At 48.6% G+C, this 112,629-nt stretch overlaps 1 protein-coding gene across 1 annotated transcript; it reads right to left on the bottom strand.

The window, feature by feature from the left end:
* Positions 1-20,077: 20,077 nt before the first annotated feature.
* Positions 20,078-92,212, bottom strand: IZUMO3 (IZUMO family member 3). The gene is made up of 5 exons (XM_073566422.1): positions 92,126-92,212; positions 73,761-73,778; positions 70,660-70,740; positions 62,040-62,130; positions 20,078-20,246 (listed from the first exon to the last, which is right to left on the bottom strand). Exons 1-5 carry the CDS (start codon positions 92,205-92,207, stop codon positions 20,138-20,140), a joined length of 381 nt encoding a protein of 126 aa, XP_073422523.1. The 5' UTR covers positions 92,208-92,212; the 3' UTR covers positions 20,078-20,137.
* Positions 92,213-112,629: the final 20,417 nt, after the last annotated feature.

The raw sequence follows: 112,629 nt of genomic DNA, 5'->3' as shown, positions 1-112,629 counted from the left end.
AAGGGATCTTAGTGGCTTCCAGAAACATTTGGCAGGCGTTTAGTCCATCTTCATGTGGGATGTTAGATTATAGGGATTCCACATCCATGGTGTCTAAAATGGCACCCTTGGGGAGGGGACCTTTTGTACATAGCTTTTTCAATAGGTTCATTGTGTCCTGGCTGTTTGTCTTACCAGCAGTTTAAGAATATTCTTTACCCATCCTGAGATTTTCTCAGTAAGTGTTCCCATCCCTGACATGATTGGCCTCCCTGGGTTGCCTGACTTATGAATCTTGGGAAGCATAAAGAAAATTCCCATCCTAGGATTCTCAGGTATAACATCTAAAATATTTGTGGAATCTGAACACAGGCATCTGATGACCTCTTTCAACTTCCTCATATATTTTAGTAGAGTACATCAGGTTGGCATGTATAAGTTGTGTAGAGTACACCAAGTTGAGCAATAAATTAAAATAAATCTGAAATAGAGTTAGTAATGACTGGTACACTTTGAAACAGTCTTTTATGTAAAGGCCAGGTTTTTCAAGGCAAGTGTCACATTGCCAAGTGATGTCCTTTCTTATTCCTCTTTTGTAATACTCTCGGCACTTATCTTGTGACCTTCCCGTCTCTGCAGTTTGCGAGACCTCACCTGGGAAATGTTGTCCTGGCACTATTTGCGCTCCTTCAGTTCCAGAGGTACTGGGGCCCTCTCCCCCCTCCTGGCTTACAAATATTAGGTCCTTGGTCATTACCTCCTAAAACTGAAGGAATGTGCTGGTCTGGCATGCACATCATGATAGCATGTAAACATTATACATTGCCATCTGTACAATGCGCATGGGCAACTTTCTCTCTCACCCATGACAGCACCACGGAGGGAGGGGATCTGCCCTTCAGGGACAGGAACCTACAGATAAAAAAAGGCAGTACCTCTCCTCCGCCTTCAGTTGGGTTCCTGTCCCTGACGGGGGGACCCACAGTACGGCGTACCTGCGTTTCAAGAGAGTCCAGATCCGGGGCTGGCCTGTCCGGTATTCGGCAGCGGGGAGGCCACTGTCGCGGCAGGAACGGTGCCCGAAGCCGCCACCGCTGGGGCCGATGCGGGCTACCGGTTGAGCGGGGGGGAGACGCCGGTGTCGCAGCTCCGGAAAGGAGATTGGGGCTCGCGGGGACCCGGTGGAAGTGCGGGCAGCGCCATGGTACGGAGAGTACCAAGATGGCCGCTGCCCCGGAAGTAGAGGCGGACTTCCGGGTCCCTGAATCAGGCGCATGGGCAGAAGCGCGCTCCCCGACCAGCGCGATGCAGGATGGGAGTGGTGACGTCACAGGGCGGCAAATTTAAAGATGGTGGCTGCAGAAACTCCTGGCTGGAAGCGATCCTAATAATGGAGGATAGCGACCAGCAACAGGAGCAGCTCAAGCAGCAGCACCACCACCACCGACAAAAGGAATGAAACAGAGAGGGCCGTTCCAGCAGTCACTCCACGCGGCGTAAGTCAGCAGCAAGGAGCAAATCGCCACCAGGAGGTCAGCCTATACAGGACCTGACTCCGTCTCCCGAACCGGTACCTGCAGCCGCGCACCTTTTGGGGGTAAGTGAACTTCGTGAATGTTCACCTTTGTAATACAAATCCCTCTCCCTTAGGGAAAGAAGAAAGTGAAAAAGAACAGGGAATGCCCCACTTGCACTAGACCCCTACCGGTATCATGGGAGAAAAAACTATGTGAGTCCTGCACAAAAGAGATTCTTTGTCAGGAGACTCCGGATTTCGCATCCGACCTAAGGGCCGCAATCAAATCAGAGGTCCAGAGCGCCCTCATATCCCTTAAGCATAGGGACAAAACGAGGAAGAAAGACACGATAGAAACCTCCCAATCAGACTCTTCCATGTCCGGAGAAATCTCGTCTAAATCCTCAGAATCCGGCTCCTCATCCTCAGACGAGGAAAGAGGAGGGCGTCACTGTTTTCCCCTAGAAGAGGTAGACAAACTAGTAAAAGCTGTAAGGTCTACCATGGGGGTATTGGACCCCAGGCCGGATAAAACAGTCCAGGACATAATGTTTGGGGGATTGGGCCAGAAAAAACGGAGAGTATTTCCGCTTAACGAAATTGTCAAGGGTCTAATCAAAAAAGAATGGGATAAGCCAGACAGGAAAAATACTACGGTCCCTTCCCTTAAAAGAAAATATCCCTTTGAAGAGGAGGCATCTACGTCTTGGGATAAAGCCCCGAAGCTCGATGTAGCAGTCGCAAAGGCCTCAAAGAAATTCGCCCTTCCCTTTGAGGACATGGGCACCCTCAGGGACCCCCTAGATAAAAAGGCAGATACCTTTCTAAAGGGGGCATGGGAGTCAGCAGGCGGTAACCTCAGGCCAGCCATAGCGGCGACATGTACTTCAAGGGCCCTAATGGTGTGGGTGGACCAACTTGAGAAACAGCTGAGGGAAGGGACACCAAGGGAAATGATCTTCGATTCTATCCCAGTAATAAGGGGAGCGGCTGCCTTCTTAGCAGACTCCTCGGCCGATTCAGTCAGGCTATCGTCCAAAACGGCAGCACTTTCAAACGCGGCCCGAAGAACACTATGGCTTAAAAGCTGGCCAGGGGACCTACAGACCAAAACGAAATTATGTTCAATCCCCTGTGAAGGGAAATTCCTTTTTGGGGAGACATTAGATGACATCCTCCAGAAAGCAGGGGATAAGAAGAAAGGGTTCCCAAATTTGGGGCCAGCAGCATTTAAAAGACCCTTTCGGAATAGGAGGTTTTTTCAGAGGAGACCACCGAGGGAACAAAAATGGGATGACAAAAGAAGAGATATAGGGTTCTTCTTTAGTAACTCCTTCCGGGACAAAAAGCCCCCCAAGTGACAGTACGCCCAGGGTGGGGGGAAGGTTAACCCTTTTTCTTCCAGCCTGGAGGAGGATCTCAAACAACCCATGGATAGTAAACCTAATCCAGGAGGGCCTAAAAATAGACTCTCTCTCTTCCACCCCAAAAGTATGTAATAGCGCCGCTGAGATCCAGTATGAGAGAACAGGAAGCGCTGGAAAGCGAGGTCCTAGGCCTAGTATAAAAAGGAGTCCTCCAGGAGGTTCCCCTGCAAGATATGGGCAGAGGGTTCTACTCCCCGCCTTTTTTAGTAACCAAACCGGACGGCACCTTTCGAACGATCATAAACCTGAAAAAGTTAAACGAATACGTCAGGAATCAGAGCTTCAAAATGGAGTCGATCAGGTCCACCACCAAAATCCTGTTCCCAAACTGCTACATGACGGTGTTAGATCTAACCGAGGCCTATTATCACGTCCCTATTCACAAAGACTCCAGAAAATATCTCAGGTTAGCCGTCTCAATGAAGGGCAAGGTCAAAGAATTCCAGTACAGAGCCCTGCCATTCGGCATAACGATAGCCCCGCCGGTATTTACCAAAATAGTAGCAGAGATGATGGCTCATATAAGGGAACAAGACATAGTAATAATCCCGTATCTAGACGATTTCCTAATAGCAGGCAGCTCGGCGCAAAAATGCAGAGAACAGAGGGACAGGGTGATGGACACTCTACAAGGTCTAGGCTGGCTTCTAAATCTAAAAGAATCAAGATTGGAGCCCAGCAGGGTACAAGAATTCTTGGGCCGAATATTGGACTCAAACATTCAGGAGTGTCGCCTCCCAGACCACAAGGAGAAAATCGCTCAAATTACAGCAAGAGCAATCCAAAATCCCTCTATGACATTAAAGAAAGCTATGTCACTGCTGGGTTCCCTATCCGCCTGCCTGCCAGCAGTTCAATGGGCTCAGTTACACACGAGAGATCTCCAGTGGGACGTATTAGCCAACCAGGCAGCAATAGGGGGATACCTAGAGGGTTGTATTACCCTAAATTCAAGAACTATTCATTCCCTAGCTTGGTGGGGAAACCAGGAAAATCTGTTCAAAGGGATCCCCTGGGTAACAAAGATAACACACATAGTGACAACAGATGCCAGTCCCACGGGATGGGGAGCACACATGAACAACGAGGTAGCTCAGGACGTGTGGGGAGATCAAGAATTAAAGCCTCCTCAAACCAAAAAGAGCTTCTAGCAGTAGGCTATGCACTAACACACTTCCTACCCCTGCTCCAGAATCACCATGTCCGCATTCTTTCGGACAACCGAGTCACAGTGGCCTATATAAATCATCAGGGGGGAACCAGGTCCCAAGCCCTAATGGACACATCCGCCAGAGTCCGCAAACTAGCGGAGGCAAACCTGCTATCTCTATCAGCCCTACACATCCGGGGTGCAGAGAATCAAAGGGCAGACTTTCTGAGCTGCACCCAATTACGACAAGGGGAATGGGTACTAAAGGGGTCCATTTTTCGGCAGATTGTAAAAATGTGGGGGACTCCGGATATAGATCTGTTTGCCGATTTCAAAAACAAAAAAGTAGAAACCTTCTGCTCCCTAGATCCCAGAGGGAATCCTCTAACTCTGGACGCGTTTATGCTTCCGTGGACACAGAGTCTAACATATGCCTTTCCCCCAATCATGCTCATTCCAGCGGTCCTAAGGAAAGTCAGGGAGGACGGGGCAAGAATGATACTGATAGCCCCTTTCTGGCCCAAAAGAACCTGGTTTTCCTGGCTAAGAGTGCTCTCAGTAACCGACCCATGGATCCTACCGGATCTTCCGGACCTGCTATCGCAGGTCCCAGTGTTACATCCTCGGGCACCGAACCTCCATTTAACAGCATGGAATTGGAGAGGGCACTGATGAGGGACAGGGGGTTTTCAGAGAACCTTATAACTACATTACAAAAAAAGTAGGAAACCGGTTACAATGAGAGCTTACGGCAGGACATGGAAAAAATTCCTATCCACTTCTAGGGCAAAGGTCCAGGACGGAGTGCAGATTGATAAGATCCTAGAATTTCTACAAAAGGGCCTAGAACAGGGTCTGGCGGTTAACACATTAAAAGTACAAATAGCGGCGTTAGGCGCCCTCTATAACCATGATGTGGCAGGTGACCCTTGGGTAGCACGATTTATTAAGGTCGCAACCAGATCTAGGTCAATAGCTAGTCAAAGGTTACCGTCATGGGACCTGAATCTTGTACTATCAACACTGACAGGCCCTCCGTTCGAACCAATTCACTCGGCACCCCTAAAAATCCTATCACTTAAAACGGTGCTTCTGGTGGCACTAACATCAGCCCGAAGAGTGAGCGATATCCAAGCCTTATCAGCAAGGCCTCCTTTTACAAAAATTCTAGAGGATAGGGTCATCCTAAAACCTGACCCGGCCTATTTACCTAAAGTGTCATCACATTTCCACAGGTCCCAAGAGGTAGTCCTTCCTTCCTTCCTTCTGCCCAAATCCAAAAAATAAGGGGGAAGAAAAATTCCACACTTTAGATGTTAAAAGGTGCCTAGTACAGTACTTAGAGGCCACCAAAAATTGTAGGAAGGAAGGACTCTCTTTGTGTGTTTCCAGGGTCCTTGGAAGGGGCTCAAGGCATCCAAGAGTACCCTGGCAAGGTGGATAAGGGATGCGATTGCCCTGGCATACTCATCCAGTGGAAATAACATCCCGGAGGGGCTGAGAGCCCATTCCACAAGGGCAATGGCGACCTCATGGGCTGAAATATCTGAGGTATCAATAGAACAAATCTGTAAGGCGGCCACCTGGTCATCACCTTCGACCTTTTTCAGGCACTATAGATTAGATCTAGCCTCTACGTCTGACCTGACCTTCGGGAGAAGGGTCCTTCAGGCGGTGGTCCCTCCCTAAGCTACCAATCTCTGTAATTCTCTCCGTGGTGAGAGAGAATAACTTAGTTACTCACCGATAACGGTGTTTCTCGGAACCCATGACAGCACCCGCTTATTCCCCTCCCCTTCACGAGTGTGGTGAGCACGTGTTACTGTTAGTAGAGTGTTTTCGTTTAGGCATGGTGCTTTTGATAAATAAGCAGTAAGATAATATGGTGTATATATTTCTGTTGTCTAACTAACCTGGAGACCCTCTGATGCTCTGTAATCAACTGAAGGCAGAGGAGAGGTACCGCCCTTTTTATCTGTAGGTTCCTGTCCCTGAAGGGCGGATCCCCTCTCTCCGTGGTGCTGTCATGGGTTCCGAGAAACACCGCTATCGGTGGGTAACTAAGTTATTTTGTATCACACTTTGGTTTCCACATGGCACTGTAGGGCTGGAGACCTTGACCAGAGAGATCAACTCCCCTCCTATTCTTATTGTACTCCAGGAGACATTCTGGCGTGGGGACCTGTGTAGAAGTACCACGTACAGCGGTGGGGGTGCTGCCATGACCATGTATTGTGGTCAAGAAAAGGACATCCCTCTTGTCCTTATAATTGACCACCAGCATGCTGCCGCTACGTAGGGCTCTGCTCTCACCCTTTCTGAGCAGCTGCCCAATTAGTGACCTAGGAAGGCATTTCTGTTTTTTGCGCACAGTACCGCATGCTGCTGGGATGCTGTTGTAGAAGTTATCTACGTAGAGGTGATAACCCTGATCCAACAGTGGGTGCACCAGTTCCCACACAATTTTTCCACTCACTCCCAAAACAGGAGGGCATTTAGGAGGGGTCAATCTGGGTGTACCTCCCTCCAGAAAAGTTATGACTCTGCCCAAACGTGGCACTAAGGTGTCGCTGCCCTTTGAATTTTAAAACATTTATACTTATGTCTCTGTTTTTATGTAAATTGTCATAATAAAGTTATACATACTGTATCTTTTACATTATTTGCTCTGTTATTAATTTTTTTCGGTTATTTATGCATTTATGGATGAGCTCCTTTCTCAGATCAGCCTTCTTATTTGGGTTTCTCCCTTCATAAATCAATAATCTGATCACCGGTGATCGTTCTCCCGCAGCATGTACCGGTACACCCATTTTCAGGGAGACACTTCAAAATAGGACGGACTACTACGTTCAATGTTGTGAAGGAGTTGAATACTTGCTATGCAATTGTTTTTTTTTCCACTTGAAAAGACCAGTCCAGAGTTGAAACGTGTTGTGAAGAAAAAAAAAACGTTCAACTGTTCTTGGTCCCAAGGATTCTTCATGACAGCAGCACAGCCTGATATCGTGTTATCGTCCAAACTGGGCAACTAATGAAAGGAATGCTGAACAAGCCCAGCAAGGTAGTGAACAGGTCACAGAGAGGTGTGTGGGGATGTGGGTGCACAGAGCAGTGTAAGCAAGAGATCACAGATTTAAAACTCAAGGATTACAAGATTTAATCATTTTTTAAAATGTAAAGCCTCTGATTTAATTTACCATTGTGGTGATTGGCAGGTTCTGCTGGATATATATATATGCAGTATATACATACAGTTGTGGCCAAAAGTATAGACACCCCTGCAATTCTGTCAGATAATACTCAGTTCCTTCCTGAAAATGATTGCAAACACAAATTCTTTGGTATTATTATCTTCATTTCATTTGTCTTAAATGAAAAAACACAAAAGAGAATGAAGCAAAAAGCAAAACATTGATCATTTCACACAAAACTCCAAAAATGGGCCAGACAAAAGTATTGGCACCCTCAGCCTAATACTTGGTTGCACAACCTTTAGCCAAAATAACTGCGACCAACCGCTTCCGGTAACCATCAATGAGTTTCTTACAATGCTCTGCTGGAATTTTAGACCATTCTTCTTTGGCAAACTGCTCCAGGTCCCTGATATTAGAAGGGTGCCTTCTCCAAACTGCCATTTTTAGATCTCTCCACAGGTGTTTTATGGGATTCAGGTCTGGACTCATTGCTGGCCAGAAGTCTCCAGTGCTTTCTCTCAAACCATTTTCTAGTGCTTTTTGAAGTGTGTTTTGGGTCATTGTCCTGCTGGAAGACCCATGACCTCTGAGGGAGACCCAGCTTTCTCACACTGGGCCCTACATTTGTTGGTAGTCTTCAGACTTCATAATGCCATGCACATGGTCAAGCAGTCCAGTGCCAGAGGCAGCAAAGCAACCCCAAAACATCAGGGAACCTCCGCAATGTTTGACTGTAGGGACCGTGTTTTTTTCTTTGAATGCCTTTTTTTTCTCCTGTAAACTCTATGTTGATGCCTTTGCCCAAAATGCTCTACTTTTGTCTCATGTGACCAGAGAACATTCTTCCAAAATGTTTTAGGCTTTTTCAGGTAAGTTTTGGCAAACTCAAGCCTGGCTTTTTTATGTCTTGGGGTAAGAAGTGGGGTCTTCCTGGGTCTCCTACCATACAGTCCCTTTTCATTCAGATGCAGACGGATTGTACGGGTTGACATTGTTGTACCCTCGGACTGCAGGGCAGCTTGAAATTGTTTGGATGTTAAGGGGGTTTTACACTAAGCGATATCGCTAGCAATATCGCTAAAACGTCACTGGTTTTGTGACGTTATAGCGATATTGCTAGCGATATCGCTATGTGTGATACTTACCAGCGACCGGCTCCCCCGCTGTCCATCGCTGATCGCGCGAGAATGTCCGGCTCCATTTCTCATCGGGCGCTTCCTGCTGAGACTTCCTGCTGTGACGATGAGCGACGCTGGAGGCGGGCGGGAGGACGCAGGATCGCTGTGTGTGAATGGTAAGTATCGTGCGCTGCTTCGCTGCTGCATCGCTGTGAGATCTTTCTGTATGAAAGCTCACTAGCGATCATTTAGCGATGCACCAGCGATCCTGACCGGGTCGGATCGCTGGTTGGATCGCTGGTGCATCGCTAAATGTAAAAGGGCCTTTAGTCGAGGTTCTTTATCCAACATCCGCACAAGCATGCGTTGAAATCTCTTGTCAATTTTTCTTTTCCGTCCACATCTAGGGAGGTTAGCCACAGTGCCATGGGCTTTAAACTTCTTGATGACACTGCGCACGGTAGACACAGGAACATTCAGGTCTCAGGAGATGGACTTGTAGCCTTGAGCTTGCTCATGCTTCCTCACAATTTGGTTTCTCAAGTCCTCAGACAGTTCTTTGGTCTTCTTTCTTTTCTCCATGCTCAATGTGGTACACACAAGGACACAGGACAGAGGTTGAGTCAACTTTAATCCATGTCAACTGGCTGCAAGTGTGATTTAGTTATTGCCAACACCTGTTAGGTGCCACAGGTAAGTTACAGGTGCTGTTAATTACACTAATTAGAGAAGCATCACATGATTTTTCGAACAGTGCCAATACTTTTGTCCACCCTCTTTTTTGTGTTTGGTGTGGAATTATATCCAATTTGGCTTTAGTACAATTCTTTTTGTGTTTTTTCATTTAAGACAAATTAAATGAAGATAATACCACCAAAGAATTTGTGTTTGCAATCATTTTCAGGAAGAAACTAAGTATTAGCTGACAGAATTGCAGGGGTGTCAATACTTTTGGCCACAACTGTACATATACTGTGTGTATGTATGTATGTATGTATGTATATATATACACATGCATACACTGTGTGTGTATGTGTGTGTGTATGTGTGTATATATATATATATATATATACACTCACTGGCCACTTTATTAGGTACACCATGCTAGTAAGGGGTTGGACCCCCTTTTGCCTTCAGAACTGCCTCAATTCTTCGTGGCAGAGATTCAACAAGGTGCTGGAAGCATTCCTCAGAGATTTTGGACCATATTGACATGATGGCATCACACAGTTGGCGCAGATTTGTCGGCTGCACATCCCTGATGCGAATCTCCCGTTCCACCACATCCCAAAGATGCTCTATTGGATTGAGATCTGGTGACTGAGGAGGCCATTTGAGTACAGTAAACTCATTGTCATGTTCAAGAAACCAATCTGAGATGATTCGAGCTTTATGACATGGCGCATTATCCTGCTGAAAGTAGCCATCAGATGTTGGGTACATTGTGGTCATAAAGGGATGGACATGGTCAGCAACAATACTCAGGTAGGCTGTGGCGTTGCAACGATGCTCAATTGGTACCAAGGGGCCCAAAGAGTGCCCAGAAAAAATTCCCCACACCATGACACCACCACCACCAGCCTGAACCGTTGATACAAGGCAGGATGGATCCATGCTTTCATGTTGTTTACGCCAAATTCTGACCCTACCATCCGAATGTCGCAGCAGAAATCGAGACTCATCAGACCAGGCAACGTTTTTCCAATCTTCTACTGTCCAATTTCGATGAGCTTGTGCAAATTGTAGCCTCAGTTTCCTGTTCTTAGCTGAGAGGAGTGGTACCCAGTGTGGTCTTCTGCTGCTGTAGCCCATCTGCCTCAAAGTTCGACGCACTGTGCGTTCAGAGATGCTCTTCTGCCTACCTTGGTTGTAACGGGTGGCAATTTGAGTCACTGTTGCCTTTCTATCAGCTCGAACCAGTCTGCCCATTCTCCTCTGACCTCTGGCATCAACATGGCATTTCCGGCCACAGAACTGCCGCTCACTGGATTTTTTTGCTTTTTCGGACCATTCTCTGTAAACCCTAGAGATGGTTGTGCGTGAAAATCCCAGTAGATCAGCAGTTTCTGAAATTCTCAGACCAGCCCTTCTGGCACCAACAATCATGCCACGTTCAAAGGCACTCAAATCACCTTTCTTCCCCATACTGATGCTCGGTTTGAACTGCAGGAGATTGTCTTGACCATGTCTACATGCCTAAATGCACTGAGTTGCCGCCATGTGATTGGCTGATTAGAAATTAAGTCTTAACACACAGTTGGACAGGTGTACCTAATAAAGTGGCCAGTGAGTGTATATACACACACACACACACACACACACACACACACACACACACACACACACAGTGAGTGAGTATATATAATGTGTGTGTGTGTGTATATATATATATATATATATATATATATATATATATATATATATATATATATAGTAGTGCAGCGGTGTCCACGCTGTGCAGTGATGAGCCAGTGACCCAAGCGAGTTCAAACCAAAGCGTGTTTAATGTCTAAAAACTCACACAGTGCACAGCACGCTGTATCCTCCAGATCACAGCCGGGAAAACAATAGACAGTCCGGGACCGGTTGCCGTGAGCGACCGCACTGCCATGTACGCGCGGTGCCAGTCCCTTTGGCTCCACTTGGCCCTGTGTTGCCTCACACAGGAAGTGCTCTGTCTGCTTGCAAGACCAAAACTGACACACCCAAACTCTTTCTGCAGGTTTTTTTTTTCCTTCACTCCAATCTGTGGCTGTTATAACTTGCAAGAAACGCAGGATGCAGTCACGCACGTGGAGGCAGAGAAAGGGTTAAACATGTTTATTTACAGGGGGATGTGCTCCACGCAGGGAGTGAGGGATTGTAGGGTGACGGCGAGAAATGGGGCAAAAATGGAAGGTTGGCAGGGTAGGTGAGGGACGAACGAGAGTTCAGTAATAAAGAGGTGAAACTTATCGCACTGTAGTCTTCTGTTGTGAGGGAGTACAGGGTTCCAACGGTGGCACCGGCAACAGTGGCGTGGGTCATCTTGTTGCAGTCTGACAGGTGGGAATCCAGCGGTGGCACCGACAACAGCGGCACATGCAGTCTCTCAAGTCTCTGTCCACGATAAAGAAACCGCCTCTGGGGAAAACAACAGGATGCTGGGTGGTGAGAGGGGGTCCTGCTCTCACCACTCAGTCACAAGTCCACACTCAGAACGTGTCTCCGCAGGGACAGTGCCGCGCTCCTCGGTCAGTCCAGCTACTACTCTCAGGGACTCAGATCTGTCACTGCGCACGCCGGGACTGCATGCACTAGCAACTGTCTCAGGCTTGTCAAGGGAGTCTCCTCCAGACACGGAGACTGGCAGGTCCACGTTTACACAGAGGGCACTCACCACATACTGTCGGTCTGTCTCAGTCCTCAGCAGGAGGGCTCTTTCGAGTATACTGTCACTCTTGGGCAGAGCGGGTGCGGTACTCACTGTCTCCTAGTATACGGCATCTGGCTTAGCTCCGCTCTGCTGGCACAGCTCAGCACACTCCGCTCTGCTGGCATGGCTAATTCCCCCAGCACTACAGCTCCTATTCCAGACAGCAGCAGCACGGCCTGTCACAGGGCCAGCACTCTCTGGAGGGGGAAGCAGAATGCGCTCTTCTCTGCACTTACTTGGCGCCAACTAGTGCTGCAGTGCGCGCTTTTCCTTCTTCTAGCCCTGTGTCAGCGTGCTCTCTCTAGACTCTCCCGGCCCCCTCCTGTCAGCAGGAATTTCCTTCTCTCTTCTCCTTCCCTCCTGCAGCAGGGGAAGGTCCGCTTCCCTCAGGCTTCTCCCCAGAAACAGAGGATGCAGCCCTTTCAGTTCTGGACCATGCATGCAGGTATCCACGGTCAGGTCCACTTCCTTACATGGCTATAGGCCACTTATAAGATCTGGGCTGGAGGAAACGGACCGGACCCCACTACCTTCCTGCAGTCCGTTTCAAAAATAAAAGCCCATACCGGGTTTTCCCTGAACAAGCTCCTTGGTCAAAATAACTTGATCAGGTTCAAACTTACTTTTATTCTGCCTTGTGTCCCACAGGCACGCTGCTGTGACCACAAGACACTCCAGCGGATCTAATATGCTTCTGAGCGCATCCCGGAAGACACATAGCGACTCTCACATATGACTATATATACACACACACAGTGGGCCATTTATATGGATACACCTAAATAAAATGGGAATGGTTGGTGATATCAACTTCCTGTTTGTAGTACATTAGTACATGGGTGGCAGCCGCCGGGCCTCGACCAATCAGCGACAGGCGCAGTCCTCAGTTAGAAGGACGCACGCCACTGCTACCATCGGGAGATCAGCGGCACTAGCCGCTGATCTCCCGACGGTTGCCCTGGGTCATCTCCGGGCGCACGGGCGTCAGCGGCGACGCAGCCAGGAGATGACCGGCTAGCGGTACCCAGGGTCCAGAGGAGAGGAGACTCCTCCGGACCCTGGGTACCATAAACGTGTAAAAAATAGAATTAAAGTAAAAAAGAGTGATATACTAACCTTCCGACGGCCTCTGGACTTTCTCTCCTCTCCACGCTCCCAGCATCTTCCGTTCCCAGTAAGGCTTTGCGCCAAAGACCGCTAATGATATCGCGCTCTCGTGACAGTGACGTCAACAGCGGTCTTTGGTGCAAAGCATTACTGGGAACGGAAGATGCCGGGAGCGTGGAGAGGAGGGACACAGTCCGGGGGTCGTCGGATGGTGAGTATATCACTTTTTTTATTTTAATCTCCCGCTGGCCATATTCTGGAGTACCCGATGCTTTAGAATCGGGCCAGCAGCTAGTAGAATATAATGTAGCTCCCCATATTATATAACACAACTTCCCCCATAGAATATAATCTACCCCCCATGGTATATAGCACAGCCGCATAGTATATAGCACAGCACCAGATGGTATATAGCACAGCCCACATGGTATATAGCACAGCACCACATAGCATATAACACCCCCCTGAGCATGGCCCCACAGTTCAGTACTCACTGTTACATTAAAAAAAACAAAACACACTCCTCACCTCTCCTCGTGCCCGCGCTGCTCCTGGCTCAGCCTGCTCTGCCTGGTACACAATGAGTGCACAATGACGTCATCGCGCACCTGCCATGTCAGAGGCAGAGTGGGGAATGTTGGGAGAGGGAGCGTCAGCTGACGCTCTCTCCTCCATCATTGCTTTGAATTGTACCGGGGTCATGACGACGGTAAAGTTCAAGATGGCGGGGGGTAGTCGGCGCTGGTGGCAGGCGGGCCCCCCTGCCTCATGGGCCCCTGTTATGATTGAGTCACCGTAGGAGGCAAAAACAGAAGTACAAGCTAAGTCCAGAAAACCAGAGAAGTTGGCAACTATCAGATTGCAGACCCCTGAACCTATCAACACAACTAGCAGTAGCCGTGGGGGGTTCCTACGATGCCCTAGACCCCTCGATCACAGCCGGAGAATTAAATAGGCCTAAAGAAAGGGGAAATCTAAACTGCCCCAGAGCAGACCCCAAGGCAATAGGCAGCCCCCAACATATAATGACGGTGAAGCAAGATGAAAACACTAACACAGACAGAAAGATAGTCTGAGCAAAGCCGGGGCCCAAAACTACCTAGATAGGAAAGGACAGGAAGGCTGCTGTCTGCAATCTGCCAAAACCCTATCAAAGACATAAGCCAACAAGCTGATATGAAAAAGACCCTGAAGCAGCTAGGCTTCAAAAACTAAATCAGCACTCAGGTATTTTCAGAAGACAGAGCTAAAGGAATTCAGCACACCCCAGCAGGGAATGACAGAAATCCAGAAAAACAAAGCAAAACAAAGTAAAAGCACAAATGCAAAAAGCCGAGCAGCAAACTTAGCTTTAGAGGAGCAGGAATTCAGACTAGTCTCCAAGGATCCCACAGAGAAATCACCCGCAGGGCAGAAGGGCGTCGGCAGCCTTATATCCAGTCAGTAACTCCACTCAGCCAGTCATCATCATCAGCCTCAGGTGTTTGATAATCAGGCTCACTACTTTTCTTTACCAGAATAGGGAGTTCCTCGGGCCTCAGTAGTGAAGGGGAAAATTAACTCGCAACAGTACCTCCCCCTTTAGGAGGGGTCACCGAACCCTCAACCATGCCACGAGGGCAATCAGGGTGAGCCCGATGAAAGGCACGCACCAATCTATTGGCATGAATATCAGAGGCAGAGACCCAGGAATTATCCTCCTGACCATAACCCTTCCACTTAACCAAATACTGGAGTCTCCGTCTAGCCAGACGGGAATCCAGTACTTTCTCTACCTCATATTCCATGTTACCTTCAACCAATACAGGGTCTGGAGGTGCCACCCCAGGAACAACAGGTTCAACAAACCTCTTCAACAAAGATTTATGGAACACATTATGGATTTTAAATGTGACAGGAAGAGCCAAACGAAAAGAGACCGGATTAATAATCTCCACAATCTTGTAAGGTCCAATAAATCTAGGCTTAAACTTAGGAGAAGCCACCTTCATAGCAATATTTTTTGATGATAACCACACCATATCACCAACCTTAAACTGGGGACCAATGGTCCTATGTCAGTTGGAAAACCGCTGGGCCTTTTCCTGGGAGAGAGATAACTTATCCACCACTTGGTCCCAGATCTGGTGCACTCTCTCCACCACAGTGTCAACACCTGGGCAGGCAGAGGGCTCCACCTGCCCTGAAGAAAATCGAGGATGAAACCCAAAGTTACAAAAAAAGGTGACATCAAAGTGGCAGAACTAGCTCTATTATTTAAAGCAAATTCGGCCAAGGGCAAAAATGAAACCCAATCATCCTGATCAGCAGAAATAGAACATCTCAAATATGACGCCAAGGTCTGGTTTGTTCTCTCTGTCTGCCCATTGGTCTGAGGGTGAAAAGCAGAGGAGAAGGACAACTGAATTCCCAGCCTGGAACAGAAAGTTCTCCAAAATCTAGACACAAACTGGACTCTTCTGTCAGATACAATGTTCTCAGGAATCCCGTGCAAACGAACCACCTGTTGTAAAAACAGGGGCACCAACTCAGAGGAAGATGGCAACTTAGGTTCTCTAAGATGGTTCATCTTGTACCACTCCCTATCACAAATCACCCAAATAACAGTCATCTTTTGAGAGACAGGCATATCAGAGATGAAATCCATTGAAATATGGGTCCATAGCCTCTTGGGGACAGGCAAAGGCATCAACAACCCACTAGAGCGAGAACACGATTTAGACCGGGAGCACGTCCCACAGGACTGCACAAAATTCCTGACATCACGAGACAAGGAGGGCCACCAAAAAAACCGACTCACCAGATCTCTAGTACCAAAAATACCTGGATGACCAGCCAAAGCAGAGCAATGAACTTCAGACATCACTCTCTTCTTCCACTGGTCAGGAACATACAACTTTCCACTGGGACAACGCTCAGGTTTGTCCTCCTGGAACTCTTCCAGAGCACGTCTCAAATCGGGCGAGATGGCAGAAAGAACTACCCCTTCGCTAAGATGGTAGCAGGCTTGGTCACCACAGGAGAATCCGCAAAGAAGCTCCTAGAGAGGGTGTCTGCTTTGACATTCTTCGTTCCAGGAAGAAAAGAAACCACAAAATCAAAACGTGTAAAAAACAAGGCCCACCTAGCCTGTCTAGGGTTCAAGCGCTTAGCCGACTCTAGGTAAATCAAATTCTTGTGGTCAGTGAGGACCACGACTTGATGCTTAGCTCCCTCCAACCAATGTCTCCACTCCTCAAATGCCCATTTCATGGCCAACAATTCCCTATTCCCCACATCATAGTTACGTTCAGATGGAGAGAACTTTCGGGAAAAGAAAGTACAGGGATTCATTTTAGATGTTACAGGATCCTTTTGGGACAAAACAGCTCCTGCACCAATCTCAGAAGCATCCACCTCTACCTGGAATGGAAGTGAGACATCAGGTTGCCGCAAAACCGGGGCGGAGGTGAATCTTCGCTTCAGCTCCTGAAAGGAAGAAACAGCCTCCGGAGACCAATTTAACACATCAGCACCCTTCTTAGTCAAATCAGTCAATGGCTTGGCAATACTAGAAAATTTTGCTATAAATTTCCGATAAAAATTAGCAAAACCCAAAAACTTCTGGAGGGCCTTCAAAGAAGTGGGCTGAACCCAATCGTAAATGGCCTGTACCTTGGCCGGGTCCATTTCAATAGTTGACAGGGACAAAGTAAATCCCAAAAAAGAAATCCTCTGTACTCCAAAAAGGCATTTAGATCCTTTGACATACAGGGAATTCTCCCTCAAGATCCGGAACACAGTCCGAATATGTTCCACATGAGAATCCCAATCCTTGGAGAAGATCAAAATATCATCCAGATAGATAATCAAAAATTTATCGACAAAATCTCGTAAAATATCGTTTATGAAGCACTGGAAGACAGAAGGGGCATTAGTGAGCCCAAAAGGCATCACCAGGTACTCAAAATGTCCCTCCGGAGTATTAAACGCCGTCTTCCATTCATCCACATGCTTAATGCGAATAAGATTATACACCCCCCTGAGGTCAAGCTTGGTAAACCAGCAAGCACCTTTAACTCTGGAGAATAGATCAGAAATCAGGGGTAACGGATACTGATATTTAACAGTAATTTTGTTGAGGGCACGATAATCATTACAAGGTCTTAATGATCCATCCTTTTTGGCTACAAAAAAAAAAAACAGCACCTAAGGGTGACGAGGATGGTCTAATATGACCCTTCTCCAACGCCTCCTTAATATAGGATCGCATAGCCTCGTGCTCGGGTACAGATAAATTGAAGAGCCGACCCTTGGGAAATTTACACCCCGGGCTCAGTTCAATTGCACAGTCATAACTCCTATGAGGAGGCAGAGACACAGACTCATTCTCACTAAATACATCATAAAAGTCCGCCAAATAATCAGGAACATCATGCGACTGAGGAGAGGTGGAAAACACAGGAGCCTCACTAAAGGCACACCGACAACCCCAACTCACCACAGACACAGATTTCCAATCCAAAACTGGATTATGAATTTGTAACCAGGGAATCCCCAGAACAATAGTATCATGCAGATTATGCAACACCAAAAATCTGCAATTTTCTTGATGGTCTGGGGCGACCCGCATTACCACCTGGGTCCAAAACTGAGGTTTATTTTTAGCCATAGAAGTAGCATCAATCACCCTCAAAGGGATAGGCGTCTGCAGAGGTGTCATCGGAAATCCACAACGTTTAGAAAAATCCAAGTCCATTAGGTTTAGGGCTGCTGCCGAATCCACAAAAGCCTTGGCGGAAAATGTGGACAGGGAGCAGATCAGAGTAATAGCCAGAAGAAACTTAGGTTGAACACCCCCAACAGAAAACGTGTGTGCAAAGCGTTTCTCTCGTTTAGGACAGACAGAAATAATATACGAGGCATCTCCACAGAAAAAACACAACTTATTACGCCTTCTGAACTCCTGATGCTGCTCTCTGGAAAAAACTCTATCACATTGCATAGGTTCGGCATTTGTTCAACAGGTGGCAACACCTCTCGTGCAGCTTTGCGTTCGCGCAAACGCCGATCAACCTGAATGGCTAATGACATAGAATCGTCAAGACCAGAGGGAACAGGAAATCCCACCATAGTATCTTTTACGGTTTCTGACAACCCCTTCCGATAGAGAGCAGCCAAGGCATTATCATTCCAGGTAGTAAGTACTGCCCACTTTTGGAATTTTTGACAGTACAATTCTGCAGAATCACGACACTGGTTCAATGCCAGCAGGGTCTTTTCAGCCTGATCAATGGCATTAGGTTCATCATACAACAACCCCAAGGCCTGAAAAAATGCGTTCACATTAGTAAGAATAGGATCATCTGGTTTCAAAGAAAACGCCCAATCCTGGGGATCGCCACGCAGCAAAGAGATGACAATTTTAACCTGCTGCGCGGAGCTCCCTGACGAGTTAGGCTTCAAGGCAAAAAATAATTTACAATTATTTTTGAAATTCAAAAATTTAGACCGATCCCCAAAAAATACATCAGGTGTAGGAATCTTTGGTTCAGCAGCATGTGAATGAGCAATGTAGGCGGAAATTCCCCGCACTTCCGCAGCGAGCTGCTCCACACGATCAGACAATTGCTTTATCTCCATTGAGAGAAAAAAAAAATTCCCCCTACGGCCTCAGAGATATAGAGGAAAAAATATACACACTTTTTTTTTTTTTTACAATTCTTTCCTGCTATTGAGTACCCTAGGATCTGCGGTATGGCGGGTGATTCTGTTATGATTGAGTCACCGTAGGAGGCAAAAACAGAAATACAAGCTAAGTCCAGAAAACTAGAGAAGTTGGCAACTATCAGATTGCAGACCCCTGAACCTATCAACACAACTAGCAGTAGCCGTGGGGGGTTCCTACGATGCCCTAGACCCCTCGATCACAGCCGGAGAATTAAATAGGCCTAAAGAAAGGGGAAATCTAAACTGCCCCAGAGCAGACCCCAAAGCAATAGGCAGCCCCCAACATATAATGACGGTGAAGCAAGATGAAAACACTAACACAGACAGAAAGATAGACTGAGCAAAGCCGGGGCCCAAAACTACCTAGATAGGAAAGGACAGGAAGGCTGCTGTCTGCAATCTGCCAAAACCCTATCAAAGACATAAGCCAACAAGCTGATATGAAAAAGACCCTGAAGCAGCTAGGCTTCAAAAACTAAATCAGCACTCAGGTATTTTCAGAAGACAGAGCTAAAGGAATTCAGCACACCCCAGCAGGGAATGGCAGAAATCCAGAAAAACAAAGCAAAACACAGTCAAAGCACAAATGCAAAAAGCCGAGCAGCAAACTTAGCTTTAGAGGAGCAGGAATTCAGACTGGTCTCCAAGGATCCCACAGAGAAATCACTCGCAGGGCAGAAGGGCGTCGGCAGCCTTATATCCAGTCAGTAACTCCACTCAGCTAGTCATCATCATCAGCCTCAGGTGTTTGATAATCAGGCTCACTACCTTTCTTTACCAGAAGAGGGAGTTCCTCGGGCCTCAGTAGTGAAGGGGAAAATGAACTCACAACAGGCCCCATAGCGGCTGTGTGATGTACCGCTAGCTGGGGGCCCCTGGGGGAACGGGGGCCCTAGGCAGCTGCGAGGTCTGCCTGCCGCCAACGCCAGCCCTGTCCGTGTGCTACTATCTGCCCAAACACCACTTTAGTAAGTATATAACACTGGCAGTCTCATGCGTTCTTCCAATGGTAGATGTATGTGCACAGAGAATGACATGTTAACATTTACAACTTGTGTAGTATAGGTAGACAGGAAGCCCTTAGTAGAACCAGGTAAGTATCATGAGTGTAGCTAAACAATGCTTATATAATGATGTCTCAGTATTGCTAAATGTGTTCTGATGTACGCCATCACCAACACTCCCCAGCCTACTACTTTCGGCCTCCTTCATTATTTAATGGCATGCCCTCCATGGTTTTGTCCTACCACCCAGGCATAGTAGGCTATGGTGACCTTCAGTGATAATAGTACTATGGCCGACACAACTTCGGCAGTCAGTGATTGTGTCACTAGTGCTTCAGGGTTACTTTGCCTGATGAAATTTGGAAGCCCTTGGATAAATAACTCATTCTTTCACAAAGCAGATTTTATTGCATATATTCAATTTGTTTCATAAACCTTGTTCAACTTCTTTGCATTTTCAATTTTGGCAGGATACATAAGACAATAAAGTACATCTTGTTCATGGGTGGCTCTGGTCACATATGCCTGCTTCCCTCCTCTATATCTTGCTCTTTCTTGCTCCACATGAGTTTGAGTATTTTTTCTTTTATTTGTGTGATCTTCATTTTATAATAATGGTAACACCTAAAAGAAAACTATTGGTTAATATTGCTGTTGAATTAAGCTTTACATACTGTATTACTCTTAGGTCCTGAGCTAAGCATTGCACAGCCTAACAGTGTTATCAGAGCACTTCTTGAAAGGGTCACTGCTGTCTGAAAACTTAGGCTCTTTCCATGGCCAATGCAATGCACTACAAACTACTATATTTCTGTCTTTAAAATCACTCTGAAGATTTGACAACTGTGTGTCTCCCGTCTAAAGTGTTGTCCAATACTTGTTGTCAAGTATAATCGTTCTTCAGCATGCCAGCATTGATAACAAGAGATGGGTCACAGTCCCTCTCGAATTCTTCTGTTAAACTGCATTTAGGCATAATGGAGAAGTGAGTTTTCAGTTCAGGGCAGGGGCGTTGCTAGCATGAAAGATCTAGGGATCCAGCCTCAAACTTCTTTCCCTACCCAGAGTCTATGATGACTGCCACATTAAAATGTGTCAGCATCAACATGATACCAATACAGTTCAATCCTATGATAGAGCCAGGAGCCACAACCCATCATACTGTGTACTGGGAACTGTGTAGACATCATACTGTATATAGAGGGATTGTTGGGCTATCATACTGTAAGGAAATGGATCAACTGCTGTGTTTCCCCGAAGACCTCAATGCTGCTGTGGTGTAGAATGTGAGTAATGTTTTGTTCCTGAAATGTTTCCTTGTGATAACAATTGTTAATTGACTTAGAGGCTGCAGTACTATCTCTCGGTCACAAGATGTCACTGTCTAGAATGTAGGTGAAATGAGAAGTCTACCAGCAACACAGCAGGCACAGAGACAGCGCAAGAGTTAAGACCAGCTGATTGTGAGGAGCAGGTTTGGGAATCGCTGGATAGTGTAAAAAAGAAGTAGTAGAGTTGGGAAAAACTGTGAGAAGTGACAGCAGCAGTTGCAGGCAATAGGCTGCTAGGGACAACGTGGGCTTAATACTGGGAGCAGTGGATTGCCAAAGAACTCTTCCATGTGAATCCATCTGCCGGCCTGGGAACCTCGAGATGGACATCGGGGCACTCAGGCGCACTCAGCCTGTGAAGCTACAGAGAAAGATTGACTCAAGAGGTGGGAGGTGATGCAATCCCTGTGCACTGCTAGAGGTGGAGAATTCCTAGTGCTAGTGAAGTTAGCAAGAGGAATGCTCTACCCATATCGAGAACCAGGACTGAAGTTGTGTCCGGTACCTGTGAGAAAGACGACAACCCATTGGTCCTTATCCTTAAGGCCTTGTTGTTGTTTGTAAAGGTTGCCAATTATCAAGGAAAAGTTTGATTGTTTTTATGAATCCCGTGCCCCTGGATTGATTGCTGCCAAGGTTCCAGAAGAGAAAAACCGAGAGCCCATGGACACCTGTAGACAAGAAGTAAGTGTGATGCACCCCCCACACAGCATCACATCAGGACAGGGACTGTAGGGTTTACTGTAGGGTGCCAGAGCGAAAGGGGAGCAGCAGCTCGCACACTACTACCTCGCTTGGGCACTTTACAATACTATATTTAGGAGGCTATGGTGGCCATAATATTGGAAACAGGGGGAATGTGGGGCCATCATACTAAATAGCTGGAGATGTGGGGACATGATATTGTTATAGGCGGATTGTGGGGTCATTATAATATATATATATATATATATACAGTATATATATATAGGGCTAAGGGGGTCATCATATTGTAAAAATGGGGCTGTGGAATCATTATACTGATTATAGGGAACAGTGGCGCCATCTTACTGCACATAGGAAGCTGTGGGGCAATCATACTATATATAGGGAGGCTGTGGAGCTATTATATTGTATATAGGGGGACTGTGAAAGCCATCAAATTGTATATAGGAGGCTGGGAGCCATCATACTATATTGTGGGAGCTATGGGGCCATCATTCTATAAATAGCAGGGCTGTGGGTCCATCATACTAAATTTAAGAGGGCGGTCTGGCCATCATACTATATATCACTATATACTAGGGATATTATGTATAGGGAACTGTGGGGGGCCATGATACTGAAAATAGGGGATGTGGGAGACAATACTGTATGTTGGGGCAGTGGGGACGTTGTAATATATATAAGAAGCAGTCGGGGCCATCAGAGTGTATATCGTGAGCTGTGGGGGCTATCATACTGTACAGTATATACAATGCTGTTAGGACATCATATTGTGTATAGAGAGCTGTTCAGGCCATGCTATTGTATATTGGGTGCTGGGGAGCCTAATAATGTAACTAGGGGCTGCGGACACCATAATATTCTATATGGAGAACTGTGCTGACCATAATACTATATGTACGTAGCTGTGGGAGCACGCATAGGACTTTTTTTCTGTTTAAATGGGGGCAATATTAATTTTGATTGGGTACTCAGGGAGGCATTATTCACTTTTAAGGGGGTATTGTTATTTTATTGCTTTAAGGGGGTGCTTGAGACATTATACTATTCAATATTTTTCATGGCCTTATATTATCGGTAGTACAGTGAGGTCATTAATGATTTTCATGGGACACTATTTTTTAGGTGCACTCTCTATTTGGCACATTGTCTTTGTAGCATTTTTAGGGGGGCAGAGTAATCATAGTAATGACACAATTTTTGAAGTATTGGGTCACTATTCCACCCAGTAGGTGCACGCAGGATGGGAAACTTTGGGGGTTGCTGAAAATGTACGAAGTCAAATGTTCTTTTTTATAAACTCTGCAGTCATGGCTGGAAGAAGTTGACATGTCAGTCTGGACCAGATGGAAAAAAAACAAGAAAAGTGACAGAACATCATTTATTTTTGGGACTTGAAGGAAGGAGACAGGGCTCAGTTGCTTGAATAAAAGAAGGGTTGCCCCTACAGAAGTGTCACCACACCCAGAGTCTGACGGGTTTCCCTTCTGTATCCTTGATGAGGATAACGAGGTAGTGTCCCCTGAGGCTGACATTCCTGGGTTAGGGGTGACTATTGAAAATTTTTGGCTCGCCCAACATAGGGACCTATCTGTATAGGAGGCATTCAATAATGTAACCATCATAAATGGTATAGCACAGGAGCCGGGGGCTGACACTAGGTTTCTTTAATTTATGTTGAGTGAGGACTTATTGTACCCGGTTGCTAAGGTGAGAAAGGTGATAGTGGAACAATTGTTGGTACCTGGACCCTACAGACAGAGTGTTGGACATGGCCAATTCACATATCTTGAGTGGCCATCTGATGAGGGGATAAAACTCAAGAATGGGTCATGCTGAGGTTCTATTGGCCCAGATGTCAGTGGGAAACCTTAAAGTATTACAGGTCCTGTCCCACCTGCCAGCTAATGGCCCCCACCTCCCACTTTTGAAGCCCCCTTGTGCCATTACCCATCATAAAAGTGCTGCTTGAGAGAATTGCAATGGACTTGGTCGGTCCCCTGGTTAAATCTGCTTTTGGGCATCAATATATATCGGTCATCCTTGACTGTTACGTGGTACCCTGAAGCGGTCCCCCTGAGAAGATCCTCTGCAAAAAATATAGCCCGCGAGTTGGTTCACGTTTTTCCAGGACAGGATTACCGAGGGAGATCCTGACCGACCAAGGAGCACCCTTCATGAGAAAGGTGATGAGAGAGCTGTGTAAGGCCCTGCAAATTATACAAGTGAAGACATCCGTTTACCATCCCCAGACAGACAGCCCTGTGGAAAGGTTTAATAAAATATTAAAGAGTGTGCCACGGCATAATTCTTATGACGCCCATACTATTAGATCAGGCGGACCAGCCAGTGCTAAAAGATGCATATCATGTGAACATTATCATATGTCCCGATTGGAAGCTGGCTGTCTCATCAGGTATTTTTTGCACCTGTGTCATCTCAATGGGTCCGCTGCACCTTGTTTAGTGCATTTGTTCTGTGGCCTTGGCAGGTAAGCATCTCTGCTGCATTTTGGTGTTTTTATCTAAGGCCTCTTTCACACTTCAGTTTTTTGTGTCAGTTTTGCGGATCCGTTTTTTTCAAAACCTGGCGGATTTTGACTGATTGTAAAAAACGGAAGTGTGAAAGAGGCCTAACCTAGTCTTTTTTGGTCTTTTTTGTAAGAGTAGGGACTTGCAAAAGTGGGGACCTTTGACGGAGGTTGCGGGCTTAAGTATTGTGGCCATAATATAAACTAATACCTCACATATATCGCTATGTGTTTTTTGCACTGTATATATACATTTTTTTCAGGGTGCAGCTGGGCCCAGATAGCTCTGTAAACTTTGGCCTCTGTTCACATGGAATGCATCTTTTAGCATTGGCTGGCCCGCCTGATCTAATAGTATGGGCGTCACTAATAGGTTCAGTCGGACGCTTTGCATATTCTGTGTGAACACTGCCACATACAGATTCTATTTTTTGTGCATTATCATACCAAGTGGCCATGTCCTGATTGGAGGCTGGCTGCCTCATCAGGTATTTTTGCACGTGTGCCATCTCAATGGGTCCGCTGCCCCTTGTTTAGTGCATTTGTTCTGTGGCCTTGGCAGGTAAGCATCTCTGCCTGCATTTTGGTGCACATACACCCACCCATGGGTGTGGTTCACAATGGATCACAGTCTGTTTATTTGACACATGGTCTGTGTGTGTGGAGTTAAGAAGACCTCCTGCGTATTATCTCCAGACTAAACTGGTATACTGGATCCAGCCTGTATGTCCTGGACTGTCTCTAAAGTGACTTTATTATAGTGGTTTGAAAAAACCACTATATTGTAATCCGAACGCTGCTAACTTATTATAGTGGTTTGAAAAAACCACTATATTGTAATCCGAACGCTGCTAACTTATTCTTCTTATTATTATTATTATTAAGTTGATTTCCGCAATTAATGCGGCCCGAACCGCTACACGCACAGACTCCGTTGAGGTGTCCTTTCGAAGCCAGCGTCCATGAGAGGTGTGCTAAGTATTTTTCGTGTCGATCGGATTTGTAGTTTTTGCGCAATTTGCGTTTGAAAATTTTTTTTCCCGTCATTGGAATGCACTGTCTCCAATGCTTTTCAATAGGAAATGGCAAAACGTGCCCTGAGGCGATTGAAATGACAGTTGAGCTCATTGATATGCGCAGGCAGACCCAGTTACTATGCCAATGCCTACGAACGTCACATGACATCTCCAGAACAGAGATTCTGCCACATAATATCAGCTCTTAAAGTGAAACCCACAGCACAAATGCAAATCTAGCTTCATCACATGACACATGCCCCTGAGAGAGAATGTGTGCGCCAAAGTGGATTTAAAAGAAGCCCACTGAGCCAAACTAGCTCTTAAAGGGCCAACGCGCCAAAGTGATTGTTAAAGGGCCAGCGCACCCAAATGAGTCTTAAAGGGCCGACACACCAAATCGGAGGCTGAGCCACCCCGGCCTCCAAATCGGAGGCTGAGCCACCCCGGCCTCCAAATCGGAAGCTGAGCCACCCCGGCCTCCAAATCGGACGCTGAGCCACCCCGGCCTCCGATTTGGAGGCCGATCGACCCCGGCCTCCAAATCGGAGGCCGATCGACCCCGGCCTCCAAATCGGAGGCCGATCGACCCCGGCCTCCAAATCGGAGGCCGAGCCACCCCGGCCTCCAAATCGGAGGCCGAGCCACCCCGGCCTCCAAATCGGAGGCCGAGCCACCCCGGCCTCCAAATCGGAGGCTCATCGACCGCTGCCTCCAAATCGAAGGCTCTTTGACCTCGGCCTCCAAATCGGAAGCTCAACGACCCCGGCCTCCAAATTGGAGGCTGAGCGACCCCAGCCTCCAAATCTTACCCAGAGTGGCCCCGCCCACCAAATCAGACCCAGAGAGGCCCTGCCCACCAAATCGGACCCTGAGGGGCCCCGCCCACCAAATCGGACCCTGTGGGGCCCCGCCCACCAAATCGGACCCTGAGAGGCCCCGCCCACCAAATCGGACCCAGAGTGGTCCCGCCCACCAAATTGGACCCAGAGTGGTCCCGCCCACCAAATTGGACCCAGTGGGGCTCCGCCCACAAAATCGGACCCAGAGGGGCCCCTGCCACAAAATCAGACCCTGAGGGGCCGCGGCCACAAAATCGGACCCTGATGGGCCCCAGTCACAAAATTGGACCCTGATAGGCCCCGGCCACAAAATCGGACCCTGAGGGGCCCCAACCACAAAATCGGACCCTGAGGGGACCCAACCACAAAATCGGACCCAGAGTGGTCCCGCCCACCAAATTGGACCCAGAGTGGTCCCGCCCACCAAATCGGACCCAGAGGGGCCCCACCCACAAAATCGGACCCAGAGGGGCCCCTGCCACAAAATCGGACCCAGAGGGGCCGCGGCCACAAAATCGGACCCTGAGGGGCCGCGGCCACAAAATCGGACCCTGAGGGGCCCCAACCACAAAATCGGACCCTGAGGGGACCCAACCACAAAATCGAACCCTGAGGGGCCCCTGACACAAAATCGGACCCTGAGGGGCCCCGGCCACAAAATCAGACCCTGAGGGGCCCAACCCACAAAATTGGACCCTGAGGGGCCCCGCCCACCAAATTGGACCCTGAGGGGCCCCACCCAACAAATCGGACCCTGAGAGGCCCCACCCACAAAATCGGACCCTGACGGGCCCCGGCCACAAAATCGGACCCTGAGGGGCCCCACCCACAAAATTGGACCCTGAGGGGTTTCGGCCACAAAAATCGGATCCTGAGTGGCCCCGGCCGCAAAATCGGACCCTGAGGGGCCCCAGCCACAAAATCGGACCTTGAGGGGCCCCACCCACCAAATCAAACCCTGAGGGGCCCCGGCCACCAAATCGGACCCTGAGGGGCCCCGGCCACCAAATCGGACCCTGAGTGGCCCCGGCCACAAAATCGGACCCTGAGGGGCCCCACCCACAAAATCGGACCCTGAGGGGCCCCACCCACAAAATCAGGCCCTGAGGGTCCCCACCCACAAAATCAGACCCTGAGGCCAAAGTGGCCCCTGAGAGGCACCCACAGTTAAATCGTATCCTGAGTTGAAAGTCTAGCAGGGGCAGCAGGCAAGTCTCTCTTAAAGGGGCAGCCCGGGCACCATTTCAAACCACTATCTGTACTTCCTTCAGGAAATACACATCTAGTATTATTATTACTATTCAGTTGATTTCCGCAATTAATGCGGCCCGAACCGCTACACGCATAGACTCCGTTGAGGTGTCGTTTCGAAGCCAGCGTTCACGAGAGGTGTGCTAAGTATTTTTCGTGTCGATCAGATTTATAGTTTTTGTGCAATTTGCGTTTGAAAAAACATTTTCCTGTCATTGGAATGAACTGTCTCAATGCATTTCAAATGGAAAATTTTGCCATAGGGAAAACATGGGGCAGTCATGAGGCGATTCAAATAGCAGTTAAGCTCATTGATATGAGCAGGCACACCCAGTTACTATGCCAACGCCTACAAACTTTTCATGACCCCTCCAAGACAGAGTTTCTGGCAGATAATATCAGCTCTTAAAGCGAAACCCAGAGCACAAATGCAAATCTAGCTTCATCACATGACGCATGCCCCTGAGAGAGAATGTGCGCCAAAGTGGATTTAGAAGCCCAGTGTGCCAAACTGGCTCTTAAACGGCCGACGCGCCTAAGTGATTCTTAAAGGGCCGGCGCACCAAAATGAGTCTTAAAGGGCCGGCGCGCCAAATAGAAAGCTGAGTGACCCCAGGCTCCAAATCGGAGGCTGATTGACCCTGGCCTACAAATCGGAGGCTGATCGACCCTGGCCTACAAAACGGAGACTGAGCCACCCTGGCCTCCAAATCGGACCCTGAGGTGCCCCGCCCACCAAATCGGACCCAGAGTGGGCCCGCCCACCAAATCGGACCCAGAGTGGCCCCGCCCACCAAATCGGACCCTGAGGTGCCCTACCCACCAAATCAGACCCAGAGTGGCCCCGCCCACCAAATCGGACCCTGAGGGGCCCCAACCACAAAATCGGACCCCGAGGGGTCCAGGCCACAAAATCGGACCCTGAGGGGCCCCGATCACAAAATCGGACCTTGAGGGGCTCCGGCCACAAAATCGGACCCTGAGGGGCCCCACCCACAAAATCGGACCCTGAGGGGCCCCACCCACAAAATCGGAACCTGAGGGGCCACACCCACAAAATCAGACCCTGAGGGGCCACACCCACAAAATCGGACCCTGAGGGATCCCGGCCACCAATTCAAGCCCTGAGGAGCCCAGGCCACCGAATCAGATCCTGAGGGGCCCCACCCACCAAATCAGACCCTGAGGCCAAAGTGGCCCCTGAGAGGCACCCACAGTTAAAACGGATCCTGACTTGAAAGTCTTGCAGGGGCAGCAGGCAAGTCTATCTTAAAGGGGCAGCCCGGGCACCATTTCAAACCACTATCTGTACTTCCTTCAGGAAATACACATCTAGTATTATTATTACTATTCAGTTGATTTCCGCAATTAATGCGGCCCGAACCGCTACACGCACAGACTCCGTTGAGGCCTCATTTCGAAGCCAGTGTCCACGAGTGGTGTGCTAAGTATTTTTCGTGTCGATCGGATTTGGAGTTTTTACGCAATTTGCGTTTGAAAAAACGTTTTCCTCAATGCATTTCAATGGGAAAATGTTGCCATAGGGAAAACAATTGGACAGTCGTGAGGTGGCAGTTAAGCTCATTGATATGCGCAGGCTCACCCAGTTACTATGCCAACGCCCACGAACTTCACATGACCTCTCCAGGACAGAGTTTCTGGCAGATAATTTCAGCTCTTAAAGCGAAACCCACAGCACAAATGCAAATCTAGCTTCATCACATGACGCATGCCCCTGAGAGAGAATGTGCGCCAAAATGGATTTAGAAGCCCAGCGCGTCAAACTAGCTCTTAAAGGGCCAACGCGCCAAAGTTATTCTTAAAGGGCCAGCGCACCGAAATGAGTCCCGGCGCGCCAAGTCGAAAGCTGAGTGACCCCAGGCTCCAAATCGGAGGCTGAGCCAACCCGGCCCCCAAATCGGAGGCTGAGCCACCCCGGCCCCCAAATCGGAGGCTGAGCCACCCTGGCCTCCAAATCGGACCCAGCGTGGCCCCGCTCAAAAAAATCAGACCCTGAGTGTCCCCGCCCACCAAATCGGACCCAGAGTGGCCTCACCCACCATATCGGACCCAGAGTGGGTCTCGCCAAATCGGAACGGACCCAGAGTGGCCCCGCCCACCAAATCAGACCCTGAGGAGCCCCGCCCACCAAATCAGACCCCGAGGGGCTCCGCCCACCAAATCGGACCCAGAGTGGCCCCGCCAACCAAATCGGACCCAGAGTGGCCCCGCCCACTAAATCAGACCCTGAGGAGCCCCGCCCACCAAATCAGACCCCGAGGGGCTCCGCCCACCAAATCGGACCCAGAGTGGCCCCGCCAACCAAATCGGACCCAGAGTAACCCCGCCCACCAAATCGGACCGAGGGGCACCGCCCACTAAATCGGACCGAGAGTGGCCCCGCCCACCAAATCAGACCCAGAGTGGCCCCGCCCACCAAATCGGACCCAGAGTAACCCCGCCCACCAAATCGGACCCTGAGGGGCACCGCCCACTAAATCGGACCGAGAGAGGCCCCGCCCACCAAATCGGACCCTGAGGAGCCCCGCCCACCAAATCAGACCCAGAGGGGCCCCGCCCACCAAATCGGACCCAGAGTGGCCCCCCACCAAATCGGACCCAGAGTGGCCCCGCCCACCAAAATGGACTCTGGGTGCTCCGCCCACAAAATCAGACCCTGAGCAGACCCGGCCACAAAATCGGACCCTGAGGGGCCCCGGCCACAAAATCAGACTCTGAGGGGCCCCGGCCACAAAATCGGACCCTGAGGGGCCCCGGCCACAAAATCGGACCCTGAGGGGCCCGGGCGACAAAATCAGACCCTGAGGGGCCCCGGTGACAAAATCGGACCCTGAGGGGCCCCGGCCACAAAATCGGACCCTGAGGGACCTCGTCACAAAATCGGACCCTGAGGGGCTATGGCCACAAAATCGGACCCTGAGGGGCCCCAGCCACAAAATTGGACCCTGAGGGGCACCAGCCGACACAATCGGACCCTGAGAGATCCCGGCCAGCAATTCAAGCCCTGAGGAGCCCAGGCCACCGAATCGGATCCTGAGGGGCCCCACCCACCAAATCAGATCCTGAGGCCAAAGTGGCCCCTGAGAGGCACCCACAGTTAAAATGGATCCTGAGTTGAAAGTCTTGCAGGGGCAGCAGGCAAGTCTCTCTTAAAGGGGCAGCCCGGGCACCATTTCAAACCACTATCTGTACTTCCTTCAGGAAATACACATCTAGTATTATTATTACTATTCAGTTGATTTCCGCAATTAATGCGGCCCGAACCGCTACACGCACAGACTCCGTTGAGGTGTTGTTTTGAAGCCAGCGTCCACGAGTGGTGTGCTAAGTATTTTTCGTGTCGATCGGATTTGTAGTTTTTGCGCAATTTGCGTTTGAAATTTTTTTTCCCCGTCATTGGAATGCACTGTCTCAATGCATTTGAATGGGAAATGGCAAAACGTGCCCTGAGGCGATTGAAATGGCAGTTAAGCTCATTGATATGCGCAGGAACACCCAGTTACTATGCCAACGCCTACGAACGTCACATGATGCCCCCAGGACAGAGCTTCTGCCACATAATATCAGCTCTTAAAGCGAAACCCACAGCACAAATGCAAATCTAGCTTCATCACATGACGCATGCCCCTGAGAGAGAATGTGCGCCAAAGTGTGCCCCCGCCCACCAAATCGGACACAGAGGGGCCCCGCTCACCAAATCGGACCATGAGGGGCCCCGCTCACCAAATTGAACTCTGAGGGGCCCCGCTCACCAAATGGGACCCTGAGGGGCCCCGCCCACCAAATCAGACCCTGAGGGGCCCCGCCCACCAAATCGGACTCTGAGGGGCCCCGCCCACCAAATCGGACTCTGAGAGATCCCGCCCACCAAATCGGACCCTGAGTGGCCCCGCCCACCAAATCAGACCCTGAGGGTCCCCGCTCACCAAATCGGACCCTAAGGGGCCCCGCTCACCAAATCAGACCCTGAGGGTCCCCGCTCACCAAATCGGACCCTAAGGGGCCCCACCCACCAAATAGGACCCTGAGGGACCCCGCCCAGCAAATCGGACCCTGAGGGTCCCCGCCCACCAAATCGGACCCTGAGGGGCCCCACCCACCAAATAGGACCCTGAGGGACCCTGCCCAGCAAATCGGACCCTGAGGGTCCCCGCCCACCAAATCTGACTCTGATGGGCCCCGCCCACCAAATCGTACCCTGGGGCCCCGCCCACCAAATCGGACCCTGAGTTGCTCCGCCCACCAAATCGGACCCTGAGTTGCTCCGCCCACCAAATCGGACCCTGAGGGACCCCGCCCACCAAATAGGACCCTGAGGGACCTCGCCCAGCAAATCCGACCCTGAGGGGCCCTGCCCACCAAATCGGACCCTGAGGGGCCCCGCTCACCAAATTGAACTCTGAGGGCCCCGCTCACCAAATCTGACTCTGATGGGCCCCGCCCACCAAATCGTACCCTGGGGCCCCGCCCACCAAATCGGACCCTGAGTTGCTCCGCCCACCAAATCGGACCCTGAGGGACCCCGCCCACCAAATAGGACCCTGAGGGACCTCGCCCAGCAAATCCGACCCTGAGGGGCCCTGCCCACCAAATCGGACCCTGAGGGGCCCCGCTCACCAAATTGAACTCTGAGGGCCCCGCTCACCAAATCGGACCCTGAGCGGCTCCACCCACCAAATCAGATTCTGAAAGGCCCCAACCACAAAATCGTACCCTGAGGTGCCCCGCTCACCAAATCGAACCCTGAGAGGCCCTGCTCACCAAATCGAACCCTGAGGGGCCCCGCTCACCAAATCGGAGCCTGAGGTGCCCCACCCACCAAATCGGATTCTGAAAGGCCTCAACCACAAAATTGGACCCTGAGGGGCCCCGGACACAAAATCGGACCCTAAGGGGCTCCACCCACAAAATCGGACTCTGAGGGGCCCCAACCACAAAATCAGACCCTGGGGGCCCCGCCCACCAAATCTGATCCTATGGGGCGATGCTGACCAAATCGGACCCCGAGGGGCCCCGCTCACCAAATTGAACTCTGAGGGGCCTCGCTCACCAAATCGGACCCTGAGGGGCCCAGCCCACCAAATCGGACCGTTAGGGGCCCCGCCCACCAAATCGGACCCTGAGTGTCCCCGCCCACCAAATCGGACCCTGAGGGGCCCCAGCCACCAAATCGGACCCTGAGGGGCTAAACCCACAAAATCGGACCCTGTGGGGCCCCGGCCACAAAATCGGACCAAGAGGGGCCCCATCCACCAAATCGGACCCTGAGGGGCCCCACCCACAAAATCGAACCCTGAGGGGCCCTACCTACCAAATTGGACCCTGAGGGGCCCCGGCCACAAAATCGGACCATGAGGGTCCCCAATCACAAAATCGCACCCTTAGGGGACCTGGTCACAAAGTCAGACCCTGAGGGGCTCCAACCACCAAATCGGACCCTGAGGGGCCCCGGCAACAAAATCGGACCCTGAGGGTCCCCACCCACCAAATTAGACCCTGAGGGGCCCCGGCCACTAAATCGGACCCTGAGGGGCCCCACCCACGAAATCGGACCCTGAGGGGCCCTGGCCACTAAATCGGACCCTGAGGGGCCCCACCCACAAAATCGGACCCTGAGGCCAAAGTGGCGCCTGAGATGCACTCACAGTTAAAACAGATCCTGAGTTGAAAGTCTTGCAGGGGCAGCAGGCAAGTCTCTCTTAAAGGGGCAGCCCGGGCACCATTTCAAACCACTATCTGTACTTCCTTCAGGAAATACACATCTAGTATTATTATTATTATTCAGTTGATTTTCCGCACTTAATGTGGCCCGAACCGCTACACGCACAGTCTCCGTTGAGGTGTCATTTTGAAGCCAGCATTCACGAGAGGTGTGCTAAGTATTTTTCGTGTCAATCGGATTTGTAGTTTTTGCGCAATTTGCGTTTGAAAAAACATTTTCCTCAATGCATTTCAATGGGAAAATATTGCCACAGGGAAAACATGCCCTGAGGTGATTCAAATAGCAGTTAAGCTCATTGATATGCGCAGGCAGACCCAGTTACTATGCCAACATCTACGAACTTCACATGACGCCCTGAGGACAGAGTTTCTGCCAGATAATTTCTGCTCTTAAAGCGAAACCCACAGCACAAATGCAAATCTAGCTTCATCACATGACACATGTCCCTGAGAGAGAATGTGCGCCATATTGGATTCAGAAGCCCAGCGAGCCAAACTGGCTCTTAAAGGGCTGATGCGCCAAAGTGATTCTTAAAGGGCCGGTGCACCAAAATGAGTCTTAAAGGGCCGGCGTGACAAATTGAAAGCTGAGTGACTCCAGGCTCCAAATTGGAGGCTGAGCCACCCCTGCCTCCAAATCGAAGGCTGATCGACCCTGGCCTACAAATCGGAGGCTAAGCCACCCTGGCCTCCAAATCGGACTCAGAGTGATCCCACTCACCAAATCGGACCCAGAGTGGCCCCTCCCACCAAATCGGACCCAGAGTGGCCCCGCCCACCAAATCGGACCCTGAATGGCCCCGCCCACCAAATCAGACCCAGAGAGGCCCTATCCACCAAATTGGACCACGAGGGGCCCGCCCACCAAATCGAATCCAGAGTGGCCCCGCCCACCAAATCGGACCTCGAGGGGCCCCAACCACCAAATCAGACCCAGAGGGGCCCCACCCACAAAATCGGACCCTGAGGGGCCACGTCCACAAAATCGGACCCTGAGAGATCCCGCCCACCAAATCAGACCCTGAATGGCCCCGCTCACCAAATCGGACCCTGAGGGGCCCCGCTCACTAAATCGGACCCTGAGGAGATTCGGCCACAAAATCAGACCCTGAGGGGCCCCGGCCACAAAATCGGACCCTGAGGGGCCCCACTCACAAGATCGGACCCTGAGGGGCCCCACCCACAAAATCGGACCCTGAGGGGCCACACCCACAAAATCGGACCCTGAGGCGCCACACCCACAAAATCGGACCCTGAGGGGCCACACCCACAAAATCAGAGCCTGAGGGATCCCCACCAAAATTCAAGCCCTGAGGAGCCCAGGCCAAGGAATCAGATCCGGAGGGGCCCCACCCACCAAATCAGACCCTGAGGCCAAAGTGGCCCCTGAGAGGCACTCACAGTTAAAAAGGATCCTGAGTTGAAAGTCTTGCAGGGGCAGCAGGCAAGTCTCTCTTAAAGGGGCAGCCCACGCACCATTTCAAACTACTATCTGTACTTCCTTCAGGAAATACACATCTAGTATTATTATTACTATTCAGTTGATTTCCGCAATTAATGCGGCCCGAACCGCTACACGCACAGACTCCGTTGAGGCCTCGTTTCGAAGCCAGTGTCCACGAGTGGTGTGCTAAGTATTTTTCGTGTCGCTCGGATTTGTAGTTTTTGCGCAATTTGCGTTTGAAAAAACATTTTCCTCAATGCATTTCAATGGGAGAATGTTGCCATAGGGAAAACATGGGACAGTCGTGAGGTGGCAGTTAAGCTCATTGATATGTGCAGGCACACCCAGTTACTATGCCAACGCCTACGAAATTCACATGACCTCTCCAGGACAGAGTTTCTGGCAGATAATTTCTGCTCTTAAAGCGAAACCCACAGCATAAATGCAAATCTAGCTTCATCACATGACGCATGCCCCTGAGAGAGAATGTGCGCCAAAGTGGATTTAGAAGCCCAGTGAGCCAAACTGGCTCTTAAAGGGCCGACGCGCCAAAGTTATTCTTAAAGGGCCGGCGCACCGAAATGAGTCTAAAAGGGCCGGCGCGCCAAATCGAAAGCTGAGTGACCCCAGGCTCCAAATCGGAGGCTGAGCCACCCTGGCCTCCAAATCGGACCCAACGTGGCCCTGCTCAAAAAGTCAGACCCTGAGTGACCCCACCCACCAAAACGGACCCAGAGTGGCACAGCCCACCAAATCGGACCCTGAGGGGAACCGCCCACCAAATTGGACCCTGAAGGGCCCCACCCACCAAATCAGACCCAGAGTGGCCCCGCCCACCAAATCGGACCCTGAGGGACCCCGCTCAACAAAACGGACCCAGAGTGGCCCCACCCACCAAATCGGACCAAGAGCGGTCCCACCCACAAAATCGGAACCTGAGGGGCCCCAACCACAAAATCGGACCCTGAGGAGCCCCGGCTACAAAATCGGGCCCTGAAGGGCCCCACCCACAAAATTGGACCCTGAAGGGCCCCGGCCACAAAATCGGACCCTAAGGGGCCCCACCCACAAAATCAGACCCTGAGGGGATCCGGCCACAAAATTAGACCCTGAGGGGCCCCAACCACAAAATCGGACCCCGAGGGGCCCCACCCACGAATTAGGAGCCTGAGGGATCCCGGCCAACAATTCAAGCCCTGAGGAGCCCAGGCCAAGGAATCAGATCCTGAGGGGCCCCACCCACCAAATCAGACCCTGAGGCCAAAGTGGCCCCTAAGAGGCACTCACAGTTAAAAAGGATCCTGAGTTGAAAGTCTTGCAGGGGCAGCAGGCAAGTCTCTCTTAAAGGGGCAGCCCGGGTACCATTTCAAACCACTATCTGTACTTCCTTCAGGAAATACACATCTAGTTCTTCTTCTTCTTCTTATTAAGTTGATTTCCGCAATTAATGCGGCCCGAACCGCTACACGCACAGACTCCGTTGAGGTGTCGTTTCGAAGCCAGCGTCCATGAGAGGTGTGCTAAGTATTTTTCGTGTCGATCGGATTTGTAGTTTTTGCGCAATTTGCGTTTGAAAATTTTTTTTCCCGTCATTGGAATGCACTGTCTCCAATGCTTTTCAATAGGAAATGGCAAAACGTGCCCTGAGGCGATTGAAATGACAGTTGAGCTCATTGATATGCGCAGGCAGACCCAGTTACTATGCCAACGCCTACGAACTTCACTTGAACCCCAGCACAGAGCCTCTGCCACATAATATCAGCTCTTAAAGCGAAACCCACAGCACAAATGCAAATCTAGCTTCATCACATGACACATGCCCCTGAGAGAGAATGTGTGCGCCAAAGTGGATTTAAAAGAAGCCCAGTCAGCCAAACTAGCTCTTAAAGGGCCAACGCGCCAAAGTGATTGTTAAAGGGCCAGCGCACCCAAATGAGTCTTAAAGGGCCGACACACCAAATCGGAGACTGAGCCACCCCGGCCTCCAAATCGGACAGTGAGCCACCCCGGCCTCCAAATGGGAGGCTGATCCACCCCGGCCTCCAAATCGGAGCCTGATCCACCCCGGCCTCCAAATCGGAGCCTGATCCACCCCGGCCTCCAAATCGGAGGCTGATCGACCCAGGCCTCCAAATCGGAGGCTGAGCCACCCCGGCCTCCAAATCGGAGGCTGAGCCACCCCGGCCTCCAAATCGGAGGCTGATCGACCCCGGCCTCCAAATCGGAGGCTGATCGACCCCGGCCTCCAAATCGGAGGCTGATCGACCCCGGCCTCCAAATCGGAGGCTGATCGACCCCGGCCTCCAAATCGGAGGCTGATCGACCCCGGCCTCCAAATCGGAGGCTGAGCGACCCCGGCCTCCAAATCGGAGGCTGAGCGACCCCGGCCTCCAAATCGGAGGCTGAGCCACCCCGGCCTCCAAATCGGAGGCTGAGCCACCCCGGCCTCCAAATCGGAGGCTGAGCCACCCCGGCCTCCAAATCGGAGGCTGATCCACCCCGGCCTCAAAATCGGAGGCTGATCCACCCCGGCCTCCAAATCGGAGGCTGATCCACCCCGGCCTCAAAATCGGAGGCTGATCCACCCCGGCCTCCAAATCGGAGGCTGATCCACCCCGGCCTCCAAATCGGAGCCTGATCCACCCCGGCCTCCAAATCGGAGGCTGATCGACCCAGGCCTCCAAATCGGAGGCTGAGCCACCCCGGCCTCCAAATCGGAGGCTGAGCCACCCCGGCCTCCAAATCGGAGGCTGATCGACCCCGGCCTCCAAATCGGAGGCTGATCGACCCCGGCCTCCAAATCGGAGGCTGATCGACCCCGGCCTCCAAATCGGAGGCTGAGCGACCCCGGCCTCCAAATCGGAGGCTGAGCGACCCCGGCCTCCAAATCGGAGGCTGAGCGACCCCGGCCTCCAAATCGGAGGCTGAGCCACCCCGGCCTCCAAATCGGAGGCTGAGCCACCCCGGCCTCCAAATCGGAGGCTGATCCACCCCGGCCTCAAAATCGGAGGCTGATCCACCCCGGCCTCCAAATCGGAGGCTGATCCACCCCGGCCTCCAAATCGGAGGCTGATCGACCCAGGCCTTCAAATCGGAGGCTGAGCCACCCCGGCCTCCAAATCGGAGGCTGAGCCACCCCGGCCTCCAAATCGGAGGCTGAGCCACCCCGGCCTCCAAATCGGAGGCTGAGCCACCCCGGCCTCCAAATCGGAGGCTGAGCCACCCCGGCCTCCAAATCGGAGGCTGAGCCACCCCGGCCTCCAAATCGGAGGCTGAGCCACCCCGGCCTCCAAATCGGAGGCTGAGCCACCCCGGCCTCCAAATCGGAGGCTGAGCCACCCCGGCCTCCAAATCGGAGGCTGATCCACCCCGGCCTCCAAATCGGAGGCTGAGCCACCCCGGCCTCCAAATCGGAGGCTCATCGACCCCGGCCTCCAAATCGGAAGCTCATCGACCGCTGCCTCCAAATCGGAGGCTCTTTGACCTCGGCCTCCAAATCGGAAGCTCAACGACCCCGGCCTCCAAATCTTACCCAGAGTGGCCCCACCCACCAAATCAGACCCAGAGAGGCCCTGCCCACCAAATCGGACCCTGAGGGGCCCCGCCCACCAAATCGGACCCTGTGGGGCCCCGCCCACCAAATCGGACCCTGAGAGGCCCCGCCCACCAAATTGGACCCAGAGTGGTCCCGCCCACCAAATTGGACCCAGAGTGGTCCCGCCCACCAAATTGGACCCAGTGGGGCTCCGCCCACAAAATCAGACCCAGAGGGGCCCCTGCCACAAAATCAGACCCTGAGGGGCCGCGGCCACAAAATCGGACCCTGATGGGCCCCAGTCACAAAATTGGACCCTGATAGGCCCCGGCCACAAAATCGGACCCTGAGGGGCCCCAACCACAAAATCGGACCCTGAGGGGCCCCAACCACAAAATCGGACCCTGAGGGGCCCCAACCACAAAATCGGACCCTGAGGGGACCCAACCACAAAATCGGACCCAGAGTGGTCCCGCCCACCAAATCGGACCCAGAGGGGCCCCACCCACAAAATCGGACCCAGAGGGGCCCCTGCCACAAAATCGGACCCAGAGGGGCCGCTGCCACAAAATCAGACCCTGAGGGGATCCGGCCACAAAATTAGACCCTAAGGGGCCCCGGCCACAAATCGGACCCTGAGGGGCCCCAACCACAAAATCGGACCCTGAGGGGCCCCACCCACGAATTAGGAGCCTGAGGGATCCCGGCCAACAATTCAAGCCCTGAGGAGCCCAGGCCAAGGAATCAGATCCTGAGGGGCCCCACCCACCAAATCAGACCCTGAGGCCAAAGTGGCCCCTAAGAGGCACTCACAGTTAAAAAGGATCCTGAGTTGAAAGTCTTGCAGGGGCAGCAGGCAAGTCTCTCTTAAAGGGGCAGCCCGGGTACCATTTCAAACCACTATCTGTACTTCCTTCAGGAAATACACATCTAGTTCTTCTTCTTCTTCTTCTTCTTCTTCTTATTAAGTTGATTTCCGCAATTAATGCGGCCCGAACCGCTACACGCACAGACTCCGTTGAGGTGTCGTTTCGAAGCCAGCGTCCATGAGAGGTGTGCTAAGTATTTTTCGTGTCGATCGGATTTGTAGTTTTTGCGCAATTTGCGTTTGAAAATTTTTTTTCCCGTCATTGGAATGCACTGTCTCCAATGCTTTTCAATAGGAAATGGCAAAACGTGCCCTGAGGCGATTGAAATGACAGTTGAGCTCATTGATATGCGCAGGCAGACCCAGTTACTATGCCAACGCCTACGAACTTCACTTGAACCCCAGCACAGAGCCTCTGCCACATAATATCAGCTCTTAAAGCGAAACCCACAGCACAAATGCAAATCTAGCTTCATCACATGACACATGCCCCTGAGAGAGAATGTGTGCGCCAAAGTGGATTTAAAAGAAGCCCAGTCAGCCAAACTAGCTCTTAAAGGGCCAGCGCACCCAAATGAGTCTTAAAGGGCCGACACACCAAATCGGAGACTGAGCCACCCCGGCCTCCAAATCGGAGGCTCAGCCACCTCGGCCTCCAAATCGGACAGTGAGCCACCCCGGCCTCCAAATCGGAGGCTGAGCCACCCCGGCCTCCAAATTGGAGGCTGAGCCACCCCGGCCTCCAAATTGGAGGCTGAGCCACCCCGGCCTCCAAATTGGAGGCTGAGCCACCCCGGCCTCCAAATCGGAGGCTGAGCCACCCCGGCCTCCAAATCGGAGGCTGAGCCACCCCGGCCTCCAAATCGGAGGCTGAGCCACCCCGGCCTCCAAATCGGAGGCTGAGCCACCCCGGCCTCCAAATCGGAGGCTGAGCCACCCCGGCCTCCAAATCGGAGGCTGATCCACCCCGGCCTCCAAATCGGAGGCTGAGCCACCCCGGCCTCCAAATCGGAGGCTCATCGACCCCGGCCTCCAAATCGGAAGCTCATCGACCGCTGCCTCCAAATCGGAGGCTCTTTGACCTCGGCCTCCAAATCGGAAGCTCAACGACCCCGGCCTCCAAATCTTACCCAGAGTGGCCCCACCCACCAAATCAGACCCAGAGAGGCCCTGCCCACCAAATCGGACCCTGAGGGGCCCCGCCCACCAAATCGGACCCTGTGGGGCCCCGCCCACCAAATCGGACCCTGAGAGGCCCCGCCCACCAAATTGGACCCAGAGTGGTCCCGCCCACCAAATTGGACCCAGAGTGGTCCCGCCCACCAAATTGGACCCAGTGGGGCTCCGCCCACAAAATCAGACCCAGAGGGGCCCCTGCCACAAAATCAGACCCTGAGGGGCCGCGGCCACAAAATCGGACCCTGATGGGCCCCAGTCACAAAATTGGACCCTGATAGGCCCCGGCCACAAAATCGGACCCTGAGGGGCCCCAACCACAAAATCGGACCCTGAGGGGCCCCAACCACAAAATCGGACCCTGAGGGGCCCCAACCACAAAATCGGACCCTGAGGGGACCCAACCACAAAATCGGACCCAGAGTGGTCCCGCCCACCAAATCGGACCCAGAGGGGCCCCACCCACAAAATCGGACCCAGAGGGGCCCCTGCCACAAAATCGGACCCAGAGGGGCCGCTGCCACAAAATCAGACCCTGAGGGGATCCGGCCACAAAATTAGACCCTAAGGGGCCCCGGCCACAAATCGGACCCTGAGGGGCCCCAACCACAAAATCGGACCCCGAGGGGCCCCACCCACGAATTAGGAGCCTGAGGGATCCCGGCCAACAATTCAAGCCCTGAGGAGCCCAGGCCAAGGAATCAGATCCTGAGGGGCCCCACCCACCAAATCAGACCCTGAGGCCAAAGTGGCCCCTAAGAGGCACTCACAGTTAAAAAGGATCCTGAGTTGAAAGTCTTGCAGGGGCAGCAGGCAAGTCTCTCTTAAAGGGGCAGCCCGGGTACCATTTCAAACCACTATCTGTACTTCCTTCAGGAAATACACATCTAGTTCTTCTTCTTCTTCTTCTTCTTCTTCTTCTTATTAAGTTGATTTCCGCAATTAATGCGGCCCGAACCGCTACACGCACAGACTCCGTTGAGGTGTCGTTTCGAAGCCAGCGTCCATGAGAGGTGTGCTAAGTATTTTTCGTGTCGATCGGATTTGTAGTTTTTGCGCAATTTGCGTTTGAAAATTTTTTTTCCCGTCATTGGAATGCACTGTCTCCAATGCTTTTCAATAGGAAATGGCAAAACGTGCCCTGAGGCGATTGAAATGACAGTTGAGCTCATTGATATGCGCAGGCAGACCCAGTTACTATGCCAACGCCTACGAACTTCACTTGAACCCCAGCACAGAGCCTCTGCCACATAATATCAGCTCTTAAAGCGAAACCCACAGCACAAATGCAAATCTAGCTTCATCACATGACACATGCCCCTGAGAGAGAATGTGTGCGCCAAAGTGGATTTAAAAGAAGCCCAGTCAGCCAAACTAGCTCTTAAAGGGCCAACGCGCCAAAGTGATTGTTAAAGGGCCAGCGCACCCAAATGAGTCTTAAAGGGCCGACACACCAAATCGGAGACTGAGCCACCCCGGCCTCCAAATCGGAGGCTCAGCCACCTCGGCCTCCAAATCGGACAGTGAGCCACCCCGGCCTCCAAATGGGAGGCTGATCCACCCCGGCCTCCAAATCGGAGCCTGATCCACCCCGGCCTCCAAATCGGAGCCTGATCCACCCCGGCCTCCAAATCGGAGGCTGATCGACCCAGGCCTCCAAATCGGAGGCTGAGCCACCCCAGCCTCCAAATCGGAGGCTGAGCCACCCCGGCCTCCAAATCGGAGGCTGATCGACCCCGGCCTCCAAATCGGAGGCTGTGCCACCCCGGCCTCCAAATCGGAGGCTGATCGACCCCGGCCTCCAAATCGGAGGCTGATCGACCCCGGCCTCCAAATCGGAGGCTGATCGACCCCGGCCTCCAAATCGGAGGCTGATCGACCCCGGCCTCCAAATCGGAGGCTGATCGACCCCGGCCTCCAAATCGGAGGCTGAGCCACCCCGGCCTCCAAATCGGAGGCTGAGCCACCCCGGCCTCCAAATCGGAGGCTGAGCCACCCCGGCCTCCAAATCGGAGGCTGAGCCACCCCGGCCTCCAAATCGGAGGCTGAGCCACCCCGGCCTCCAAATCGGAGGCTGATCCACCCCGGCCTCCAAATCGGAGGCTGATCCACCCCGGCCTCCAAATCGGAGGCTGATCGACCCAGGCCTCCAAATCGGAGGCTGAGCCACCCCGGCCTCCAAATCGGAGGCTGAGCCACCCCGGCCTCCAAATCGGAGGCTGAGCCACCCCGGCCTCCAAATCGGAGGCTGAGCCACCCCGGCCTCCAAATCGGAGGCTGAGCCACCCCGGCCTCCAAATCGGAGGCTGAGCCACCCCGGCCTCCAAATCGGAGGCTGAGCCACCCCGGCCTCCAAATCGGAGGCTGAGCCACCCCGGCCTCCAAATCGGAGGCTGAGCCACCCCGGCCTCCAAATCGGAGGCTGAGCCACCCCGGCCTCCAAATCAGTGGCTGAGCCACCCCGGCCTCCAAATCGGAGGCTGAGCCACCCCGGCCTCCAAATCGGAGGCTGATCCACCCCGGCCTCCAAATCGGAGGCTGAGCCACCCCGGCCTCCAAATCGGAGGCTCATCGACCCCGGCCTCCAAATCGGAAGCTCATCGACCGCTGCCTCCAAATCGGAGGCTCTTTGACCTCGGCCTCCAAATCGGAAGCTCAACGACCCCGGCCTCCAAATTGGAGGCTGAGCGACCCCAGCCTCCAAATCTTACCCAGAGTGGCCCCACCCACCAAATCAGACCCAGAGAGGCCCTGCCCACCAAATCGGACCCTGAGGGGCCCCGCCCACCAAATCGGACCCTGTGGGGCCCCGCCCACCAAATCGGACCCTGAGAGGCCCCGCCCACCAAATTGGACCCAGAGTGGTCCCGCCCACCAATTTGGACCCAGTGGGGCTCCGCCCACAAAATCAGACCCAGAGGGGCCCCTGCCACAAAATCAGACCCTGAGGGGCCGCGGCCACAAAATCGGACCCTGATGGGCCCCAGTCACAAAATTGGACCCTGATAGGCCCCGGCCACAAAATCGGACCCTGAGGGGCCCCAACCACAAAATCGGACCCTGAGGGGCCCCAACCACAAAATCGGACCCTGAGGGGCCCCAACCACAAAATCGGACCCTGAGGGGACCCAACCACAAAATCGGACCCAGAGTGGTCCCGCCCACCAAATCGGACCCAGAGGGGCCCCACCCACAAAATCGGACCCAGAGGGGCCCCTGCCACAAAATCGGACCCAGAGGGGCCGCTGCCACAAAATCAGACCCTGAGGGGCCGCGGCCACAAAATCGGACCCTGAGGGGCCCCAACCACAAAATCGGACCCTGAGGGGCCCCAACCACAAAATCGGACCCTGAGGGGACCCAACCACAAAATCGGACCCTGAGGGGCCCCTGACACAAAATCGGACCCTGAGGGGCCCCGGCCACAAAATCAGACCCTGAGGGGCCCAACCCACAAAATCGGACCCTGAGGGGCCCTGCCCACCAAATTGGACCCTGAGGGGCCCCGCCCACCAAATCGGACCCTGAGAGGCCCCACCCACAAAATCGGACCCTGACGGGCCCCGGCCACAAAATCGGACCCTGAGGGGCCCCACCCACAAAATTGGACCCTGAGGGGTTTCGGCCACAAAAATCGGATCCTGAGTGGCCCCGGCCGCAAAATCGGACCCTGAGGGGCCCCAGCCACAAAATCGGACCTTGAGGGGCCCCACCCACCAAATCAAACCCTGAGGGGCCCCGGCCACCAAATCGGACCCTGAGGGGCCCCGGCCACCAAATCGGACCCTGAGTGGCCCCGGCCACAAAATCGGACCCTGAGGGGCCCCACCCACAAAATCGGACCCTGAGGGGCCCCACCCACAAAATCAGGCCCTGAGGGTCCCCACCCACAAAATCAGACCCTGAGGCCAAAGTGGCCCCTGAGAGGCACCCACAGTTAAATCGTATCCTGAGTTGAAAGTCTTGCAGGGGCAGCAGGCAAGTCTCTCTTAAAGGGGCAGCCCGGGCACCATTTCAAACCACTATCTGTACTTCCTTCAGGAAATACACATCTAGTATTATTATTACTATTCAGTTGATTTCCGCAATTAATGCGGCCCGAACCGCTACACGCATAGACTCCGTTGAGGTGTCGTTTCGAAGCCAGCGTTCACGAGAGGTGTGCTAAGTATTTTTCGTGTCGATCAGATTTATAGTTTTTGTGCAATTTGCGTTTGAAAAAACATTTTCCTGTCATTGGAATGAACTGTCTCAATGCATTTCAAATGGAAAATTTTGCCATAGGGAAAACATGGGGCAGTCATGAGGCGATTCAAATAGCAGTTAAGCTCATTGATATGAGCAGGCACACCCAGTTACTATGCCAACGCCTACAAACTTTTCATGACCCCTCCAAGACAGAGTTTCTGGCAGATAATATCAGCTCTTAAAGCGAAACCCAGAGCACAAATGCAAATCTAGCTTCATCACATGACGCATGCCCCTGAGAGAGAATGTGCGCCAAAGTGGATTTAGAAGCCCAGTGTGCCAAACTGGCTCTTAAACGGCCGACGCGCCTAAGTGATTCTTAAAGGGCCGGCGCACCAAAATGAGTCTTAAAGGGCCGGCGCGCCAAATAGAAAGCTGAGTGACCCCAGGCTCCAAATCGGAGGCTGATTGACCCTGGCCTACAAATCGGAGGCTGATCGACCCTGGCCTACAAAACGGAGACTGAGCCACCCTGGCCTCCAAATCGGACCCTGAGGTGCCCCGCCCACCAAATCGGACCCAGAGTGGCCCCGCCCACCAAATCGGACCCAGAGTGGCCCCGCCCACCAAATCGGACCCTGAGGTGCCCCGCCCACCAAATCGGACCCTGAGGTGCCCTACCCACCAAATCAGACCCAGAGTGGCCCCGCCCACCAAATCGGACCCTGAGGGGCCCCAACCACAAAATCGGACCTTGAGGGGCTCCGGCCACAAAATCGGACCCTGAGGGGCCCCACCCACAAAATCGGACCCTGAGGGGCCCCACCCACAAAATCGGAACCTGAGGGGCCACACCCACAAAATCAGACCCTGAGGGGCCACACCCACAAAATCGGACCCTGAGGGATCCCGGCCACCAATTCAAGCCCTGAGGAGCCAGGCCACCGAATCAGATCCTGAGGGGCCCCACCCACCAAATCAGACCCTGAGGCCAAAGTGGCCCCTGAGAGGCACCCACAGTTAAAACGGATCCTGACTTGAAAGTCTTGCAGGGGCAGCAGGCAAGTCTATCTTAAAGGGGCAGCCTGGGCACCATTTCAAACCACTATCTGTACTTCCTTCAGGAAATACACATCTAGTATTATTATTACTATTCAGTTGATTTCCGCAATTAATGCGGCCCGAACCGCTACACGCACAGACTCCGTTGAGGCCTCATTTCGAAGCCAGTGTCCACGAGTGGTGTGCTAAGTATTTTTCGTGTCGATCGGATTTGGAGTTTTTACGCAATTTGCGTTTGAAAAAACGTTTTCCTCAATGCATTTCAATGGGAAAATGTTGCCATAGGGAAAACAATTGGACAGTCGTGAGGTGGCAGTTAAGCTCATTGATATGCGCAGGCTCACCCAGTTACTATGCCAACGCCCACGAACTTCACATGACCTCTCCAGGACAGAGTTTCTGGCAGATAATTTCAGCTCTTAAAGCGAAACCCACAGCACAAATGCAAATCTAGCTTCATCACATGACGCATGCCCCTGAGAGAGAATGTGCGCCAAAATGGATTTAGAAGCCCAGCGCGCCAAACTAGCTCTTAAAGGGCCAACGCGCCAAAGTTATTCTTAAAGGGCCAGCGCACCGAAATGAGTCCCGGCGCGCCAAGTCGAAAGCTGAGTGACCCCAGGCTCCAAATCGGAGGCTGAGCCAACCCGGCCCCCAAATCGGAGGCTGAGCCACCCCGGCCCCCAAATCGGAGGCTGAGCCACCCTGGCCTCCAAATCGGACCCAGCGTGGCCCCGCTAAAAAAAATCAGACCCTGAGTGTCCCCGCCCACCAAATCGGACCCAGAGTGGCCTCACCCACCATATCGGACCCAGAGTGGGTCTCGCCAAATCGGAACGGACCCAGAGTGGCCCCGCCCACCAAATCGGACCCTGAGGGACCCCGCCCACCAAATCAGACTCAGTGTCCCCGCCCACCAAATCGGACCCAGAGTGGCCCCGCCCACTAAATCAGACCCTGAGGAGCCCCGCCCACCAAATCAGACCCCGAGGGGCTCCGCCCACCAAATCGGACCCAGAGTGGCCCCGCCAACCAAATCGGACCCAGAGTAACCCCGCCCACCAAATCGGACCGAGGGGCACCGCCCACTAAATCGGACCGAGAGTGGCCCCACCCACCAAATCAGACCCAGAGTGGCCCCGCCCACCAAATCGGACCCAGAGTAACCCCGCCCACCAAATCGGACCCTGAGGGGCACCGCCCACTAAATCGGACCGAGAGAGGCCCCGCCCACCAAATCGGACCCTGAGGAGCCCCGCCCACCAAATCAGACCCAGAGGGGCCCCGCCCACCAAATCGGACCCAGAGTGGCCCCCCACCAAATCGGACCCAGAGTGGCCCCGCCCACCAAAATGGACTCTGGGTGCTCCGCCCACAAAATCAGACCCTGAGCAGACCCGGCCACAAAATCGGACCCTGAGGGGCCCCGGCCACAAAATCAGACTCTGAGGGGCCCCGGCCACAAAATCGGACCCTGAGGGGCCCCGGCCACAAAATCGGACCCTGAGGGGCCCCGGCGACAAAATCAGACCCTGAGGGGCCCCGGCCACAAAATCGGACCCTGAGGGGCCTCGTCACAAAATCGGACCCTGAGGGGCTATGGCCACAAAATCGGACCCTGAGGGGCCCCAGCCACAAAATTGGACCCTGAGGGGCACCAGCCGACACAATCGGACGCTGAGAGATCCCGGCCAGCAATTCAAGCCCTGAGGAGCCCAGGCCACCGAATCGGATCCTGAGGGGCCCCACCCACCAAATCAGATCCTGAGGCCAAAGTGGCCCCTGAGAGGCACCCACAGTTAAAACGGATCCTGAGTTGAAAGTCTTGCAGGGGCAGCAGGCAAGTCTCTCTTAAAGGGGCAGCCCGGGCACCATTTCAAACCACTATCTGTACTTCCTTCAGGAAATACACATCTAGTATTATTATTACTATTCAGTTGATTTCCGCAATTAATGCGGCCCGAACCGCTACACGCACAGACTCCGTTGAGGTGTTGTTTTGAAGCCAGCGTCCACGAGTGGTGTGCTAAGTATTTTTCGTGTCGATCGGATTTGTAGTTTTTGCGCAATTTGCGTTTGAAATTTTTTTTCCCCGTCATTGGAATGCACTGTCTCAATGCATTTGAATGGGAAATGGCAAAACGTGCCCTGAGGCGATTGAAATGGCAGTTAAGCTCATTGATATGCGCAGGAACACCCAGTTACTATGCCAACGCCTACGAACGTCACATGACGCCCCCAGGACAGAGCTTCTGCCACATAATATCAGCTCTTAAAGCGAAACCCACAGCACAAATGCAAATCTAGCTTCATCACATGACGCATGCCCCTGAGAGAGAATGTGCGCCAAAGTGTGCCCCCGCCCACCAAATCGGACACAGAGGGGCCCCGCTCACCAAATCGGACCATGAGGGGCCCCGCTCACCAAATTGAACTCTGAGGGGCCCCGCTCACCAAATGGGACCCTGAGGGGCCCCGCCCACCAAATCGGACCCTAAGGGGCCCCGCTCACCAAATCAGACCCTGAGGGTCCCCGCTCACCAAATCGGACCCTAAGGGGCCCCGCTCACCAAATCAGACCCTGAGGGTCCCCGCTCACCAAATCGGACCCTAAGGGGCCCCACCCACCAAATAGGACCCTGAGGGACCCCGCCCAGCAAATCGGACCCTGAGGGTCCCCGCCCACCAAATCGGACCCTGAGGGGCCCCACCCACCAAATAGGACCCTGAGGGACCCCGCCCAGCAAATCGGACCCTGAGGGTCCCCGCCCACCAAATCTGACTCTGATGGGCCCCGCCCACCAAATCGTACCCTGGGGCCCCGCCCACCAAATCGGACCCTGAGTTGCTCCGCCCACCAAATCGGACCCTGAGGGACCCCGCCCACCAAATAGGACCCTGAGGGACCCCGCCCAGCAAATCCGACCCTGAGGGGCCCTGCCCACCAAATCGGACCCTGAGGGTCCCCACAAACCAAATCGGACCCTGATGGGCCCTGCCCACCAAATCGGACCCTGAGGGGCCCCGCTCACCAAATTGAACTCTGAGGGCCCCGCTCACCAAATCGGACCCTGAGCGGCTCCACCCACCAAATCGGATTCTGAAAGGCCCCAACCACAAAATCGTACCCTGAGGTGCCCCGCTCACCAAATCGGACCCTGAGAGGCCCTGCTCACCAAATCGAACCCTGAGGGGCCCCGCTCACCAAATCGGAGCCTGAGGGGCCCCACCCACCAAATCAGATTCTGAAAGGCCTCAACCACAAAATTGGACCCTGAGGGGCCCCGGACACAAAATCGGACCCTAAGGGGCTCCACCCACAAAATCGGACTCTGAGGGGCCCCAACCACAAAATCAGACCCTGGGGGCCCCGCCCACCAAATCTGATCCTATGGGGCGATGCTGACCAAATCGGACCCCGAGGGGCCCCGCTCACCAAATTGAACTCTGAGGGGCCTCGCTCACCAAATTGAACTCTGAGGGGCCTCGCTCACCAAATCGGACCCTGAGGGGCCCAGCCCACCAAATCGGACCGTTAGGGGCCCCGCCCACCAAATCGGACCCTGAGTGTCCCCGCCCACCAAATCGGACCCTGAGGGGCCCCAGCCACCAAATCGGACCCTGAGGGGCTAAACCCACAAAATCGGACCCTGTGGGGCCCCGGCCACAAAATCGGACCAAGAGGGGCCCCATCCACCAAATCGGACCCTGAGGGGCCCCACCCACAAAATCGAACCCTGAGGGGCCCTACCTACCAAATTGGACCCTGAGGGGCCCCGGCCACAAAATCGGACCATGAGGGTCCCCAATCACAAAATCGCACCCTTAGGGGACCTGGTCACAAAGTCAGACCCTGAGGGGCTCCAACCACCAAATCGGACCCTGAGGGGCCCCGGCAACAAAATCGGACCCTGAGGGTCCCCACCCACCAAATTAGACCCTGAGGGGCCCCGGCCACTAAATCGGACCCTGAGGGGCCCCACCCACCAAATCGGACCCTGAGGGGCCCTGGCCACTAAATCGGACCCTGAGGGGCCCCACCCACAAAATCGGACCCTGAGGCCAAAGTGGCGCCTGAGATGCACTCACAGTTAAAACGGATCCTGAGTTGAAAGTCTTGCAGGGGCAGCAGGCAAGTCTCTCTTAAAGGGGCAGCCCGGGCACCATTTCAAACCACTATCTGTACTTCCTTCAGGAAATACACATCTAGTATTATTATTATTATTCAGTTGATTTTCCGCACTTAATGTGGCCCGAACCGCTACACGCACAGACTCCGTTGAGGCCTCGTTTCGAAGCCAGTGTCCACGAGTTGTGTTTCTAAGTATTTCTCGTGTCGCTCGGATTTGTAGTTTTTGCGCAATTTGCGTTTGAAAAAACATTTTCCTCAATGCATTTCAATGGGAGAATGTTGCCATAGGGAAAACATGGGACAGTCGTGAGGTGGCAGTTAAGCTCATTGATATGTGCAGGCACACCCAGTTACTATGCCAACGCCTACGAAATTCACATGACCTCTCCAGGACAGAGTTTCTGGCAGATAATTTCTGCTCTTAAAGCGAAACCCACAGCATAAATGCAAATCTAGCTTCATCACATGACGCATGCCCCTGAGAGAGAATGTGCGCCAAAGTGGATTTAGAAGCCCAGTGAGCCAAACTGGCTCTTAAAGGGCCGACGCGCCAAAGTTATTCTTAAAGGGCCGGCGCACCGAAATGAGTCTAAAAGGGCCGGCGCGCCAAATCGAAAGCTGAGTGACCCCAGGCTCCAAATCGGAGGCTGAGCCACCCCGACCTCCAAATCGGAGGCTGATCCACCCTGGCCTCCAATTGGACCCAGCGTGGCCCCTCTACAAAAAATTAGACCCTGAGTGGCCCCGCCCACCAAAACGGACCCAGAGTGGCACAGCCCACCAAATCGGACCCTGAGGGGCCCCACCCACCAAATCAGACTCAGTGTCCCCGCCCACCAAATTGGACCCTGAAGGGCCCCACCCACCAAATTGGATCCTGAAGGGCCCTGCCCAAAAAAATCGGACCCAGCGTGGCCCAGCTAAAAAAATCAGACCCTGAGTGGCCCCGCCCACCAAAACGGACCTAGAGTGGCACAGCCCACCAAATCGGACCCTGAGGGGCCCCACCCACCAAATCAGACCCTGAGGGGCCCCGCCCACCAAATCGGACCCTGAGGGGCCCCGCCCACCAAATCGGACCCTGAGGGGCCCCGCCCAGCAAATCGGACCCTGAGGGGCCCCGCCCACAAAATCGGACCCTGAGGGGCCCCGCCCACAAAATCGGACGCTGAGGGGCCCCGCACACCAAATCGGACCCTGAGGGGCCCAGGCCACCAAATCAGATTCTGAAAGGCCCCAACCACAAAATCGGACCCTGAGGGGCCCCGCTGACCAAATTGAACTCTGAGGGGCCCCACTCACCAAATCGGACCCTGAGTGGCCCCGCCCACCAAATCGGACCCTGAGTGGCCCCGCCCACCAAGTCGGACCCTGAGTGGCCCTGCCCACCAAATCGGACCCTGAGGGGCCCCACCCACAAAATCGGACCCTGAGGTGCCCCGGCCACAAAATCGGACCCAGAGGGGCCCCACCCACAAAATCGGGCCCTGAGGGGTCCGACCCACAAAATCGGACCCTGAGGCCAAAATGGCCCCTGAGAGGCACCCACAGTTAAAACGGATCCTGAGTTGAAAGTCTTGCAGGGACAGCAGGCAAGTCTCTCTTAAAGGGGCAGCCCGGGCACCATTTCAAACCACTATCTGTACTTCCTTCAGGAAATACACATCTAGTTCTTCTTCTTCTTATTATTCAGTTGATTTCCGCAATTAATGCGGCCCGAACCGCTACACGCACAGACTCCGTTGAGGTGTCGTTTCGAAGCCAGCGTCCATGAGAGGTGTGCTAAGTATTTTTCGTGTCGATCGGATTTGTAGTTTTTGCGCAATTTGCGTTTGAAAATTTTTTTTCCCGTCATTGGAATGCACTGCCTCCAATGCTTTTCAATAGGAAATGGCAAAACTTGCCCTGAGGCGATTGAAATGACAGTTGAGCTCATTGATATGTGCAGGCACAACCAGTTACTATGCCAACGCCTACAAACTTCACTTGAACCCCAGCACAGAGCCTCTGCCACATAATATCAGCTCTTAAAGCGAAACTCACAGCACAAATGCAAATCTAGCTTTATCACATGACACATGCCCTGAGAGAGAATGTGTGCGCCAAAGTGGATTTAACCCCTTACCTACAATTGACGTAATATTCCGTCCATGTGTCCATGGACCTAATTACCATGGACGGAATATTACGTCATCGCGATCAGCGGCGCCCACGTGGTGAGCGCCGCTGATCGCGGCCGAGTGTCAGCTAATTATCATAGCTGACACCCGGCACAATGTGTCAGGGGCGGTCACGGACCGCCCCCGACACGTTAACCCCTTGCACACCGCGATCAAACGCGATCGCGGTGTACCGGGGGTTAAAGGGAAGCATCGGCAGGGAGGGGGCTCCCTCCGTGCTTCCCTGAGCCCCCCACGGCAGCGCAATGTGCAGCGCTGCTGCGGGGGGCTCTTTCCCTACAGGCCCCCGGATCCAAGATGGCGACGGGGGCCTGCAGGGAGCTGACTTCCTCACTGCCTGCAAAGCGCAGGCATGAGGAAGTCTGCAGCAGTGCCTGTGACAGATCGCTGATCTGTCACAGTGATCTGTGATGTGACAGATCAGCGATCTGTCACAGGACAGTGATGTCCCACCTGGGACAAGGTAATAAAGTAAAAAAAAAAAAAAAAAAAGTGTTAAAAATAATTAAAAAAAAAATCGCTAAATAAATCAGTAAAAAAAAAAAAAATATTCCCCAATAAATCCATTTTTTCAAAATAAAAAAAAACAAAAACAATAAAAGTACACATATTAGGTATCGCCGCGTCCGTAATGACCTGCCCTATAAAACTGTCCCATTAGTTAACCCCTTTAGCGAACCCCTTAAAAAATAAAAATAAAAAACGAAGCAAAAAATAATGATTTATTATCATACCACCGAACAAAAAGTGCAATAACGCGCGATCAAAAAGACGCATATAAATATGCATGGTACCGCTGAAAACGTCATCTTGTCCCGCAAAAAACAATCCACCATACAGCATCATCCGCAAAAAAATAAAAAAGTTATAGCTCGCAGAATAAAGCGATACAAAAATAATTATTTTTTATATAAAATAGTTTTCATTGCAAAAAACCGACAAAACATAAAAAAACGACCTAAATGAGGTATCGCTGTAACCGTACTGACCCGAAGAATAAAACCGCTTTATCAATTTTACCGCACGCGGAACGGTGTAAACGCACCCCCCCAAAAGAAATTCATGAAACGCTGGTTTTTGTTCATTCTGCGTCCCAAAAATCGGAATAAAAAGCGATCAAAAAATGTCACGTGCCCGAAAATGGTACCAATAAAAACGTCAACTCGTCCCGCAAAAAATAAGACCTCACATGACTCGGTGGGTCAAAATACGGAAAAATTATAGCTCACAATATGTGGTGATGCAAAAACTATTTTTACAATAAAAAGCGTCTTTTAGCGTGCGACAGCCGCCAAACATAAAAACCGCCATAAATCGTAAATCAAACCCCCCGTTATCACCCCCTTGGTTAGGGAAAAATAATAAAACTAAAAGAAAATGTATTTATTTCCATTTTCCCGGTAGGGTTAGGGCTAGGGTTAGGGTTAGGGCTAGGGTTAGGGCTAGGGCTAGGGTTAGGGCTAGGGCTCAGATTAGGGTTAGGGGTGTGTTGAGGTTCGGGTTGGAGTTATAATTGGGGGTTTCCACTGTTTGGGCACATCAGGTGCTCTCCAAAGGCAACATGGCGTCTGATCTCAATTCCAGCCAATTCTGCGTTGAAAAAGTCAAATGGTGCTCCTTCCCTTCCAAGCTCTGCCATGTGCCCAAACAGTGTTTTACCCCCACATGTAGGGTATCAGCCTACTCAGGACAAATTACAAAACAACTTTTGGGGTCCAATTTCTCCTGTTACCCTTAGAAAAATAAAAAATTGGGGGCAAAAATATAATTTTGCGGAAAAAAATGTTTTTTTTATTTTCACGCCCAGGCGTTATAAACTTCTGTGAAGCACTTGGGGGTTCAAAGTGCTCTCCACACATCTAGATAAGCTCGGTGGGGGGTCTAGTTTCCAAAATGGGGTCACTTGTGGGGAGTTTCAATAGTTTAGGTACATTAGGGGCTCTCCAAACGCATATGACACCCGCATACCAATCCATCAAAGTCTGCATTCCAAAACGTCACTACTTCCCTTCCGAGCCCCGACGTGTGCCCATACAGTAGTTTTCTCCCACATATGAGGTATCAGCGTACTCAGGACAAATTGGACAACAACTTTTGGGGTCCAATTTCTCCTGTTACCCTTGGGAAAATAAAAAAAATGGGGACTAAAAGATGATGTTTGTTGAAAAAATACGATATTTTTATTTTCACGCCCGGTCATTATAAACTTCTGTGAAGCACTGGGGGGTTCAAAGTGCTCACCACACATCTAGATAAGTTCATTAGGGGGTCTAGTTTCCAAAATGGGGTCACTTGTGGGGGGTTTCCACTATTTAGGTACATCAGGGGCTCTCCAAACGCAACATGACACCCGCAGACCATTCCATCAAAGTCTGCATTCCAAAACGTCACTACTTCCCTTCCGAGCCCCGACGTGTGCCCATACAGTAGTTTTCTCCCACATATGAGGTATCAGCGTACTCAGGACAAATTGGACAACAACTTTTGGGGTCCAATTTCTCCTGTTACCCTTGGGAAAATAAAAAAATTGGGACTAAAAGATCATGTTTGTGGAAAAAATACGATTTTTTTATTTTCACGCCCGGACGTTATAAACTTCAGTGAAGCACTGGGGGGTTCAAAGTGCTCACCACACATCTAGATAAGTTCCTTGGGGGGTCTAGTTTCCAAAATGGTGTCATTTGTGGGGGGTTTCTACTGTTTTGGTACATCAGGGGCTTTCCTAACGCGACATGGTGTCCGATCTCAATTCCAGCCAAAAACGTCAAATGGCGCTGCTTCCCTTCCGAGCTCTGCCATACGCCCAAATAGTGGTTTACCCCCACATGTGGGGTATCAGCGTACTCAGGATAAATTGCACAATATCTTTTAGGGTCCTGTTACTTTTGGAAAAATAAGAATTGAGGGTGAAAAGATCATTTTTGTGGAAAAAATATGATTTTTTAATTGTACTGCTGTACGTTATAAACTTCTGTGAAGCCCTTGGGGGTTTAAAGTTCTCACCACACATCTAGATAAGTTCCTTGGGGGGTCTAGATTCCAAAATGGTGTCATTTGTGGGGGGTTTCCACTGTTTTGGTACATCAGGGGTTTTCCAATCGCGACATGGTGTCCGATCTCAATTCTAGCCAAAAACGTCAAATGGCGCTGCTTCCCTTCCGAGCTCTGCTATGCGCCCAAATAGTCATTTACACCCACATATGGGGTATCAGCGTACTCAGGACAAATTGCACAATAACTTTTAGGGTCCTGTTACCCTTGGAAAAATAAAAATTGTGGGTGAAAAGATCATTTTTGTGGAAAAAATATGATTTTTTAATTGTACCGCTGTACGTTATAAACTTCTGTGAAGCCCTTGTGGGTTCAAAGTTCTCACCACATATCTAGATAAGTTCCTTGGGGGGTCTAGTTTCCAAAATGGGGTCACTTGGGGGGGTTTCCACTGTTTAGGTACATCAGGGGCTCGCCAAACGTGACATGGCGTCCGATCTGAATTCCAGCCAATTTTGCATTGAAAAAGTCAAACGGCGCTCCTTCCATTCTGAGCTCTGCCATGCGCCGAAACAGTGGTTCCCCCCCACATATCAGGTATCAGCGTACTCAGGACAAATTGCACAATAAGTCTTGCAATCCAATTTCTCCTGTTACCCTTGGTAAAATAAAGAAAATTGAACCTGAAGTATTTTTTTTGTGAAAAAAAGTTAAATGTTCATTTTTTTTTTTAATATTCAAAAAATTCCTGTGACGCACCTAAAGGGTTAATAAACTTCTTGAATGTGGTTTTAAGCACCTTAAGGGGTGCAGTTTTTAGAATGGTGTCACTTTTGGGTATTTTCTATCATATAGACCCCTCAAAGTGGCTTCAAATGTGAAGTGGTCCCAAAAAATAAAATGGTGTTGCAAAAATGAGAAATCGCTGGTCAATTTTTAACCCTTATAACTTCCTAACAAAAAAAGATTTTGGTTCCAAAACTGTGCTGATGTAAAGTAAACATGTGGGAAATGTTATGTATTAAGTTTTTTGTGTGCCGTATCGCTGTGATTTAAGGGCATAAAAATTCAAAGTTGGAAAATTGCGAAATTTTCAAAATTTTCGCCAAATTTCCGTTTTTTTCACAAATAAACGCAAGTTATTTGAATGCAATTTTACCACTAACATGAAGTACAATATGTCACGAGAAAACAATGTCAGAATCACCGGGATCCATAGAAGCGTTCCAGAGTTATGACCTCATAAAGGTACAGTGGTCAGAATTGTAAAAATTGGCCCGGTAGTTAACGTGCAAACCACCCTTGGTAGTGAAGGGGTTAAAAGAAGCCCAGTGAGCCAAATAGCTCTTAAAGGGCCAGCGCACCCAAATGAGTCTTAAAGGGCCGACACACCAAATCGGAGGCTGAGCCACCCCGGCCTCCAAATCAGAGGCTGAGCCACCCCGGCCTCCAAATCGGAGGCTGAGCCACCCTGGCCTCCAAATCGGAGGCTGAGCCACCCCGGCCTCCAAATCGGAGGCTGAGCCACCCCGGCCTCCAAATTGGAGGCTGAGCGACCCCAGCCTCCAAATCTTACTCAGAGTGGCCCCAGCCTCCAAATCTGACCCAGAGAGGCCCTGCCCACCAAATCGGACCCTGAGGGGCCCCGCCCACCAAATCGGACCCTGTGGGGCCCCGCCCACCAAATTGGACCCAGAGTGGTCCCGCCCACCAAATTGGACCCAGAGTGGTCCCGCCCACCAAATCGGACCCAGTGGGGCTCCGCCCACAAAATCAGACCCAGAGGGGCCCTTGCCACAAAATCAGACCCTGAGGGGCCCCTGCCACAAAATCGGACCCTGGGGGCCGCGGCCACAAAATCGGACCCCGAGGGGCCGCGGCCACAAAATCGGACCCTGAGGGGCCCCAACCACAAAATCGGACCCTGAGGGGACCCAACCACAAAATCGGACTCTGAGGGGCCCCTGACACAAAATCGGACCCTGAGGGGCCCCGGCCACAAAATCGGACCCTGAGGGGCCCAACCCACAAAATCAGACCCTGAGGGGCCCAGCCCACCAAATTGGACCCTGAGGGGCCCCGCCCACCAAATTGGACCCTGAGGGGCCCCGCCCACCAAATCGGACCCTGAGGGGCCCCGCCCACCAAATCGGACCCTGAGAGGCCCCACCCACAAAATCGGACCCTGACGGGCCCCGGCCACAAAATCGGACCCTGAGGGGCCCCACCCACAAAATTGGACCCTGAGGGGTTCCAGCCACAAAAATCGGATCCTGAGTGGCCCCAGCCACAAAATCGGACCCTGAGGGGCCCCAGCCACAAAATCGGACCTTGAGGGGCCCCACCCACCAAATCAGACCCTGAGGGGCCCCGGCCACCAAATCGGACCCTGAGGGGCCCCGGCCACCAAATCGGACCCTGAGTGGCCCCGGCCACAAAATCGGACCCTGAGGGGCCCCACCCACAAAATCGGACCCTGAGGGGCCCCACCCACAAAATCAGGCCCTGAGGGGCCCCACCCACAAAATCAGACCCTGAGGCCAAAGTGGCCCCTGAGAGGCACCCACAGTTAAATCGTATCCTGACTTGAAAGTCTTGCAGGGGCAGCAGGCAAGTCTCTCTTAAAGGGGCAGCCCGGGCACCATTTCAAACCACTATCTGTACTTCCTTCAGGAAATACATATCTAGTTATAGTGGTTTGAAAAAACCACTATATTGTAATCCGAACGCTGCTAACTTCTTCTTCTTCTTCTTCTTCTTATTAAGTTGATTTCCGCAATTAATACAGCCCGAACCACTACACGCACAGACGCCGTTGAGGTGTTGTTTCGAAGCCAGCGTCCACGAGAGGTGTGCTAAGTATTTTTCGTGTCGATCGGATTTGTAGTTTTTGCGCAATTTGCGTTTGAAAATTTTTTTTTCCAGTCATTGGAATGCACTGGCTGCAATGCTTTTCAATGGGTAATGGCAAAACGTGCCCTGAGGCGATTGAAATGGCAGTTGAGCTCATTGATATGCGCAGGCAGACCCAGTTACTATGCCAACGCCTACGAACGTCACATGACATCCCAATGACATAATATCAGCTCTTAAAGTGAAACCCACAGCACAAATGCAAATCTAGCTTCATCACATCACACATGCCCCTGAGATAGAGATGTGCGACAAAGTAGAATTAGAAACCCAGTGAGCCACCCTGGCTCTTAAAGGGCCGACGTGCCACAGTGATTCTTAAAGGGCCAGCGCACCGAAATGAGTCTTAAAGGGCCGGCGCGCCAAATCGAAAGCTGAGTGACCCCGGCCTCCAAATCGGAGGCTGAGCCACCCCGGCCTCCAAATCGGAGGCTGAACCACCCCGGCCTCCAAATCGGAGGTTGAGCCACCCTGGCCTCCAAATCGGACCCAGTGTGGCCCCGCTCAAAAAATCAGACCCAGAGTAGCACAGCCCACCAAATCGGATCCTGAGGGGCCCCGCCCACCAAATCAGACTCCGATTGGCCCCGCCCACCAAATCGGACCCTGAGAAGCCCCGCCCACCAAATCGAACCCTGAAGGGCCCCGCCGATCAAATCGGACCCAGAGTGGCTCCGCCTACCAAATCGGACCCTGAGGGGCCCCGCCCACCAAATCGGACCCTGAGGGGCCCCGCCCACCAAATCGGACCCTGAGGGGCCCCGCCCACCAAATCGGAACCTGAGGGGCCCCGCCCACCAAATCAGAACCTGAGGAGCCCCGCCCACCAAATCGGACCCAGATTGACCCCGCCCACCAAATCGGACCCCGAGGAGCCCTGCCCACCAAATCGGACCCAGATTGACCCCACCCACCAAATCAGACCCTGAAGGGCCCCGCCCACCAAATCGGACCCAGAGGTGCCCCGCCCACCAAATTGGACCCTGAAGGGCCCCGCCCACCAAATCGGACCCTGAAGGGCCCCGCCCACCAAATCGGACCCAGAGGGGCCCCGCCCACCAAATCGGTCCCAGGGGGCCCCGCCCACCAAATCGGACCATGAGGGGCCCCGCCCACCAAATCAGACCATGAGGGGCACTGCCCACTAAATCGGACCATGAGGGGCACCGCCCACCAAAATGGACCCAGGGGGCTCAACCCACAAAATCAGACCCTAAGGGGCCCCACACACAAAATCGGACCCTGAGTGGGCCCGGCCACAAAATCAGACCCTGAGGGGCCCCAACCACAAAATCGGACCCTGAGAGACCCCGGCCACAAAATCGAACCTAGAGGGGCCCCAGTCACAAAATCAGACCCTAAGGGGCCCAGGTCATGAAATCGGACCCTGAGGGGCCCCACCCACAATCAGACCCTGAGGGTCCCCGCCCACCAAATTAGACCCTGAGGGGCCCCACCCTTAAAATCAGACCCTGAGGGGCCCCACCCTTAAAATCAGACCCTGAGGGGCCCCACCCTTAAAATCAGACCCTGAGGGGCCCCAGCCACAAAATCGGACTCTGAGGGGCCCCACCTACCAAATCGGACCCTGAGGGGCCCCACCCACAAAATCGGGCCCCGACGGCCCCACCCACAAAATCGAACCCTGAGGCCAAAGTGGCCCCTGAGAGGCACCCACAGTTAAAATGGATCCTGAGTTGAAAGTCTTGCAGGTGCAGCAGGCAAGTCTCTCTTAAAGGGGCAGCCTGGGCAGCATTTCAAACCACTATCTGTACTTCCTTCAGGAAATACACATCTAGTATAAATGTTGTAATCCGAACGCTGCTAACTTTTTCTTTTTATTCAGTTGATTTCCGCAATTAATGCAGCCCGAACCGCTACACGCACAGACTCCGTTGAGGTGTTGTTTCGAAGCCAGCGTCCACGAGAGGTGTGCTAAGTATTTTTCGTGTCGATCGGATTTGCAGTTTTTGCACAATTTGCGTTTGAAAATTTTTTTTCCCGTTATTGGAATGCATGGCTCAATGCTTTTCAATGGGCAACTTAACACGTGCCCTGAGGCAATTCAAATGGCAGTAAAGCTCATTGATATGCGCAGGCACACCCATTTACTATGCCAACGCGTACGAACATCACATGACGCCCCCAGGACAGAGCTTCTGCCACATAATATCAGCTCTTAAAGTTAGCCTCATCACATGAAGCATGCCCCTGATAGAGAATGTGCGCCAAAGTGGATTTAGAAGCCCAGTGAGCCACCCTGTCTCTAAAACGGCCGACGCGCCAAAGTGATTCTTAAAGGGCCAGTGCGCCAAATCGAAAACTGAGTGACCCCAGGCTCCAAATCGGAGGCTTAGCCACCCCGGCCTCCAAATTGGAGGCTGATCGACCCTGGCCTCCAAATTGGACCCAGCGTGGCCCCGCTCAAGAAATCGGACCCAGAGGGACTCCGCTCACCAAATCAGACCCAGAGGGGCTCCACTCACCAAATCGGACCCAGAGTAGCCCCGCCCACCAAATCGGCCCCCCGAGTGGCCCCGCCCACCAAATCGGCCCCCGAGTGGCCCCGCCCACCAAATTGCCCCCCGAGTGGACCCGCCCACCAAATCGGCCCCTGAGTGGCCCCGCCCACCAAATCGGCCCCTGAGTGGCCCCGCCCACCAAACCGCCCGAGTGGCCCCGCCCGCCATATCGGGGGCCCGAGTGGCCCCACCCACCATATCGGGCTCCTAGTGGCCCCACCCACCAAATCGGCTTCCGAGTGGCCCCGCCCACCAAATCGACCCCCGAGTGGCACCGCCCACTAAATCGACCCCCCGAGTGGCCCCACCCACCAAATCGGTCCCAGAGTGTTCACGCCCACCAAATTGGACCCAGAGGGGCTCCGCCCATAAAATCAGACCCTAAGGGGCCCCACCCACAAAATCAGACCCTGAGGGGCCCCGGCCAAAAAATCAGACCCTGAGGGGCCCCAACCACAAAATCGGACCCTGAGGGGTCCCAACCACAAAATCGGACCCTGAGGTGCCCCACCCACAAAATAGGACCCTGAGGGGCCCGGCAAGAGAATCAGTTCCTGAGGGTCCCCGCCTACCAAATCAGACCCAGAGTGGCCCCATCCACAAAATCGGAACCTGAGGGGCCCCAACCACAAAATCGGACCCTGAGGAGCCCCGGCCACAAAATCGGACCCTGAGGGGACCCGGCCACAAAATCGGACCCTGAGGGGCCCCACCCACAAAATCAGACCCTGAGGGTATCCGGCCACAAAATCAGATCCTGAGGGGCCCCGGCCACAAAATCGGACCCTGAGGGGCCCCACTCACAAAATCGGACCCTGAGGGGCCCACCCACAAAATCGGACCCAGAGGGGCCACACCCACAAAATCAGACCCTGAGGGGCCACACCCACGAAATCGGACCCTGAGGGGCCACACCCACGAAATCGGACCCTGAGCGGCCACACCCACGAAATCGGACCCTGGGGGCCACACCCACAAAATAGGAGCCTGAGGGATCCCGGCCAACAATTCAAGCCCTGAGGAGACCAGGCCAAGCAATCAGATCCTGAGGGGCCCCACCCACCAAATCAGACCCTGAGGCCAAAGGGGCCCCTGAGAGACACATACAGTTAAAACGGATCCTGAGTTGAAAGTCTTGCAGGGGCAGCCCGGGCACCATTTCAAACCACTATCTGTACTTCCTTCAGGAAATACACATCTAGTTAAGAACTGTTGCCTGCACTGACAGGCCTTTTATTTTCCTTTGCTTATTGCATGATTTGTGAACCACCAATAAACCAGCATGGACATTTAAACAGGAACGGTTCCTGTGTTACCGCACCATACACCCAAGTGAGTAGCATTCCCACAGTAATTAAATGTAAATAATTTGGCATTAACTTGACAGTAAGTACTTGTGGGGCCATGAAAATGTCAATATTTCACACAATATGAACATTTCTCATGGGAGCTGTCTTTTTATACATTCTTGTTCACGCTTTCTGCTAAGCATTCAGATGGTAATGTGGTAACATCATCACATCTAGGAGCAGCTGTTTAGATTTATACATGAATTTGCCACTTATTATCCATCATGCTTTTACACCAGGTGTGTGGAACCTTTTTTCTACCAAGGGCCATTTGGATATTTAATCCATCCTACGGGAGCCGTGAAAATTGTGCGCTAACTCCACCTAGAAAGTAAGTATTGAGGCTGGCGCTGGTGTCAGGATGTAATCCTTCACTGCACACGGCTGTGTTAAGTAATGAACACTGCGTGCTCACAGAACAAGAAGTAGTTAAAAGGCTGGTGGCCATCAAAACACAGCTGCCGGCCCAAGCACTGTTGTCCCCAGAAATCTGCCTGGGGGCTGCAGAGTAGGTAATCGCGACCTTAAATGGCCCGCGAGCCTGAGGTTCCCCACCCCTGTTTTAGACGATACTTTTAGGCCCAGTAAAATTAAAAACAGACTTATAACAACATTTTTATGGTTTTACAAACCAACTTACAATATCATAATGGCGAGTATGATGACAATCTCCAAAATTAGAGCTAGAAAGAGGGTTATTTCTTTCTTTTCTGCCTGTAGATCATCTGGCTCTATGAGAAAATACAGGATGGACACTATAAAATAATCTATACACGACACATTATTTATAGGAAAAGTATATGGCTGTTCCAGGATATCTAAAACTGAAAATGAAGCAACTCTCTGAATTTAAAACTCTGCAGTCCTATTAATATCTGTCACATAATGTTTGCCAACATAACAGATGCATGTTATGATGTACAATAACAAAATGTAATGTGGCACCGTATTAGCCAGAAAAATCGATGTAAATACTTTTATGCCCAACAATGACAAAAGTAATCTCGGAGTGATACCATTATTGGCTTACCAGAAAATAATATATGTTTCCAGCTTTCAGAGCACAGAGGCTCCTTCTTCAGGCTGGGTTACAAATGAATTAATAAAACAAAAGCAAAACATTTAAGAGATTTTACAGCAGGACATTTGTTCATGAGGTGGGAGGGGTGATGCCTCTTAAAGATAAGCCAAGGAAATCAAATTAGGCATTTTGTTATAAATGGAGAGGCAGTGGGAATGTTCTATGTTCTTCTTAGATATCTGGAGTCCACCTGGTGGAGGTGTGAATTATATCCATGTAGTGAGTCATAAATCCAGGTGTTAAATTAAGTCCTACTGTCAAAGAATTGAATAATAATGACAATTTTATTTCTATTGCACAGGGTAGAGGCATCGGTGTAACGGTTAGTGCGGAATATGATCTTGGCTGCAGCATTCAAGACAGATTGGAGAGAAGAAAGTTAATTAATAGGGAGACCCATTAGTAGAGATTTACAATAGTCCAGACAAGAATGAATAAGAGCTACAGTAAGAGTTTTTGCAGAGTCGAAAATAAAGAAAAAAAGGTTGAATTCTAGATATGTTTTGAGGTGTAGATGACAAGAGCGAGCCAGTGATAGGATGTGGGGGTGAATGAAAGATCTGAATCAAGTATGATCCCCAAGACAGCGGGCATGTTGCTGGGGAGTAATGGTAGAACCACACACGGAAATGGCAATGTCGGGTATAGGTAGGTTAGTGGAGGGAGGAAACAAGGTGCTCAGTTTTTGACAGGTTCAGTTTCAGATAGAGGGAGGACATGATGTTAGAGACAGAGATAAGACAATGTTTTGTAATAATGCAGGCGTGATGTCAGGAGCAGAGGTGTATAATTGGGTGTCATCAGCATAGAGATGGTACTGGAAACCAAATCTACTGATTGTCCAATAGGGGCAGTGTACAAGGAGAAGAGGAGGGGGCCTAGGACTGATCCTTGAGGAACCCCAACAGTAAGGGGAAGATGAGAGGATGAGCTGGCCAAAGAGAGTGAAGGAGCGGTTAGAGAGGTAGGAGGAGAACCAGGAGAGAGCGGTATCCTTACTCTGCATTCCCTGCGTTACTGCATCTCTTCACCTGCTTACATTTGGCAGGATGCAGTCTACGAATGCAGAGGCAGCATGCTCAGCAATCTCCCAAAATTCACGGGGAGCAATTTAATGCTGTGGGACTGGACTGAGCAGGTTAAAGGCATGTTGAGGATGCATCCTATGACCCCTGCTATACAAGCAGAGATTGCTGTTATGGCGGGGAGGCTAGATGTTCTGTAATGTTTCGGCCCCCTCGTGAACGGGACACTCTGAACAAGGTGTTGCAAATTTTGGAAGAGATGCATGGGGATCCCATCGATGTCAGGGAATTGCGGATGCGATTGTTCCATCGTGTTCAGAGGGAGGGAGAGTCAGTGACGCAATACATTAATGCACTACAAGAGGTGCACGCGTCTATCGCCAAGAGGGATAATGTGGGGGCAATAGGAGTAGGACCTCCTGATGTGATATTGAGGGACCAATTTGTGGCGGGCCTCAGAGATGCGTCGCTTAAGCAAGCTTTGCGGGAGCGCCTGCGCACCAATCCGCGCATGACCTTCTTGTAAATTGGGGCGGTAGCGTGCATTAGGGAGCAGGAGTATTAGACAGCAGTTAAGACAGGGATGGTCCAGAGCATTGAGGTACCCGCCTCGCCCGTGGCTGAACCAGAATGGGCCCGAGAGATTCGGAAGGAAATATGAGAAATGCGGGAAGAGTGAACCAGCCTCAGAAGTGCCCCCACCGCAGCTCAAAATGCGCCCAGAGTGATTCCGAGTCACGCTTGTCCGTCGAACCTCACCAGGGAGTGGGACAATCCCATACAGAATGGAATCCGACTTGTTTTAGGTGCGGAAATATTGCACACTTCACCCCGGCAGCCATTAAACTAGTGGGCTCCGTGGCTGGGGACGCCGCCCGGAGCCTGAGAGTCCAAGGAGGAGAGAGGGCAGTCCCAAAAGGTTAATTTCTATGAGCCCTACCATCTGGGCTGAAGTGAGTGGGCGAACCGTCTGCAGCTTGATAGATACTGGATCACAAGTGGCCACCATGCCAGAAGCATATATTAGACGACATTTTTCAGAAGTGTTGCGGCCGAAGTGGGGCCCAGTGATCAGACTGGTGGCGGCCAACCAGTTGCCCATCCGGGTCGCATGGGTGGCATGAATGGAGATTAAAGTGTGCAGAAAGGATGTGGGCAGAAAAGGGGTTGTGTTGGTCACTGGTGACATCGGCAGTGGGCCTGCAGTGACTCTCAGGATGAAAGTACTGAAAGAAATCGGAACCCTTCTGATCAGTTAGCCGCAGGAAGCCTTTCTTGATTGTTGGAGCCCACGAACCTCCCAGAGAAAGGTATTTCAGCAACTGATACGGGCTGCCCAGGCCCAGGAAACGTCAAGCGACGGGAAAGTTCTGGGGAAGGTGATGGTTCCTGCAGCTAAACTCATGCTACCGCCCAGTCAGATGGTGCTCACGTTGTCAGTACAAGCCTGTATGCCCCTCGAAGGGGTGGAACTGCGATAGAGCCAACATCACTGGAACAGGTACACTCAGGACTCCTCGTCGCTTGGACATTAGCCACCGTCCATGATTGTAATGTTGTGGTGCTTTGCATCAATCTGGGGGAAGATCATCTCACTCTCCCACCCAAGAGTGAAGTGACTCAGGTACTGGGAATGCCGGAAGTGTTGATGCAACCGGAGGCCATGCAGTTGGCAGTAAAGCAAGGAGATTCATGGACTGTAGCTGTTACAATGACACCGGAGCAGCCGCCTGGAAGCATGAAGGAGGGTCGTCGAATCTTGGAGCAGATGCGGGCTGAATTGACGGGACTCTCACCGCAACAGGTGGAAGCTGTACTGGAGCGCTACCAGGGGGTCTTCGCTCGCCACGAAGATGACTTCTGGTGCTCCACAGCTATCACCCACAAAATGCCTACAGGAAATGCTGCCCCAGTTCGGAAGAGATATTGACAGATACCGCCTCAGATGTATAAGGAATAGTGATGAGCGAGTATACTCGTTGCTCTGGTTTTCCCGAGCATGCTCGGGTGTCCTCCAAATATTTTGGCGTGCTCCGAGATTTATTTTTTGTCGACGCAGCTGCATGATTTGTGGCTGCTAGACAGCCTGAATACATGTGGGGATTCCCTAACAAACAGGCATTCCCCACATGTATTCAGACTGTCTAGCAGCCGCAAATCATGCATCTGTGTCAACAAAAACTAAATCTCGGAGGACACCCGAGCAACAAGTATACGCACTAATCACTAATAAGGAAGTAAAGGAAATGCTGGCTCACATGCTGCAAAGTGGAGTCATACGCGAGAGTCAGAGCCCGTGGACGGCCCCCGTTGTTTTAGTCCGGAAAAAGGACGGAACCCTGCGCTTCTGTGTTGATTACAGATGACTGAATACTTGTACTGTGCGGGACTCCTATCCATTGCACAGAATTGAGGAATCTCTGTCTGCCTTGGAAAAGGTGAAGTACTTTTTGTCCCTGGATCTGGCCAGCGAGTACTGGCAGGTGCACATGGCAGAACACGACCAGTTAAAGACGGCGTTCATACTGCCCAGGATTGTTCGAGTTTAATAGGATGCCCATTGGCATCACTCCCGAGACGTTTCAGCGGTTGATGTAAAGATGCTTAGGGGACTTTAATTTGGAAGCAACACTAATATCTTGACGATATCATTGTCTATGTAGCCACCTTTGAGGAACATCTTTGGCGGCTGAAGCAAATGTTGAGTCGGCTGCAGAATCACAGCCTGAAAGTGAATCCCCAAAAATGTCACCTTTTTCGTAAACAAATGGAGTATCTGGGACACATTATATCCAGTGAAGGAGTGAGACTGGTGCTTGGAAATATAGCGGCTGAGCAAGAATGGCTCACCCCGACAATAGTGAAAGACGTTTTGACCTTCTTGGGGCTTACCGGGTACTACTGAAGGTTCGTAAAGAATTTCACCAGAATCACTAACCCGCTGCTGGTACTACTAAACTACTATTCAAAGAATCAAGCTATTCAATGGGGAAGCAGCCAGGAAATGGCCTTCAGAGCCTTGAAAATGGCCTTGACAGCGGCCCCAATACTCGCCTATGCGGATTTCTCATAGCCCTTCATCCACCACACTGATGGATGTCTAAATGGCCTGGGGCCGTTCTATCACAAATGCAGGAAGGAAAAGAATGAGTGATAGCCTATGCCAGCCAGTCTCTTCACGACTCGGAGTGGAACCCGGACAATTACAGCTCTTTCAAATAGTAACTGCCAACATTGGTGTGGCCAATAACCGAAAAGTTCTCAGAGTATCTGTTGGGGTCCGAAGTCTTGGTCCGTACCGATGATAATCTCCTCGCCTATCTGGAAAATTCAAAATTGGGGGCCCTGGAACAACGATGGGTGGCTCGCATGGCAAAGTATCGGTACAAGATCGCTTATCGGGCCGGGGCTGAGAATACACACGTTGATGCTGTCTCGAGAGTGACTCATGAGCATACACACGTTAATGCTGTCTCGAGAGTGACTCATGAGCAGCCTGAACATGACCAAGATAAAGAATTGGAGGCAGATTCCTAGTTTCCGGGACCTTGCTTGGTCATTGGTGGCAACGCAGCAACAGATCGGAGAGGTGTCTGGACAACGGGTGCTGGGACGACCTCGGGATGACTGGGAGCAACTTCAGTTAGTAGATAAAGAACTTGCCCAGCTGAGACAGTGGGTGGCCTTGAAGCAGCTTCCCAGCCGGCAAGAGTGAGACGCTCTGTCCCCAGGGGCTCTGCGGATTCTGAGACAGTGGGAGAGACTTCAGTTGGAAGATGGATTGCTATACAGAAGAGTACAGCTAGTCCAAGAATTAGGGGTCACTTGGCAAGTAGTGCTCCCAGAAAAGTTGATCCATGTGGTGGCTACGGAGGCCCATGAGAGGGGGGCACACTTTGGTCCGGAGAAGACGTTTCAGTGGTTACAGAAGTTTGTATATCACCCTCGATTGAGAACTGCAGTAGAGGAGGCCTGTCAAAGATGTTGGAGCTGTGAACTAGCCAAACCTCCAGAGCAGCAACCCCAGACGCAGACCATAGTGACTTCTGCCCCCCTAGAGCTATTGATGATTGACTACATAGCCGTAGGTCCTGTACATCTGGGGTATGACCATTGTCTGGTGATGACAGACCACTTCACCAATTTGCTCTAGTGACTCCGACCCAGGACCAGACTGCTGAATCACCTGCCCAGGCCATTTGTCGAGACTTCATCCGGGTGTACGGTTGTCCGAAATGGATCCATTCTGATCAATGTGCTTGCTTCCAAGGTCGAGTGATGGAGGAGTTACATCGTTTGGACTACACTCTATCATCCCCAGGGGAATGGATCTTTTAAGCACTTCAGACATTGATCCAGATGCTCTGAACATTGGAAGAAGATCGGATGATACGGTGGCCTGAGTTTGTGGCAGAACTGGTGTGGGTGTTCAACAATTGATTGCACAGTATAACAGGATACACCCCGTATACCTTGCTGTTCGACTGAAAGGGACGAGAGAGCGGGACGAGAGATCATCAAGCTGGAGTTAGACCCAGAAGAAGACTACCCGCGGATGGGGGTGTCTTCCTGGGTTCGGGAACAGTGACATTGACTACAGACTCTTCACTGACTGGTACAGACGAAATTCTGAGAACTCCAGCACCATGAAATGACACCCACTCGAGGGACAGCTCTGAGAGCAGGAGATTGAGTGTTGATCCAGGACAAGCGGCCCCGGGGTAAACTGGAACATCGATGGGAGAGGACCCCGGATCGTGTGAAGCGCTGAGTCGGTTCTGACGGGCTGGTGTATAAAGTTCAACCCGAACGAGAAGAAGCACCTACCCGAATAGTTCATTGCAGCATGTTGCGGCCCTGTCTGTCGCAGGGTCCTGAGGAAGGAGAGAGAGTGCCAGACATTATCGTAGCGCCCACTCCAATGGTTCTTGACTGTGATGAGGAAGAGACACTCGCCTCGGCCCCAGACTTGGATAATCCACCGTCCGATGGCCCCAGGGAAGTGAACATTGAAGAGTCTGGGCCTGCAGCAATAGAGACGGCAGATTCATCGGACCAAAATAGCAATAGCGGGAGTGCCTGCCACCCGTTATGAACAAAACCAATTTATTTGGCAACAAATCATTCAAAGAATGGAAGAATGTGAACGTCTGGTGAAGGAACTCTGTGGTGCACGCACCAAGTAAACACTTCTACGGCATTACCCATTTTGGCTTTACAGATTGATGGATTAGAGGCTCAACGGGCAAAACCAGTGACTGCCCATTTCCGAAAGAAACTGGATCGTGTGTTGGCAGCCGACGCCATGCCGGTTGTTGCTGGTATTACAACCCTCATCAGACTGCATGCGATTGAGGAACAGAGGAGTCAAGATAAGCGGAGTTTAATAATAAGACTGTTGTGTTAAAACATAATTCTATTGCTAATCACCTGTTGCCTCCCTGGGAGGAGTTCATTGTTGTTGGAAATTAAACCGCAGTATTGTTAACCCTTGCTCTGGGTTCCCTGCGTTACTGCATCTCTTTACCTGCTTACATGGATACAATTCACACCTCCACCAGACAGACTCAGATAACTACGAAGAACATTCCCACCGTCTCTCCATTTATAACAAAATGTCTAATTTTATTTCCTTGGTTTATCTTTAGGAGGCATCACCCCTCCCACCTCATGAGCAAATGTCCTGCTGTAATATCTAGTGAAGAGGCAAGACAAAAGAAACGCAAGAAGGAGCTCACACACAGACAGTACTGAAGTCGAAAAAGGCTTTATTGTGACAAAAAATGCCAGACAGACAAACAAATCAAGAAAAAAAGCAGCATTAAAAATCATGCAAGGACGTGAATGAGCAGACAGATGAGAAAAATGTCCTCATATATAATAAATATGTGACAATATACACATGAATATAAATATACCATCAGATAAACAATATAGAGCAGTTTTACAGGGGAAATTGTATAAAAGAGTCCTCATTAACAAAAAATATATATAATTTAAAATAAAATAACATATCAAAAAATTCAATGATGATTACACAATAAGTATCATATATATCATAATTAGAGTCAAAAATATATACAATTTCCCCTGAAAGTAATAATACATATAGGCTCTACAAATTAAATATCCATGCTCTTCAGAGAAAGCCACAAGCCCACTATAAGAGATCAGTAATGATTCTCCCTGACGTAATCATCATTGAGTTTTTTGATATTTTGTTATTTTATTTTAAATTATATATTTTTTTTTGTTAATGGGTACTCTTTTATACCATTTCCCCGGTAAGAGTGCCCTACATAATTTATCTGATGGTGTGTGTGTATATATATATATATATATATATATATATATATATATATATATATATATATATATATTCATGTGTATATTGTCACATATTTATTATATATGAAGACATTTTTCTCATCTGTCTGCTCATGTCCTTGCATGATTTTTTTCAGGCATTTTTTGTCACCATAAAGCCTTTTTCTACTTCAGTACTGGCTGTGTGTGCGCTCCTTCTTGTGTTTCTTTTGTCTTGCCTCTTCTCTAGTTCAGTTAGCGAATGAGTTGCACCCGGCTAAAATACAGTATTTTTACCTACTCTATGTGGTGCCCACTTTTTCCTTAATGACTGCTGTAATATCTCGTAAATGTTGTGCCACACTGTTTTACCCTCACCCTGTGTTGTCTGAGTAGCGTTATTATGCCCACGTTAAAAGGAGATCGGGCGACCCCTGTATCTCCACAGTAGGTAACCCCTTTAATGTGACCCACAGTGATTTCAAGATTAGAGCACTGGATCCCCAAGAATGGGGCTCTGCAATGCCATTTTAAATGGAACTATGCTCTTTTCATTGTCCATTGGACTGCAAGAGAAAGTCAAGTATAGCATTTGGCTATTTCTGGCAGTACCTTAGACAATGAATGACGCATGCACATCTTCTCCAGTGACAGCTTGCTCTGCTTTCATGCCCACGGTAATCATATGTGCTCGGGATGTGAACATCCTGATCAAGTGCCTGCAGCACCATCTTAATAATGGTAAATGGGTGAGTAATAACATTTTACTAAAGCAGGGCATTTGTATGTAAGGAACAATAGCGTATAACTTGAAAAACCCCAAACTAGTACAAGAAAATGATAGTTACCTCCACATACAGATCCCTTAAAGCACGAAGCTCTGATTCGAAGACACGTCTTACTGTCAAGGACCGGTCCCTCGATTACCGCTAGAAACACAGTTGTTACATTTCACAAACACATATTAACAGATTGTTTCACATCTTCTTAGCTACGCTGTGCCTGCACTGCATTTCCATTTTATAGATGGTGATTTTTTTATATAAAAAGGGAAAATTCTTTTTTTATTTGTATATCATTTTGATGTAAGAAATGGTGTTCTTGATTTTTGACTCTTTTTAATGGCGTTTCCTCATTATTGTTAGAAATATCTAATTTCTGGGGTTCTGACTTCTGGGACCCCACTAATCACAAGAGACCTCTGTGTGGATGAAGTGGTAATGTAAGCGTCATTTTTACAGGTGTCAATTTTTCTTATTTCAAAGCCATAACTTTAATTCCCAAGACAATGTAGCTACATAGAGACGTATGTTTTTGCCAAATGTATTAAATGTTTGCACAGCACTATTTTTAGTTAAATATTTTTACAAGTTTGCACTGTAAGTAGATATTGGGAAAATATGTATTTTTGACACCTTTTTACGTACCATTAGAAAATCATGGAATTAAGCACCTGATCAGCTAATGTAACGTATTATGTAATGTATTAGGCATATAGACATGGCAACCCATTGCTGGTCACTGAGAAAGCCTTCTATCTCTGTAATAGCCACTTGTAGTGACCAAGTCAGAAAAGGTTTTAGGTCTTGGATCCAAGCTCTGACAATCCCTAATATTGCCGCTAAACACTATCGGTGTTACGGCAGACGCCCACTCTGACATGGGAGATAACAGCTGTGACCAATTACTAGTACTCCACATGGATAGTCATGTCAAGACTTCATTCAGACGTCAAGAAGTTTTCTTCTAACCCAAAAAACAGACCACTTATCATCAGGGTTCGGGATGTGATTTCAGCAGAGTTTGGTTAGAGCCTGTTTTTACAATTAGGGTGTGTGCACACAGTGCGGATTCTGCTGTGGAATTTTCCATGCAAATTTTGCTAAATCTGCAGGTAAAATGACCTGCGTCTTACCTGCAGTTTTACTGCAGATTTAGGGTATGTGCACAGGCTGCAGATTCACCCGCGGATTTGTATCTGCGGATCCGCAGGTAAAACCACAGCTAAAATGACCTGCGGTTTTGCCTGCGGTTTGACATCTGGATAATGGAATAGGTGGCAATCCACAGAAAGATTGACATGTCAATTCTTTCTGCGGTTTAGAAACCGGAAAAATCCGCACCGTCTGCACAGCGGTTTTTGATTTCCATAGGTTACAATGGTACTGTACACCGCAGCAGAATCCGCAGCGTGTGCATACACCCTAAGGCTATGTGCACACGCTGCGGATTGGTATCTGCGGAACCGCAGGTAAAATGACCTGCGGTTTATCATCTCTACAATGGAGGATATGGTAAACCGCAGCAGAATCCGCAGAAAAGAATGACATGTCATTTCTTTCTGCGGGTTCAAAACCGCAGCTTTTCCGCAGTTAAAAATCCGCAGCATGTGCACAGCAGAATGTAAATCCCGTAGACTTACATTGTACTGTACACTGTCTGCAGATCCGCAGCGAATCCGCAGCAAAAACCGCAGCGTGTGCACATAGCCTAAGTGTTTCATCAGTTTTTAACTCTTACAAAACAAAAAACTGATGGAGATTTCCAAACTTTTCCTATCAAACAATCATGACAGATGGACAGCACTAGGATGCAACCAGGATGGCCTCTCAGTGCTCGTCTGTCCCCATAATTCTCAGACATGTGAACAGCCCCACAGTGTATAATGGGTACACATTCTATCCGAGAAGACTAGAGATATAACTCGTATGTGAAAAACACACGTGTGTATGAAATATAGCAACAGAGAGGGGACAGAAGATTGTGGCTACACAAAATCCTGCACTTATTAGAACCGCTTCACCAATCCTATTAAACAGTGCAGGTTTTCCTTGCTGGGTCATTCCATGGTAACTTGCGTTACATTCACAAGCCAAAAACTGAGTTAATAATGGCTACAGACTGTTCTTTGAAGGCAGGCACAAAAATGAGTGAATGTATATTGTACATGAAACTATTCTCACTAGATTTCAACAGTTTGATTTTCAAGAATACAAGTTAAATACAAAATACAGTGTTACTTGGTAACTTACGTTACAACACAATGTAGTTACATTACAAAGCTGATGGTAACTTACGTTACAATACCATTACTTCATATGAGAAGTAAACGTATTGTAACGTAAGTTACTAACTGTGTTGTAACGTAAGTTACCATGGAAATACCCTGCTCTGACATGGCAAGGGTTAATCAGTTCAGTTGATCTACTGGAGCTCTCCATCCTGAATTGTCTCAGCTGTTCTGTGTTAGCCACTCCCCTCTGGTATATATGCTCTTCACTGACACTTGGGATTTGCTAGTGATAGCTCTATTTCCTGGTTTAGTGGTGAAGGAGTTTGGAGCTGGCGGTTGGAGAGTTTTTCTGTGTGAAGTTGGTTTGCGTATTTATCTTTATCCTCTGACATTTGGCTTCCCCTTCCTATACCTCCCCTATTTCCCACTCTGTTTTGTGAGTGTATTTGTACGATTGTAGTTTTCTTTTATCCCTGTCTGTTTACCACCATCGGTCTGGTTAGTGTTTTCCTATACACTTCGGCCCCTCACCTCCCTGGGTGGGGGAGGGATCAGATAAGGGTTGAATTAGAAGCATAGCTATGTACTAGACCCCAGCATCTCCACCATTTGGGGTAAAGTGGGGGACAGGGATAGACTAGAGAAGCCCTAAGTTTGAGGGATTGGGTAGGTGACCACAGTCCCTTGTCATTGCGTGACTATATATGTGTTGGTGGATACTAGAAACATGTTTGCTTGTCCTGTAATGCACAGTTTACAGTAGATAAACTTGGATGCATATTATGTCCTGACGTATCAGTTTTATGAACATCTATGTGACTACATAACTCTATATTCCTCTTAGCTGGATAAGTATGCCAAGGTGTCATTCATGGCATGATCCCTTAAGTCAGAAAAGAGTCTACACAGATACAATATAGAAAAACGGTTACTTACAGCAATCCTCAGAACAAGCTGCAAGAGAACACATGAGACATTAAGTTTCCTTGCTTAACAAAATAAATCAAACCTAAAAACACTCACTTTCCAATCCCGTGGTAGATATGACAGAAAAGTCTATGTAATAAGCCAGCCTGTTTGTGTAGCGTAAAAGGGGCATTATACTGTGTTGGGGACACTGTGGGGACATCATGCTGTAGGGGGGCACTTTATGTATATTATACTGTGTTGGGGGCACTGTGGGGACATCATGCTGTAGGGGGGCACTTTATGTATATTATACTGTGTTGGGGGCACTGTGGGGGACATCATGCTGTAGGGGGGCACTTTATGTATATTATACTGTGTTGGGGGCACTGTGGGGACATCATGCTGTAGGGGGGCACTTTATGTATATTATACTGTGTTGGGGGCACTGTGGGGACATCATGCTGTAGGGGGGCACTTTATGTATATTATACTGTGTTGGGGGCACTGTGGGGACATCATGCTGTAGGGGGGCACTTTATGTATATTATACTGTGTTGGGGGCACTGTGGGAACATCATGCTGTAGGGGGGCACTTTATGTATATTATACTGTGTTGGGGGCACTGTGGGGACATCATGCTGTAGGGGGGCACTTTATGTATATTATACTGTGTTGGGGGCACTGTGGGGACATCATGCTGTAGGGGGCACTTTATGTATATTATACTGTGTTGGGGGCACTGTGGGGACATCATGCTGTAGGGGGGCACTTTATGTATATTATACTGTGTTGGGGGCACTGTGGGGACATCATGCTGTAGGGGGGCACTTTATGTATATTATACTGTGTTGGGGGCACTGTGGGGACATCATGCTGTAGGGGGGCACTTTATGTATATTATACTGTGTTGGGGGCACTGTGGGGACATCATGCTGTAGGGGGGCACTTTATGTATATTATACTGTGTTGGGGACACTGTGGGGACATCATGCTGTAGGGGGGCACTTTATGTATATTATACTGTGTTGGGGGCACTGTGGGGACATCATGCTGTAGGGGGGCACTTTATGTATATTATACTGTGTTGGGGGCACTGTGGGGACATCATGCTGTAGGGGGGCACTTTATGTATATTATACAGTGTTGGGGGCACTGTGGGGACATCATGCTGTAGGGGGGCACTTTATGTATATTATACTGTGTTGGGGGCACTGTGGGGACATCATGCTGTAGGGGGGCACTTTATGTATATTATACTGTGTTGGGGGCACTGTGGGGACATCATGCTGTAGGGGGGCACTTTATGTATATTATACTGTGTTGGGGGCACTGTGGGGACATCATGCTGTAGGGGGGCACTTTATGTATATTATACTGTGTTGGGGGCACTGTGGGGACATCATGCTGTAGGGGGGCTGTGTTGGAGGGCTACAGGAGGCATTATACTTTGCTGGGGCGCTGTAAGGACATCACACTGTGTTGAGGGTCCTGTGGCAGTGTCATAAAGGGTGGACATTGTAGATTGTGAGCCTTCGCGGGCAGGGTCCTCTCTCCTCCTGTACCAGTTATGACTTGTATTGTTTAAGATTATTGTACTTGTTTTTATTATGTATACCCCTCCTTACATGTAAAGCGCCATGGAATAAATGGCACTATAACAATAAATAATAATAATATTATACTGTGTTGGGGACACTGTGGGGACATCATGTTGTAGGGGGGCACTTTATGTATATTATACTGTGTTGGGGACACTGTGGGGACATCATGCTGTAGGGGGGCTGTGATGGAGGGCTACAGGAGGCATTATACTGTGCTGGGGCGCTGTAAGGACATCACACTGTGGCAGTGTCATAAAGGGTGGACATTATACTGTGTTGGGGACACTGTGGGGGCATCATTCTATGTTGGTGTGACAGAGGCTGTCATGTGCCTCTCCCTCTCTAAACAGTGTAGGTATTAATTGTGTGCTGATAGTCACTGTTATACTGTGTGCTGCTGCATAGAATTTCACGAACATTACTGTATTCACTTAATGTTATTATATAGGGATTAAATGTTATTTATGCACAGTGATTAGGGAAAGATGTAAAGGATAATATACGAGGTCAGCTATAAATTAGGATAGGACTGGGTTCAGTATAATGCAGCATAATAGAGTCAGGAAAACTGGGGTGAAAACTTAAAAGTGCTGGAGAGTGATTTAGGAGAAGGCAAAACACACCAGAGGGCCGCCCAGTACGGAAAGGCACAGAATGCTTGGGAAAAGCAGAATGCGGCCAGCTGCCATTTGGTACGATGGTATCCCATAGAGAATCTGGGGCCTCGAATCAGGACAGAGGAACCTTTTTCAGTGAGGGGAGCCGGAGTGGGAACGAGTATGGGAAAGTGAGCGCAGGTATATGGGGATCCCAGAGCCAGGACGAGCATCTCTGAGGCTAGAGGAGCCGGCATTGAGGGGGAAGCTCAGGCTGAAAACATGAACTTGTGCTGTACTGAAACTGCCATGGATGTTTGTTAGCAATAAAGTTACACTGTTAAAGCAGAATACGGTGTCTGTTCCTGAGAGTGTGATATCATCCGAAGACTGGACCATGGGATCAGCAGGATCTGAAAACTCAAACGTGAGTTTTGTACAATACTCCCGCACCACATTTCAGACGGGACATTATATTTTCTTTGCGGTGTGCCGGGGTGTGGGAACACAACAGTCCCTCACCATAACTACCACCCTGGCCTCCTCTCACTGGGACCATTGTGACAGCATCACACTGTGTTGGAAGTACTGTAGCAACTTTTACTGTGACCTAAAGTTATCATAGATGGGGAAATATGGGTAATCAGTATCCAAAACAGAAAAACTAATAGACAATTAGGAATGAGAGAGAAATGATATTGAGGCCAATACAAGAAGAATTCGACATCAACATTGGTAACTTAAAGGGGTTGTCCGGGACTTAATGATTGAGGATGTACGCATGCAAGCGCTCACGTGACATAGCAATGTTATGACAGCTAGCAATTCCTGCGCGGTCATATCACTGGAACTGTGCCGATCCAGCAGGTGATTAGAACATTTTTTAAATTTTATTTGGGGGACTATAACATATAAAAAATGGTTGTCCAAGTGGTGGATAATCCCTTTAAATTATGATTTAGAGTGCTGCACTTTCTATTAGGTTCAGGGATTCTATTAGGTTCGAGGATCCTGAGACAAGTGATACAAATGGTTATTACACTCATTTGCGGGATACTGATAGTGAATAGATACGTACAAGTAATTAAAATGGATTGCACCAAAAGGGTCATATGATAAATAGGAGTAGAAAATATATTCGAAATTAATTGGAGCAATGACTCCCATTATGGAACTGGTTTGGTTGGGGTCATATTAGGGAAAACAAAGATTAATGAAAATATATACACAGTATATCTATAAAACAGGTTAGATAAATAATTACATGCTGCCATTATTGGGTGCAAGAAAAAAGTATCAGAGCAGTAGCTTCAATCAAGGACACAATGGTTAGGGGTAGTAATAGGAAAGAGGAAATAGTTATGGTGGAGTGTATGGTGCCACTAATGCAGACCAGGGTGAAAGCGTTTTGGAGGTCACTGTGTGGCTAATGTATCAGCAGTATGTATGCTATGTGAGCGGTATGTGCATTGTATACATCTAACATATCAGCGGTGTATTCTGAATTTGTCAAATATGTGAGTAATATGTATATCTCTATATATAAAACTGAATGTGTGTGTGTATAACCAACCAATCACGAAGCATCTTTCATTTCACCAGAACTGTTAAAAAGAAGCTGAGCTGTGATTGGTTGCTATGAGCAACAGTTTTCCTTGCAGCCAATCACTAAGCATCTCTCATTTCACCAGAGCTGGTTAAAAGTAGCTGAGCTGTGATTGGTTGCTATGAGCATGTTTTCCCACTTGACAACACCTCTGCAGACACTGACATGGTGGGAGAAATCTAGCATCCCCAGCAACATAAGCTCCCAGCCATTATCTGCCCCCCTGAAAGGAGCAGAAAGCACATGACAGAAATGAATCCCCCCCCCTCCCTGCCCATATACACATCACACATCCTCCATCCCATAGGCACATCTTCCCTCTTAAAGGGATCTCCGGTATGGAAGTTAGGACCGTTCCACTCAGCTCTGTGGTTCTGACCCCAGGGAATCTTAAAGGGATCATTGGTATGGAAGTCAGGGCAAATCCACTCTGTGCTTTGGTACTGACCCCAGGCCTTTCTTAAAGGGATCATTGGTATGGAAGTTAGGGCAAATCCACTCTGCGCTTTGCTACTGACCCCAGGCTCTCTTAAAGGGATCTCCTGTATTGAAGTTAGGGCAAATCCCTCAGTGCTTTGGTTCTGACCCCAGGCTTCTATTAAAGGGATCATTGGTATGGAAGTGAGGGCAATTCCACTCTTCGCATTGGTACGGACCCCAGGCCTCTCTTAGGCTGGTTTCACATTAGCGTTTTTTGCGCAGCTCATCGTGCACGTCCATGCGCATGCGTCATGCGTACCTATGTTTAACATGGCGTGCGCATGGTCTTGCCTTTGCACGTGTTCATATGCGTTTTCGTGCGCATGCGTTTTTTCAAGGTGTGCGCCTAGGCACACCAGACGCAACCTGTTGCATTTTTGGGTCCACCAAAAGGCATCAAAACGCTTGCGCACGGAATGTGACAAAATAACGCATTACAGTCTATGGGAACGCAGGAGTGCGCAGGACATGCGTTCCTCTGCATTTTCATGCGCATGTGTTTTTGGCATAAAAATGTGTAGACACTGGTATTAACCCCTAGAGAACGAATGCGCATAAAAACAGCAAACGCATGCAAAAATGCATGATGCGTTTTTTGCATGCGTTTCTATTGCACACGATGCACTACGCAAAAGAACTCTATTGTGAAATTAGCCTTAAAGGGTTCTCCGGTATGGAAGTTAGGGTAAATCCCTCAGCGCTCTGAATTTCACCCCAGGCTTCTATTAAAGGGATCATTGGTATGGAAGTTGGGACAAATCCACTCAGTGCTCTGGTTCTGACGCGAGGCCTCTCTTAAGGTGATCCTCGGTATGGAAGTTGGGACCGTTCCACTCTGTGCTCTGGTTCTGACCCCAGGTTGACGGGATGAAGTGGGATATTAGGGGTAGTAGTCTGGTGGCTCTGACGGGATGATGTGGGATATTAGGGGTAGTAGTCCTGTGGCTCTGACGGGATGATGTGGGATATTAGGGGTAGTAGTCCTGTGGCTCTGACGGGATGATGTGGGATATTAGGGGTAGTAGTCTGGTGGCTCTGACGGGATGATGTGGGATATTAGGGGTAGTAGTCCTGTGGCTCTGACGGGATGATGTGGGATATTAGGGGTAGTAGTCCAGTGGCTCTTGCTGACGAGGTTATGTGGGATATTAGGGGTAGTAGTCCGGTGGCTCTGGTTGATGGGATGATGTGGGATATTAGGGGTAGTAGTCCAGTGGCTTTGACGGGATGATGTGGGATATTAGGGGTAGTAGTCCGGTGGCTCTAGCTGATGGGATGATGTGGGATATTAGGGGGAGTAGTCCGGTGGCTCTGACGGGATGATGTGGGATATTAGTGGTAGTAGTCCGGTGGCTCTGGCTGATGGGATGATGTGGGATATTATAGTGAATGTGGCTATGAGGAGTGGGCGGGGCTATACACTCAGCTTTATATATATAGATACAATCATTATAATTTGCTATAACTAAACATTGTTAGTTACTATGCCCGGGCAGCACCGGACTCTTCAGCTAGTTGAATATATGAGTGAATATGTGCCGATGTATAATATGTGAGCAGTGAGTGTACTGTATTAATCTAATTTGTGAGTGGGGTGTGTAATATATGAGCATAGTATGTATTTAATATGTGAGTATACAGTACATTGTATACTGTATATGTCTAATATGTGCGCGGCGTGTGCTATGTATGTGATAGGTGATTGGTGTGTGTATTGTATTCGTCCAACATGTGAGCAGTAATATGTGAGAGAGTGGTGTGTACTGTATTCATCTAATATGTGAACGGTTTGAGTGCTCTGAATTTTGTAGTTATGATATCTTTAAAAGGTATCATAACTGCAAGATTATCTTATTTTTCACACTCAGAGCATTATTTTTTCATCTAGCTAAAACAGGTACCAAACTCCTTTTTTTCTTTTAACTGCTCTGTATGTGTAATATGTGAGAGGTGTGTGCACTCTATTCAGCTAATATGTGAGCAGTGAGAGTGATGTGTGTAATACAGGTGCTTCTCACTAAATTAGAATATCCTCAAAAAGTTAATTTCAGTTCTTCAATACAAAAAGTGAAAGTCATATTATATAGATTCATTACAGAGTAATCTATTTCACGTGTTTATTTCAGAAATAAAAACTTGAAATAGATCACTCTGTAATGACTACATATAATATGAGTTTCACTTTTTGTATTGAAGAACTGAGATAAATTAATTTTTTGATGATATTCTAATTTTGCAAGATGCACCTGTATGTGGGTGGTGTGTATTGTATTCGTCTAATATGTAAGTGGTGTGAGTAGTATGTGAGTAGTGGGTGTACTGTACACACCTAATATGTGAGCAGTGTGCGCTCTGTGTGTAATATGTGAGAGGTATGTACTGTACAGTATACATTTAATATGTGAGTGGTGTGTGTGCTATGGGTGTAATATGTGAGAGGTGTGTACTTGTAGCGCCCCTGAGGGTTCAGTCGCCACAGAGGTAGTGCACCTCCTCCTGAGGTGTAGTATCCCACTTCCCAGGTAAGATGGTAACACCTGACCAGACTCCATCACCTACATCCAGCACAGACACCTTAGAACAGCAGGGGGGCGGAGCCTGAACGTTGGTGGAGCAAGAAGCAGGAAACCTGAGCTCCCGGACCAATGCACCAAAAGGGGCTCTAATATCACCAGAGCCTTCTTTTTATACCATCCCCGCATTACAACCCAAACCAGGACCCCACTGGATCGCATAGACCCTGGGTGGCGAGTCACGTTCGGGATAAAGAAGGGATTCATCTAACTGAGGCCCTGCAGGCGGGAGATTGCCGGAGTGGCGGAAGGATATACTGCTAACAGCACCATCGCCTCGGGCAGAAGACTTCACCCCTGACCTAAGGCTGTCAGATAAGAGAGACCCCGGAGCTAACCCTCCCCTGCAGATAAGGTACCATTGCAAAATCCCCAGACCAGGACACACAAAATCGCTACTGTTCTCATAGCTGGGGGACGGCTACAGAGAGCGTGTATCACGCCGCAGCATTGAAAATAGTCCCGTCGGGCTTGCAGAAGACACGCGGCCCGGGACCTAGAATAGACGTGCAGCGGCACGCTTCAGCCTCCTCCCCTCTCTGCAGACAGTGAGAGAGATCTGAGGGAATCAAGCGTCTCCGGGAGCTGAGGTAACGCTGAAATAACAGAAGCAAGGTGACGGAGTGTCTTGAGCAGGGGGGTCTGATTCAGGGGACAGAGGATCAGGAGAGCATGGTCATTCTCCCTAACTCCGTAGCAATAAAGGAGATAATCAATTAATCAAGTGGGGGCCTGAGACTGTCTGACCCGAGGGGTGCGAGGAGAGAAGGGAGTAATATAAGGAGCCTTAGATCTGTATTAAGCGCTCCCCCCCCCACCAGTGCTGTCCCTACATCTTTCCTCCCCCCCTTATCTGCTTTCTAATTAACCCATGTTATACCTAGCTGAACGGATATAAGAGAGGATTCTCTGGAAAACCAGCAGAAAGTGGTTATAGACTGCCATCTAGTGACCAGAGCCAGAACGACATCTCTTTCCATTGTTTATCACTTATAAGATTGGGCATAAAATGGAATATTAGCTAAATTCATAGCCAGCGAGAGGAACTCTAATCTTCAAACTGCTCTATTCTTCTCTGCTTTAGATAACTGCAAAAATGGGGAGATCCAGCGTAAAAACGCAAAAGAGCATGCCCAAACCTACAAAGTCCACTACGCAAACAGACATGGATGACTTTCTTAAAAAACAAACGGTTCCGTCAGATTCTCTTAAACCACCCAAGCTTCGTGATTTGACCTCATTAGAAGATTCAGATTCTGAACCGGAGAGTGACTCTGACACGGGAAGCACAGCAAGAGAGGCCTTAGTCACTCGTTCGTTCATCAAACGTATATTGTCTAAAGCTCTTGAGCCAATAGGACAAGAACTTGCAGAGATAAAACACGACCTAAAACTTCAAGGCCACAGACTTGAGACATTGGAAAATTCGCAAGTTGCCATGACACAAAGTTCGAACGCTGTACTAGACTCTTTAAAAGTCCATGAACTCCAACTACATACAATTCACACGGTGCTAGAAGATCATGAAAACAGAGAACGTCGTAACAACATAAGAGTTAAAGGCCTTTCTGAAACGGTGGCCTTTGAGGCGTTATGGAAAGCAACACGAGATATTCAAAGATCTACTTAATGAATCAGATCCACAGGAAATCGAACTGGTGAGAGTACACAGAGCATTGCGTCCGAGGCCTTCTCAAGGGGAAACTCCACGAGATGTGATCTGTCGCTTCCTCGATTATCGAGCAAAAGACTTAGTTCTTCGCAGAGCGCGGGAGGCGCAGGAGATCTCGTATGAAGGCTCACAAATTAAACTTTTCCAGGATTTATCGGCTAGCACTCTCAGGAAGCGGAGGATCTTGAAACCGTTCACTGAAGCATTGATAAAAAAAGCATCCGTTTTAGATGGTTGTTCCCGTTTGGAGTACATATCACAAATGGAGACAAAGGTATCTCAGCAAGAACATCACAAGACATCAAAGAGGCATGTGAATCCTTGGGGATTGAGCTGGAGGCCTACCCGGACCTGGAGTCCTTCCATTCGGCGACCCTATTGCACCCGCTACCAGATAACCCGGCGTGGCAGATAGCCCTGACGCCAAAATCACAAAGGCTGAAAAGGAAGCTGACAAAGACCTCGCTTCCTAAGGACTCCAGAGACAATACTTGATCTTTGGGTTAGACCCAGATTTTGCAGTTAAGTTTTCTTGGTGTCTACCCCAGTTGGGGTATTGAGTATGGTTGAAGCAAATCTGATGGGGTTGGCGTGCTTTTCCAAATATGGGTAAGCACTGCTGCCACATCTATCCAATAATTCGTTGTAAGGTTTCAACCTAGATCTAGTTACAGCCCAAACTGGGCATTCTCCTAGAATGGAGCATTTCATATTTCATATTTAGTTTATAAGGTTGATTGGAATTTTCCTCAAGCTGGCACTCTATGAAACAATGTCAGTAGGTAACTATGGTACGTTGGCATATTGGTCAATGATATTGTGCAACATAATAACATGGATAATGTTAATATTGTGTTCTCCCCCTCTTCACCTTTTTGTTTTCTCTACCCTTTTCTTTCTTTCGTCTGGTCTACTTGTCCTAGACCCCCTCCCCACTCCCATAGGCACAGGGATTCGTCTCCGTCGTGAGCTGCAAGGATGCTGCTGTGTACAGAAACATGATGGATTCGGATAAGGTACACACCTTTATCTCTTTTAACGCACATGGGCTGAATTCTCCAAACACTAGACGCCACACATTACAACTATTCAAAAAACAGCAGGCAGCAGTATTGCTTATTCAGGAAACGCACTTCAAACCGGATAAATTGCCCTCCTTTGAAAGCTCGATATATGATAAATGGTTTCATGCGACAACCACCCAGTCCGGTTCCAGAGGAGTGTCAATAGCAGTGGCAAGGGGAGTGCCCTTCCAGCTAAGAGAAACTATGGCGGACCCTCAGGGTCGTTACATCTTTGTCAAAGGTCTACTAAACGGTGCCCTTGTAACACTGTGCAGTCTATACGCACCAAATAAAAAACTATTGAGATGGGTACTCTCAACACTGAAAAAAATTGATGGCTTTAGAGAGGGTGCATTGATAGTGGGTGGGGACTTGAATGTTGCATTAGAGCCTTTGCTAGACACGACCAAACAGAAAAGTTCGCTCTCACCTAAAGATCTTTACAGAATAAAGTCACAATTGGGATCTCTACAATTGATTGACACATGGAGATATCTAAACCCCTCTGACCGAGACTACACCTTCTACTCCCACCCTCATAAATCTTACCACCGTTTAGACTATATTTTTATATCCAGTAAAATGGTTGCCAATATACAACAGGCGAAAATAATCCCGAATATTTATTCCGATCACTCTTCGGTTTTGTTAAAATTCTCATTATCTAAAGCCTTTCCCCGACATAGAGTATGGCGGCTCAATGAGTCAGTACTTGGAAGTACCGAGGTACAGACACGTATAAACAAAGTGCTTTCCCAATATTTTGAGTAAAATGCTTCACCAGAAATTTCCTCACAGATACTATGGGAAGCACATAAGTCAGTTGTCAGAGGAGTTGATATCTATCACTTCCTTTCTAAATAAACTGCAACAAAAAGAAATCCAGGATCTTTATGATAGTATATCACAGCTGGAGCTTACACATAAACATAAAATAGATCAACATAGCTTAGAGAAGCTGCAACAAAAAAGACAGCAACTTAAAGACATATTAAACTCGAGATCTGCTAAGCTATATGCAACATGGAAAAACAGAATGTACGTCCATGGAGACAAAGCATCCAAATTAATGTTATCGCAACTAAGGAAGCGGCAGTCACGTACGCTGATTAACTCAATTAAGAATGAACAAGGGTTCAGCTCGCAAACTCCTGAGCACATGGAGCGGGCATTCCTTGACTACTATAAGAAATTATATAATCTCCGTCCGGAAGATAACACCGATTCCGCACTTAAAAGAAGCATGGACACTAGGTCCTTCCTAAGCACTTTAGATCTGCCTGTCTTGTCTGATTCCCAAAAACAATATCTCACTAGACCTTTTTCACTAGGGGAGTTGCAGTCCGCCCTGTCAAAGTGCCCGAAGGGGAAAGCGCCCGGTCCAGATGGATTCTCAGCACTTTACTATAAATCCTTCTCTGGCCTCCTACTCCCACATTTATTGAACGTTTGCAACGCAGTTTTACAAGGCCACCCATTGCCAAACCAAATGCTTACAGCCAGAATATCCCTAATACACAAAGAGGGGAAGGATCCTGAACAATGTAGTAGCTATAGGCCAATCTCTCTCCTTAATGTGGACCTAAAAATCCTAGCAGGGCTGATGGCAAAAAGAATGGCCAAGTCATTGCCAAATTTGATTTCCTTAAATCAGACCAGGTTTGTGGGTGGAAGGGAGGGAAGGGATAATGTCCACAAAGTATTACACCTTCTTCAATACGCAAAAAATCGTAAACTCCCATTGATGCTTCTTGGAACAGATGCAGAGAAGGCCTTTGACAGGGTGGACTGGGTATACCTACGGGAAGTGCTGATCAAGTTTGAGATACCCGAAGCGTTTATAGCAGTCGTAATGGCAATGTACGATAAGCCCAAGGCACATATTAGGATTAACGATTTTACAACAGATGCATTTACTATAAAGAACGGAACAAGACAGGGCTGTCCCCTATCCCCGTTGTTATTTGTGCTAGCAATGGAACCTCTCTTAAAGGCCATACAAATACATGAGGGAATAGAGGGTATTCGTATCAATAAGACACACTATAAAATGGCGGCATTTGCGGACGATCTCTTAGTCTTGATGACTAATCCTTTGCTGGGACTCCCAACATTGATGGATCTCATAGATCAATATAGCAAAATTTCCAATTTTAAAGTAAATATGTCTAAGTCGGAAGCGCTAGACATACATATATCCCCGAATACCTTAGCTAAACTAAAAAGTACATACCCATTCACCTGGCCAAAACAATATATCAAATATTTAGGTGTAAAGATAGGAAGATCGGATAGAGACCTTTTTCAACAGAATATTCCCCCCCTAATTGCCTCAGTAGAAACCATCATGAAATCATGGAGGGACTCGTATGTGTCGTGGATGGGAAGGAAAAATTTACTGAAGAGCCTAATCTTACCCAAGTTCATATATATCTTCCAAATGCTCCCTATAACCATCCCCAAATCGTATCTTAAAATTAATACATTATTCCGCAGATATGTTTGGAAAAAGCAAAAGCCCCGATTAGCATACAGGACATTAACATTAAACAAATCGAGGGGTGGGATGGGTGCACCAGACATAGTAAGGTACTACCAAGCGACAATGCTTACCAGAGTGGTAGACCTGTTGCGGTCTCCTAACAATAAGCAGTGGATTGAGGTGGAGGAAGCCCTAGCACCTTATCCCCTGAGATCCATCCTTTTGGCATATCCTTGTAAAAACATAAACAAAAATTTACCTAATATACACACCAAAGCTACCTTAAAATTATGGAAGGGATTGGTGAAAACTCTAGTTCCCCCTTTGTCCCCCTTACTCAAGTTGGCAGATATAATGCCACACGCATCTTATTCCCGAGACAATGATCTAATCAAACCCGGTTCCCTGGCAAATGTAGCGGTTGATGAACTCTTAACGGACGGGGCACTCCCCTCCTTTCAGGAACTGAAGAAACAACCAGGGCTTTCCAGCTTGACCTTTATACAATTCGGCTCTATAAGAGACTCCTTGGCACAGTATCTTTTAGGAGCAGACGTTACCCGCCCACTGACTGCATTTGAGACTCTCTGTGCAACAAAGGATAAACCCAAAAAGATAATGTCGTCTATTTACCAGGTTTTAAATATAACTGACTGTTGCCTCAAAAGAGCCTATATAACACATTGGGAAAAGGATTTGGGATACAAGTTTACCCCAAATCAAATATCACACATTTATAATTCTTCTCATGGCCCATCACAATGCGTTAGAGCACAAGAGAATTCCTTTAAAATAGTCGCCAGATGGTATATTACACCACAGCAGAACACTTATTGGCAGACGGGGTCTTCTACTAGATGCTGGAGATGCTGTGACTCGGAGGGAACATACTTACATATGTGGTGGTCCTGTCCACCCCTGCTGCAGTTCTGGCGACTAGTAGAGGATTATATCGGGGAAATTGTGGGCAAAAAGCTTACATTGACACCGGAGATAGTGCTCTTAAATTTTCTGTCACCGACTGGACATAAGAATACTGCTCTGTTGACTCAACACATTCTTTCAGCAGCGAAACTTTTGATACCTATGAACTGGAAGACAACTACCACTCCATCTATATCCCAATTGCAAGAGAAGGTAGATATGCTATATCAAGTAGCCAAACTGGCTGCCTTGGTGAATGGCTCACTTTCAGCTTTTGAAAGAGTATGGCACCCATGGACCCGATTCAGATCCATTAGTAGAAGTTGATAAGGCTATAGTGGCCTCCTTGCTCGGCTTTATCAGAGTGGACGAAACCCTTGTTGCCTAGTGTTCCCCTCTCCCCCCCCCTCCCCTTACTTCCCCTATATTCCACCCCTATCTCCCAACTTCTCCCTCTAATTACTTGACCTCCTGTCCCTTTACTCCCTATACTGTTTTTTTTTTCTCTTTTCTTCTTTTTTGTTCTTCTTCATCTTTGTTTGAAATCATGGCATATGTGATGTAGCAGGGGCGTGTGGATGGGAAGAACCCAGATTTGAACCCAGATAATCTTGCTACTGGAAGTTCCTTTAAGGCTGTTGTTGTCCTTAAACCTCTATATATCAATAGTTTTTGCCATGAATTGATATTTCAAACCATCTGTTTAACTCCCGAAAAGTGGAATTTGTAGGTTATATAATAATTTTGTAAGCTACTTTGTTGATTGCTTTCTTTCGGATGTAACTTGCAGATTTCAATAAATAAAACATTAAAACAAAACAGACACCTTAGAACAGCAGAGGACCCTTTATGGCAGCTGCTTTGGTTCATGAAGGGTGCTGGGTGGAGCTTAGAAACGCTAGAGGGGAAAGCTGATGGGAAGTTAGTCAGTTCCCCCAGGAGGAAGCAGAAAGAAGACCTCTCTGCAGTCGAGAATCCCCGGAGGGGGGTGGAGAGAGGACGTGTTTGCAGCAGCCTCCTGTGAGTTGGAGCTGCTGGCAAGGAAAGAGAAAGCAAGAAGGATCAGATGTTCAGAAGGAAGATTAAGAATGGAACGTGAGGAGGAGAGAGACTGGGGACTAGGGCTAGTGCAGAGCCCTTTCCTAAGTTTAATGCGCCAAGGCCGGGCGCCGGTATCCGAGGCTGTGTGTGATACTAATGATCCTACAGCAGACACCGGAAGAATAGAAGTTGTGACCACTTCATTCCCACCTAAGACTCGAAGGCACAGCAGCAACGTGTGTGAGCTGGGACAAGATTGTATGGAGTCCCTGAAGCAGGCTACAGCTGCCTGTCATACGAGTGGAGTTATAAGTAACATCAAGAAGGAGGAACTTGAGTGTAATAATAAATTTTATTTCTATAGCGCCAACATATTCTGCAGCACTTTACATTTCAGGGGGGATTTGTACAGACAATAGACATTACAGCCTAACAATAATCACATAGATTATAACAAATACCAAGAGGAATGAGGGCCCTGCTCGCAAGCTTACAGTCTATGAGGAAAGAGGTAGACACGAAAGATGGGTGGTAACAGTTGCCCTGATTGTATGGACCAGCCATAATGTTAAGTGTGTAACAGTACAAACACAGAGGGCTAATGGATGCATAAAGCATGTCGGAACATGATGCGGGGAAACCTGGTTATGGTAAAACTTTTGGCTGTGCCACACAGGGATAGATTAGGTTAATGTGTTGAGGCGATAGGCCAGTCTGAATAAATGCGTTTTCAGGGCATGCTTAAAATTGTGGAGATTGGGGACTAATCGTATTGACCTGGGAAGTGCATTCCAAAGAATTGGCACAGCACGTGTAAAGTCTTGGAGACGGGAATGGGAGGTTCTGATTATTGAGGATGTTAACCTCAGGTCATCAGCAGAGCGAAGGGCGCGGGTAGGGTGGTATACTGAAACAAGGGAGGAGATTTAGGGTGGTGCTGAGCCATGGAGGGCTTTGTGGGTGAGGGTAATAAGTTTATACTGAATTCTGGAGTGGATGGGTAGCCAGTGTAATGACTGGCACAAGGTAGAGGCATCGGTGTAACGAGTGGTGAGGAATATGATCCTGGCTGCAGCATTCAAGACAGATTGGAGAGGGGAGAGTTTGGTAAGAGGGAGACTGATTAGAAGAGAGTTACAATAGTCGAGACGAGAATGAATAAGAGAAACAGTAAAAGTTTTTGCAGAGTCAAAAGTAAGAAAAGGTCGAATTCTAGAGATGTTTTTGAGGTGCAGATGACAAGAGCGAGCCAGTGATCGAATGTGGGGGGCGAAGGAAAGCTCGGAGTCAAGTATGACCCCAAGACAGTGGGCATGTTGCTGGGGAGTAATAGTGGAACCACACACAGTAATGGCAATGTCGGGTATAGGTACATTTGTAAAGGGAGGAAACGCAAGGAGTTCAGTCTTTGACAGGTTCAGTTTCAGATATAGTGAGGACATGATGTTGGACACAGCGTTTAGACAATTGCCGGTGTTTTCTAGAAAGGCTGGCGTGATGTCAGGAGAAGATGCGTATAATTGGGCGTCATCAGCATAGAGATGATACTGGAAACCAAATCTACTGATTGTTTGACCAATAGGGGCAATGTACAAGGAGAAGAGGAGGGGGCCTAGAACCAATCCTTGAGGAACCCCAACAGTAAGGGGAAGGTGAGAGGAGGAGGAGCCAGCAAAAGATACAGTAAAGGAGCGGTCAGAGAGATAGGAGGAGAACCAAGAGAGAACGGTGTCCTTGAGGCCAATGGAACGGAGCATAGTGAGGAGAAGCTGATGATCCACAGTGTCGAATGCTGCAGAGAGATCCAAGAGAATTAGCATGGAGTAATGACCATTTGATTTAGCTGTTAGTAGATCATTAGAGACTTTAGTGAGGGTAGTTTCAGTAGAGTGTAAAGAGCGGAAACCGGATTGGAGAGGGTCTAGAAGTGAGTTATCAAAGAGATAGCGGATAAGACAGGAGTGGACCAGGCGTTCCAGGAGTTTAGAGATGAAGGGAAGATTAGAGACAGGTCTATAGTTAGCGGCACAGTTTTGGTCGAGGGATGTTTTTTTAAGTGGTGGATGTATGATGGCATGCTTAAATGAGGAGGAAAAGATACCAGAAGAGAGAGAGAGGTTAAATATTTTAGTTAGGTGATGGGTGACAGCAGGGGAAAGGGACTGGAGGAGATGTGACGGAAATGGGTCACTGGTGCAAGTGGTTGGGCGAGAAGATGCAAGGAGCCTGCTTACTTCTTCTTCTGTGACTGGTTCAAAATCAGAGAGTGAGCTAGATGCAGTTGGGGAGGGAGGACAGTGCATGGTATGAGGTGATTGGGAGATAATTTCCTCTCGGATCTGGTCAATTTTTTCTTTGAAGAAATTGACCAGATCGTCAGCTCGGAGCTCCGTGGTTGGGGCCTGTACCCTTGGGTTGAGTAGAGAATGAAAAGTGTCAAAGAGACGTTTCGGGTTATTGGACAGTGAGGTGATGAGGGTGTTGAAATAGGTTTGTTTGGAGAGGTGAAGGGCAGTGTTGTATGTTCGAAGCATAAACTTCTCACTAGATTCGTTCATCACTAGTGCTGGGTGTCGGACCCCCATCAGTCACAAGCCCTGGACAACCCCTTAAGTAAAAGGAGAGTTTCCATTTTACCTAAATCAGCAAACTTCTCCAGTGTGTAATTCGGAACAAATACTTCAGATTAGCGCTACAAAGGAGACGTTCAGAAAAGGCACATGAAAGGGAGTGCTGGAAAGGTTAATTCCATCTGCCTGGGAGTTGGCTGAGCCCCTGATTTGGAGACCACGGCACTGAAGCGGGCATCTGTCTGTGCCAGAAACGTAAAAGAATTGGAACTGTACTCAGTTGTGTCATTGCCTTCTTCCTGCACCAACCCACTCAGCACTGCTACATCTCTGTGCCTAACACTACATCATCTACCTCAACACCTACTACTACTGCCCTGGGACTGCAGCTCTACCTGTGGAGAGCTATTCCATCTTTGCTGCCTTATACCATCTGTCCCAGAGGATCTGCACCGCAGCTTAACACCTTCATTGCCGAGTACCACAGGTGGCGTCACGAATTATCTACCTATAAAATTTATTCAGCTTCATTCCACCTATTTTACATGAACATCCAGGGCCACAGATGGTCACCGCCACCGTTACACATCCTTTTAAGACACCGGCCCGGTACCGAGTAATCTCACAGCCCTGGGGGTGATCCACACTGTATTCATCTAATATGTGAGCAGTGTGTGTGTGCTATGGGTGTAATATGTGAGAGGTATGTACTGTATACATCTACTATGTGAGCGGTGTGTTTTGCTATGGGTGTAATATGTGAGAGGTATGTACTGTATACATCTACTATGTGAGCGGTGTGTTTTGCTATGGCTGTAATATTTGAGAGGTATGTACTGTATGCATCTAATATGTGAGCAGTGTGTGTGCTATGAGTGTAATATGTTGGAGGTGTGTACTGTATACATCTAATATGTGAGCGGTGTGTTTTGCTACGGGTGTATTGTGAGAGGTGTGTGCACTATATTCAATAAGAATATTGGCTCATTTATTTGCCAGCTAGACTCTTCCCTCTTCTTTACAGGAGAAGAATCTGATTTGTGACAGGCGCCTCCTAAAACATCATCCACGTTTTCACTATATTACTAGATGCTCAGAACTGAGCAGAGGAGCATGATGAGAAATGTAGAGTGACTTGTTTTCCTCAATAAATGTGCTCCATTACATGTAGTATTTATAGTTGAATGACGGCCTACTTTTGCCATGTCTTTGTAAAAGAAGGAAAAAGATGCAGCACTCACCCAGATTTGCAGTGCAGTGTGGGTGAGTGCCGGTGGACCTGTTGAAGCGTCTGTGTACGCTAAACGGCTGTCGTCCGTCTTTTTTCCCCGCATGCCTCATGTTATCTGCCCGTCCTTTATTGTGTGACTTTTAATGGTTGAATAAAGAAACACTGCACTGCAAATCTGGGTGAGTGCCGCATCTTTTTCCTTCTTTTACAAATTTAGCATGTTTTTTCTGATGCTGAGCACCACTATTCCCAGCAGTGTTTTACACACTGTGTGCCTGTGATTGATCCTCGACTTGTTGCTGGTGGATTAGAGCCTTGGTGCCCTTCATCTGGGCTTTCTTTGAATTGAATTGTTTACCATGTCTTTGTCATGGACTTAGCACTAATGCAGGAAAATAAACGTTACTGATTTGTAGAATGCCGGTAAGTACCGTAAGTAAAAAAAAAAATAAATTCTCACTAGATTCGTTCATCACTAGTGCTGGGTGTCGGACCCCCATCAGTCACAAGCCCTGGACAACCCCTTAAGTAAAAGGAGAGTTTCCATCTTACCTAAATCAGCAAACTTCTCCAGGGACTGTTTCATCTGCCACATTATTTCCTCTTTGTGTGTCCTTATATTCTCCATGAACATGGCCACTCCTAAAATAAGAAAACAGATTATCTACACATTGCCAAACGGCTGATTATACTAGTGTGTGACTGAGGACACATCCAGCAGATGACGACCATTTGTGTGGAAACTGCAGTATTCAATTATATTTTACAACTAGGTTTGGGAAATTGAACATGTATACTTTTACTCATCAATAAGTTTTCACATTAAAGCACTGGTGGACACAGACAGAGGAGGGGCCCTCTGCATGAAAAGTATATGGGTCCTTTGCCATCCAAAAGCTCATTGTAATGCATAATTCCACCTGCTTTGGAGCCAGAGGTGGGTCCCCTTACCTCCGGGGCCCCAGTGTGGCTACACCGGGTGAACCAGAGATGTCCGCCCCTACATTAAAGGGAATCTGTCACCCTTTTTTTTTTTTACTATGAGCTGCCGCCACTGACATCAGGGACTTATCTACAGCATTCTGTAATGCTGTAGATAAGCCCCCGATGTAACCTGAAAGATAAGAAAAGAGTTAGATTATACTGACCTCGGCGTTCGGTCCAGTCCGATGGGTGTCGCCGTCCGGTCCGGCGCCTCCCATCTTCATACGATACCGTCCTCTTCTTTCCTTTCTGTCGTGGCTCCGGCGCTGGCGCACTGCTCTGCCCAGTTGAGGGCAGAGCAGAGTCCTGCAGTATTAGAAGATGGGTGGCGCCGGACCGCAACACCCATCGGACCAAGACCGGACCGGGACCGCCCCCCGGTGAGTATAATCTAACTCTTTTTTTCTTATCTTTCAGGTTGCATCGGGGGGCTTATCTACAACATTACAGAATGCTGTAGATAAGCCCCTGATGTCAGTGGCAGCAGATCATAGTTGAAAAAAATGGTGACAGATTCCCTTTAAAGCGTTGTCCTACCTGGGACATTTCTGGCATATCAACTGGCTTCACTGCTGGGACCTGTGTATTTAAGGAGAATGGGCTCGGCAGGGAATAAAGAGGCGTCAAGCATGCCTCGTTTTCCTCATGTATTTCTTTGGGAGCTCCAACAATTACTGATTATTTGAGCACTTAATGTTTCTCAAGAAGGGAGTCAGTTGTATTGAACTCTTAAAGGGAATCTGTCAGCAGGTTTTTGCTATTTAATCTGAGAGAAGGATAATATAGGACACAAGACCTGTTTACAGGGATTTGTCACTTACTAGGCTGTGTGTTGTAGTTTCAGTACAGTCAGTGATTTATCAGCAGGAGATTATCACTACACGACTACATCACACATGCACACCAGTCACGCTAATCTATATAACCCTGCCCCCACCACTGATTGGCAGCTTGCTGACAGTGCAGTGTACACAGGAAGCTGCCAGTCAGGGGTGTGGGTGGGAGTATACACAACACAGAAGTTTTCGCACTGCTACATCTACATCAGAAAAAACAAGGATTCTATCAAAACTGCACCAAGCAGCCCAGCATCACCGAAATCAGACTTTCTTGCCTTATGTCATGCTGCTCTCAGATTATATAGCAAAAAAACTTCTGACATCTTTCCTTTAACCCCTTCACCCCAAAGCCTGTTTTCTCCTTCCTGACCAGGCCATTTTTTTCAATTCTGACCAGTGTCACTTTATGAGGTTATAACTCTGGAACACTTCAATGGATCCCACGGATTGTGAGAATGTTTTCTCGTGACACATTGTACTTTATGAGAATGGTAAAATTTCTTTGATATGACTTGCATTTATTTGTGAAAAAAATCTGAAATTTGGCGAAAATTTTGAGAATTTAGCAATTTTTGAACTTTGATTTTTTATGCCCTTAAATCAGACAATTATGTCCACAAAATAGTTAATAAATAACATTTCCCACATCTTTACTTTACATCAGCACAATTTTGGAACCAACAACGTGGAAGGGAAAAATGAACATTTAACTTTTTAGTCACAAAAATGATCCGCTATGCTGACTAAAAAAAGAAAAAGTACCGTGGCATAGTCTCTGATTAGCAGCGATACTGATCAGGGCGAGGGGAGGGGGTTACTCAAACAGGGATGGAGGACTGGTACAGGGATGGAGGAGTTGCTGCTGTTGTGATCACTGATAAGTCATTCAGCAGACAGCACACAGCACAGCAGGCAGATCAATGCAGGATCTCAGCAGAGAAGGACGCTGGAGATGGAAGCAGGAGATCGCCGGGGAGATCACACTGGTCACCAAAGAATCTTTGAATCAGGTGACACAGAGGGGCTATTACAACCGCTCTGCACACCAAATCTGAGACAAAGGTGGCGTGCAGGGTGGTGATTGCTATTTTACATTAACCCTGGTGGCGTGCAGGGCGGTGATTGCTATTTTACATTAACCCCTTTGACGTTGATAGGCCAGAAACTATTGTTCAGCCAATCAGCGCCAAAGGGCTTAATCAGGTGAGGTGACATCACAATCATCCCACCCATTGTGACGGCTGTGATTGGTGCTGTGTCACACAGCACAGATCACGGCATGTTTTTTTTTCTTAACTTTTTTGTCACATTGCTGTGATTGGCTGTTCGGAAATGATCAGCCAATCTCAGCGATCGCCGATGCGGGGGGGTGGTACAGTACCCTGGGGCGAGGAGCAGGGAAGGTCTGGTGTCTGGGACAGCAGCCATCTTAACCTTGTCACCATGCGATGCCGTGCAGTGACCGGAAATGGCGGCGCCGTACATATACTGCTCACTGCGAGAACACACCTCCCACAGAGCAGTATATAACTTTTATTATACTCACCATCGGGGTGGTCTGGTCCGTTGGGTGTCGCTAGTCTTGGTCCGGTGCTTCCTATCTTCTTGTGATGCCGCCCTCCTGCTTTTTTCTTGTGGATGACACAACCCTGCGCAGGTGTACTTCTCTGTCGTGTTGAGGGCAGAGCAAAGTACTGCAGTGCCCAGGTGCCAGGCCTCTCTGACCCTTTCCAGCACCTGCGCACGGGAGTACTGTGCTCTGCCCTCAAAAGGGTGCCTGCACAGGAGCGTGATGCCGGGGAGCCTGTGTGGATGATGCAGGTGAGTATAATAAAACTTATTTTTCAGTTCTTCCAGGTCAGGTTGGGGGCTTATACACAACATTATAGAATGCTGTGTATAAGACCTGAAAGGTGATGGCCGCATCTTATATCGGCCAAAACAGCTGACAGGTTCCCTTTAAGTTCACCTTGCTACCTTCTTGTCTTCAGGGCTATCATAATATTACGATGAAACATAGAAATAGAACCAAGGCAAAGCAGATTCCTCATCAAAATGACACACACTGTGCCAGCCTACCTTTATCAGTATTCCCATATGACTGGGACCAAGGTCTTACGACCAAGACAATTGCCCACTTTTCCACACAGATTTGCTTGTTGATTATATTAAAACTAGATGTGTGCCCGATGGTATCGCATCAGGAGGGCAGTAACATCATGATGGGGGCAGCTTTGTGGCGCTGTGGGTGGCGGCCCACCCACTTCCGTGCAGTCACAACTGGCAGGAAAGACGGTGTTTTGGGGTCTGTGCTGGAGATGGTGTGCGGCGCCACCAGAGGGTGGCCGCACCCAATCTCCAGCACAGGCCTCAAGCCGCGGTCTTTCCTGCCAGCTGTAACTGCACGGAGGTGGGTGGGCAGGCAGCGGCGGGATCCGGCGCATGTAGTCAAGCAGTGGGTCCTGGCGGGGGTCCGGCGGCAGCATCCCTCTCATTACTCCCCCCTCATTACACCCTCTCATTATACCCCCTTTATTACACCCTTCTCGCTATACCCCCTCGTTACACCCCTTTCACAGCCTCATGATCGTAGCGGCAGCTGGGATCCAAGCGGCGGCTGGGATCCAAGCAGTAGCCGGGATCCCAGCAGCAGTCGGGATCGCAGCGGCAGCCTGGATCCGAGCGGCAGCTGGGATCCCAGGGGCAGTTGGGATCGCAGCGGCAGCCTGGATCCGAGCAGCTGCTGGGATCGCAGTTGCGTCCTGGATCCGGGCGGCATCACTTGGGTGTACCAAAATGGCGGTCGGCATACTTCCAGTGCAGCGCAGTGGATTGTGGGATTCGGGGGACATCCAGACGGAAGTGGATGACGGACAATTTAAGGCAATTATATATATATAGATAAAGTCTTATTTTCGTTTGGAATCTGAAGTCCCTTGGAGTGTATTCTCTGGTAATATGGAGACCTTCCTGTCTGTTATAAGCGAGTTTGGGGAGCACTTGGCACTGGTTGTGAACTGGGACCAGAAGACTGGAGAAGAGCAAATGTTGTTCCTATCTTCCCATCTTCAAAAAGGGGAAGAAGGTGGACCCAGGGAACTATAGGCCAGTGAGTCTGACTTCTATACCAGGAAAGATCTTTGAACAAATTTTTAAACAACAAGTATGTAAGTACATGGATAAGAATGACGTGATTAGCCAGAGTCAGCATGGGTTTCTAACTAATAAATCATGTCAGACTAACTTAATTTCCTTCTATGACAGAATCACTGACTGGGTGAATCAGGGAAATGCTCTAGATATAGTATGTCTCGACAAAGTATCTCACACCATCGATATTGAAAAAATGACTAAGTATGGAATAAACAAGGCAACTGTTAGGTGGATTCATAACAGGTTTAGTGATCGGACCCAAAGAGGGGCCATAAATGACTGCACATCCAGTTGGAAGAATGTCTCAAGTGGAATACCACAGGGCTCTGTACTGGGCCCTGTATTGTTCAACATCTTTATCATTGATTTAGATGAAGGGATTGAGGGTACTCTGATTAAATTTGCTGATGACACAAAGCTAGGAGGGATAGCTAATACTAGAGAAGAGAGAGGATTCAAAAAGATATAAATAAACTGGAGCAGTGGGCAGCAACTAACAAAATGGTTTTTAACAGGGAAAAAAGCAAAGTACTACATTTGGGCAATAAAAATGAAAAAAATATACAGAACGGGAGGAATAGGGCTAAGCAACAGCACATGTGAAAAAGACTTGGGTATAGTAATAGATCATAAACTAAACATGAGTCAACAGTGTGATGTAGCAGCAAAAACGGAAATACAATTCTGGGATGTATTAACATAAGCATACAGTCTAGATCACGTGAAGTCATTATTGCCCTCTACTCCTCTTTGGTCAGACTTCATCGGGAATACTGTGTCCAGTTCTGGGCACCACATTTTAAAAAATACATCAACAAACTGGAGCAAGATCAGAGAAGAGCGACCAGAATGGTGACCGGTCTGCAAACCCTGTCTTATGAGGAATGGTTACAAGATTTGGGAATGTTTAGTTTGCAAAAAAGACTGAGAGGAGACTTAATAGCTGTCTACAAATATCTCAAGGACTGTCACATTGCAGAAGGATCAACTTTATTCTCATTTGCACAAGGAAAGACTAGAAGTAATGGGATGAAACTGAATGGGAGGAGACACAGATTAGATATTAGAAAAAACTTTTTGACAGTGAGGGTGATCAATGAGTGGAACAGGCTGCCACGAGAGGTGGTGACTTCTCCTTCCAGAAGCTGGACAGACATCTGTCTGGGATGATTTAGTAAATCCTGCTTTGAGCAGGGGGTTGGACCAGATGACTCAGAAGGTCCCTACCAACTCTACCATTCTATGATTCTATGGGACAAGTCTGTACTCGTACTGGTAGATAAATCTGAAGTACAGTATGTATTAATTACATGTTGACACCTTGGTTGTGTGCACCAACTTTAAAATACAGTACATAGTGATTTCTATTAGTCTTTTGGAAATTGAAAAACTAACTTCCATTCCGCTTTTTAATAAGTTCAATGATGAACTGAATACATGGTGTCAATTACCTTATTCAGTGTTGGAAAGGGAGAATCTTGTTAAAGTAATATGGAAGCTGCAGCTGCTCCACCACCTACACCTACAGTATATAACACTCATAACAAATTAAATGTTCATGGAATTACTTTGGAGCAAGGGCACATCATGTATAAAGTTAGAAAAGTTGCAGGTGCCTAAGGATGAGGGTAGGCTAGCAGTTCCAGAACCAAATAAATATGTATCACACCAATTTCAATATTTTACATGGGATTCATTATAGTTGAAACATCATAACAAGAAGTATGCATTTATTTGAGGTCTTAGAAGCTAATAACATTTAAAGTCGCTGCTACTAAAAATAAACAACAATGCTTGGGCTAGGGGAAAATGTGTGTAGATGGGTAGGTAGCTGGCTTAGTGATAGAAAACAAAGAGTGGTTATTAATGGTGCATACTCAGATTGGGCCAGGGTTACTAGTGGGGTACCACAGGGTTCTGTATTGGGCCCCATACTATTTAATATATTTATTAATGATCTAGTGGATGGCTTACACAGTAAAATATCAGTATTTGCAGATGATACAAAACTCTGTAAGGTAGTTAACACAAAGGAGGACAGTTTGCAACTACAGACAGATTTGAGTAAATTGGAGAATTGGGCTGAAAAATGGCAAATGAGGTTTAACACAGATAAGTGTAAGGTTATGCACATGGGAAGGAGAAACAGATGCTACAATTACTTACTAAATGGGAAACTGCTGGGGAAATCAGACATGGAAAAAGACTTAGGCATCTTAGTCAATAAGAAGCTAAATTGGAGTGCCCAGTGTCAGGCAGCTGCCACCAAAGCAAATAGGGTCATGGGATGCATTAGAAGAGGTCTGGGGATACCAGATGAAAACATAATTCTCCCTCTGTACAAATCACTCGTCAGACCACACTTGGAGTATTGTGTGCAATTTTGGACGCCGGTGCTCAAGAAAGACATTACTGAACTTGAAAGGGTTCAAAGGCGGGCTACTAAAATGATAAATGGAGTTGGTTCACTACAATACCCAGAAAGGTTATCAAAATTAGGTCTATTTACTCTAGAAAAGAGAAGACTTAGGGGAGACCTAATATATATGTACAAGTATATCAGAGGGCAATACAGAGATCTCTCCAATGAACTGTTTGTACCAAGGACTGTGATAAGAACAAGGGGGCATTCTCTTCATTTGGAGGAAAGACAATTTCTGCACCAGCATAGAAGAGGGTTCTTCACGGTAAGAGCAGTGAGGCTCTGGAATTCCCTTCCTGAGGAAGTGGTGATGGCCAACTCACTGAATGAATTTAAGAAAGGAATGGATGCTTTTCTTGTGAGTAACAGTATAGAAGGTTACGAATAACATAATATTATAGGTAGATGATTGACCCAGCTTAGGGGAAGGAATTTTTTTTCCCTATGGAGAAAATTGGCTTCTACTCTGTGGGTTTTTTGCCTTCCCCAGGATCAACAATGCAGAACAGCTGCACTAAAAATAGGCTGAACTAGATGGACATAAGGTCTTCCTTCAGCCTTCAAAACTATGTTACTATGATGTTAATGCATAAAGCATGGTGGAAGACAAAAGAGTTGCTAGACATGAGGTACTGTCACACTTAGCGATGTACCAGCGATCCCGACCAGCGATATGACGCGGTCAGGATCGCTGGTACATCGCTAAGTGGTCGCTAGTGAGCTGCCACATAGGCAGATCTCACTAGCGACATCGCTGGGGACGGGGATCGCTACTTACCTGTCAGACGCGGCGATCCTGCGTCCTCCCGCCCGGCTCCACGCGTCGCTCGTCCTCACAGCAGGAAGCGCCGCAGGAAGCTGACGACGAGAAACAGTCCTGAACGTTCTCGCGCGATCAGCGATAACCAGCGGGGGAGCCGGTCGTAGGTAAGTATCAGACACAGAGATATCGCTAGCAATATCGCTATAACGTCACTAGTTATAGCGATATTGCTAGCGATATCTCTTAGTGTGACATGCCCTATGAGCAGATGCAATATATATCTATATGCCATACGCAAGGGCTTCATGACCTCTACTCCCAGAATGGTACACACCTTTGGGAGTAAATCATGATTACAAAAATAACCCAAGTAGTAACCAGAACAGAACTTAATTGATCCAATTGAAATGATTGTTTGAAAATGGGAGAGTTTGAAACTATTTTAGATAAAGACACAACAAACTGCTATGAATATTACCGTAATCGTACCGAAAATACTGTATTTGTCTAACTGATATAGTGGGTAAGGTAGACCTGACTTATAATCTCTACCATACCATATTACCATACCTGACAATGGATAATATCTTACCACCATATAAATGGGGAAATTCCTATCAGATTTTAAAGGTTAATGGGAAGCTGATATAGGACCAAAAATGGTTGGAAGCTGTACAACTAATTCCAAAAATAACATTAACCCCTTTCCTACATTAGGTGTACTATTCCGTCCATGTGACCTGGGACCTAATTCCCAAGGACGGAATAGTACGTCATAGCGATCAGGGGTGCGGCCGGGTGTCAGCTTCTTATCACAGCTGACATCCGGCACTATGTGTCAGGGGTGGTCACGGACAGCCCCCTGCACGTTAACCCCTGGCACACTACGATCAAACATGATCGCGGTGTATGGGGGCATAGGAGAGGAACACGCAGGGAGGGGGCTCCCTCCGTGCTTCCCTGAGACCCCAGGAGCAGCGCGATGTGCAGCGCAGCTGCGGGGGCCTCGTTCCCTGCAGGTCCCCGGATCCAATATGGCAGCGGGGACCTTCGGGGGCCTGCAGGGAGCTGGCTTCCTCACTGCCAGCTGAGCGCAGGCATGAAGAAGTCTGTGCAGCGCCTGTGTCAGAGCGCTGATCTGTCACAGCGATCTGCGATGTGATCTGCGACAGTGATGTCTCCCCTGGGACAGTGTAAGAAAGTTAAAATAAAAAAAGTGTAAAAATAATAAAAAATTGCTAAATAAATTTAAAAATAAAATATTCCCTAATAAATTCATTTTTTGAAAATAAAAAACACCCCAAAACAATAAAAGTACACATATTTAGTTTTGCCGCATCCGTAACAACCCTCCCTATAAAACTTTCCCACTATTTAACCCCTTTATTGAACCCCTTAACAAATAAAAATAAACAAAGCTAAAAACAATGCTTTATCATATTGCTGAACAAAAAGTGCACTAACGCGCGATCAAAAAGACGGATATAAATAACCATGGTACCACTGAAAACGTCATCTTTTCCCGCAAAAAACGAGCTGCCACACAGCATCATCAGCGAAAAAATAGAAAAGTTATAGCTCGCAGAATAAAGCGATGCAAAAATAATTATTTTTTTATATAAAATTGTTTTCATGGCATAAAAGCGCCAAAACATAAAAAAAAGACATAAATGAGATATCCCTGTAATCGTACTGACCCAAAGAATAAAACCACTTTATCAATTTTACCGGACGGGGAATGGTGCAAACGCACCCCCCAAAAGAAATTCATGAAATGCTGGTTTTTGTTCATTCTGCATCCCAAAAATCGGAATAAAAAGCAATCAAAAAATGTAACATGACCAAAAATGGTACCAATAAAAACGTCAACTCGTCCCGCAAAAAATAAGACCTCACATGACTCGGTGGGTCAAAATATGGAAAAATTATAGCTCTCAAAATGTGGTGATGCATTAACTATTTTTACAATAAAAAGCGTCTTTTGCGTGTGACAGCTGCCAAACATAAAAACCCGCCATAAATAGTAAATCAAACCCCCCTTTATCACCCCCTTAGTTAGGGAAAAATAATAAAATTAAAAAAAAATATTTATTTCCATTTTCCCATTAGGGTTAGGGCTAGGGTTAGAGTTAGAATTGGGGGGTTTCCACTGTTTTGGCACATCAGGGGCTTTCCAAACACGACATGGCTCGGATCTCAATTCCAGTCAAATGGCGCTGCTTCCCTTCCGAGCTCTGCCATGCGCCCAAATAGTGGTTTACCCTCACATATGGGGTATCAGGACAAATTGCACAATAACTTTTGGGGTCCTGTTACCCTTGGGAAAATAAAAATTGAGGGTGAAAAGATCATTTTTGTGGAAAAAGATATGATTTTTTTAATTGTACGGCTGTACGTTATGAACTTCTGTGAAGCCCTTGGGGTTCAAAGTGCTCACCACATATCTAGATAAGTTCCTTGGGGGGTCTAGTTTCCAAAATGGGGTCACTTGTGGGGAGTTTCCAGTGTTTAGGCACATCAGGAGCTCTCCAAGCGTGACATGGCATCGAATCTGAATTCCAGCCAATTTTGCAGTGAAAAAGTCAAACGGCGCTCCTTCCCTTCTGAGCTCTGCCATGCCCCCAAACAGTCATTCCCCCCCACATATCAGGTATCAGCGTACTCAGGACAAATTGCACAACAACTTTTCCAGTCTAATTTCTCCTGTTACCCTTGGTAAAATAAAAAAAAATTGAACCTGAAGTAATTTTTTTTGTGAAAAAAAGTTAAATGTTCATTTTTTTAAGCATTCAAAAAAATTCCTGTGAAGCACCTGAAGGGTTAATAAACTTCTTGAATGTGGTTTTGAGCACCTTGAGGGGTGCAGTTTTTAGAATGGTGTCACTTTTAGGGTATGTGCACACGTAGTTTTTAGTCTCTGCGGATTTTGTAGAGAAAACCGCAGGAAATCCGCAGGACAAAGTGCTGCGGTTTTTCTGCGGTTTATCTGCGGATTATCTGCGTTTTTTCTGCGGTTTTGCCCTGCGGTTTTACACCTCATAATGGATGAGGTGTAAAACCGCAGCGTTTCTGCACCAAACAATTGACATGCTGCGGATTGTAAACCGCAGTTTTACCACTAAAGTGAAGTAAAATATGTCACGAGAAAACAATCTCAGAATCGCCTAGATCCGTTGAAGCGTTCCTGAGTTATTACCTCATAATGGGACAGTGGTCAGAATTGTACAAATTGGCCCAGAAGTTAACGTGCAAACTACCCTTGGTAGTAAAGGGGTTACGAGAAGCGCATAGATTATCACATGTATGGTGGATATGAAAAGTCTATACACCCCTTGTAAAGTCAGACTTTTGCCATGTAAAAAAAATAAAAAAAATCTCACGAAGTGTAATATCAGAAATTTTTCTACCAATAATGTCACCCATAATCTGTAAAAATCCAATGAGAAATAAAGTGAAATTTTGAGGGACAAAATTATAAACCTAAAATAATGTGGTTGCATAAGTGTGAACACTCTCTTATGATTGTGGATGTGGTTGTGTTCAGAATTAAATCACATTTATACTCAAGTTAAATAGTAGTCAGTGCACAGCCGCCATCATTTACAGGGATTCTGATAGATCCCATGCAAAGTTTAGCTGTTCTAGTAGGATTTTCTCTTAGTAGCATTTTACAGAAAAAGCCATGGTCCATTAACAGCTTACAACACAGCAAAGGGATCTCATTGTTGAAAGTTATCATTCAGGAAAAAGGTACCCAAAAATTTTCAAGACATCAGATAAATCATGGAACACTCTGAAGACTGTCATCAAGAAGTGGATCAATATTGGCACAACTGTGACATTACTTAGAGTTGGACATCCTTTGAAAATTGATGACAAGACAAGGAAATTGGTCCAGGAAGCTGCCAAGAGGCCAACTGTAACAGTAAAGGAGCTGCAGGAATTTCTGTCAAGTATTGGTTGTGTGCTGCATGTGACAACTCTCTCCTGTATTCTACATATGTCTGGCCCTTGCGGTAGGTTGGTAAGACTAAAGAAATACATCCACGCCTGGCTATGTTTTGCAAAAATCTACATCAAGTCTACCAAAAGCATGCAGGAAAATGTGTCATAATCTGATGAGACTAATGTTGAACTTTTGTGTCCATAATTCCAAAAGGTATTTTTAGGACAAAGCCAACACTGCCCATCACCAAAAGAAACTATAGGCACAGTGAGGCAGCATTATGCTTTGGGACTGCTTTTTCAGTTGGAACTTGGGCTTTATTCAAAGTGGAGGGAACTATGAACAGTTCCAAACGTCTAACAATATTAAACAAACATTTCAGGCCTTTGCTAAAAAGATGAAGATTTATTTTACCTTTCAGCAAAACCAACAATGACCCTAAGCATACTTCCAAATCAACAAAAGAATGGCTTTGCCTGAAGAACACAGTTTTGGAATGGCCCATCCAGAGCCTAGGCCTGAATACAAATTGTAAATCTATGGGTGACCTGAAGAGGGCGCTGTATACAGGAAGTGCAATCACAATCTGTCTGATTTGAAGCGCAACTGCAAGGAAACGTAGGCAAAGATTGCCAATTCTAGATGAGCCATGCTGATAGACTCATACCCAAAAAGACTGAATGCTGTCACAAATTCAAAAGGGTACTTCAAAAAAGTAATACTTTTTGGATGTGCATGTTTATGCAACCACATTATTTTAGTTCTTTATTTTTCTTCTTCCACTCAAAATTATTTCAATTTATTTTTAATTGAATTGTACAGATTATGGGTGTAAACGTTCAGAAATTACTCTTGGTATGATATTTTTACATGTATGGGGTGTTATTACATTATTACATTATAGGGTCAGTCAGGGTAATATAATCATCACATTGGGCAGTATTAGGTTGGTTTCACACTTGCGTAGGGCATAGCTGCAGAGGGCTGTGTAGTTCCTCTGTTAAGCCCCGCCCACTACCGCACAACTTCCATTCAGCTTCACTTTTTAGAATCAAGAAGAAAAAAGTAAGGCTGGTTTCACACTTGCGTAGGGCATAGCTGTGGAGGGCTGCGTAGTTGCTCCGTTAGGCCCCGCCCACTGCCGCACCTCTTCCATTCAGCTCCTCCTACGTCGGCATGCGTCCTGAGTACCTATCTTTAACATTGGGTACGCAGGCCATGCAAATGTATGCGGATGCCTCCGCATGTGTCATTTTGACACTGCGTTGAACGCAACATGTTGCATTTTGTTGCGGTCGGCGCAGCGTCAAAACGACGCATGCGGAGGCATCCGCATACATTTGCATGGCCTGCGTACCCAATGTTAAAGATAGGTACGCAGGACGCATGCCGACGTAGGAGGAGCTGAATGGAAGAGGTGCGGCAGTGGGCGGGGCCTAACGGAGCAACTACGCAGCCCTCCGCAGCTATGCCCTACGCAAGTGTGAAACCAGCCTTACTTTTTTCTTCTTGATTCTAAAAAGTGAACAATATCGGTCATTTCAAGGTTTGTTCATCAACTCACGAACAAGCGATAGAGGCTTTTTTCATAGAACATGTCTTAACAATATACCCTGCTGGTGGAAGTAGGATAAATAGAGAAGGTATTGGATATGGAGTAATCTTGTGCCCTGTGACAATAGACAGAATTTTGCCAAACACGTTGCCTGTCTTTAATCCTTTCACCTTGAAAAATGTTTTCCCCTTCAGGACAATTTTTTCAATTCTGACCAGTGTCAATTTATGAGGTAATAACTCTGGAACGCTTCAACAGATCCCACTGATTCTTAGATTGTTTTTTTAGTTAATAAATAACATTTCCCACATGTCTACTTTACATCAGAACAATTTTGGAAACATAATTTTTTGGTTAGGAAGCTATAACTTTTAAAAGTTGACCAGTGATTTCTCATGTTTCCAACAAAACTTACAGAACCATTTTTTTAGGGACCACATCACATGTGACTTTGAGGGGCCGATATGACAGAAAATAACCAAAAGTGGCACCATTCTAAAAACTGCACCCCTCAAGATGCTCAAAACCACATTCAACAAGTTTATTAGCCTTCACAGGAACTGAACCAAAGTGGAAGGAAAAAATGAATATTTAACTTTTTTTCACAAAAATTTTAATTTAGACCCAATTTTTTTATTTTCACAAGGGTAACAGGAGAAAATAGACCCCAAAATTTGTCTGACAATTTCTACCGAGTACACTGATACCCCATATGAGGGATGGGCGCATGGCAGGGCTTGGAAAAGAAGAATTTTTTTAATGCAAAATTGGCTGGAATAGAGAGTGGACTCATGTCACGTTTGGAGAGCCCCTGATGTGCCTAAGCAAAGAAAACCCCCCCACAAGTGACCCAATTTTGGAAACTAGACACTTCAAGGAACTTATCTAGATGTGTGGTGAGCATCTTGAACCCCCCGGTGCTTCACATAAATTTATAATGTTGAGCCGTCAAAATACAAAATCAAACTTTTTCCACAGGAACAGAAGCAATCTGGAAGGAAAAACTTAACATTTACCTTTTTTTTCACAAAAATGTTAATTTATACTAATTTTTTTTACTTTCACAAGAGAAACAAGAGAAAATTAACCCCAAAATTTGTTGTGCAATTTCACTTGAGTACACTGAAACCCCATATGTGGAAGAAAACTACTGTTTGGGCACACGGCCGGTCTCAGAAGGAAAGTAGAGACGGTTTGGAGCTCACAGACTTTGTTGGAATTGTCTGTGCACACCATGTTGCATTTGGACAGCCATTGATGTGCCTAAACAGTGCAACCCCCCCTCCACAGGTGATCCTATTTTGGAAACTAGACCCTCCAAGGAATTTACCTAGATGTGTGGTGAGCACTTTAAAATCTCCAGGTGGCTTCACAGAAATTTATAACGTTGAGCCGTGAAATTAAAAATAAAATACATTTTTTTTTCTACAAAAATGTGTTTTAAACCCAATTTTTTTTATTTATTTTCACAAGGGTAACAGGAAAAAATGGACCCCAAAATGTGTTGTGCAATTTCTCTTGAGTTCTTCAATACCCCAAATGTGGGGGGAAATTACTGTGTGGGTGCATGGTAGGCCTCGGAAGGAAAGGAGTGACGTTTGGAGCGTAGATTTTCATGGAATAGTCTGCACACCATGTCACCTTTGTAGAGCACCTAATGTGCCTAAACAGTGGAAATCCCCCACAAGTGACCCCATTTTGGAAACTACACCAGTCAAGGAATTCATCTAGAGGCATAGTTATATTAATGATAAAAATGCTTTTGGTTTTTAGTGGTGTATTAATTTATAATGTGGCGTTGTGTACGTTTTGTGGAGTACATCAGATTTTAATAGTGTGTTGTGTCAACAGGGTAAAAACAAATTTTATGAATTTGTGAACGTGTGGTACTCTTAAGGATTTTAAGGATTGCATCAAAGAGTATGCTTGGAGCATACTCTGCAACTTTTCTGTGATCTTCCCTTTTTTGCTGTTTTGGGAACCTCTGTGGAAAATATTGACCAGAATGGTCTCTTAGCAAGGAGAAGCCACTGCTCCAAAATCGCCATAAAAAAAATCCAGGTTACAGTTTGCAACTGCACATGGGGGCAAAGATCTTAATTTTTGGAGAAATGTCCTCTAGTCTGATGATGCAAAATTGAATTATTTGGCCATAATGACTATGGTTATGCATGTAGGATAATTGTAACTATTAGTTTGTCACGTGATTCTACAAAACATTTTCTGAAGTCTTGTGGCAAATGTTTGCCTTGAAGCATGGTCCACACTGATCATTCTTTTCCAAGAAGAACTGATTTGTCAGTACCCAGGATTTGCCCGTGTGAAATCCATTCTTATTTGCTCAATTAGACCTCTTCAATAATATATTAGAACAGCAAACCATATTATATTAGTAATTAATTCAGTCATTTAGGTAATTCAAAAGGGTTCACTTAGTTTTTATTGCAATTGTACACATAGCTGGTGATAAAAAATGTGCCCAATTTTAGAAACTTTAAAGACAAAACTTAGACACATACCATGAAATTGAATTGCTCTCAGCTTGTCTGAAATCATCTTTTTAAGTCTTGCAACACTTCGTATATCTGAGTGAAGTACAATAATGATATTAATTCTTATTCATGTAGCGCCAGCATATTCAGCATAACTTTACAATTCTCTCACTCTGGCATAACTGGAAATTTTTTTTACTAATAATCTTTCGGCTCTGCAGCTGCATGTGTCGCAGCTGTGTGACAGTCACAACACATGCATGGAGAGCCCAATAAAGGCTCTCCATACATGTGTCGTGACTGTCACACAGCCGCGACACATGCAGCTACGGAGCCGAATAGCTGATCAGCAGGAGCGATCCAGGAAGCCGGGTTCCCTCTGCAGGTTATTCGGTAAGCGCTATAGCTTGCCGAATAAGCAGGGAACCGATCAAATTCTCTCATCTCTTTTTTTTAAACCAGTTATTTTTATTTAGGTTTCAAAAGATTTTAAACAATAAACAGTGGATATCAATATACATGTAACAATTCACATATCTTGTAGTAATACAATCAAAGCCATCCCCCCCCCCTCCCCCCTCCCCCAATACTCCTTATGCCGGGTATACTTGAGAGTCTTAGCAATCATATCACCGCCATCCAGGCGGACCATATTTTTTCGAAAGTGCTTTCACCATGCCTTCGCCTGTAAATGCTTTCCTCTAAATGCATTACCGTACGTGTCTGAGCAATAAATTCCCTCCTAGTGGGGGGTTCCGAATCCTTCCATTTTCGTGCTATTAGTTTGCGTGCCACATACAGCAACCTCGCTATTGCCACTTTGTAATGTTCTGAGACAGGTATCCCATCCACCTCCCCCAAAACACACAGCACTGGATTCCTGTCGAGCGTACATACATAAGCTCTCTCAATTTTGTTGATAACGACCAGCCAGTATGCCACCAGCCGCGGACACGACCATAGCATGTGTAACAGTCCGGCCTGGTCTGTGCCACATCTAGGGCAGCTAGAGTCTCCCCTCAAGCCCGCCTTGAATAGGACCAGCGGTGTTTTGTATGTTCTATGTATTACATATAATTGGGAGAGCCGTGCCTGCTCGCTTAGAGAGATCTTCGGGACATATTCAAGAATAGTCTCCCATTGTTCTGTTGTGAGGGTACCCACCTCCCTCTCCCATTTACTCTTTGCAGTGAGGTGATTGTCCCCCAGATAGGAGTGTAGTAGATCATGATATATGCTTGATATAACTCCCCTCGTCCCTCCTTTCATACACACAAAGTCTAGTACAATGTCGCCCTGAACCGTCATGGCTCCCAATCTACACTGTGCCCTCCAAGCATGTCGAAGCATATAGTATTGAAACCCCCATACCGAAGGCAAATCAAATTCCTCTCTCAATGTCTCAAAGGTCTTCAGGTCCGTTCCACTCTGCAGCTGGCACACATATCTTACTCCTTTCGCCTTCCAATTGCCCATTTGACGCAGCTTATTAAGTTCCGGCAGATGCTCATTGTCCCACACCGGTGAGTACCTAGTCAGCTCATCCACCCCTCTGATCCTTTTAATGGTGTCCCATACCTTCTGAATCATGCCTATGGTAGGATATGGTGCTCCCAGTTTCTTAAAGGTACCATCCTCTAGACCCTGGATAAGTGGGCGTCTCCCCGTCACATGTACCAGCACCCGGTGAGCTGCTCCTCCACAATCGAGCTCTCTCCATCCCCTGACATGCTGGCCCTGTACTGCCAAGAAATAGACCCATGGATTTGGTGCGGCCAGTCCTCCCTCTTCCTTTCCTTTTTGCAGAGTTCCAAATTTAATCCGTGCCTGCTTCTTGCCCCATATCAAGGATCTGAAGATAGAATCAATGCCCCGAAACCGTTTTTTTGGTAGCCATATCGGCGAATTGTGCAAAACGTACATTAGTTGTGGCATAAGGACCATCTTAATAAGGTTAGTTCTACCCGTTACCGTTAAAGCCAATTTGCACCATGCATCTATTTTCCCTTTAAATTTCTCTAGCAGAGGAACCAAATTCAGATCCGTGAATCGGGACAGTGGAAGAGCTACCCATATCCCTAGGTATTTAAACTGTGAAACTAGCTGGAGTTGTTTCCCCCTCTCATCTATCTCCTCCGCTTCTATTGCTCTATCCACAGCCATGACATAAGACTTGTGCCAATTTATCTCCAGTCCCGAAATGCTCCCAAATTGTTTAATTACATCCATCGCGCACCCCAGTGTCTCTCCTGCACTTTCCAAAAACAACAGGATGTCGTCGGCATACAATGATATTTTTTCTTCCAGCTTCCCAAATTTAAATCCGACCACTCCCCTCTCAGCTCTAATCTTGGCCGCCAGGGGCTCCACTGCCACCGCGAACAATAGCGGGGACAGCGGACACCCCTGCCTTGTGCCCCTATGCAAGTCAAACATCCCGGACTGTTCTCCATTCACCTTAACTACCGCCTTTGGGGATGAGTACAATAACTTCACCCAGGCCATGAACGCGGGGCCGAATCCCATCAGTTTCATGATTTTCCATAAGTATTGCCATTCCACGCTATCAAATGCTTTCCTAGCATCCAATGACATCACTATTCTCCTGCCACCATTATCAGCAGGCAGTTGCATATTAAGATATAATCTTCTTAAGTTAACAGCCGTGGAGCGGTTAGGCATAAAGCCCGACTGGTCCTCGTGTATAACGGTATGCGCAACCCCGGTGAGCCGGGTGGCCAGGATCTTAGCGAGTATTTTGACATCCGCTGTCAACAACGAAATGGGCCTGTACGACTCCGCATCCATGGGATCTTTTCCCTCCTTCGGCAGAACCACTATCACTGCTTCCTCCATTGATCTCGGCAGTGCCCCCATCACTAAAGCCTCATCAAACACAGATTTCAATTTCGGAGCCAGCAGTTCCACTAACTCCCAGTAAACCTCCCCAGGTAGACCATCAGCTCCCGGTGATTTGTTATTGGGCATAGACAGTATTGCACATTCCACCTCCTTCACACTCACAGGTTCTTCCAACCTCAACCTATCTTCCTCAGACAATTTAGGTAGTGAAATGCCTTCCAAAAATTTCTCCACATCCCCCTCTGTGTCCCGTGCTCTCGAAGTGTACAGTGCCATGTAATATGCCTTGAAGACCTCCAGTATGTCCTTTGTGTCTGTCAGTCGCCCCTGTTTGATCTCTCAGTTTATACACCCTGGAAGACTCCCTTTGTGCCGCAGATATCACCGCCAACAAGTGACCTACTCTCTCTCCTTCTTCAAAGAATTGAGCTTGCTGAAATGCCCCTTTCCTCTCAGCTTGCATCATGTGCAGTTTATCAACTGCCTCCTGAGCCAATTTTAGTCTATTGTGAGCTTCACTCGTTGGCGCCAAAATCATGTCTGCCTCCGCTCTTGTCAGGTCATCCTTTATTTGTTGATCTGCCAATTTAGTTTTGGTCTTACACCTCGCAATCTCACTTATAAAAAGTCCCCTCATAAATGCCTTCATGGCATCCCATACCGTTGTGGCCTCAGTACTCCCTTCGTTCATTTGGAAGAAGTGCTCTAGCTCTTTGGTTATGCCACCCATGTCCACCACTTTAAGCCACGTCGGGTGTAGACGCCAACCTCCCCTCTGACCCCGAGCAGATCTCACCAGAAGCGTGACCACCATAGGACCATGATCCGAGAGAGTCCTCTGTAGGTATTCCACCTCCCCCACCATCCCGTCCATAGCGGTATCCCCCAAAGCCAGGTCTATCCTCGACAGTGTTCCATGTGTTGCCGAATGACATGAAAAAGTCCTCTTACCCTCATTTCGTACTCTCCACAGATCTACCAGCCCAAGTTCCCCTACATACTTGCCAAAGGCAGTCATCCTGTCCTGTCCAGCTTCCGTACCTGCCGGTCGTACTTTATCCCAAAAATCATTCATAGTGTTATTAACATCTCCCATAATCAACAATGGAGTCTCCCCCCATCTGCCCGTCAGTTCCAGTACTGCTTGTAGTTTCTTTTTAGAGTAAGGTGGAGGGATATATAAAGCCACTAAAATCATTTTGTGTCCGAACAATCTGCAAGCAATCCATACATACTGCCCTTCACTGTCTACATGCACTTCCAGCTCTTCATAATGTGTGTTTTTGTGTATTAGGACTGACACCCCCCTGGAGTACGAGGAATAAGTAGAATGATATGTCTTTAGCATCCAGGCTCTTGACAACCAGTGCATAGTGTCTCTAGTGAGATGTGTCTCCTGCAAGCACGCGATCATAGGTTCACAGGATTTGATATGATTCAGAATAGCCGCCCTCTTAACCTTATCAGATATACCACGTACATTCCAACTTAACATCCGAACAGTACGGTTACTCATTGTGCATTAGAAAGAACAATCCATCATCATCAAGTAACATCATTACATTGTGGTCCCAATCATACCCGGTCAAACAGCATGAAAACCCCCATCTCCCTACAAATCCGCCCCACCCACCTCCCCCCATCCCTCTCCGCTTCCCCTCCCCCCACCCTTCCCCTTTTGCAATTGTCACTCTCTCCCCAACGTGAGAGTGGGAGCTCAAAGAACCTGAGCAACTTCTCAGTATTCCGCACTTCAACATGCGTCGTGTCCTCCTCCATCATTGGCAGCCTCTCCGCCATATTGTCAACAGTATGCATAGTCCCGAACCATTAGTCAAACAATTAACCATAATACGTAGATCCCAGTGGGGAGTTCTCCCCCTCCTCTGCGCTCCTATTTCACAGAGTAAAGCAGCGCCACAACCCTGTCCAGTGATCAGTCTAGCAGGGTCATGTGGTCATATTGCCATTATCTTCTCTCAATTTGCTCCGGTTGCGCTCCAACCACGAAGCAGCCTCAACCGGTGACGGGAAAAAAAT

The sequence above is a fragment of the Dendrobates tinctorius genome, unplaced genomic scaffold (genome assembly GCF_039654945.1).
Source record: "Dendrobates tinctorius isolate UK_male_01 unplaced genomic scaffold, ASM3965494v1 ptg000018l, whole genome shotgun sequence".
Taxonomy (NCBI): Eukaryota; Metazoa; Chordata; class Amphibia; order Anura; family Dendrobatidae; genus Dendrobates; species Dendrobates tinctorius.
The sequence above is the reverse complement of the archived record's forward strand: the minus strand, read 5'-3'. Positions and strand labels throughout refer to the sequence as shown.

Excerpts from the sequence above, each read along its gene's own strand:
- IZUMO3 (XM_073566422.1), bottom strand. The coding sequence starts at position 92,207 with ATGTTCATGGAGAATATAAGGACACACAAAGAGGAAATAATGTGGCAG. Across the intron at positions 62,131-70,659 it reads TAAGGGATCTGTATGTGGAG|AGCCAGATGATCTACAGGCA; the intron begins GTAACTATCATT and ends ATTTTCTCATAG. Across the intron at positions 20,247-62,039 it reads ATACTCGCCATTATGATATT|GTGTTACCATTATTATAAAA; the intron begins GTAAGTTGGTTT and ends GTTTTCTTTTAG.